General features: G+C 36.8%; 8 protein-coding genes and 2 long non-coding RNA genes across 15 annotated transcripts; 2 read left to right on the top strand and 8 right to left on the bottom strand.

The window, feature by feature from the left end:
- Positions 1 to 20,864: 20,864 nt before the first annotated feature.
- LOC125470465 lies at positions 20,865 to 23,754 on the bottom strand. Of its 3 annotated transcripts, XR_007252728.1 has the most exons (6): positions 23,424 to 23,754; positions 22,514 to 22,569; positions 22,318 to 22,442; positions 21,651 to 21,990; positions 21,255 to 21,363; positions 20,865 to 21,071 (listed from the first exon to the last, which is right to left on the bottom strand). It is a non-coding gene; the product is annotated as an uncharacterized LOC125470465 (long non-coding RNA). The 3 variants fall into 3 exon arrangements; XR_007252729.1 differs by lacking the exon at positions 22,514 to 22,569; XR_007252730.1 differs by lacking the exon at positions 22,514 to 22,569 and having other exon boundaries at positions 21,651 to 21,729.
- A 4,602-nt stretch (positions 23,755 to 28,356) lies between these two features.
- LOC125470246 lies at positions 28,357 to 30,233 on the top strand. The gene is made up of 2 exons (XM_048569038.1): positions 28,357 to 28,773; positions 29,455 to 30,233. Exon 2 carries the CDS (start codon positions 29,468 to 29,470, stop codon positions 30,230 to 30,232), a length of 765 nt encoding a protein of 254 aa, XP_048424995.1. The 5' UTR covers positions 28,357 to 28,773; positions 29,455 to 29,467; the 3' UTR covers position 30,233.
- Positions 30,233 to 32,104, top strand: LOC103957948. The gene is made up of 3 exons (XM_048569037.1): positions 30,233 to 31,184; positions 31,266 to 31,384; positions 31,469 to 32,104. The coding sequence occupies exons 1-3, from the start codon at positions 30,386 to 30,388 to the stop codon at positions 32,036 to 32,038; spliced, it is 1,488 nt and encodes a 495-aa protein (XP_048424994.1). The 5' UTR covers positions 30,233 to 30,385; the 3' UTR covers positions 32,039 to 32,104.
- Positions 32,105 to 33,535: 1,431 nt separating this feature from the next.
- Positions 33,536 to 39,949, bottom strand: LOC103956750 (cytokinin riboside 5'-monophosphate phosphoribohydrolase LOG1). The gene is made up of 7 exons (XM_048568967.1): positions 39,629 to 39,949; positions 38,824 to 38,921; positions 38,691 to 38,721; positions 37,601 to 37,700; positions 34,541 to 34,611; positions 34,070 to 34,213; positions 33,536 to 33,937 (listed from the first exon to the last, which is right to left on the bottom strand). The coding sequence occupies exons 1-7, from the start codon at positions 39,914 to 39,916 to the stop codon at positions 33,845 to 33,847; spliced, it is 825 nt and encodes a 274-aa protein (XP_048424924.1). The 5' UTR covers positions 39,917 to 39,949; the 3' UTR covers positions 33,536 to 33,844.
- Positions 39,950 to 57,327: 17,378 nt separating this feature from the next.
- Positions 57,328 to 59,204, bottom strand: LOC125470464. The gene is made up of 3 exons (XR_007252727.1): positions 58,540 to 59,204; positions 57,598 to 58,186; positions 57,328 to 57,473 (listed from the first exon to the last, which is right to left on the bottom strand). It is a non-coding gene; the product is annotated as an uncharacterized LOC125470464 (long non-coding RNA).
- A 23,480-nt stretch (positions 59,205 to 82,684) lies between these two features.
- Positions 82,685 to 86,943, bottom strand: LOC103956749 (protein CNGC15b). Its single transcript, XM_018649746.2, is given in 9 exon segments — positions 82,685 to 83,504; positions 83,621 to 83,857; positions 84,058 to 84,169; positions 84,410 to 84,702; positions 85,285 to 85,497; positions 85,584 to 85,922; positions 85,924 to 86,020; positions 86,022 to 86,129; positions 86,319 to 86,943. Coding segments are annotated over 9 exon segments (2,103 nt in total). The 5' UTR covers positions 86,348 to 86,943; the 3' UTR covers positions 82,685 to 82,829.
- Positions 86,944 to 103,940: 16,997 nt separating this feature from the next.
- LOC103956748 (exosome complex component RRP41-like) lies at positions 103,941 to 107,826 on the bottom strand. Of its 2 annotated transcripts, none has more exons than XM_009368776.3 (7): positions 107,598 to 107,823; positions 106,950 to 107,028; positions 106,707 to 106,809; positions 106,491 to 106,611; positions 105,652 to 105,740; positions 104,666 to 104,815; positions 103,941 to 104,282 (listed from the first exon to the last, which is right to left on the bottom strand). In XM_009368776.3, exons 1-7 carry the CDS (start codon positions 107,737 to 107,739, stop codon positions 104,190 to 104,192), a joined length of 777 nt encoding a protein of 258 aa, XP_009367051.2. In that variant the 5' UTR covers positions 107,740 to 107,823; the 3' UTR covers positions 103,941 to 104,189. The 2 variants fall into 2 exon arrangements, with proteins under 2 accessions (XP_009367051.2, XP_048424832.1); XM_048568875.1 differs by lacking the exon at positions 103,941 to 104,282 and adding an exon at positions 104,291 to 104,548 and having other exon boundaries at positions 107,598 to 107,826.
- A 13,507-nt stretch (positions 107,827 to 121,333) lies between these two features.
- On the bottom strand, positions 121,334 to 123,807 carry LOC103956747. Of its 2 annotated transcripts, none has more exons than XM_048569011.1 (2): positions 123,344 to 123,807; positions 121,334 to 122,871 (listed from the first exon to the last, which is right to left on the bottom strand). In XM_048569011.1, exon 2 carries the CDS (start codon positions 122,332 to 122,334, stop codon positions 121,657 to 121,659), a length of 678 nt encoding a protein of 225 aa, XP_048424968.1. In that variant the 5' UTR covers positions 122,335 to 122,871; positions 123,344 to 123,807; the 3' UTR covers positions 121,334 to 121,656. The 2 variants fall into 2 exon arrangements, with proteins under 2 accessions (XP_048424968.1, XP_048424966.1); XM_048569009.1 differs by having other exon boundaries at positions 121,334 to 123,110; positions 123,344 to 123,750.
- Positions 123,808 to 125,232: 1,425 nt separating this feature from the next.
- On the bottom strand, positions 125,233 to 129,718 carry LOC103956744 (receptor-like serine/threonine-protein kinase NCRK). Its single transcript, XM_048568881.1, is given in 11 exon segments — positions 125,233 to 125,809; positions 125,964 to 126,191; positions 126,344 to 126,580; positions 126,771 to 127,067; positions 127,169 to 127,183; positions 127,185 to 127,405; positions 127,574 to 127,843; positions 128,305 to 128,415; positions 128,879 to 128,995; positions 129,154 to 129,233; positions 129,475 to 129,718. Coding segments are annotated over 10 exon segments (1,833 nt in total). The 5' UTR covers positions 129,224 to 129,233; positions 129,475 to 129,718; the 3' UTR covers positions 125,233 to 125,542.
- Positions 129,719 to 137,809: 8,091 nt separating this feature from the next.
- Positions 137,810 to 143,186, bottom strand: LOC103956746 (E3 ubiquitin-protein ligase WAV3-like). 2 transcript variants are annotated; one of them, XM_009368775.3, is made up of 2 exons: positions 142,751 to 143,186; positions 137,810 to 140,140 (listed from the first exon to the last, which is right to left on the bottom strand). In XM_009368775.3, the coding sequence occupies exons 1-2, from the start codon at positions 142,991 to 142,993 to the stop codon at positions 138,206 to 138,208; spliced, it is 2,178 nt and encodes a 725-aa protein (XP_009367050.2). In that variant the 5' UTR covers positions 142,994 to 143,186; the 3' UTR covers positions 137,810 to 138,205. The 2 variants fall into 2 exon arrangements, with proteins under 2 accessions (XP_009367050.2, XP_048425349.1); XM_048569392.1 differs by lacking the exon at positions 142,751 to 143,186 and adding an exon at positions 140,246 to 140,269.
- Between the last annotated feature and the right edge of the window lie 993 nt (positions 143,187 to 144,179).

Here is a 144,179-nt window from a genome sequence, read left to right as displayed (position 1 = left end):
ACAACTGATGCCTCGGGTACAGGGCCAGGTATACAATCCTAATTTACTCTTTCATTCCCATGTTAACAGAATTTTGTTATTTTAGGTTCAATTTGTTAAGTTATGTCATGTAAGGATTAAAAAGTTGTCTTCATTGTGAACCTTTTATTAAACTGTTGTGATCATTGTGTTGGATACGTATATTGTTTATGTTATTTTCAGGGTTTTGGGAAATGTTTTAATTATAGGGGAGGTTATGCTAAAATTTTAGTAGGATTTGTTATTAGTTTTGGGTTAATGATTTATTTTTCATCTCTTTGCAGTGAAGAAAAACACCTAGGGACCTTGTCAATAATTGAAGACTGCGAAGGTCACCCGGGTGACCAATGGTCGTATCCCTATCAGATACGATGAGCAACATTGGGCAACACCAACGACGGAGCAGCACAGTGCATTGGCCCATGACATTGGGCATGTCGTGTCGACCTTTTGCCCTATGCGGTGGAAGTCTTGGAAGGCGATGCCGGAGGAGACGAAGAACACGGTGCGCAACCAATTTTCCATAAGTAGCGTTGCCTTTTTAATGCTTTTCATGTAAAATTTATATTTTTATATTTATTATTGTCTTTTATTACTAATACTTTCAAAATATTTGTTACATTGTAGACAAACTACAATTTGGAGGACATGGACGAGGACATGTTCGCGTACCTCAATTGGCTTTTCTGTGAACATTACAAGCAGTGGAAGAGTGACCTACACCAATGTTTCTAGCAATTTCATGATCCGCAGGTCACTCTCGAGGAAGGTTGTCCGAAGGAATTGGAGGACCGACAAGATAGTTGGGTTTGGCTTTGCGATCATTTTCAGGAGCCGGGCTATGTGGTGCATTTTTAATTACGACTTCTTTCATTTTACCTTTTTTAATTTTTACTAATGTTTATTATTATTATTATTATTATTATTATTATTATTGTTTTCTTTAAGTATTACAACTAATATTTTTATTTTTTTTGTAACAGAAGAAGGTGAAGGCAAACAAGATCAATTGGGAGAAGAAGACTCTTCTACACCATTTGAGTTTAAGACCTTTCTCTTATAGGATGAAGGCGCGACGGAAGATATACATTACATCTTTCATTTCCAATTTTAAAATGCCACTAATATTTTTTTTTTTTCTTACTAACATTTTCCTTATCATTTTCGATTTTAGGAAGGTTCAAAATTTCTGGCGATCGACATCTTTGCTGACATTTATGTTAGGCCTAGGAATGAGTTGACCGAGTACATTCATGTAAGTAATTTCTTATGCATTCAACATTTATACTAATTATTTCAAATTGTTTTCTATTAACAATCCATGTTTTTTTTTTCACAGGCAACTATGGTGGAAAAGAGTCAGTTGGTGCTTCAAGAGTCCACCTCCCAGCTTCCCTCTAACACGCCGATTGAGTCTGTGGATCCCTCTGAGGATGCAGGGTTTCACATCGTTGCAGAGACGTTGGACCAAACTTTCGGTCGAAGGCCAGGGACTTATTATCGGGGGATCGAAAATGCCAGATGGCGAGAGAGTAGAGCCTCGTCATCCTCGCAATCAAAGGGTCAGGTTACGGCTTTGACGCAAGAAGTCGCTAGCCTAAGGAGTGAGTTGGTATCGTACAAGTCTCAAATGTCGATACTTGTACAAGCCTTCAGTTCCTCCGGAATACATCTCCCTGGTTTTTCTGCACCATTGCCCTCACAGCCCTTCCACACCGAAGCCACATCGCTGTCACTCCAACCCCATCCAACACAACAGATCCTTCGAATACATCTTAGAGTTTTTCCCGCTTTTTTTTTTTTCCCTTTTCCACTTTTCCCACTTGTTCCATCTTTTTTAGTTTTCATGTAATTGTTTTTTTTTCCTTTAGTTATTTAATTCCATTTTTCGTTTTCCACTTTTTTTTCTAGTTTTGTTCACTGGTTGTCTTTATATAACACTTTATATTTGTACGTACCTCTTTTTTATATTTAAATAAAATGTTTTTTTTTATTCATTAATTTTCTTTTTCTTTTTATTAATTTTTTTTTAATTTTCCTTTTTATTCTATTTTTTTATCATAAAAATATACAGTTGCGCGACCTCATACGACCCCAACTCCATCGCAAAATTAAATTCGCGTGCATTGCCATACACCGTACCTTTGAACATTTTTAGTATCCACAAACACCTTTCGAGACGCACTAGTCACCAAAGCGCACTGTGTACCCTTTTTATATCTCTACGATTGAAAACCTTTTGTCCGAAATAACTTTGTAGGACGAGTAGTAAAGTGTCGCGCCAAAATCAAAACCTATGATGCTTCGACACAATCGAACTCACCAAATATGGCCCATGCTATTTTTACTTTTTAGTTGACCTCTATTTGGATTTGTGCTATGGAGCTAGAGAAGAGCATGAGTGCCAAAATCCTCATTTGAGATTGCTTCTGTAGAAAACACTTATGCTCATAAGTGCTTCTATTACATGTATTTTCATTATAAACATATAAAAATTGATAAAAAGAAGTAATTAAAAGTGCTTTTGAAGCAGCATATCGCAGGTGCTTCTCCAACATTAACTTCTACGACCCATAATTACTTTAAGTTTTCTATGTTAAATGTTGGCAGAAGCGCTTTTTGATTGTCAAACAACACTTTCAATTAGCTTTTCCAAAAGAAATTCCAAACAATTCCTAAAACTTAACTTAGGATGCTAAACTTCTATTCGATACAAGGCCATTTAGTTGCTACATTACAATGAACTACAACCTCATTTTAGAGATGATTGGCTTGACTAGTATTATTTACTGTATTTAAGGTATCTTGACAGAAGAACTTGATGACTGTTGGAGTTTTGAGCTCCTTTGGTCCCACATTGGGGAACTCAATGGAGCTTGAGGTCCTTATATTAGGTTAGTCACCTTTATTAGTGATTAGGTATTTGACCATTTGGAATGAGGATTGAGGTTTGGGCCACTAATTGTGTGGATTAGGCTTGTTGATTATACCATAATACTAATATTAATTAATATTAATTAATCAAGACAAGGGCCTTGGGGAACTTGGGGCTTAAGAAATTAAATTAATTAGAGTTTATTAATGTTAATTTCAAATTAAGTTTTTAATTAAATTAATTAAAAACGTTTTGATTAATAGACACAACTGGTTGGAAAGAGTTGTGTGGTTTCAAATACGTCCAAAAGGTATTTGAAGAGGTATGAAAGAGCCTATATACCTAAAGTCTCAATTCCATCGTAGGTCATCTTTTCTTTTTCCCATCTCTCCCATACAAAACCTTACAGACAGTAAACACTCAAAGCAATTCGCCTATAATCCAGTGCAGGTTGTAGAATTAGATAGTTGTATCCTGGTTGAGCAGACGTCGTAGAACCACAAGCACAAAAGTAGGACGGAAATATTGTTTGAAGGACATAACTTTTGTGCTACCCTCTATCAGTGATTCAATCAAGTTAGTATCAATTTAATTCCTGTATTTATTTCTGTTATTTCATTCTGTATTGCAAGTATATTTCGTTGATAAAGAATTAGTATTTCAATTTCTGTTATTTTATTTATTTCCTGAATTATTCTCCAACAATCTTCGAACAGTATGGAACAATCAAGAACTAAACCTCATTCTGAAAAGCTTGAGAAATTTAAGGGCAGAGACTTCAAAAGATGGCAGCAGAAAATACTGTTTTATTTGACAACTCTGAATCTGGCTAATGTTATGCCTGAGACTGTTCCTAGTGCAGAAGGAGATAATATATTCTCTGCAGAAACTTTGACGACTATAGATTTCTGGAATCATAATGATTTCCTCTACAGAAATTATATTCTCAATGCATTAAATAATTCGTTGTATGACGTCTATGTGGTGTGCAAAACAACCAAGGAACTTTGGGAATCACTTGATAAAAAATATAAAACAGAGGATTCTGGTTGAAAGAAATTTGTCGTGGGCAAATTTTTGGACTACAAAATGGTAGATTCCAAGTCCGTTGTTTCTCAAACTGAAGATCTCCAGAAAATCATCCATGACATTCATGTTGAAGGGATGGTGATCAATGAGTCTTTTCAGGTGGCATCTTTTATAGAGAAATTGCCACCTTTTTGGGAGGAGTTCAAAAATTATCTTAAGGACAAACGTAAGGAGATGAACTTCGAGGATCTCATTGTAAGGTTGAGAATTGAGGAATAGAACAGAAAGAATAAGAAGGGCTTGGTTTCGAGTATGGAAGCCAAGGCGAATGTTGTTGAAGGAAGTACATCAAAGCAAATGCCAAAATTCCAGAAAACTAAGAAGGAAAAGAACTTTGTCCCTAGTGTGAAAGGCAAAGACTTCAAGAAAATTAAAGGAAGTTGCTCGGTTTGTGGAAAGCTAAGCCATAGGGCTCAAGAATGTCGCTATTGAAGGGATCAAGCTCCTGGAAATCAAGGAAACAACAACCATGCAAACCTGATTGAAAATGATGTGGATGCATTGGCTGCATTGATTTCTGAAATCAACCTTATATCTGACCAAGCTGATTAGTGGATAGATACCGGTGCAACTCGCCATGTATGTGGTGATAGAAATATGTTCTCTTTGTACAAAAAAGTCCAGGGGAACGAGTAATTGTTTATGGGAAATGCGTCTGTATTTGTTGTGGCTAGAATAGGAAAATGTATTCTAAAATTCACTTCTAGAAAGGAATTAACCCTTCTTGTTGTGCTGTATGTACCCAGTATAAGGAAGAATCTTGTTTCTAGTCTTATCCTTAGTAACAAGGGATTCAAACTAGTTTTTGAGTCCAGTAAGTTTGTATTAACTAAAGGGGAAATGTTTGTAGGAAATGGTTACCTTGTGGATGGATTATTCAAACTGAAAGTACATGTTAATGCTATGAATGAAATAAATAATGCTTCTGCTTATATTGTTGATTCATCTAATTTATGGCACTCTAGGATAGGACATGTAAATTTTTGTTCTGTTTTAGAATGCATAATTTAGGTTTGCTACCCAAACTTGATTATTTAGATAATGTTAATTGTCAGACTTGTACATAATTGAAATTTGCAAGTCAAAGCTTTAAATTAGTGCATGAAAAATCCAATGATTTGTTAGATTTAATTCATAGTGACTTGTGTGATTTTAGATCCTATCCAACTCGTGGTGGAAAGAACTATTATCTAACATTTATAGATGATTTCAATAAGTATTGTAATGTTTATTTACTTCATAGTAAAAATGAGACCTTGGATATGTTCAAGACATATAAGGCAGAAGTTGAGAATCAACTTAACAAGAAGATTAAAGTCTTAAGGTTCGATAGGGGAGGACAATATGAGTCTCATGCCTTTGCTGAATTTTGTGCCATACATGGCATAATTCATCAAATAACAGGCCCTTATACACCACAATAAAACGGTGTTGCCGAACGGAAAAATATGACTTTTAAAGATATGATCAATTATATGTTGAAAGCTCTGGGATTCCACACAATTTGTGGGGTGAAGCTTTACTTACTGCAAATAAAATTTTGAATCAAATTCCACCTCAAATGAGAAAGGAGTCACCATATGAATTATGAAAAGGAAGAACCCCAACATTTCAATTGCTTAAAGTGTGGGGTTGCCTTGCAAAAGTACAAGTCCCATTGCCAAAGAAAACAAAATTAGGGCCCAAAACTATATATTGTGTTTTTATTGGTTTTACATCTAATAGTTCAGCTTATAAATTCTTAGTTTTTCATTTCAAAGTAAGCGATACATGTCAATACTATTATAGAATCTATAAATGCAATATTTTTTGAGGATATATTTCCATACAAAATGGGCAAGTCTAATTTCTTGAAAATGAGATTACATGATGATGTATCTGAGGTTAATGACGAACCTAGAGAACATGATGATGGTTCATCCTCATCTAGAGTTCAAGAAGAAGAAGAAGAAGAACTTGAACCTAGAAAGAGTAAAAGGACAAGAATTCGAAATGACTTTAGGCCTGATTTTGTGACCTTATTAACTGAGACAAAACCTCAATCATTCAAGGAGGCTATGTCCACCCCTGAAGCTCCATTTTGGAAGGATGCAGTTAACAGTGAGGTAGATTCCATTATGCAAAATCATACATGGGAATGAGTCGATTTGCCCTCTAGCAATAAGCCAATTGGGTACATATGGATCTTTAAGAAGAAATTAAAACCAGATGGTACAATTGACAAATATAAGGCTCGTTTGGTAGCTAAAGGATATCGTCAAAAACATGGTTTGGATTTCTTTGATACATACTCGCCTGTAACAAGAATTACTTCAATAAGACTGTTGATTGCTATAGCTGCACTCCATAACATGGAAATACATCAAATGGATGTAAAGATTGTGTTCTTAAATGGATACTTAGATGAGGAAATATATATGGAACAACTCAAGGGGTTTGTGGTTAAAGGTCAAGAACACAAAGTTTGTAAACTTGTGAAATCGCTATATGGGCTTAAACAAGCTCCAAAGCAATGGCAGACCATATTATGATCACTCATGGGTTTAAGATAAATAAGTGTGATAAATGTGTCTACACAAAAACTTAAAATAATGGTTGCATTATGTTGTGTTTATATGTAGATGATATGCTTATAATGGGAACTAACAAAGAGATAATAAATTGGTCCAATAAGATATTGAAATCAAGTTTCGATATGAAAGATCTTGGTCCAGTTGATGTGATTCTTGGTATAAAAATCAAAAGAAACCAAGAAGGTTATATTCTTACACAATCCCATTATATAGAAGGTACACTTAGAAAGTATGGTCAGTTGGAAAGTAAAGATGCAATTACTCATTTTGATGCAAATAACAAGGTAAAGAAAAATAGCAGTGATGCTATATCTCAACGTGACTATTCACAAGTTATTGGAAGCTTTATGTACATTATGAACTGTACAAGGCCTGATATAGCATACTCAGTGAATAGACTAAGTAGATATACATGCAATCCTAGGCATGATCATTGGGAAGCTTTAATTCGAGTATTGAGATACTTAAAGCATACAATGAATTATGGGTTGTAAATTGGATATCCGATAGTACTGATATGAAATCCACAATGAATTATGGGTTGTAAATTGGATATCCGATAGTACTGAAATGAAATCCACAAGTGGATATGTATTTACTTTGGGAGGAGTAGCAATATCTCGGAAATCTTCCAAAAAAACGTGTATAGCCCGATCAATGATGGAATCAGAATTTATAGCTCTCGATAAGGCTATAGAAGAAGCTGAGTGGCTAAGAGATTTTTTGGAAGATGTTCCCATATGGCCTAAACCTGTAAAGGCAATATGTATACACTATGATAGTCTAGCTACACAATATCGAGCTAAAAATAGTGTATACAATGGGAAGTCTAGACAAATTAGACGAAGGCATAATACAATAAAGCAATGGTTCTGTAATGGTGTAAATTCTATTGACTATGTGAAGTCAAAAGATAATATTACGGATCCACTTACTAAAAGTTTGTCTAGAGAGCAAGTTAAGCATACATCGAGGGGAATGGGTTTAAAGCCAATAGAGTAAAATGAAACTGCCAAACGGAAACCTAATCTAGCTTATTGGAGATCCCATGGTCTAGGTTCAATAGGCAAACTGGTTTGGCTAGATTCAAGGAAGTGTGGTGATTGCTGATGGGTGCAGGATACATTAGTTTAATGATATTGATACTTGTAAATAAAGTGGAATAGTAGCAGCCTATTCTTAATCAATATCACCTATATGAGAGTAAATGTGGGGTCACATTTATGAGAATTATATGGCTACATTCTCTAAAGGTCTCATAAATTCAGGATTTGTTTAAGACCAAAATGAACACAAATGTATGAATTTGCGACGTGTTAGTGTGACATATGTTTTGCTTACTGTCTTGGTTTACTGTGGAGATGAATAGTTCAAGATTTTATTTTCACTGCATCATCTAGTAAATCCGATAAGTATATACTAAGGTAGGTTCAAGTCCAAAAGACACCTCTCCTGATGTGTGACATATCTATTATTTATTCTGATTTTTCACCTTACCCTAGGACCTAATAGTTGGGTCAAAATGTGGGGTAATGTTGGAGTTTTGAGCTCCTTTAGTCCTACATTGGGGAACTCAAGGGAACTTGAGGTCCTTATATTAGGTTAGTCACTTTTATTAGTGATTAGGTATTGGACCATTTGGAATGAGGATTAAGGTTTGGGCGACTAATTGTGTGGATTAGGCTTGATGATTATACCATAATATTAATATTAATTAATCAAGACAAGGGCCTTAGGGCACTTGGGGCCTAAGAAATTAAAATTAATTAGAGTTTATTAATGTTAATTTCGAATTAAGTTTTTAATTAAATTAATTAAAAACATTTTGATTAATAGACACAACTGGTTGGAAAGAGTTGTGTGGTTTCAGATACATCCAAAAGGTATTTGAAGAGGTATGAAATAGCCTATATAACTAAAGTTTCAGTTCCATCGTAGATCATCTTTTCTTTTTCCTATCTCTCCCATACAAAACCTTACAGAGAGTAAACACTCAAAGCAATTTGCCAAAATTCTATAATCCAATGCGGGTTGTAGAATTAGATAGGTGTATCCTAGTTGAGCAGACATCGTAGAACCACAAGCACAAGAGTGGGACGGAAATATTGTTCGAATGACATAGCTTTTGCAAGTATATTGATTAAGAATATACTCTTCCTCTATCTATGATTCAATCAAGTTAGTATCAATTTAATTCCTGTATTTATTTTTGTTATTTCATTTTGTATTGCAAGTATATTTTGTTAATAAAGAATTAGTATTTCAATTTCTATTATTTTATTTATTTTCTTGTTCTCCAGCAATGACAACTTCTATATTTTGTTCAAGTTGAAGCGTAGTCATGAAAAAATTATATCCCAACTAATCCCTACAAAAATGGTAGAATTAAAAGGCCAACTTTTCTTCATGAGTAACCTTCAACTTGAAGAATGTAAAGAAGTTGCCATCTATTTCTTCCTTGAAGATGCTTTCAATGTAGTGAATGTAAACACGAAAATTTTGTATCGAATGAAATGAGAATTCGTGTACTAAGTAGATTTGTCTTGATTTGAATTTGTACAATTTTCCTCTGATTCAGTCTTCAAATTTGATGTAGATACATAGGTTGTTGATCCAAGGGTTGCGATGACTTGATCTTGGACGAACGGTTGAACAATTGCTTCAAGTTTTAAGCTTGAAAACAACGCGTGGATGATCTTCACCTCAAGGGTGCAGCAAAGGTAGTGTTTGATGCGGGATTTTGTTACTTCAAGGATCTTGGCGACTTGATCTATAAGTTTATAAGCTTGCAACAAAGTCTTGAAGGAATCGGCACGAGCGCTTGTTGATTCTTCAAGGAAGTGCTTAGGCTTTGGTCAAGAGAAAGCTTCGGCTTTGGTTGAATGTTTGAAGAAAGCTTTAGTAGTGTATAAGTCTTCAAAGATTTTGCAAAGGTTCTTCTGTGTAGAGATTTTTCCATCCCTTATGCTTGTGGGAGGACCTTGTATTTATAGGCTTCTCAAGGCTTGCCTTTGGGATGATTTTAGGCATGTTTTGTGTCTTAATTTGAGCCAATTTACTCCCTGGGCCGAATTTAAGGATCTTGTTGCTTATTTTGTGAGCAATCTTCAATTCTTACTTGTTTTATGCAGATGTTTTAGCTTTCTTTTCAGTTTTAGGATCAATTTGGATTCCCTAGCTGAATTTAAGGGGGTTTTCTCCTTTGTGCCAAATTTTGGGAATGTTTTATACTTCCCTTGCTTGATTTATGTCACATGTCATTGATGACTTGTCCATTTTTTATGAGTCATATACCACGTGGAGCTTTGTGATGCACTTTTTGTATGGAACGAAATTTACGTGTCTACAAATGCCCCCACTTCAAGGCGTATTGTAGGCATGTGCTTGTCACATGTAGGAAACGTGTTTTGAAGTCCTGCAATGTGAATGTTCTAACTCAAGGGTCGTTAAGACTTGATGTTGAATTAGTTTGCTTTTTCAAGGGCCCTACATGCATATTTCTTGAATTGACATGATGAATTTCGTCAAGGGCTGTTGAGGCGTATGTCTTGAACGAAACATTTCTTCAAGGGCTGTTGAGGCTTGGTCTTGAATTGAAGTGATGAATTTCGTCAAGGGCCATTGAGGCGTATTTCTTGAATGGAATATTTCTTCAAGGGTTGTAGAAGGTTGATCTTCAATTAAACGAAAATTTTCTTCAAGGGCAGTAGAGGCTTGAGCTTGAAATGAAAATTTCTTTTTCAAGGGCCATAGAGGCTTGATCTTGAATGAAATTAATTTTTTCCTTCAAGGGCCGTAGATGCCTAATCTTGAATGAAACATCTCTTAAAGGGCCGTTAAGGCTTGATCTTGAATGAAATGAAACTTTTTCTTCAAGGGCCGTAGAGGCTTGATCTTGAAAGAAATTTTGAAAATGGATAAATTGGCACATACTTATTGTGCGTATTTGATTTTCCATAATCTTTGACAAAATACATTTGGTGTATTTTGGGACTTGAGTTTCTTTTCCTTGTGGGTGTAGGAAACAAATATTTTTCCTTCCTTTGGTAGGAATCCTCTTCAATTTTGGTAACGAGAATGACTTCCTTCAAAGTGTTGGAAAGCTTTTGTGACTTCCTTTAAGGTTTTGGAAAGGTAAGTAGGATGTGCATTTTTTCACTTTCCCTTTTTTTTTTTCTTTTCCCATGGCAATGAGGTGTCTTTTTCTTTCCCCTTTTGATTATCCACGGCAAGGAGGAGTTTTCCTTCCTTGTTTTGATTTTCCCATGGCAAGGAGGTTTATTTACTTTCCTTTTTCCTTTTTTTTTTTTTTGGGAAACATGTCCTTCGACTTGCACGCCCAATTTGAGGTCAATTTCTTTCTTGGAAAATTCTGAAAAAAATATGAGAAATGTAGCTTTATCCCTTATCTTTTCAAGCATAGATCGCACATAACTAGGAAAAAATCGGGAAAGCCTTCAACTTTGCATTTTCCTATGGCTGCACAATTCTTGACAGGAAAGCAATTTCTGCAGGAATGACTTTGAAAACTAGAATGTGTGGCTTTAGAGAAAATTATGAAATTTGGACACAATGATCCTTAGCCACTTAGCTCCCTTCTCTAATTGGCCTTGCATCAAAACCCTTCCAGAAAGTTAAGTTATCACCAAGAACATCCTACCTGTGCAAATTGGCTGAAACATGCCTTTTTTTTTTTTGCTTGAAGTTTGTTTCCTTCTTTTGGTGGGAATGTGTTTTCTTGTTTTGATTTTCCTTTTGCTATTTGGGTATGTATTTTCCTTGTAGCATTAGGAAGCAATTGACCCCTATATATAGGATAATTAGGTGTATATTTTCTCCACAACATAACTCCTTTTGCCGTGCACTTCGTAGTTGCTTGGAGTTGTGGGTTTTCTTTGCTGCTGTGCTTGCCATGCCTGTTGTTGCTGCTTGAAGCTTGTTGCCATGCGTCACTTTTACCGTGTGGGGTAGTACAAAATATTGCAGCGTTTTTACGCTGTGTAATGCGTTTTGGTCACAACTTTCCTCGGTGGTGACGTAGTCGTGCCTCTTGCCGCTGTTGCAACTGCCGTGCTTTGCAGTTGCTATTTGGAGCTTGTTGCAGTGCGTCACTTTTACCATATGGGGTTGTGCAAAAGACTGCAACATTTTTACGTTGTGTAGTACCTTTTGGTCACAACTTTCCTCAATGGTGACGTTAGCCCGCCCCTTGCCGCTACTTGGAGCTGCTCACTTTGCTGTTCTCGATCAAGCATTATGACTGATTTCTTTCATCGTTGTGACTTCATCAACATCATCCTTTGACGTTCACAAGGTTAGTCTCGCATGCCTTTTGTTTTGGCGAAGCAAAAATATTTTTTTTTTCTTTTCTTTTCTTGTCGTGCCTTACTTTTGCTTATGTTGCCTTGTTTGTTTTGTTGCAACTATGGTATTTTTCAAGTGTTTCAAGAACAATACCATCACTATTCTTCTGAAGGAAGGTGATTCACGAGATAGGGGAACAACGTTGAAGCTTTGTGCATCGTTGACTAGACCTAAGGCATTTGTTCTTCCTATAAAAGACAACTCAATGCACATTAAGTCATGGTCTTCTGAAGAGTCTTAGGAGGTGATGGATTTTGGTCAATCAACTATGAAGAAGAAGGCATGTATGTCGAAGGTTCTAGTTTTGGACCATTCGCATCATGTTTATGATAATTCACCAGCTTCGTTTAAGATTCTTGGTGATCGTATATGCAGCAAAGTTGTGACTTGGAGTAATGCCCTGCCGACTACTTAGGAAGCTGCCTATGTTGAGTTTTACTGGGAATGGCTTGAAGATGTCTTGAGCCTATCCAAAGATGTTCTTACCAACGTGGGCCTTTATCTCTCTGTGTACGCATCTTTGTTTAGCTATGATCACCATCCTTCCATCCTTTGTGCGTTCTTCGAGCACTAGTGTTCAACAACCAACAGTCTTCATACAACTCAAGGGGAGATGTCAATTTCTCTTTAAGACCTTCACAAGATAGGAGGCTTGCTGATCCAGGGAAATTTTATGAGGAGGATGTTCCTAGCGTGAAGGAGTTTTCTCATCGCAACAGCCGAGGATTGCCTGCGAGTTGCCGCTTTTTATTTTGGGGTATCAAGGTAAGTCAAGCGTAAAGATTTTTTTCATGGATCTGATTTTGGTATTGGGATGCCATGAAGTACAAGAGGCATTCGAAGAAAAGTGGCCACAACAAGACAACTAGGCCGAAGGGAGACTCGGATCCGTCAAGTGTTATTAGTCTAACTGGGCGCCGTATTCCCGCAAAGTTAAGAGCATTTGAGGATCTTGGCATAGCTACAGAGCATTTGGAAGGATCTTACCTAGCCGCTCTCTTAGCTTGTTGGCTTTGTAAGTTTGTTTTCCCCAAAGACGACGTCAACCTTATCAGTCCCGGAGTTTTAAAAGTTGCTAGCAAAATGGCTGCAGGTGAATCCTTTAGTCTTGCTATTAGAGTCTTAGCCAATTTACAACGGCTTGAGCATTGTTTCAAACTTGGCGAGCACCGAAGATCGTGATACGGTACTTTCCTACCACTATGTGTACGGTTGGTTGAGTGAGTACTTCGGCGCTCATTTTTCTTCGTCAGTTTTAGACAAGCCAGGGCGTTTGATGCTAAGGTATTTTGGCATTCTTGCCGCGAAGAGTCTTGATGATTCATTAACGTAAACGTTATTTAGAAGTTGTAGCGACTTGAGGATGGACCACCTAGCAAGAGTTGGCTTGGTGCGATGAGGTCTTGTAGATGACTCGCACATTCGTTCCTCGAACTTGTCTTATCTTACAAGTTTTTGCTTTGGGTATGTTTCTTCGCGACAAGAAGACCAATGCATCATTCAGCCATACAGCCATCATCGTTTCAGCAGGCAATTTGGTTTTGTTCAGCACGTGACAGGCAAGCTGAAGGGAAATACATAACGGGAATCCTTGCAAGCTATGTATATGCATTGGGAATCTTGTACCCGTGCATGCATAAATGCTTCTATTACTCTACCAGCTAAAGATGAGGAGCAATCCAGTGACCTGTGCCTACGTAGGTTGGTGGTTAAAGGTGTACTATGGCGACTTAGGGACGGCAAGTGGTACCAATTCTTCTTATTCACACAAATGGCAAGAAAGGGTTGTTCTACAGTTTCTGTGCAGCTGGCACCTCTTGATTGTGCAAGTGCAGCGTCTTTGCAGGATGGACCTGTGACTTTAGCTCATCAACATCTATGCTTGTCTTCTCAACATCCGGATGCTTCTGAAGAGAAGAGCAACGAAGTTGACTCGCATAAAGATGAGCTTATTCTACCGCAACGTCAACATGTTTTGAACAAGCGACCACACAAAGTTGTTTTAGATAATAGCGACGTAAATTTCCATCACAAGAAGAATAAGGTGTTTGAGCCTCCTCAATTTGACTTGGCAAGCATGGGTGTTTATTCCTATATAAAGATGTTATTTAGAGGTGATTTTCCTACGGCAGAGAAGATTAGGGATCCTCCTGGTGCAGAGCTTATTCCAAATCCGTCAAGTTGCCCAAGCTTGCCATGTGTAGGTGGAGGTGTGCAACAGCCCGTCATGCCTCAAACACATTTGTCGACTAGCTTTGAGATCTTTTTGAAGGGGTCGAGCCTTAATGGCACAAATCTGTTTATCCATCGCACTAAGCTTCATGCAGCCATGGATCTTAAGAGCCATATTAAGAAGAAGATTTTCAAGTACCCGTTGGAAAACCTTACTTTGCTCGAGGAGGACTTATTGAAACTGGTTATCGTGATTGACCATCTTAATGTTGATTTCTCACTCTTGGCAGTCAAGATTGCTGAACTTCTGGCTACCTCAACTGAGTATTCTTCCTTGCATGCTATTTCCTTGGAGAAATTGAGTTCATAGATTAGAGCTCAATAACTTGCGGCAATAAACTTATTAATTACCCCAGTTCGGCCTTCTAAGCAAGCTCCTTCGGAAGGTTATCAAGTCACATAGACTTCTTTGGCTTCTGTCCATGCACAGCTAGAAGTATTGGTGCGTAAACGAGAGCAGTTGGAAATCGATGCATCACGACTTCAAGGTGTTCTCTTGAAGCAGAAAGCTACACCTTCCCAGCATCAAGATGAGATTTTACGCCTAGAGCAAGAAAAGGGTGTGGCCATGGAAGTGCCCACCTTGTCTCCTACTGACGTAGAGACTTTGAGGACTTTGGAAGGCTTTTGAAGATCATCGCCATAGTTTTAGGGACATAGCTTTGAAGTAATGTCTTCCATTTTTGTGCTTTCAGCCTTCTTTGCCTTTGCTCATTTTTTGTAATAAGGCTTTGTAGCCAAATGTTTTCCTTTAAAGAAATAAAGCATTCATATTTGAATTTTCTCTTTATTCTTCCAAGTGTTTGTGTTTTGTTGGTGATGCGACTGTACTTGAAGTTTTGAAGTTTCAAGTTGCTTACGTACCTTTAGTTGAGGAGAGATCAAGTCATGATATAGTTTAAATGAGTGATGGATGTTGGCGATTTTGTTTTTTTTTTTTTTTTTTGTTTTGTTTTGTTTTGTTTTGTTTTGTTTTGCCATACACAGTTTATGCTCTTGTGGGCCAGGAGAGTTTAGTGTCGCCTTTTAAGCTTGTGCGAATAAGGAACGTTATGTGTCATTTGGTGCCGTTTGCAGTTTAGACTCAAGTAGGCAAGGAGTGTTGTACCATTTGCAATTTAGGCTTGTGTAGGTGAGGAGCATTGTGCTATTTGCAATTTAGGCTTATGCAAGTGAGGAACATTGAGTGTTTGCCTTAAGGGTAGTAGCGATTCAAGAATCTTGCCTTAAGAGCATTAAGTAGACAATGTTGGTGTAGACCTCTTGTATTACGTAAGGTCTATCCTACTTTGATGTGAATTGTCTTTTTGTTTTGTGAGTTGTGATGATGGACCTTCGTATGCCAAGACAAGATCTCTAATTTGGAGAGACCTTGGGCAGACCTTCTTGTTGAATACCTTGGATAGCCATACTTGGTAGCATTCTTAGTGTTGTTAAACTTCGAGCTTCTTTTCGTCGAGTGCTTCCAACTCTTGAAGTTGTAGCTTTGCGTTTTCCTCTTCAGTCAAGCCTTCTTATATGGCCATCTTTAGTGAGAAGATTTGACTTTCGAGTGGTTGAACAACTTCCACGCCATATAGAGAGAATAAGGCGTAGCTTGGGTAGGAGTCTTATGTGTTATCCTATGTGCCCAAAATGCTTCATTTATTCTTATGTGTTGCCCTATTACCTTCTTTAGGATGTTGCACAACGTTTTGTTGAATGCTTCTACAAGACCATTGGCCGGAGCATGATACATGGAAGACTTGTGCTGCTTGAACTTGTATTTCTCGTAAAGTTTGTCCATAAATCAGTTGGAGAACTTTTTTTTGTTGTCGGTGATGATGTAGCAAGGCACACCATATTGATAAATGATACGCTATTTGATGAAACGGATGATAGTTTCCCTCTTCACTTCCCTTAAGGGTACAACTTCAGCCCACTTGGAGAAGTAATCTGTTGTAGCTAGGATGTAGGCTTCTCCAGCAGACGACTTTGGTATGACTGGTCCTACGCATCCAATCGTATAATGTAATGGCTCAGGTAGTTGACGTATGAAGTTGGTGTGGAATTGGCAGGCTTGGCACCTTTTGGCGTGTTCCAGGTAATCCTTCACCATGCTTGGCCAGTAGTAGCCCATCATTTTGAGTTGGAAGTGCAGTTTTGGTCCAGATTGATGCACTCCGTGTACGCCTGAGTGTGCTTCTTCCATGGCTTGATTAAATTCTTTTTTACCTAAGCATCTTAGAAGTATTCATTCAAAAGAGAGTCGGTAGAGTGTTTCTTTGTAGTAGAGGAAGCGAGGTGCTCGTTGACGTATTTCAGAGCGGTGTCTAGGATCGTCTGGAAGTTTTCCATGCTCCAAGTAGTTGATCAGCGGCTATCTCCACTCTTCAGTGTCGACTGGAAGTACTGAGATGACGTTTGTTTCATCTAGTAGCATTTCAATGACGGGCAAGATCACCCATTTTTGGCAAACTGGCACATCTGTAGCTTCATCTTCTCCTAGCACCATACTTGAGGCTAAGTTAGCGAGAGTGTTTGCCATTTGATTTTCTTTTCTTGGCACATGTTCTAGCATCATGGCCTCGAACTTTCGGAGCAGTTGAGTTGCTAGGTAGAAGTATAGGATGAGATCATCCTTCCTCACTTCATATTCAGTCAAGAGTTGATTGATTATAAGCTTGGAGTCGCCATACACTTCTAGCATTGTGATTTCCATGTTGACAGCCATATGGAGTTTGATAATTAGCTATTAGTATTCAGCAACATTGTTGGGGCATAGCTTGCTTAGCCAGAAGAAATAGGGTAGTATTTATCTTTGTGGTGACATGAATACTACTCATGCCCCCACTCCGTCTGCTCATGCGAATCCGTCGAAGAACATTGTCCATGTCGAGAAGATGTCGACGTAAAACACCGCCTCGTCAGGCAAGTCGTTTGAGATTTTCCAATCGACTGAGATTGGATAATCGGTAAGGAAGTCTGTTAGTACTTATCTCTTGATGACTTTAGCTAAAATGCAGATGATTTCGTACTAATTGAGAAGTAATGCCCATTTCGCTAGTTACCCTGTCAAAATTGGCTTGGACATGACATATTTGACTGGGTCAGCTTTGGCAACCAAGTGGATAGTGTAAGTATGTCTGTAGTGTCTAAGCTTTTGGATGACAAAAACTAAGGTAAGGCACATCTTCTCAATTGGTGGATAGTTGAGCTCGAGGCTAGTGAGAGTTCTATTTAGGTAGTAGAGGGCTCTTTCTTTTTTGTCTTTGTTTTCTTGGGCCAAGAGTGCTCCAAGGGAACCTTTTTGCACAACAATGTATTAAGCAGCTTTCCAGGCATGGGTGTTCCTAAAATAGGTGGGCTTGCCAGGTACCTTTTTATGCTTTCAAATGCCTTACGACATGTGTCATCCTATATGAATGAAGCATCTTTCTTTATTAGTTGATTGAAAAGTTGACAGTGTCTGGCGAGGTTGGAGATGAATCGTCTTATGAAGACAAGCCGCCCTTATAGACTTTTCAGCTCGTGTAGATTCCTCGGCTCAAGCATGCTTTGAATGGCCTTAATTTTTTTCTGGTCCACTTCAATACCACAGTGCTTGACAATAAAGCCGAGGAATTTCCCAGAGGTGATACCAAATGCACATTTTAACGGGTTCATCTTGAGGTTGTAGTGTCATAGTTTGTAGAACACCATTCGTAAATCCTTCAAGTGATCAGATTTCTTTTTGGTCTTGACAACTACGTCATCTACGTAACATTCTGCATTTTTATGTAGCATTTCATTGAAGATCTTCTGCATAGCGCGTTGATATATGGTTCTTTAAACCAAAATGCATTACCTTGTAGCAATAAATACCTTTTGGGGTGCGGAAGCTTGTTAGTTCCTCGTCTTTGGGAGCCATGCGGATTTGATTATACCCAGATAAGCCATCCATGAATAATAGTGCTTCATGGCCAGCGGTTGTGTCCACTATTATTTCAATGATTGGTAAAGGAAAGTCATCATTTGGGCAAGCGTTGTTAAGGTCTCGGAAGTCTACACAAACATGTATTTGTCCAGATTTTTTAAGGACAATGACAATGTTAGAGATCCACTTAGGGTATTGCATTTCTCAAATGAAGCTTGCTCCGATTAGCCTGTCAATCTCGGCCTCAATTTGTGGGATGAGTTCGGATCAATATCGTATTTGAGTTTGCTTTATCGATCGCGTTCCAGGCTTAACTGCCAGATGATGCATAGCATTGGTAGGGTCAAGGCTGGGCATTTCCTTGTAGGTCTAAGCAAAGATGTCCTTGTACTCCAAGAGTAGTTGGTAGTATTCTTTGATCTCATCTGCGCTTAGTAATGCACTTACGAAGATAGGCTTTGGTTCTTCGCTTGTGCCTAATTTGAGCTCCTTGAGAACATTAACCATGGCTTGCCCTAACCGGTCTTCGAGTTGTGGTGACGTAGTAGTGACATCCTCTTCAAGAACTTCATCTTCCTCATCCTCTTGGATCGTGATGTGGAAAATGTCTTGGACCTCCTCTTCAGTGTCATCCACTTGGGCTTGTTGGCATGTAGATTCACCAATGTGGATGATGGTGCACTTTTTTACCTTCAGTTGTCTTTTTGTGTCCACTTCTAAGGTTGCTTAGTGCTTCATCCTTAAAAGAATCGAGCTACGAACGCCATCTTTTCTTACTAGACTGTCGAGCTCTTTTTGTCATTTAGCATTGTCTTCCTCTTTTCGTCATTTGGCATTGTCTTCCTATTTCTAGAAATCTTCTTGGTCTCTACAAGTCTTTCCAAGGCAGACCATCAAGGAGGAGAGCTAGCTGTGTTGCTTTGTTTCTTAGGTTTTGACAACCTTTTGAAGACAGAGCTTTGGGATGTTGGCGTGTTAAGCCGTTTGAAGATGAAAATTTGTTCTTGACCTCCAATGCGATCAAGTGCCGAAATTCTGCATTTTGAACTATTCAACCTATCGAAGACTGATGTTGGAGAGACGGGTTTAGGCTCCTCTTGATTTTGTTCAAAACTTACGCTGATGTGTTAAGCGCTAGCGTTTTTCGCTGTTCTTAAAATCCTCATGGGTGTATTTGGTGTGAAGCCAAGTCCAGCTTTGTTGTTGTTAACTCTGCAACCATGCTTCTTCAATTTCTTTTGAGTCTCGGTGAGATCACATTCTTTGTCATTGACGATGTTTGCATTCTTCTTTCCAAGATTTGAAGAGGAAGTGAAATCGTACCCAGCCTTTGACATGAGTTTGTAGGCGTTTGGGTCAAAGCCTTCTTTGGTCTTCTTGGTTGGAAAGGAACTTGGTTCCGTCCCTTTTAGCAGGGGTTGTATGAAGCCTTACGGTGGCTTTGAGATTTTAGCATCGCCTAGCTATATCAGAGGTAAAACTGCATTTGCCTTGAGCAGGTTTATGTTGTCCTTGTGCAGTTGTGTGTCCGCTTTGCTTGTTTCGAATGGGGATTGCCCACTCTTTATTCTCAACATCGAGATGTATTGGAAAACAGGTGTGTTTGATCATTTTGAGGGCATCACGTTCCCTTTGATTGTTGCGGGCTTAGTAGGCTCATCGTCGTTTTTGCTTAAAGATGGCATGGCTTCCCCTTCTTACTCTTTAGGCATGGTTTGCCACTCCTTCTTTTTGGGTACGGCTTTGCCTGTGGACTTAATCTCTTTTGGAAGAGCTTCAGATATCGTATCTTCATTTATATAGAACTTGGTGTCCACAAAGTGTGATTTGGCTTCGATGAATGGCTTGGTGTCACCTTATATCACCTTCACTTCTTCTCGATATTATTTTAAGCATTAGTGGAGGGTGGACGGCACCACTCCATTTTCATGGATCCAAGGCCTTCCCAAGAGCAAATTGTAGGAAGTTCTCGCATCAATCACATGGAATATTGTGCTCAACTTGAGTTCGCTAATGGTCATCTTCACGCAGACCATGCCCATCACTCTTTGTCCTCCTTGGTTGAAACCTTGAATTAGCAGACGGCTTTGGGTCAGTTTACCCACCTTAATGCCGATTGTAGTCATTGTTGACTTTGGCATGATGTTTATGGCAGAACCACCATCCACAAGCATGCAGTTGACTTTGTGATCCTTCACATACCCAGAAACGAAGAGATGATGGTTGTGAAGGTTTGACCCTAGTAGCAAGTCTTCGTTAGTAAAGGTGATTACGTCATGGGTGGCACAACATGTGGCATATTCATGTGGCCAAAGCTCCAAGCCTTTGTCCTTGCTTTCTTGCACTTCGTAGTCGTTGACACTAGTACAAAAAACACTTTGCGCGACGCAGGTCCTTCGTCGCACAAAGTCAAAAAAATGTCGTGCAAAACTTAGTGCAACGGAGCTTCGTCGCGCACTAACCGTCGCGTCAAGGCAGTGACAGAAGGGTTTGCGCGACGAAAAAGAAATATGCATCGCGCAAAACCTCTTTGCGCAACGTAGTCTGCATCGCGCAAAGTCACCTTGCACGACATAGGCTGCGTCACGCAAAGAGGTTTTGTGCGACTCAGGGACATGCGTCGCGCAAAGTCACTTTGAGCGATGCAGCCTATGTCGTGCAAAGTGACTTTACGCGACGCAGACTACGTCGCGCAAAAAGGTTTTGCACAACATATGTTTCTTCTTCGTCGCGCAAACCCATGCTTTTTTTTTTTGGCAAAAATAATTTTTATTTAATTTTTTATAAATATTGTAATTAAATTAGAAACAATAATTAATAAACCAAGAAAAAGTATTTAATTATAAAATATATGAAAATGTACATACAAGATATCCGAACAAAAAAGAAAAAACCACAACAAATAGTTTCCAAAGAAGAATGGTGTAAAGTTGGAGAACAAAGGCTCCTTGGTTTCAGGATTCTTCTTCTCATGTTGGTGATCCTCGACGCCATAGGACTGAAAAAAAGTTGCATATGCACTTACCTGCAAAGGAAAAAAAAAAAACTTTTCAGCACTTGAAAATGATCACAAAAACCAAAAGCTTTCCAGATTTCAAATCCTTGCAAGAAGAAAGCAACTAAGTAGCAATGCAAAATGTTCAGGAGGAGTTAAGAATTAAAAAAAAAAGGTGTAGAGAATCAATCAGTAAGGATACATTAGCCTTACCAGATTCAATGAATGAGAAAGCTTGATTGTCTGCAATATGCCCGATTTATCAGCTTCCTTGTTGGGAAAAATCTCAACTCTGCCCTTGCTTTTGAACGTATAAGGATCACTACAATGTTGGATGCAAATATCAGTCTAACATTCATTTCTTATCCCAAATAGAAATCAATATTCGCCAAAGTTGAGAAGAAAAATATATTGGAAAAAGAAGGGTTGGTTGCTAGGAATAATACCAAAAGTCAATACATAAACATTAATATTTCTAGTTAGGTATATTAGTTGAAGAGAAACATGGATCAATAAAGGAGTACACAAAATCGTAAATGGAAAATCAGGGAGCTTATCAATTATTTCACCATAGTGTCAGAAGCCAGTCAGTAACAGCAGAAGGCTAACCTCTGAGGCACAGAGTTCAAATCAGCAAGGGAATCTTCAACTTGGAAATTTTCTCAAGTGCATGGATGAGGGTTACAACCTTGTATCAACAAAGAAGCAAATTAAGTCAATTTTGCTCCTTAAACACAAAACTAACAGAAGGAAGAGTTGCATTTTACACACAGCACCTGCAACAATTTTATGTCTGGATTTTTTATATTTGCATGTAAATGGGTATTTGACTGTGGCCGAAAGAGACAACTGTGTCAGCAGTCAGCACTCAAGAATTTAGGATATAAGGCTGTAGAATTTGAAATAAACACTGTACCATTTCTAATCTAACAATAAGTGCAACATTGTCCTGAAAAATTGCGTACAAGAAGCTGATATAACAAACAGATGAGAAGCAGAAACAAGAGCCTTACTAGAACAGAATGCACATTAAAGACCATACAAGAAGCTGATATAACAAACAGATTGGAAGTGTTTCTAACCCTCCAAACTACTTCTCTCACTCTTTTAACATGTTATATTGCATCTAATATAACCAGGAAGATCGCCATTGATTTAAAATCATAGTGTTCTTTTTAAGGGGAATATAATTGGATGCTCCCTGCCCTTATTAGATTTTACTTGAAAATATATCAGCACAAGTAAACATACATACTAGTCTACAAGTAAATGTCACCTGTAAATTTAGGCCCAGAAACAAGCCTTAGATGGTAGCTTGAAGGATCGCTCTTCAACCAGCCAGCCAAAACATACACCACTTTGAACCCATTTTCATGCTTTTCAACAAACTCCTGGAGTAACCTATACAAAACAACTTTTAATCACTTGTAAACAAGAAATGCAACCCACATGCTTTGAGACAGTTCCTATACCTCTTTGCAGCATTCATAGACACCAAGTAATTTCAACTCAGCCTCTTATAGGAAACCTATAACATAATTTAGCACCGAAAGTAACTAAATTTAGACAATCTTATACAAATTTAAACACATCTTAACTCAAATTCCAATCAAGAATTTTTTTTTTAGTAGGTATACATGAAATTGAATGTATAATCAATCCTAAATGCCCTACCAAAAGGAATAAAACCTTCATCCCCTGCACTCAGTCACCAAACTGCTACTCCACTTCAATGATTCAATATGCGCCTTCCCCCAATTAAGGTGAACAAAATTTAATTTCCTTTTTCAGGACAAAAGGGAGAATATTACACAAAGATGGCATCATAAAGATCCCCAAACACCAAGGTACAAGCACAGAAACTAAAACAAGCTTTAATCAAATGGAGGATTAGAGTAGGAGGGATTGGGGACGCCATGAATTATACACATGGAGAATTGGAGAATAATGCACATGCTTTTGTAATTGGTCGATTTCAGAACCTAAATTAAGGTACTCAATTTAATTTATCTTCTGAGTATAACATAAAAAAGGTGTGTGTATGTGAATGTGATATAGGTCTCTTCCCAATTTCGTCCCAGCAACATAAAAATATTTTTTATTACAGTCATTCATCAAACAAGGTTGGTTTAATCTCTTCTAATGTGCATGCAGCATTTTATGACCTCTTGCCGCATTCTATAACCCATATTAAGGTACAAATGCTTGATTAAAGTGCACAACAAATGGATATTTTTCAGAATTCGCAGAGAGCTAGAGATTAAAATTAACTAACTGAAAAAATATATATGAGAAATTAAGGTGGGCTCTGTGATAAGAAATTAATTAACTTTAAAAAACAGAGACTTATGAAATTGGGGGAAAAGGGCAGCAGATTTTTACCTCTGTGATGGCTGTCGAGACGGCGAGGCCGGCAAGTGCTTGACGCGAGGTTGCAAGGCTGCAACCTGTGAGGGTTTGCAAGGCTGCAAGAGTAAGTGGTGTGAATGATGATGACTAACTGAGAGTGAGGGAGAGGAAGGCGCGGGGAGGAACACAGGCAGAGAAAAAGAAGTGAAGAAACACCTAGGGTTAGTAGTAGAAACCAAAAAAAAACGGTGGAATTGGCTCGGGTATGCAGGGGTGGAGACGCTTGGAAATTTCTGAAGAGGAAAGGCAGAGAAGCTGCGATAGAGAAATGAAGAGGAGGAGATTTTGGGCGCTATGCCAAAATTTTGGCAGCCCTCCAACTTTTAATCTCCCGCCTCCTTCAAATGTTTTTAATTATGTATGATTACTTTATTTTCTTTGTCACAATGTATGATTCTATTAAAATCTATCATTTTGATAGGATACACATTTTACGAAACTAATTTCAATGATCTAACCGTCAAACTTGTTTGTATATACTTCGAGATCTCATACGTCAAAAATTACAACAAACAAACAAACATTCAAAGATCAAGTAACGGGACAAAACTTTTCGACGGTAATAAACGAAAATCACGATTTAACGGTAGTTTTAATTCCGATTTTGATTATTTTTTACAGCTACACTCCTTGATCCTATATGAATACAATGAACAAATTCGATCGTCAATTTAAAATATTTACACTAGTGGATACCACAAAATCTTATGTTATACTTAATGAAAGTATAGATAAACTCCAAGTGTTAGTGAATCTATTATTTTGATGCGATACGCATTCTACAAAACTAATTTCAAAGATCCAACCGCCAAACTTGTTTGTATATTCTTTGAGATCGCATATGCCAACAATTGCAAAAAACAAACATTCAGAGATCAAGTAATGGGACAAAACTTTTCGACGGTTATAAATGAAAACTCACGATTTAACGGTTATTTTAACTCCGATTTTGATGATTTTTTACAGCTACACTCCTTGACCTTATATGAATACAATGAACTAATTCGATCTTCAATTTAATATATTTACACTAATGGATACCACAAAATCTTATATTATACTTAATGAAAGTATAAATAAACTCTAAATGTTAGGGAATCTATCGTTTTGATGGGATACGCATTCTACAAAACTAATTTCAATGATCCAACTATCAAACTTGTTTGTATATGTTTCGAGATCGCATACACCAAAAATCGAAAAAAACAAACATTCAGAGATTACGTACAGGACAAATCTTTTCGATGGCTATAAAAGACAAATCACAATTTAACGGTTATTTTAACTCCGATTTTGATGATTTTTTATAGCTACACTCTTTAAACCTGTATGAATACAATGAACTAATTTGATCGTCAATATAAAACATTTACACAAGTGGATACCACAAAAGAAAAAGGCAATGAAAGAACCCCAAAAGAAAAGCAAAAAAAATAAAAAATAAATAAAAACTTTGCGCGACCTATGTGCAACTGCATCACACAAAACGTCTTAACTCCGATTTTGATGATTTTTTACAGCTACACTCTTTAAACCTGTATGAATACAATGAACTAATTTGATCGTCAATATAAAACATTTACACAAGTGGATACCACAAAAGAAAAAGGCAATGAAAGAACCCCAAAAGAAAAGCAAAAAAAATAAAAAATAAAAAAAAACTTTGCGCGACCTATGTGCAACTGCATCGCACAAAACATCTTTGCCCGACATCACCTGCGTCGTGCAAAATAGCTTTGTGCGACGCCGCTGTACCCACGTCGCACAATTTTTTTTTTTTTTGTTTTTTTTTGTTTTGCCCTTTTGCTCATTAATACAAAACAAATAAATTAAAATCTACTTAGTAAATATATATACCATTGAACTTGATGGGAAACACATTGTACGGAATTCGTTTCAAAGATCCAACGATCAAACTTGCTTGTATATGCTTCGAGATCGCATACGCCAAAAATCGCAAAAACAAATTTTCAGAGATCAAGTAAGGGGACAAAACTTTTCGATGGTTATAAACGAAAAATCACAATTTAACGGTTATTTTAACTCTGATTTTGATGATTTTTTACAGCTACACTCCTTGACCCTATATGAATACAATGAATTAATTCGATCTTCAATTTAATATATTTACACTAGTGGATACCACAAAATCTTATGTTATACTTAATGAAAATATAAATAAACTCTAAATGTTAGGGAATCTATCGTTTTGATGGAATACGCATTCTACGAAACTAATTTCAATGATCGAACCGTCAAACTTGTTTGTATATGCCTCGAGATCGCATACGCCAAAAATCGCAATAAACAAACGTTCAAAAATAAAGTAATGGGACAAACCTTTTCGATGGTTATAAATGACAAATCACGATCTAACGGTTATTTTAACTCCAATTTTGATGATTTTTTATAGCTACACTCTTTAAACCTGTATGAATATAGTGAACTAATTTGATCGTCAATTTAAAACATTTACACAAGTGGATACCACAAAAGAAAAAGGCAATGAAAGAACCCCAAAAGAAAAGCAAAAAAAAAAAAAAAAAAAAAAAAAAAAAAACTTTGCGCGACGTATGTGCAACTGCATCGTGCAAAACAGCTTTGCGCGACGCCGCTGTACCTATGTCGCCCAAGTTTTTTTTTTTTGTTTTGCCCTTTTGCTCATTAATACAAAACGAATAAATTAAAATCTACGTAGTAAATATATATACCATTGAAATGGCTAACACGTTGTACGAAATTAGTTTCAACGATCGAACCGTCAAACTTGTTTGTATATGCTTCGAGATCGTATATGCCAAAAATCGCAAAAAACAACATTCAAAGATGAAGTAAGGGGACAAACCTTTTCGACGGTTATAAACGAAAAGTCACGATTTAACGGTTGTTTTAACTCCGATTTTGATGATTTTTTATAGCTACACTCCTTGACCCTATATGAATACAATGAACTAATTTGATCTTCAATTTAATATATTTACACTTGTGGATACCACAAAATCTTATGTTATACTTAATGAAAGTATAAATAAAGGGAATTGTTATTGGCACTCCAAAAATCTCATTCTACACTCCAAACTTTCTATATTTGGGAAGAAAAATACACTTGTGAGGAGTGTAGAATGAGATTTTTGGAGTGCCAATAACACTTCCCTAAATAAACTCTAAATGTTAGGGAATCTATTGTTTTGATAGGATACGCATTCTACGAAACTAATTTCAACGATCGAACTATCAAACTTGGTTGTATATGCTTCGAGATCGCATATGCCAAAATCGTAAAAAACAAAAGTTCAGAGATCAAGTAATGGGACAAACCTTTTCGACGGTTATAAACGACAAATCACGATTTAACGGTTATTTTAACTCCGATTTTGATGATTTTTCACAGCTACACTCTTTAAACCTGTATGAATATTGAATACAATGAATTAATTCGATCGTCAATTTAAAACATTTACACAAGTGAATACCACAAAAGAAAAAGGCAATGAAAGAACGCCAAAAGAAAAGCATAAAAAATAAAAAAAATAAAAAAAATAAAAAATAAAAAATCTTTGCGCGACGTAGGTGCATCTGCATCACACAAAACAACTTTGCGCGACGTGGATGCACTTGCTCTGTGCAAAGTTGGGAAAAAGGTAAAACATTGTAGGTTCGGCGCCAAAACTTTGCGGGACGTAGGTGCACTTACACCGCGCAAAACAACTTTGCACGACGTCGGCCTTCGTCGCACAAAGTGCCGTTGCGCAAAGGCCATTTGCATGACGTTTTGCGTTTGGCGTCGCACAAACAAACTTTGCGCGACGAAATTTTATGCGTCACGCAAACATGTTTTTCTACTAGTGCGAGACTCGCCAAGACTGTTATTAGTGCTCTTTGCATCTCCTTAGGCAATCGTAGCACCTCCTAGATGCTAAGGTATGATGCCAAGCTTTGTTTAGGCATGGGAGTTTTCTCTTGATTGTCAGCGATAACTTTGCCTTTTAAAGACTCTTCTATCTCTACTTTAACCATGAGATAGGCAGCGGTAGTGCACTGTTAGAAGAAATCCTTCTGGAAGTACTCGTGCAAGGAGACGAGAATGCGTGGCTCTTGCTCCATAAGTTCCCCAGCGTACGTCGGCTTAGCAGCTCTTACGTTTTTCTTGGGCTTCTTATGGTTGCGATGACTTGATCTCGGACGAACGGTTGAACGATTGCTTCAAGTTTTATGCTTGAAAAAAATGCGTAGATGATCTTCACCTCAAGGGTGCGGTAAAGGTAGTGTTTGATGCGGGATTTCATTGCTTCAAGGGTCTTGGCGACGTGATCTTGAAACGAACGTTGCTACAAGTTTATAAGCTTGTAACAAAGTCTTGAAGGAATTGGCACGAGCGCTTGTTGATTCTTCAAGGAAGTGCTTCGGCTTTGGTTGAATGTTCTTTGAAGAGAGCTTTACCAGCGTATTAGCCTTTAAAGATTTTGCAAGGGTTCTTCTATGTAGAGATTTTTCCAACCCTTATGCTTGTGGGAGGACCTTGTATTTATAGGCTTCTCAAGGCTTGCCTTTGGGATGATTTTAGGCATTTTTGTGTCTTAATTTCAGCCACTTTACTCCCTTGGCCAAATTCAAGGATCTTGTTGCCTATTTTGTGAGCAATCTTCAATTCTTACTTATTTTATAAAGATGTTTTAACTTTCTTTCCAGTTTTAGGATCAATTTGGATTCCCTAGCCGAATTTAAGGGGGTTTTCTCCCTTGTGCTAAATTTTGGGAATGTTTTATACTTCCCTTGCTTGATTTATGCCACATGTCATCGATGACTTGTCTATTTGTGATGAGTCATATGCCACGTGGAGCTTTGTGATGCACCTTTTGTATGCAACGAAATTTACGTATCTACAGTGAATGACTATCAGTGTTTTAAAGAACGCGCCTCGAGGCGTGCCTAGGGCGCCCTTGAGGCTGGGCGGAGAGGCAAACGCCTCAGTTTTGCTGGAGTAGGCGAAATGCTTCGCCGGAGACGCCGAGGCGGCGGAGGCGCGCCTCAAGGCGTCTGGACGTTTTTTTTTTTTTTTTTTTTTTTTTTTTTTTTAAAAACTATCAAAACCCAAAACGACGTCGTTTGGGTAAGATTTTCAGTCTTCATCACCCACCATACCTTCGAATTCGACCCCTGCCTCTGCCTTTTGCCTTCTGCGACTCTGCCTTGCTTCTTCTGCGACCCCTGATTTTCAGTCTTCATCACGCCGCCATCACCCCGCCGCCACGCCGCCATCACCCCGCCGCTGTCACCTCAGCGCCATCAGCCCAGCCCCAGCGCCGTCAACAAGATCCCAAAGGTTAGGGTTTCTGAAATTAGGGATTTATTTTCTGGGGAAGGGGTTAATAGTTCTCTGGGGTTAATGGGGATTTAGTTTTCTAGCGAGGATCTTAAAGAAAAGTCCTCTGTAATAGTTCTCTGGGGCCGCTGTTTTCTGGGGAAGGTCGAAGATGGTCTGCGAGAGAGAGAGCGAGAGAGAGACAGAGAGAGAGAGGAAGAAGCAAAATACAAAACAGGGGACAGACAGAGTCTTATGCCATAGAAAACAATAGAAAACAATTTATTAATCTCTGGGCCGGTGTTTGCAAACTGTTTTGCATTTATAGTTTTATTCTTATACCATAAATTGTTTTGCATTTATAGTTTTATCTGTGTGGCTGCCATAAATTGTGTTCATGTGCACTGCCATAAATTGTGTTCATGTGTGCACTGTCATAAATTGTGTTCATGTGCACTGCCATAAATTGGCACTTAGATAAATTGTTAGAAATTGTTAGAAATTGGCACTAAAGGGTTAATTGTTAATAAATTAATTAAAGGATTAATTTATAAATTAATTAATAAATTGTTAGAAATTGTTAGAAATTAATTAAGGGTTAATTGTTAGAAATTGTTGGAAATTGTTGGTATTGGTATATAAATTAATTAATAAATTGTTGGTTCATTAATTGTATGCATGCATCTATTGTTTATTGTTTAGGGTATTGAAGAATATGGCTTCTTCTTCTAAGAAAGATTTTGCTTGGCAATGGACAAAAGATTTGGATCCTATCACTAAGCACTTCTATTGTGTTTTTTGTAACCACAAATGCACGAGTTCAATTTCTAGATTCAAACATCACTTGGGTGGTGTAAGTTCGGGAGGAATGATAAGTTGTAAAAAAGTCCCACCCAATGTGAAAGAAGAATGTTTTGCTAATGTCATGGGAACTAAAGAAAAGAGGAAAGCTAGTCATGAGTTGTATCGTGGTGGTGAAGAAAGTGAAAGTGTCGATATGGGCACAACAAGGACAGCATATGTAAGTAGTGGGAGTGGGAGTGCGAGTGCCACACATTCACAACAAATCGGTTCTTTGCTACCACCTAGGTCAAGGGGACCACTTGATAGGTATGTTACATCGGAAGCTCGTCAAACCACTTTGAATACAGCTTTCAAAAAAGAGGAAAGAAGACAAGCATCCCGAGCACTTGCTCGATGGTTCTACACTAGTGCCATTCCATTCAATGCGGCAAACAATGAATATTATGTTAATGCAATGAAATTGGTGTCCAATTTTGGTCCCGGCTTTGATGCTCCTACAAGCCATGAATATAGAACTTGGATGCTTAAAGAAGAAGTTGATGATGTACAAAGTATGATGAAAGAACATCAAAAGGCTTGGAAGAGATATGGATGCACTATTATGTCGGATGGATGGTCGGATGGCAAAAGTAGATGTTTAATCAACTTTCTTGTCAATAGCCCTCAAGGTACTTAGTTCTTGAAATCGATTGATGCATCGGCCTCTATTAAGAATGGAGATTTGTTGTATGGCTATTTGGATGACGTTATTCAAGAAATTGGGGAGGAGAATGTGGTTCAAGTTATATCTGACAATGCTTCGAACTACAAGAATGCCGGGGCAAAACTTATGGAGAGGAAAGAGAAGGTGTGGTGGACTCCATGTGCGGCTCATTGCATTGATTTGATGTTAGAAGATATTTCTAAGATGGCATGGTTGGATGACACACTCAAACGTGCTAGGTGTATTTCAAAGTATCTATATGGGCATCAATGGGTACTAGCTTTGATGAGAAAGTACACTAACAATTCGGAAATTCTTCGTCCGGCGGTCACTAGGTTTGCCACTTCTTTCCTTACACTACAAAGCTTACAAAAGCAAAAGGAAAATCTTGTTGCTTTGTTTACCTCTCAAGAATGGTCGGAAAGTACCTATGCAAAATCCCGTGAAGCAAAGTTGGCTAAACATCACGTGTTATATGATCGTGAGTTTTGGGGTCGAGTTTCCTTTTGCATTAAGGGCGTTCTTCCTCTTGTTTGTGTTTTGAGAGAGGTTGATTCGGAGGAGAGACCCCCCATGGGTTTTATATATGAGTTGATGGATGCCGCAAAAGAGAAAATTGCAAGCAATCTTAACAAAGTGGAGAAAAAATATATGCCTATTTGGAGAAAGATAGATCGTAGATGGGACGATCAACTTCATCAACCACTACATGCGGCGGGCTATTTCTTAAACCCACAATTTCGATATGAGGATAATTTCTCAGATACTGATGAAGTGCGAAATGGGTTGTTTGCTTGCATGGATAGGATGCTTGGGAAGGGGAAAGAACGTGAAGAGGCCGATGTTCAATTGGATTTATTTACTAATAAGCGTGGTCCATTTGCGGATTCTATGGCTATGCAAACTAGGAAAAAGCGAACACCAAGTAAGATTTAATTAATTAATTGTTAATATCTTTTTATCATTAACTTTTAAATTACTTACCTTATTAATATTGGTTTTTTAGCGGCTTGGTGGGAGCGCTTTGGGCATAAAACACCCGAGTTAACGAAATTTGCTATCCGAGTTCTAAGCCTTACTTGTAGTGCATCGGGATGTGAGAGGAATTGGAGCACATTTTCAATGGTAAGTAAATATATTATTAGTATCTTAAGTGTCATTTTTGCTTAAAATGTTTAGACTTGAATAATAGAATTGATTTATTTGTAGATTCATACAAAAAGAAGGAATAGGCTTGAACACAAAAGGCTTAATGCTTTAGCCTATGTCAAGTACAATTTGGCTTTACAACAAAGAAGTAAGAAAAGGATGGAGAAGTATGATCCTATTGTTGTGGAAGAAATTGCCTCTGATGATGAATGGATAACAGAGATAGAAGATCCCGTTCTTCCGGAAGATCCTACATGGCTTGAGGATGAGTTATTGTATAATGTTGAGGCCGTAAGGAATGTGCCAACCCCGGTTTATGAAGGTGGCTCATACATTCGAGAGCCTAGAGAGTCTTCTCCTCCTCCTCCTCCTCGTGAGCCTACTCCTCCTCGTGAGCCTACTCCTCCTCCTCCTCCTCCTCCTCGCGAGCCTACTCAACCTCAGGGTCCTATTACATACAAAAGAAAACGGGGTAATGAAGAATCCTCAAGTAGAACTAGAAGAAATGTGGAATATGATTCGGAAGATTCTTTTGATGAAATGATGAGATACCCGACAAGTTCATCTAGAGTTGGCAATGAAGAGGATGATGATGCCTTTTATTTAGATGAAGAGGACTTAGATGAATGATTGTTTTCTTTGTTTGTATTACCTTTTGAATGATGAATTTGGGTGATATTACCTTTGAATGATGAATTTATGTTTTCTTTGTTTGTATTACCTTTTGAATGATGAATTTGGGTGATATTACCTTTGAATGATGAATTTAAATGATATTATCTTTTGAATGATTGAGAATGGATGTTTATTTTACATAGTATTATTTTTAATACAATTATATGTATAATATATAAAACATATATATAAAAAAAAATTAAATCCCGTAAGGCTTCGCCTCACGCCTCACGCCTCACGCCTCACGCCTAGGCTAGGCTTCACCTCGGACGCCTCGCCCACGCCTCACGCTTTTAATACATTGATGACTATTCAATTAGATAATCTCTAACAAACGAGGCATACATGTGTAAATTGGTCCAAAGTAAGGCCTAGACATGAAAGGTGAGGACATATAGATTTGATTAGATTTATATGAACTTCAATGTTTTATATTGAAAAGTGAATTCACACTTTTTTTTTCACCTTGTACACTTTTGTTTGTTTATGATATTTAAATTATCTAAAAAAATACAAAATAAGCAAGTGGTCATATTTCTACCAAGTTTGGCACATATCGGGTGTCCTGTTTGTTTTGCCCTTAGACCACCATATGATATACTTTCTAGAAAAAAAAAAAATTATTATTAAAGAGAGGGGGAGTGTTTGAAACTATTACATCAATATTGGGAAGGATAGAGTTTTGAATTCAGGATGCATGAGTAGAAATTCAACACCCTATTCACTAAGATATTAGACCACATAAACTATATAATAATACTAATTTCCAATAAATGTTAGGCTATGTATCCACTTCTTCAATTTTGTTCCATCTTGGTTCATAAAAAGTCCAAGGGATTCCAAATGAAAGAGAATGCACTAGCTTGTCTGGTAAATATTTCAATTTATGTTTTATTTTTTATTTTTTATATGTAAGACATGGTGGAAACATATGAGGGGAATGAAGGATGAAGAAAGTGGTGAGAGTGAGGGGGATAAATAAAGAATAAAGATTGAAAAATAAAATCTTGAAAATGTAAATAGCTTAAATAGTTTTCGGTTTGATTATTATTTTCACTATTTCTAAGATAAAAATTATCAAAAATTAAAAACGAAATGGTTATAAAACCGGCTCTTACCTTCTTTATTTTTTTGTAATGTTATTCCTTTATATATGTACAAATCATTTTTGATATCAGTAACAGTTACTATTTTTATGATTTTGACTTGTATTTTTTATGATTGTGACTTGTGGTTAAGGATAAAAACTAAGCCAAGTGGCGTTCTGAAAAAAAGAGTTTAAGAAAATCGCAACAGTGATACAAGCGAGAAAATGGTGGTGGGAAAGTTGAATGCACATCCTCAAGTGCAAAGATAAAAGCTCTAAATGCTTCGAGCAACAATTACCTAGTGTTGAAGTATATTAATTTATAAAAACTTGCAGTTTAACACAAGCTCTAAGTTACTGGCAGACCAATTAGAGGAATGATATAACTAACGAAATGAACTTTACAATATTTTTACAATCATTTGAGCGCAATTGAGCATTATAACTAAATACCAAATCTCAAACTGAAGACAGTAATTAATCAAGTTACATAACTTGTTGAGGTCAATTAATTTTTGGTTTTTTTCTTTCAGTTTTAAACTGAGAGAAAGGGAAATACAGAAAAATGGAATTCCCAGATCAGGAAAGTTTCAGTCATCTAAAATCTAAAATTAATTCCTTTCAGCACTGAAGAGCTAAGCCATCCTCTTTCTGCCAAGTCCTTTATATTATGCTCACCTTGATATGTCACAAATTGTGGGATAGCCTAACTGCTCAATTTCCCAGCTTAGCTTTGAAGCAACTCTTTCATGGCGTGGAAAATATTCCTGATGAAAAAAAAAAAAAAAAAAAAATGCAGTTCAAGTTTAATTAGGACATACAATTACAGAAGAACCGAATAATGTTTCTTTATATTTTAAGATTGATAAAAAAGTTGGAAAAACATTTTGATTGATTACCTCCATTTTCTTCACTAACTCCTTGGCAGTAGGAGCAGAAACAATTATGTGGCGTGCTGTTGGACTAATGAAACCTTCCTCTACTGCCTTATCAATAAATGACAACAAGGAGTTATAGTACCCATCCACATTCAGCAAACCTACCTGAAAAATAAAGGACATTTTTAATCCACATATTCACCTCATCACGATTTGAAGAAATAGTGAGAAATAGTTTTGTTGTCAAACTTATGTTTTCAGACTGTGAAATAAGGAATGTCAATTTATTCAAAAATCAAACATGACTGATGATAAAAATTCACAATTTTACACAGCTTGTCTTGAGAACATTTCTCATGATTTAGATGTTCAAAAGATCATAAGACCTCAATTTGAGTTACTCCATTGTAAGGTGTGATGATTTGAACTAATGGAGTAACTTTAAGTAACAAGGTTATGAATAAATTAACTAGGCACAAACACAAGCATTACCGGTTTATCATGAATGCCCAGTTGAGCCCATGCTATCACTTCAAGAAGCTCTTCAAGAGTTCCATAGCCACCTTCATACATTCAAAGAAAAAGGAATAAATAAATAAACAAATAAAAATAATAATAATAATAATCTAAACTACATATTAAAAGAACCCTGTCCGTCAACCAAAAACTAATAAAATTACTATTATACCCTTTTAAACATAACTAAAAGAAAATATTAGAAAAGGATAAAATTGGACATAATAGAATTTCGCACGAACAAATTTTTGTTGTTTTTTTCCTAAACCTCACAACCATGTCATCCTATTAATACATAAACTCACTCTTTCTCTCTCTCATTTGCACCCACCCACGTCCACCTTTTTCCCACTTTTTCTAACTTCCCCAATCAACTATTTTTTTTTTCATAAATTTAATTCAATTCTGTTTAAAATTTTAAAAATTACACAGTGTGTGTACTGCATCTTGTAATAATAATAATAACCTGAATCAGTAATTCACTGGTAACACTGTCCAATCTCCTTTTCTTCCCTTCTTTTCTTAACTAAAGTCAAATGGGCTGGCCACTTTGTCTGTAGCTTTGTACTGAATGAGCTTTGAGTGAACCCAATTAGAGTGAACTTGAGGCCCAAATGTAGGCCCAATATGGTAAATCTTAAAGGGTTAGTGACTGTTTTTTGGAACTAAAAAAGGTTAATTATTTTAACGTACCTCTTTTAGGCTTTTAGCTTGCTACATGTCATCAATTTAGAGTGCATATGATTAAAATAGGAGTGCTGAAATTGTTATTCTGTAACAATAGCGACACGGGCTTCTACCCAAATCACTCTGGAAAAGGTGCCCAGAGTACCCTTTGAGCAAACTTTTAGTAGTGAGTTTGGATTCTACATGGATTGGATTGAAAAGAGACAGTTTTCAGCTCCTAAAATATCCCAAAAAGTTAAAAGAAAAATAAAGGGAGTACAAGTTGGTTAAAGGGTTAAGGCCAGCGTGAAACTTTTATGTCTTGTTTCATATGCTGGTCACATCTTACCAAGGACCATTTTCATTTGGCATTTGGTTGATTTGGTGAAAGAGTTTATAACTTTTTCTCTCTTTTTCTTATTTTAGTGAATGGATGGGAGAGGGACAGGCTAACGAACTGCTTGTAACCACAGAAAGCAAGAGCTCCCCAAAACCCTAATTTTCCAGTTTTCAGTAAGAAACAAATGAGTGAATAGTCTTTTTGGTTCGTTTGGTTGATAGGGTTTGAATGGTTACTCTTCGACTATTAGTATTTCATTGCTAAGCATAAATAAATAAATATGCTTGTAGCTTAAGTAGTAGAATTTCTTCCCAAACATTTTAAAGCATTATTTTTTACTGGGAAAAGATAAAATAAATAATAAAAAAACTATGCTTAAGTAAAAGGTCTAATGAGTCTTACTCCAACCCTTGAAGTAAGTCTCAAAAATTAGCTTTCAAAACACTCCAACCCTTGGGCCAAAATGGGATTATGCGTTAAACTCAATATTGGGGCAAATTCTGGCCAAGATTTGTGTTTGGATTAGTGGGCTGGCCCACATTTGCACGTCGCGCTAGCAAAATCAAGGTAGCCTCGCACTTAATGCGCCTCATGCCTCAACGCGCTGAGGCATTAAAGAGGCAGGGGTCCCACATATGTGGGTTCTGTCGCCCTTGTTGTTGAGCCAAAAATGGCTTTTTATGTCATGTACGGCCTAGATTAAATGGGCCGTTAGACCATGTTCCCCATTCAAACTTTTTTTTTTTTAATTTTTATATTTATAAATTCATTAAATTCAGTGGCTGAGATCTAATATGTTCAAACCCAACGGTTAAAAAAAAAAAAAAAAAAAAAAAAAAAATCTGACGGTCTAAATTTAAATCCAATGGCTATAAAAACAAAAAAAAAAAATATTTATACATAGTGCTTCATGAGTTTCATGGTATCGGTTTAGTAGAAAAGTTGTTTCTAGATTAAAATCTAAATTTTTTGGGCTGAAAATTTTAGTTTTTAATCCAAGAGTTGGAAATGATATGAGTGAATAAAAACAGTGGACAAAGAGAAGAAATAGACTTATGGTTTTGTTTTTTTGTGTCTAAGCAGGCCTGGACTACACTACACTCGGATTACAAGTTTATCAAACCCGTGTAAGTTAAAAGTCGTCGGATTTTATTAGTAATTCGTTAATTCTTTATTTATTAATTATTTTGGTGACGTTTTTCGTGTGTTCTTTTACTAATATTTTAAACTACCGGCAGCTTCCTGCTGCAACATCGGCCAAAGCCAAATATTCTAAATCCAGGAATATAACTACCTTAGGGCTTATTTGACTGGGGCAAAGCAAAATTTCCAGAGTTGACACTTGACACTAAGACTGCATAATGCATTAACATTTAACAGTACCTTTGCAGCTTTCTAAACCTGTACATATGGTTTACTGCTAAGGGCCACAACTAACACCTTCATCTTTTATGTTTTTTTTGTTCATAGAGATATGGAAGAAGATAGATGAAACATTTTCTAATTGGGAATTAAAATCTAATAAATGACAAGTGAATCACAAGAGATTACATGCTATCAAATAAGTGTATACAGTTATGTATCCCCATCTCTTATTATGCAATGATAAAAATACATACGAGATATGCATACGAGAGATGAGAGATGCAGACCCACTGAAGTGACATAAAGTTTGTCACTAAAGTGAACCCGAAATAGGATTCGTCACTCTTGAAGAATATTCTTTAGCAAAATTTCAGTAGGACTACCTTATTTTCAAATGTTCTTTCCAGCTTCTTGTATCTACCTTTAATTATGCACAATATGGCCCATGTCAACTAGGTGACTTTTGAAGATATACAATATTCTTGCTGGGAACTAGTTTCTTTCATTTTATAAATCATGTTATTTTATGGCCACTTTAAAATTTTACTTTCATATATTTCAAGGAACTTTGAGCAATCACTATATGTCATATTGTTTGCCTAAGAAAATAGAAGTTATTAAGGTGTATTAGTATGAAGTATATTAATGCCAGGTTTTATACCAACCGGGTAAGGCAATAAAGGCATCGGAGTGCTTTGCCATCTCTGCCTTCCTTTGGTGCATGTCTGCTACTGCTTTCACTTCCCCCACAGTTTCTCCAGTTATCTGAAAACTCAGTTGATACACACAAATTACTCTCTAAAAAAATGAAAAAATTAGGCAGAAAACCAAGCACAAAGGAACAGAGAGAGAGAGAGAGAGAGAGAGAGAGAGAGAGAGAGAGAGAGTTTTCATGGTGCTTGGCAAAAAGAAGCAATCATGAGTGGTACACATTGGTGGGCTCAATCTAATATGACTCAGCAATTGCACACCAGGCAAAAAGAATTGGCGAAATCTTGAGTGCAACAAGCCACGGGGTTTACATTCTTTTGTGCTTATCTTCTCACATCATCATATTATGTAAAAGGGGGAGAGAGAAATTTCACAAACGAGATGTCCACCAATTTACATCTAAGTTCATGACAAAGGGAAGGAAAATATAAGAAATTAAAGGTGTACAATGTTGAGAGTTGAAATGTGAGGAAGAGTTGTCCTACGTCAGTGAGGGACAATATTTGCTATGTACTTATATAGTATTGGACTACTTCTCATATTGTTAATTAGTTTTATGATGGAACCTCAATTTCATCATAAAAGGCTGATATTTTTGTTCCATGAAGAATCTGAGTAACTACTAGTGGGATATATAAAGCTAGTAGGAAGGACAAAAATGTAGAAGACCCAAGATTAGCAAGGTGGATGTAGGGATGAATTAAATACCAATTCCACATGTAAAAGCTGAAAATTGGAGGACCAATCATATTTCCAAGCTAGAGAGGTCCTAGCAGATTCAATCTTGAATTCGAAAAGTGGGATGTGGGAAAACCAGAATTTTAAGATAACAAAGGTGAGGCAGAAATTCATCGTACATGTAAATGTGGCTACCAAAAGCTACATGAATAATATTCCAAGGTACTCTAATAAAAAGAGAGAAAAAGAACTAGACAATTCTATCTCTCTCTCTCTCTGTATTTTTAGCACAAGTTGTATTGTATGGTCATTTTCATTATACTGTGTTAGAGTAAAATGTCATGGGAAAAATAATAGAGAACGCACCTCTCTAGGCATGAGTGTCTTGGGAATGACTCTACAAAAACAATAACATGACAAAATGATCAGTTTGAGTTGAAGACCAAAAGCCAATAATATTAATGAATTAAGGGCAAGGAGGAAGAATTAAGATCCTCACCCAATGACATGTCTACCACCATCATAAACAGCTTGGGAAATCAGCCCCATCAGTCCAACACTCCCTCCTCCATATACTAAATCAATATTCTTTGAAACCTTTTGTATATGAACCAGACAACAATACTCAGTAACCGAAAAAAATTTCGGATTGTTATTTGTAATCCAAAAATGTCATTCTATACCTTTTTGAGTGGAAAGAGTAAAGATAGAGGTGCATGATAACTATTTAGAAGTACAAATTAATAAAATTCTCATCATACTAGAATTACCCTATTCTATCTGTGTGTGCGCGCGCGTGCGTGTGAGAGATAGAGGTATTAATCAAATAACTACATTTGGTTGTTCCATGAAAGTGGGAAGGATGGATAAAAAAATTTCATTGTTGATTCCAGCCTTCTTTATGTATGGAGACGTATAGATTGAGAAAAACTAATGAAGCTATCATATGAAGGGTTTTCTTTTACAGAGTAAGATACATGAAACAGAGGCTTGACGTTGAAAATGGTCAAGATTAATAATCTTATGTCGATTTAAGGACATCATTTGAAAACATGAACCCATATTACACACACACACACACACACACACACACACACACATCTATGTATTCTTGCGTGAATATATTATATATGTATATATATAGAAGAACAGTGAAGATCAACCTACCTGAATTTCAGCTAGAAAAGCAAAAAATCAAACCCAATTAAGTTGAAAAACAAGTAAAAGGTTTAAAAAAACAAAAGCCGAATTTAAATCCAAATTTAAATAAACATAAGTATTGTTAGTATTAGTATTAGTATTACCAATTCTTCTCCCAGCTCAATCGCAGCTTCCTTATAACTGCTTTTGTTTCCTGGACTACTTCCACAGAACACACAAATCCTCTTGAATTTTGATTGCTTCATTTCCTTCTCCATCTTTCTCTTAATATCTCTCTCTCTCTCTCTCTCTCTCTCTAACAGCTTGAGAATTTGGAAGTGGTTTGGTTTGATTTTGGTTTCATGGGGCTGTGTTTGCACATATATATAACGGTGTAACAGCTTAGAGGCGTATATTAGCACGCGCAGTTCCATACTCATTATTCCGTCCATACCTTTGCGGACCAGAGAGAGTGAGGGGCTTATTTTTTCACCCGACTTGTATCCATATCCCTCTTACCCACCAATCAGAATGAGACTATCTTTTGTTATCAATTTTATTATTATAAATGGGGTTTTGTAGTCCAAATAGTCCATAAGATTGTCATAACTCATCATTTTGGTATTTGACAATGAAAATCAATAGAAGTGGTCTCTGAAATTGTCCACCCTAAATTATTTTGATCATTCCGTGAAAAATCTGTCAGTGTCACTGTTAAGAGGATTGGTTGGTTTGACAAAAACATCCTTAAAAAGATGGTTATGTGGTCACTTACGTGACAATTTAACGATGATATTGACATATTTTTCATAGAAGAACCAAAATGATTTACAGTGGACAAATTCAAGGACTAATTCTATCGATTTTGATTGTCAGAGACCAAAGTAAAAAATTATGCTAATCTCAGATACTAGTTTAGCTAAAAAAACCTTATATACGTGGTAAAAGATAATTAGACAAGGCTAGTGTCATGCGAGCCTCGGTTGTAAACTAGTGCTAACTACATTTCACATTTTATAATGGAGGCAATTGTAAAATGGGATATTGTGCTTTAATTTTATCATATTTTGCATTATGAGATATTGAAATGATATCAATTTATTTGTTTTAGTCTGATTGTTTGATTCTTCATTTGTGTTTGGTGGCATGTAGTTTGAAGACACGAAATATGATTTTCAAAAATGAATTCACAACTTCACTTTAAGTTAGAAAACAACCAAAAATATGATTTTTGAACTCCAAATTTGAGCAGTAAGTCATACTCTAATAAAAACTTACCTCGATAGAGCAAGAGAGCAACCACATTCACGAAAGCTCTCCTCACCAGAAAGACAGTGTGATTAAAACCAAGAAGTGGAGATAGTTTGAAGATAAGAGAAACATGAAGGGGAAGCGATCAAGAAGGATTGCCGCCAGCTCCAAATCGAAAGGCAGTGGTCGACGAAGGGACTTTATTTATTTATTATTGTTATTCTATGTTTTTCTTTCTTAACGAGTAGGGTTTTTAACGTTTGCAAGTACTGATCCTTTAGGACTTTAGTTATTATTTCTTGTTGTGAGGTTTGATAAGGGATTACGAGGATTTAACGCTACAAATTATATGTAGTATTCACACTAAAGAATTAATTCTTTGGGATGACCCTCCACCTTTACCAACTCTTCTATTACTACTTTCAGATTTTTTTGGGTTTTCTTGCTCACAAAGTTTGTCTCACGTTTCTGATGTGTTTTCTTTTGTTCTAACATGTTTTTTTTTTTTTTTGTTGGGATTGTCAACTAAGTATCCATGTATATTTAGGCTACTTTATTTGTAAAGACTGCAGTATAAAACATCAAATGGATGGATTTGAAATGACACAATGCAATGCATTTACAGATTTGTAAATAATCACTTGAAAGGGAGTCATTTCAAAATCCTTTATTTAGTCACTTTCTAATCCTTCATATTGCCAATTAATTTTACGGTGAAACATTATCTTTCTTCATAAAAGACTTGTCAATTACATGTTGAAATGTATATGTAATATCTACAAGTATAAGATGTGTGTGCACTGCAGCTTCACATGAGAGCCATGACCCCATATTAGATGTAGCCTCGGCCGCCCTCCTACCTAGACAAAGTTGTTGTATGCGTAGGAAACATTTATATTTGACTTGCAAAAAGGAACAAGATCCTACATTTCCCCACATTCTCGCTCTCATCTGGACCAAACATGGTGTCTTATCCTCATCTCTGGCCTACTAAAAATGCTTTGCTTCCTCCTCTCCACTCCAAAAATTCAATTGTTTTTTTACTACTCAAATATTGCTCAGCAACTTTTATGGACTTTTTGTTTGTTTATTTGCTTACATATATATATATACATATATTTATATTTTTGATATCAATTGCCTGGATTGTTGGAGCCGTATCCTTCCTCTTAAACTAATCTCTGTTGTCACTTATAATATACATACACGAACCTCTACGTATCCGACAAGGAGACGTATAGAAAACTAAGACAAGAATAGTAGAATTTAGTGGATGTGTGACTAGCTAGTGTAATTACATGCCTCAACTTTATTGTTCGATCATATGATTAAAGTAGCAACATGCCGACATACCATGGAATTTCCAACAATTCACTTCGCCGCCACATTAGCTAATTTTATTATGACCTACATGTCACTAAGACAATGATCATGTATTTGATTTTAGAGTTCAGGACTATTAGTCCATATTAGATATGGTCAAGGACCAAGTGAAATCAAATTAGTCCGTACGGGCCTCACTAACATGGGACTACCAGTCCTGGGCTTCAACACGAGATTGCAAAAGAACCCTGCAATCCGGCCTGCAACTTCAGTTCACGCCTCACGAAATCCCGATGTGTCGATATGGTTCAACGCTTGAAATTTTGACGCCGTCGACTGCGTTCGACGCTAGAAATTCCGTGAGAACGAACCCAAAAAATTATGATCGACTGGAGTAGAGCGCCTATCAAGATTCCGACGGTGGGTTTGCTGCTTCTCCTTCCTCCTGCTCATTGAACTGACCGAAAAAAAAAATCAAAAGAAATTCAACAAAATAATGGACAGTCTGACATTGTATCATTCACAAATTGAATCAACTAAAGTAAAGGAAGAGAGAGTGGGGTTGGAGAAAAGAGTCGGACCAAAAAAAGTATGAATTAAAATTAATAAAATATTAACTTTTTGTTTTTTCTGATTAAAAGACGACAAAAAATGTTGGATCTCAAAAATAAAAATATTAGGATGCGTTTGTTGCATCAGATTATCTCAGACTGGACTAACTTCAGAGACTAAGTTAAATTGGCTTAGAATAGATTAAGCTGAATTAACTTAGTGAGACATTTGATGTAGTATCAGACTACAAGTAGGATAATAAAAAGTAAGGGTTTTTCTATTAATACTCCACATATTGTTGAATGCATCCCACATAAAATATTACTTATATACTCTAATACAAAAAGACTATTTAGGCCCCATAAAATTATGAATACACCTCCAAATCATTTTTAGTGTATATTATTTTCTTTAATCTCGCGAAGGCACTCTCACCCGCTATTGAACTCAACAACACAATTCAATGCAACGTCATTTATCACATATTAGTTTGTGGTTATAATATTTCATTCGATTGGCTAAAATTTCTATAGAGAAAATTCAAGGTGTTTGTTTTTGGTATGGTAGAGTTTGCTGCTGCCTGTTGGGCATATATAGAAAATAAATATTGAAAACCTCAAGAAGCAACTTAGGGCAACTTGTCATAATCCTCACATTATTGCTCCTTACTTGAGCCAATAGAAGTAATAGTCTTCAATGTGATGGCTTGATGATGATGGACACTTCCAAAATTCTCTTGAAGAATCTTTTGAATTCACTTGCTAAGATTGCAAAGGCTCTATTCTATTTTTTGCAAAACTTGGTTTGCATTCGATGCTTTTGATCCAATTTCTTCAAATATGAAATTTAAAATCCCTAATTGATAGAAAACTAAACACTCAATTGACATAAACTCAGATGTTGATAAAGAGTTTGAGTGTTAGGTGTATATTGAGAGTGTGTGTGAGGGCAGTATTGGAAAAAAATGTGGGATGCATTAAAATAAATTTTAATTCAAAGAGTAAAAGTAGGGTTTATTAAGTATGTGATAGGAAATTACCACACATGCAAACAAGCTAAAAACTCCTATAATACTTGCAAGAATGACAAGGATATTGTAGTATAAACGATTCTCGCAAGGTCGTTCTTCACATGGATTATTAAATAAATCGAAGCAAACCAAATTCTAATTAATTATTGTAAAGCAAAAAGTTGAGATAATTGATTTTTATGACCTACCTAAATTAAAACGAATTTAATTAATAAAAATAAACTAACCTGTAATATTAAAGATGAAGGGGAAAGAAAACTGTTTTGGAAAAATCAAATTAAGAAAGCACTAGGGTTCCACCATCACATAGCAATCCTATGTATTTTTACCAATTACTTATGATCTACACATGCCACTTTGAAGGTTAGGCTTTCCTAATATATATTCTACTTGGAACCTCCAACATAGAACGTATATCTAACATGCAACCCGTCCGGACATTCGGATCAAATCTGAACATGAGAGACTCATTATGCTTTATGAAAACCCTTTGAAAAACCATGCAACCCTTAGGATGTGATGTTCATCCTAAGTGAAATTACAATTATTAATCACAAGAAGCCAGCACCAATTTCAAAGAAGCTTTCGACCAAAATTGCATCAAATTACTTTTCTAAAGATCATAATGGTGATTAGGCATTAAGACAATTAGATAGTTTTAATCACAGTGATTAATAATTCAAAGTGTACTTGCAATCAATCATAAGCAATTAAATAAAAATTACATATTCATGCTAAGGCTCAAGACTTCGCCCTAGCAATTACTCTCTGTCTCCAAAGTTGCATAAAAGAAAGCGTAGCCAAAACTAAGAACGGCAAAGCAATATATTTGCTAAGCCATAGCACAAACCCTAAAACATAGGTCCTTTATTCCAACTAGGAAACTAAATAATAATAAAATATCTTAGAAAATAAAGCCCTAATTAAACTAGGAAAATCTGCACATAAACTGTCCAGCCACGTTTTAGCCTCAAGTCTCATCCAAATCTGGCCCATAATAGCTTGTTTTGAAGATTGCGACGTTCTGACCACATCTCCAGAAGTTCACGAACCCATTTGAGGCCATCTTAGGCTCCAAAAATGTAATTCAAGTCCAAAATGTGACATCCCACATCGCCCAGGGGAGCGATCCTTAAATGTATATTCCCATCCCTACCTAGCACGAGGCCTTTTGGGAGCTCACTGGCTTCGGGTTCCATGGGAACTCCGAAGTTAAGCGAGTAGCGCGCGAGAGCATTCCCAGGATGGGTGACCCATCGGGAAGTTCTCGTGTGAGTTCCCAAAAACAAAACCGTGAGGGCATGGTCGGGGCCCAAAGCGGACAATATGGTGCTACGGTGGTGGAGCAGGCCCGGGAAGTGGTCCGCCTCGGGCTGGGATGTGACACAAAACATCACTATTCCAGCACCACGCACTGCTCCTTTATTTTATTGCCAGAAAATCATCACTCGGTAGAAAAATATGATATTTTGACACAATCAAGCTAACTAACTCACGAACGTCCTCCAACTAGAATTACTCCAAAATTCATCCATTTAATTATGTTTTGCTCTAGAGGAATTTGAAAGTCTAATATTGAAAATACAATTCAAAGTATCAAAATTCTTCCAAAATAATAACCAAAATATACTAAGAGTAGAGTTAAATATATAATATGAAATTGACTCATCAATATATGTGGTGTAGTCAACAAAATGTGGGGTGTGAATAAAACAACCCAAAAGTTATTATTATTATTTTTTTCTTTTCCTATTCTAGAACTCTCTCCCTCTCTCATGAAACTTGTCTCTTCACTCTCCCTCTACCTCTTTTCCCGTCAAACCCCATCTCCCTCTTTCCACGAATCATAAAACATAAAGCCAAAATTTCACAAGTTTCTCACAAATCACAAAATTTAAATACCAAATTTCACAACTTTCTACCAAATTTCACAAGTTTCTCTACTTCTTCCTCACCGCCAACGAAAACCCCAACTGGTACTTGGGCACTTGGTATGCTTTCGGTCTTGACTTGCATCTGGGTCACATGCGAACACTGAGATCGGCATTGAACTTCTGGTGATGTCGTCTGGCGGTGGTTCGGTGGTTGCAGTTGTGCAAGACGAGGAGAGAGGGAGAGAGTGTTGGTGGTGTTATCTCGTCAGAGAGAGAACATAGAGTAAAGAGGGGTTGGACTAGGAGAGAGGATAGAGAACAAAGAGCGGATGCTAGCAGGAGAGCAGAGACGAAGCCAAGGACTTAGCTAGTCCCATGGTTTTTTGGGGGGACTCATTAAGAACCTCTAGCGACCCCCTTAGTCTGGGCAAGTCTCGGCTAATCTCATTAACTTTTGTCATGCGCGGTAACAAACATAGGACTAGATTAATAGTTAGTCCAGTCTAGTCCAGTGAGAGCTAGTGAGGGCAAACAAACTCCCCATTATAGTCTATTGCTTAGTGTGACACTGCACTAAACGCTTCATTATTATTGTATTATTTAGTCCATGCCAAGCCAATCTAGTTTGACCATTAGAGCTAATCTAGTCCGAATTAATCCGTTGTAACAAACAGACTTATGTTCATTGTTCTAAAAGTCTCCGTCAAGGCTAAGTGGCTAATCACCGCCTATGATTAATCCCTAGGCATTTAAGAAAGGGCACTTAGACCTGTCTAGGCACCCCCTAACCCATTTTGACCTGGCTGCCTAGGTTGTGACTCTCACTTAGACAAAAAATACATAACTTCCATTTTTTTTAATAAATTGTAAAATATTGTTTGATACTTTGATGAACAGTCATTATATCTTGTTTTTCATGTTTTGAATATGTTCTTATACTATAATTTATATATCATTCTATTTTGTAATTTATATATTCGAATACAATTATGCATTTTTTTTAAGTATAAGTAAATATTTATTTATAAGTTGTATAATAAATTTAATTAAAATTTAAAAATCTCCTAGGCCTCCATCTAGGCACTTAGGCACTAGGTCCTTACCCGCCGCCCCATTAGCACTTAGCGTCTTTTAGAACTTTGCTTATATCCCATATAACTGGTGCTTTTAGCATGAAGCACTTCATAGGTATCCAAACTAACATGCTGCCATTTTGTTGTGTCAAAACTTCCACAAGGGTATTCAACAATTTTAGTTTAACATGTAGTCAATCTCATTTGAACATATTGGCACAAATGTGTCGACAAAACCCTAACCCTAGCTAGCATTTAAAAAACCCTAACACTATGTTTGGATGAAGAGATTTAAGATTACTAAAGAATTTTAAAATGATGGAAATTGAAATGACATGATTTTGTTTTCTATAATTTGTGAATTTTCTTGTTTGGTTAACTTAAAAGAACAATGGAATTGAATACGGAATTTGTTATTTTTAAACTCTCAATCATAGAAATTGGGAAATGACACCTATTTACATGAAATTTAAACTTGAGAATTGAAGGTCCTAAATTCCAAGTTTTTTTTCATTGCGGAAATTCTAAATTTCTATGTTTATGAATCCAAACAAGAGAATTTGTGCATATCAATTTATAAATTTTGACTTTTATCTAAATTCCAAGTTTATTTTCCTCATCCAAACATAGTGTAACCCTTCTTACCTAACCTACACATACATACATGTTCTAAAACAATATTTTGTTGCACATGACAAGTATTGAATCGAAGCGAGCGACGCAATCTAAAGTGATCAAAGCGAGTGAAGCAATCTAATCCTAACCCTCGGGCCTTCTGCAATGTAAAGCCATCGTCTTAGTGGCCTTTTCCTGTCCATTGCATTAGTGGTGCGCGAAAAGAAAAAGCTATTTGGTCACGCATTTACGGGATTAGTTAGATGAGAGCGAGTAGCTTTTCTAAATTTGGATATTAGAAGGCTATTAATTGTGGGATTGACAAATGTACTTTGCCTTTAAAAGCAGCATGTAGGTTACTTTAAAGGCTATTTTTAATAAAATCAGAGTTGACCTTCAATGGATATTTTTAATTATTGTAATACTCTCATTAACTACATTATTTATCTTTCTACGCACGTTCTCTCCATTAGAGAACAAATTGACCACCACATATAGCACTACAACCATTAACCGTTAACCTTACATCACCACCACAATCGTCACCACCACCATCACTGACACTATCACTACCACCACTACCACCACTACCACCACTACCAACACCACCACAACTACCAAGACTGGCACTATAACCATCAACACTGTCATTATCACCACCATCGTTTCCGTCACTGCCGTCATAATCTATTACTACCCCCACAACTTCTGCCATTGACTCTAGCACCATTTTTACCTTTGCACCACATCCTATTACTGGCACCAACAACGTTACCCCCACCATTGTCATAGCCATCAACTCCACTGCCTCTGCCACAACTGTCATTGCCACCACCTCCATTATTATATCTATTTTTGTCATTATGTACAATTATATTATTTTACATGAAAGTTTACCAAACGTTCTTACAATGTTTTTCATATCAGCATTTTTTAAAATACAATTTATCAAACGTTTAACTACTTTATTTTACATCTGATTATACTTAAAGCATAACATAAACACTTTTTTTAACTACAACAATCCCAAACTTACCCTAAGAAGTTTCCCTGTGATCATCACTTTCCGTTGTGCTTTACGACGAGATGATTTGTCCTTGAGTGTTGGAGTTGCCGTGAAATACTTGGTTATTAATATTTGAGACAAATATGAACCCTTGTTGTCAAAGGTAAATAATTCATCCATATTTGAATTGAAACATTAACATCCGATGCTAGAATATTAAATGACAATTCGAGTTCAAGCACATCCCAATGACAATACTCACGATGTCTAGAAACATACACGGCGACAGCATGAAATTTTTTAATACATACTCTAGGTATAAAAAACTCCCCACTTTAAAATATGATTGCCACTTAGGACTACAATCTAGTGACATTTCTCTTCACTTGTAAATAAGAGATCTTAGGTTTGATTCTTGTTAAAGGTGAATTTGAACCACATTATTACTTGTCCTTTATGAGGTTAAGCCTATCTCCTATTTTTTAGTATAAATAATATCGTTTATTCAAAAAAAAGAAAAAAAAAGAGAGTATATAATATATGGTTGACTGCCACTTAAAATGGTGGAATTCCAACTCAGGAATAAACTGATCCACTTTCTTTCATCTCCGACCAGCAAGTACCCTTTTCTAGCTACCTAATGAATTACTATTATCAAATATAAAGCTGATATAAGAAAGGTCTTATATTATATATGGCCATTTTCTAATTCCACTTACAAAACATCTATTAACCGCGTCATCACGTTTTGTCCTTAAAATTAGGAACATCCATTTTCTTCAATTTCATGCCTTCCCACTTTCCATCAACATATGCTATTAATTTCGAATTATTTGGACTGCTTCATGAATTTACCTCAAAATTAATTGTGTTTTACAAATTACAAAATGCCATGCATGCATGCAAAAGTTTATGCCTAGTGGTAAGAGCGCAAACTGCGGCTTCCTAATAAACCAAAAAATGTGGGAGGTCTCAGGTTCGATGCTGTAAGCTGGTGAGTCTGCTTGACTGTGGTCAGGAGCAATGTAAAACTCTCCTTAGCCTCATCAAGTCCAGAGGGGGTGGATAATCGTGACTTTCCACTAGTTGTCCCCTTTTTAAAAAATAAAAAAAAGGTACACATACAATTTAACTTTTTTGGTGCTCATAGAAATGAAAATTAAAAACTATAAAATATAAAACTATTTAGAGATTTTTCACTTTCAATATATTTTATTAAGATTTTATTTTCATTCATTATCTGTTATTTCTTCCCCTATCTCCTTTCATCATAGCTTATTCATCCTACCCTTCTCCCATATACTTTCCTCACATATCAATAACAAAAATTAAATGATGTAGAACATATGGAAGAGCAGATAGAAGAGCATCTTGGAAGATGCAAACCTAACAGCAAGGCTGCTGGAATGCAGGTTTGATAGTCGGTGTTAGAATAGGGCTTATAATGTCGTTTCGAAGAGAATGATGTAAAGATCAAGACACACAAGTTTTACTTGTGATCAAGGTTTTCAAAGATGCTAGGTGCTAGTTGGGCGGTGGGTTGGAGCCTAATGCCTAGGCGGACTAGGCGGATTTAAGTAAATCTATTAAATAAGTGTCTCTTTATACTTAAAATATATATAATTACATCATAAACTACAACATAGAATGACATATATATCATGAAGTATTGCAACATAATGAAAACAAGGGGAACAAGCATACAATGTCAGTTCGTTTAATAGATTTAAGTAAATCTATTAAATAAGTGTCTCTTTATACTTAAAATATATATAATTACATCATAAACTACAACATAGAATGACATATATATCATGAAGTATTGCAACATAATGAAAACAAGGGGAACAAGCATACAATGTCAGTTCGTTTAAGTATTCAACGTCTCGTACAATTTATTGAAAAAAATAAAATGCAAAATAAAAGTTTTATTTTAGGTTTAAGTGAGTCGCAACCTAGGCAGGTGCTTAGAGGGTCTAGGCCAACGCCTCAGTAGGTCTAAGTGCCCTTTCTTAATTTTCAAACGTCCAGACATTAATCGGGATGGTGGCCAACTACTTAGCATCTAGGAGGGATCTAGGCAGCGCTAGGCGGAGATTTTTAAAATAGCGTTTGTGATATACGGAAAAAATTGGCCAAATTCCTTCCTTTACTATCCCAAAACAACGTTTAAGTTTTAGAGATACTTTGGAACTTTGTTAATAGTTTTTTTTTTTCTTTCTATTTGATTGTTAAGACCTATTAGGTTTGAATTTGTATTTGAACGTATAAATACGCCTTCTTGTTGTAGGGTTTGTCATCTTTTGCTTATTGTCAGTCAAAATTGAGTTTTACTCTCTCTTTCTCTCTTTTCTTTGTTATATCCCGTTGCTTTAGTAAAAAGTGAAATTAAAACTAAAAAGGTCATCAAATAAACCCCTTGATGTTTGTATATATGCAAAAAAAATTGCATACCACAATACTATATACATGGTCTAAAAAGGAGTTTGTTACGTGGACACCCAAAAGAACTTCTTTAAGGATATATTGGTGTAAAATAAAAAATAAAAATAGATTGGTGCAGAATTAAATTCGGGATATCTACAATTTTAAATAGCATATTGAAAGAATTTTTCTCTTTGTTTATTGTTTTGCTTTTTTTTTTTTTTTTTTTTTTTTTTTTTTACTGAGCATACTGAAAGAGTTAAGGTTGGTTAAAGAGGGGAATAATGAAATCATCAAATAAATTTAATATGTTTTAGATCTCAAGTTTACGTACGAAATAATATTGTGATGGTGATCGTATTGTAGTGGTTACGGTGAAACGGAATAGTGCATTAGCACATAAAATACAGTGATGCGCCAATTTTAATTTAGATGATAACAAATTTAGGGTTGGAAGATGGAAACGTAGGAAGCTTTGCACATTGACATTATTGTCAATGATGATACAATGCTTTGTCCGAAGACATGCCTTTTGAGGCCACCTCCTTTTTGTTATGCTCGATGCTTGGCATGATGACATTGGGTGGAGTGATTTCTTCTGAACCAAATGCCAAAGAAAAAGGAGTCTTTCCAGTTGCTGGTTGTTTAGTTGTGCGAGACATTCGAGAAGTTCGTCTGCCCATTTTCCCTTCTTGTCGGAAAGGGACTTCTTGAGGCAGTTGAGAATCGTCTTGTTGGATGCTTCGGCCTGTCCATTGCTTTGGGGATACATCGGCGTGGACATGTGCTGCTTGATGCCATATTTCTGGAAGAACTTCGCCAAATCTTTGCCTATGAATTACGGGTCATTGTCTGCGATGACTGATTGACGGATGCCAAATCAGGCAAATGATGTCCTTCCATATGAAGCGTTTTATGTCCGTTTGAGTTGTGGTTGTCATAGGTTCTGCTTCCACCCACTTGATGAAGTAGTTAGTTGGCATGATCATCATGCCTCTGCCCCTATTAGCGTGCAGCATAAGCCCTACCAAGTTGATTACCCACTGCATAAACAACCAAGAACTCATCTACGGGTGCATTTCGTTGGCAGGCAGTGCTGGTATCGGCTTGTAGCGTTGATAGCGGTCATACTTTTGTACTAACTTGATAGCGTCTTGATGCATAGTAGGCCAGTAGTAGCCTAAGTTTAGAGCCTTTTGTGCTAAAGATCGGCCTTTGGAGTGATTTCCACAAACGCCTTCATGGATTAAGCTTAGAACATTTAGGTCATTAGGAGATGTTAGGCAGTAGAGATGTGGCCCAGTGTAGGATTTTCGGACGAGAATACCGTTCCACATGTAATAGTGTGTTGCCTTTGTTTGGAGCTTTCTAGACTCTAATCTTTCTATGGGGAGTGTGCCATTGACTAGGTAGTCTATAATGGAATCTTGCCAGTTTGGAGTTGTACTAACCTGTGACACCTCGGTTGGTGACTCTGCCTCTATGCTTGTCTTGTCTAGATACTCCACCGAAATAAAAAATTTGAGTTAGTGGTCGAGGGTGGAGCCTAGGCTGGCTAACGCATCTGCGTGGGTGTTGTCTGCATACGGAACTTAAAAGGGTGTAAGTCTAAAGCGCCTCAAGTTGCTTTCGTACCTTCTCTAGGTACTGCGCCATCTTCATATGTTTTTCCGTGTACTCCCCAATAGTCTAGCTGATGATTAGCTGGGGAAAGCTTTTTCACCGCCAAGTCTTTTGGCACTCAGAGGCCTACTAGTAAGGCTTGGTACTCTGCTTCGTTGTTGGATGCTTTGAAGCCTAGAGTGATTGCTTTTTCGAGCATCAAACCGTCTGGGGTGACAAGGACCACGCCTGCTTCTGAGCCTTTGTAGTTGGATGCGCTGTTGATGTGCAAATACCATAAGTCTTCATTGGGTAAAACAGACGTGGCTAAGGTGTGCTTAGTTGCCTCCGAGGCATTGTTGGGTTGCTCTGTTGCGTCGCCTAGGCTAGGCATGAAGGCGCGGTAGGGAGCCATGGAGCTGGGGCCATATTACACGTAGCAGGAGATGCTCAACTGCTAATATTGGGCCACTCTAGAGCTAAATTATAAAGCAAAGGTTGTCGGGGGCCATGTGACGCGCAGTAGGATGTGGTGCTCAACTGCCGATACATGTTACTCATATGTAGAATCTTTTAGGGCGACGAGGACAAAACTTGCTTCTGAGTGTGTCCTTCTAGTATTTGTCTACCCTTGGTGTGCCTTTTGGGTTGAGTCGCTGTGTTCGTCGAAAAACATTTCATCCGCCAGTGTTTGCCCCTTTATCGTCACGAGTCTAGATTGAGCAGAATAGTGTGTCATGAGGATGACTGCGTGCATCTGAAGGTATAACTTAAGCTTTTGGTTCGCAAAAACTGTCGCCAAAGTTAGCTTTTGAATTTCTAGTAGTTGGTTTCCACATCGATGTAAGCTTTTAAACTATGGAATACAGGTAGTCAAGCCCCCAACTCTTCTCATATGATGGTACATCTTATTGCTACTTCAGATACTATCAAACATGTGAATAGGTCATCATCTGGTCAGACCTTGAATCTCCTTCAGAGTAGTGGGTGACTTCATAATCAAGATTGCTCGGATTTGCTTTAAATGTGCATCGGCGATCCTAGTCCCAAAGTACATGTTTCTCTGCCAGAGCGAAAGAGTTTGCCATAGTTAGTTCTTCTTTCATGATCAATTCTTCGAACAACGGGTGGTCTGCTACGAGTCATTTTTGGAAGGCTGCACTAACTATCGAGTTGTCGCATCCGACTATCTTTATCTTCTCTGCTTTGAACCTCTTCACATAGTCACGAAGCGACTCCTTTGAGTTATTCTTGACATTGAACAAATAGTTAGACTTCTTCTTGATCAAGTTGTAGGATAAATATTTTTTGATGAAAATCAAAGAACGTTCATTGAAACTTTGGATAGATTGTGGCGGCAAGGTGTGGAACCAATCTTACACATGAGAGTGTTATTGTTCCAATAAAGGACCATTGCACTCAGGTAGTGCTTCAAGTGTCTCTCCAAGTCTCCATCTCCTTTGAAGGATGTAAAATATGGCATGTTGAATTTACGTGGAGGTTGTACCTGCTCGATCTCTTCCATGAAGGGTAACCTGCTTATGGTGGTCATGTCCTGTCGTAATGCCCCGTCAATGACCTCATTGCATTGGAAATCGCATAATCGCTCAGTCAGAAGCCTTTATACTTCTTCTTGAATTTGCCTTTGTTGGGGGTAGTAGAGCTCTCGACAAACCCCGATCGTGACCTACTAGTCTAGGCTGCTCTTCCATGTGTTCGGCTTGTCTATGCCAACTGGGGTGTATATGGTATGTTCCCAGCAAACAAACGATTTTCTTGCATGATGCCGGTTAAACTTGAGCTAAATTACGTATTTCTCTCCGTCCATTGTGCTGCCTATTCTGACGTGAAGTGAAGGATGCTCCTTGCGGGCCTAGCGTGAATGAACACTTCGCCTGGAAGGTTGCTCATGTTAATTATCGGAATGTGGCCCCAACCGTGAATATATGCTTGTTCGTGGGTCTAGCCGAGAGTATACGCTATCTTGGGGGCCCAATCGGGAGTGTACTTTACCCAAACACTCGATTTATGGTTAGTTGAGGGGCTGCTTATCGGGATGCTATTGAAGAGGTTCATTGTTTGCCTTTGTCCTACTTTGGGACACCTCGTCTAGAGCACGTTGCATCTCGATGTGCTGCAAGAGCTACTTCACCAAGGTTGTCTACTATGCGAGGGCTCTTGTCAACTCTATGACTTGTTGAGACAAATGTTGTTTTCCATTTGGGTTGGAATAGCTTGGATATTATGCATTTCCTTGAATAATGAAAGTGTAGTGGACTCCATACGCGAGATTTAAATCAGGATACGTTAAATCTGTGGAGAAATAGGGTGAAAATACCCCTGGTTCAATCATCAATCCAGAAATCTAAAGTCAAGATGGTTGGACCGGTCTTGCATTGCTTAAAGGGCCACGGGAGAGGGTTGGATCTCGAATTGGGTCGCGGGAGCGGGTCAGATCATTGAAGAGGGTCGGGTGGGCTGGGCCACATGCGTGGGATGCCTCATGTATTGTGCGCATAGGCATTGGACCTGCTTCTTCCTCAGCGTGACTTGGGTCGACTGCTGTGCGGTGCAGGTTTGGGCGAGGCTTTGCAAAATGGTGCCAGCTTAGGCTTAATACTGCTCCATGGCATGGGCCTGGGCGTGCTAGGCTTGGGCTTGCTTTTGGGCCTAGGCTATTGAAGTGGCAGCAAGCTGGGCTACCTTCAAGGCTTGTGCCTTTTGGGCCGTTGTGTGCTCAATCTGGGTTGGCTGCCTTGTGGCATAGGCTTGAGCCTGTTGCTGCGATGTGGCCTGCTCACCGTGAGTAGTGGGCTCGCTGAGGGTTATTGTCGTGGCTGCTACCACGGTGGTTGTCACGGTGATGCTCCGTGGGGTGGTGTCGCTTCACTCGTCATTGTGTTGAGCCTCGTAGATCGTTACGGTCCAAATTCTTAAATGTTGGAGGTTTCGTTCATCGTGGTTTTTGAATCTCTAGTTATTGTACTTTTCTTTTACGTTTATTCAAAGAATTTTATAACAAAAAAATCTAGGAATAAGAACATACGAAAACTCTACAAATGAACGAGAAATTAGAAACGTTGAACGCGAGAGTCTTCTTCGAGCGTGTAAATCAAACTCTCAATGAAAGCACCAATTTGTGGATGCAAATTTTCGCCTTTTTCTTATTGGACGAAAATGCACCTGCAAAACAATTAACACCTAAGATCAAGGCTAAGAGCCTCACGCGCCCAAGATGAATGGGGGGCTTTGGTCGAAGAATGTCCGATGCTAAAGTTAGAATTTGAAAGATAAAGTGTTTAGACAATTTTAGGAGAAGAATGGACTTAGGTTTTTGGAGAAATGAAGGGCTATATATAGGGGTGTGGCCAGCCTTATTTGGAGAAATAGGGACCGGCCACTTATGGTGGAAATTGTCTCTAATTGCAAGATATTATGCCAAATAATATCTTGCAATCAATTAGGAATTTAATCAAGTAATTTTGATAATTAATCCCAATTTGAAAAGAATAATTGGGAGTTACCTTGTGGATGTGGATTTGATGAGGAGTGATGAGAAGGTTTAAAAGAATATCCTTTTGATTATCTTTGACCTCAATTGAGCCGTTATTATCCGTTGCATGTGCGTGGGAGTCCTGGTGTGCCTCAAGGGTAATTTTTTCTTTTACCCAAAAATTCACGTCTCGCCTCCATATTTTTCTTCATTATTTTTGGCTCCACACTTTACATCTGTTAATTTGAACATGTTGTGTCTGCATGTGACCCCTTCTCTAGAAATGAGATGTCCTAAACATAATGCCTAAAAAATTCCTTTAATTGCACTTTTTGAAAGAGCATTCAATTTGAATTCTTCTTTCTATGAAAGGGATACTATTCCATCTAAGACCATCTCTAAACGAGATATCAAATATGCTAAATAAGATTAAAAGACATTCAACTGTTCTCCAATGGATATGTCATATATGATATGACAATTGAGTCATTTGACTCCTTGCTCTCTAACTGTCTTTTTTGGCAGCAAACAAAGAAGGAATCAATATATTTAATTTAATTTTTTAATGCATGAGTCCCATTAATAACCAATAGAACAAAAATTAAAATGAATTTTGGTTATTTTTTACTAGTTAATGTAACTCTAGACCCAACAAAATAATAATATAAATATTTGACATATTCCTTGGGGAAAAAAGAATTTGATATATTATATTTGACATCTTCTTTGGAGATCCTCTAACACAAACCGCCTACAATACTTTATTATTGATATTTATGTTTCATTAAAATCTTCAAAAGCTCTCCTTTTCTTTGCGCCGACATTCAAATGGATATATGGGGTTTTATTGCTTTTTGGACCGTGTATTTCTAGCCATCATTTTACAGGTTCAAATTATCATTTTTCTCAAGCACTAATTAAACCGAGATGATAGTTTGGACCAAAACAAACCGAAGAAACCAAAACAGAAAGTGAGATGAAAGTTTCTTCCAACTTCATTCGATCCATTAAAACCCAAGATTTCAACTGCATTTATCCCAATTGACCTTTTGAACATAAAATAAATACATATAATTAGCATGGGTACAGTTATTAAAATTAAAAATGGGTACAAATAAATTAAAAAATATGGGTACAAATACAAATAAAACTTTAAAAAATATGGGCACAGAATATAATAAATACTTAAAAATAAATAATAGAGTAATATTGTTCTTCACAAAATTATAGCAAGAAAATAATGTACCCAAATAATTATTAACATGTTTTAAAAAATAACTACTTATATGTTTTACAAAATAACTACTTATATATTTTAAAACATAAAATAAATACATATAATTAGCATGGGCACAGTTAGTAAAATTAAAAATGGGTACAAATAAATTAAAAAATATGGGTATAAATACAAATAAAACTTTAAAAAATATGGGCACAAAAAAAATTAATATATGGGTACAAATTAAAACTGAAAATAAAATTGGTACAAATTAAAAAAAGGTTTGTAAATTAAATATGGGTACAAACTAAAATTACAAATATATGATAAAAAATTTAGCCACAAATATAAATATACCAGATGTAACAGTTCTAACACTAAATGAATATATTTAGAAATAAAAATATATTTGTAAGAAATTGGAAGTGCAAATATTAAACTCTCATTACCTGTCGTCACGCTTCCATCCTATGGGAGAAGGGTCATGAACCAGAATAATGGAGAACATTTTCTTCTCCCGATTGATCTTGTTCACCTTCGCCTTCTTCTGTTAACATAAAATAAACGTATTAGTGTAATATTTAAAGATAATGAAACAACCGCATAACCCAAAGTAGGACTAATTCAAAAAAAATTAAAATTAAATAAGTAATACATATTTAAAAACGTACCACATAGGCGGCTCTTGAAAATGGCCGCAAACCATGCCCACTCATCTAGCTGATCCACCAACTCCAATAGGCAACCATCCTTTAGAGCGACCTCCTGATCATCAAACAACTCATAATGTTTATGGAGGTCGCTCTTCCATTGCTTGTACCACACGAAAAACAACTTGTCCAGGTAGCCATCCATCGACTTGTTTATGTCGTCAAAATTGTAGTTTGTCTACAATTTACCGAGCATTAGATTAAAATAATAGAAAAACCAAAATTAAAATTGAAGTTAAAGTTGAAAAAGGAAAAAAAATAATATAAAAATATGAACTTGATATATAATTGAATGAAACAAATTTAGGAACTTATCGATAAACAGTCGCAGACTAGGTTCTTCGTCTTCGCCAGGACCTCACGCCATGATTTCCATAGCATAGGGTACTCAGTCCTAACGACATGTCCCACGTCGTGGGCCAATGCACTATGCTACTCTGCTGTAGGTGCAGCCTGATGCCTCTCGTCGTATCCTATCGTGATACGATCATTTGTCACCTAAGAGACCTACCCCGTCTTTAGCTAGTTGGCAAGCTCCCTAGGTGTTTTTCTTAGTTGCAAAACAACAAAACAAACGTCAAACATGAAGTTAACGAAATTTTGGCAAAACCTCCCCTCCATTTATACCAATTCCCAAAACTTGCAAACAGTAATAAACAATAAAGCATAAGCAAGCAACATTGTGAACAGTTTTTTAAGGGACGAAAATTGGATTTAAATGTTACACATGGTTATAATCTAAAACACATCTTTTTTAAGATAAAAATCAAGTTTTCTAAATATATTTAACTAGTCATTTAGCTAGGTTTAGATTTGTTTTTTCCATTTTTTTTTTGTTTTTTTGCTAAAGTAGCAAATAGCTGCATTTGAATTAGCTAAATTAAATGGATTTTGTTATTTTACCTGGGTGGGTGGCGTCAAATGCAAATGCGGATATGGATATCGTGTCGGGAGTCTGGGGACACTGGTGAGTACAATGCGCACTAAGCGGAAGCGCAAACGAAGACATCGATGATGCTGGTGCCTGTGCCACATCGGGCCTCCTGATGCAACCATGAGAGGGTCCATTGTCGTTGGGGTGCTCCTCGCAGTAGGAGGTGGTAGAGGATGTGCAAGGGACCCACGGCTCGTGGCCTTCCGGGTAGATATAAGGTAAGACATCTACAAAATTGAAAGAGAAATGAAATTAAAACTAAAGTTAATAATTTAAAAATTAAATCGTATATGTAAGCAAATTTAAAACTAAATGTGTAATTACAAAATAACAGTATATAACTATTTTGTACAAATTGAAATTAATCCACCAGAACCGTAACCTATTCTCCTAGAACCCTAACCTAATCCGGCCAATAAAAGCTATCCCTAACCTTAATTTGATAAATAAGAATAATAATTAAAACCTTAATCCCCCTAATCCCCCAAATTACATTTTCTAATTAAATTCCCACTAATTACAAATTAGCCCTAACTTCATTGGCCCTAATTATATACCATTCTTCTAAATTAGAAAATTCCCCTAACCCTAATCTAATCCGTACCCTAATCCCCCAAATTACATTTTTTTTAATTAAATTCCCCCTAATTAAAAACTACCCCTAATTACAAATTAGCCCTAATTTTGAATTAATCCCTAATTATAAAATTAACCCTAATTATATACCATTCTCCTAAATTCAAAAATTCCCCCACACCTAATCTAATCCGTGCCTACCCCTAACCCTAATCCCCCAAATTACATTTTATAATTAAATTCCCCATAATTAAAAACTACCCCTAATTACAAATTAGCCCTAATTATAAAATTAACCCTAATTATATACCATTCCCCTAAATTAGAAAATTCCCTAACCCTAATCCCCCAAATTACATTTTCTATTTAAATTCCCCCTAATTAAAAACTACCCCTAATCACAAATTAAGGCCAAATTATAAAATTAACCCTAATTATATAACATTCCCCTAATCTGGAAACCCTAATGTCGAACCCTACTCCCACATTCTAATCCCTAATCCCCAATACGAAAGCCTAATTGGCAAACCCTAATCCCCAAATCAAAATCCGAATCGGCAAACCCAAATCCCCTAATCTAATAAGCCTAAATAACTAACTAAAATGAAATTAAAATAAATAAATAAAAGCAAGATACTTGAGAATGGAGGACTGAGGCTGGATTGACGGACGGTGAGAGAGCGAGGAATGCACGGCGTGGGTTACGCGGGAGAGAGAGAGAGAGAGAAAGGGAGACTACGTCTGAAAGAGGGAGAGAGCACGTGAGGAGAAGGGTGGGTGGAAGAGAGAAGGACGGTGGCTAAGAGGTAGAGAGAGAGCATCTGAGAAAGGAAGAGAGCAGCGGAGAGAGGGAGTTTGCGGGCGAGAGAAAGAAGAAAGTGAGGGGAGAGAAGGGTTGTCTAAAATAATTAAAACGAATATCTTTGCACGACGCAAGGTTTGTCGCATAAACGTCACTTAGTATTATGCGCGACAATGTCATTCGCTACACAACCCATAAAGTTGTTGCGCGTTTTTTTGAATTTTCATGGAAATTAAAATTTTTCAAATAAAATTTAAAGACGCGCCAAAAATTAGAAATTGCGCAACATAATATGATAGTTCACCATGCAAAAAGGCTTCGCGCAACATATTTTTGGTATTCGTCGTGCAAGAATGTGTAATAATTTTAAAAAATTCGAATCTTTTCATAAATAAAAAAAAATTGAATTTTTAGGACCCAGAATGGTGTCCCCGCATAAAATTAAAAACCTTGCGCGAAGAACTTATATATTTCCCAAGTGTGTGAAAAAAAAACAAGGATTTTTTTGGAAAATCTAACATTAAATAAACACATAAATTTACATATATTTCACTAAAATTATATTATGATAAATACAGTTGCATTTAATTTACAAAACAATTCAAAATTATATTAATTAATCCTCGTCCGAGCTGTAATAACTTTCAGTATCATCGATATCATCATCTTCAATGTCTCATTCCTCCTCGTCGATAAGTATGTCACTGTTGTCGTTCGTAACCTCTGGTGGATCGTATCGAGGAAGATCACTGAGGTCAATTGAAATTGAGTCAATCGGTATTTCGATTCCAGCAACGCCCGATATCTGAAATGGTTCTTAGACAAGATAATTATCCTATACTGTTTCCCCACCAATTTTTATCGAAGACTTAAGACGTTGGTCCGCGACGTTGATGTCATCTCCATCGGAAGTTGGATCTTGGTCTGGTATAGCATACACATTTCTATGCTTAATCCTTTGAACAACTTTCCAACCCCTTAAGGTCATTTATATAAAGAACCTATTTTACCATACTTGTCAAAATGTAAGGGTCATCATCATTCCAAGTTCTAAATGTTGACTGAAAGAAAGCCATGGTCCCTTTTAACACTTCCCTGCCTATGTGGGTCTGTATCAAACCATCAACATTTAAAATCGATAACTTGGTAACGGTCTTTGTACAGCACTTGTACGACACTTGATAGTTTGCCATAAAACTCAATGTATGTACTTTCGCCACCACCCGAGACATAGACACCGTTGATTTGCGTACATAACTTGTCAGTAAGCTCAGCCCCCAAAAACTTGACGCCGTTAACATAGGAACCGGAGTACAATTATGCCCGAATAGGACCGAATGCCAAGTTATATAACTCTTCAGTGTAAGCGGATGAATTGGATGCTTTTAGCTGATTTACCTGACACGATAGCAAAAAATAACTTCTTTTTTTAGCCACTTCAAATATATTGATGAAATTAGAACAACATGTTCAATACAAATGCATAAAACTTACATATTCGAGAAACCACTGAGGAAACAATCCACGGTGCTTTTTCGCATATAGATGTGAAGGATAATCCTGCTTCATCATTTGTCCATGCTCATCCAGGTAAATCATTGTCTCATCACAATCATTTAGTATGAACCAATGCGCAACCCCGTCATTATTACATTGAGGACGATTAAAAGCCATCTGAACATCTTTTAGATACATTCCACTAAATGCAAAGGACTTATATGTGACCCAAGCCTCTATAATGGATCCTTCGAGCTTGGCCCTATTTTATACACGTTTTTTTTAGGTCACCGAGAAGCCTACAAACAAACAAACACCGTTACCAAAAAAATAAAAATAAACACGTCATATGACGACGAATAAACATTTGAATAACAAGTTTATACCTTTCTATTGGGTACATTCATTGATAGTTAACTAGTCCAGTAAGTAATGGCAAGTGAACCATAACATGGATCATACTTATGAAGAAAGCTGGAGGAAATATTTGTATGAACTTGCAGAGGACTTGGACAATGTCGTGGCGCAACGACCTTGCAGTTAGTTGGGAAAAAATACGGACAACAATATGATTGGCTTCACGAAATCATCGGGTAACAGGTGTCGAATACCAACCAGAAGTAAGCATTGTAGAATGACATGGCAATCATGACTCTTTAGTCCTGAAAGTTTTCTGCCATCAACGTTCACACAATGGCCAATATTTAAAGCATGCCCATATGGAAACTTGATTGAAGATAGAAACTTCAAAAATTCTTTTATGTCTTTCGGTTTGAGTGAAAAAAATGCAAAGAACCTTCTCGCTGTGTTGTTGTCCCTATTCATCCATAAACGGGGTTGTATTCCCATTCGCTCCAGATCGAGACGACCTTTGACAGTGTCTTTCATCTTGCCCTCAATATCTAGAATTGTGCCCACCAATGTGTCAAACACATTTTTCTCAACATGTATAACACCGAGGTTATGTCTCAGTTTTAGCTTAGACCAATACAAAAGCACAAAAACATAGACTTGTGGGTCCAATTCAGATGGGTTGCTGGTTGGTGCCTGTTACAGTTTTTTCGATTGGACAAAAATCTAAATGGTTAAATTGTTCTAAAATTTGGTCACCAGACCACTCTTTGGTCTGAGCCAAGGCTCTATTTTGCCGTTGAACTCTGTCCTTCTCATGCCATCTTTGATGACTAAGATAGCAAACTTTTGCACCATGCCTACCAAATGTGAAGTCATCCTTACAAACTGGACATGCAAAATAATCTTTAGTGCTCCACCCGGAAACCATGGCATATGTCAAAAAATCATTTACTGTCCACATCACAACTGCCTACATTGTGAACATCTTCCTAGTAGACTTATCGTACGTACGAACACCATTTTCCCATAAATCTTTTAGCTCATCAACTAATGACCGCAAATAAACATCAATAAACTTACCGAGATCCTTAGTGATAAAAAGAGTCATCATCATATATTCTTTCTTCATGCATTTTCAAGGTGGCAAATTATAAGGAAAAACAAATATCGACCAAGTGTTGTGGTATTGGTTTAGAACCCCGAAAGGATTGAATCCGTCAATGACAAGTCCCAACCTAACGTTACGAGATTCAGCTGCAAAACCGGTGTACATCCAATCGAACTCTTTCCATGCCTCTCCATCTACATGATGCCTCATCACGTCATCATCCACCCGACTTTCTTTATGCCATCTCATGTCACTTGCAGTATGCGTCGACATATACAATCGTTGCAACCTCAGCTTTAGTGGCAAATAACGCACAACTTTCTGTGGAATCTTCATTAGTCTATTCTGCAATGTCATTTTGAACCTTGACACATTACATACTGTGCATTTGTCCAACGCTTTATTCTCCTTATAGAATAATATACAATTATTTTTGCAAGCATGAATTTTTTCATAACCCAATCCCACACCATGCAACACCTTTTGTGCACTTTTATGATCTTTTGGCAAACTATTATCCTTTGGCAACATTCTCTTGAAAACCCCCAAAAAATAGTTTAAGCACTAGTTTGAAATTCGATACTTTATTTTGCCGTGCATTAACTCCACAATGGTCGTGAGCATCGAATAGTCTTCGCATCCAGGGTAGAATTCTTGGTTGGCACTTTTTAACAATTTTTCATATTGTTCGAAGGCTTCACTGTCCATGGGTTCAAGCACATCATCATCCCCTTCCTCGTTCGTATTAATTGAGGGAACTGGAAAAGCTTCATTTATAAAGTCCATAACCTGTTCCTTAGGATCCACATTAGGTTCAACATTTTTCATTCGTGTCACGTTTGATGATGAAGCATAATGTAATTGTTCCCCATGGTGATTGCAATTCGTATATGTGTCTATCATCCCATTTCTTAGCAAGTGGAATCAAACATTTTCAAAAGTCTCATTTAAGGTGTTGTTACGCCTCCTACACGGACATTGGATTCTAAGTGCCCTTGGGTTGTGTTTGGATGTGAACTCAATAAACTCATTTATTCCATCCAAGTACTCAAGTGCACATTTGTTCGGATTCTATATCCACTGTTTGTCCATAATGTCTCTAAGCACAACAAAATTGCAATCAATACATAACTGCAATGAGATATTGTCACCTTATGCCTCTAGTTAAGGCCCTAATCTTATTCGGGAATGCACAGTTATGTAACGCAGTTTACGACTCCATCGAATTAGATTTCGATGTGGAAAATTTCCGATAGCATCTCCCTACAGTTTTCAAGTGTCCAATGTAGATATCAAAATACATATCTGGCACTCAAAGAATGTAAAGAGATGTGACCGAAATTCCCATGATCGAAACCTAATCCTTGAACCATAAACTATGTCCCATAACTGGGCATTTCCAAACTGTCCAAATAATGGGACAATCCAAGAGTCCATTGGACCATAGTTATGCTTTCGCATCCATGTGCAAAATTCAACTAATCCTCGAACAGAAGACTAAGCTTTTATTTAAAATATGCATACGAAGTTAATTACTATTAACTCAATACAACACAAAACAATTTTGTACGAGACGTACACTTTTGGTTTTCATCCAAAAACCAAATATGAACAATACACCTCTAATTAATAAACAAATTAATAATTTACCTCTAATTTGTTGTAAATTCAAATAACTCCTAATTAAAAAATCAAATAATATACCTCTAATTTTGTCGTTCACTGAGCGATTATCGTGGATACCAACCCTAAACACAACAAACTTAATGGCATTAGTTTGAATTCACAACAAAATTTTGAAATATATACAGGAAACACTTACTGAATACAATAGTGATGAAGCATGGCAGAGGCAACAGCTATAAAATTTACAGTTTTTGGCTCTGCACCTGAGGAATCTAATGATAAAGATGAACAATTTGCACGACGAACAAGCCATCATGCAAAAGATATAGGTTCGAAATATGGTGCCAAATTTAACCGCGTTTTTTACCCCTTACACGACGAACCATTTGTTGCGCAAAACGTATAGATTCCAAATATGACAGTAAATTTAACCGCGTTTTTTACGCCCATTACGCGACGAATTACTTTTGCGTCTCGCAAAGTTTCTTGCACGACGAACAGATACGTAATTGATTATAATTATGAAATTTACGTAAAAATAGATCTTTATTATCTATATTTACGTAAATTTCATAATTACAAACAAATATTCAATTATAATATTTATTCCAAAAAGTAATAGAAAACTTAAAGAAATTAAATTAGCTAAATCAATTATTTAAACAAGAAAACATGAATAAAAGGCTAATTAAGTTCAAATACATAACTTACAATAAAACCTTAAAGTAAATATTTTCCTCAAAAATATAAATTTAAAACTACTCTGCTGGTCCTCCATTCTGTTCCACGTCATAACACCACTGCTTGTAACCCCTCTTCAACACCTCCTCCATCAACTTCATCAACTTTTCATTTGTATCATCGAGAGTATAGTTACACTGCGACACATATATGTAAATAATATTTACAACATATAAAAAAATAATTTCACAAAATTAATTATTTTCAACATTTGTCACACTTAGTAATAATTGATCCATCACCGCCTACTTCACGTCCTCGGGCACATATTTCCAAGAGCGACACTCAGCAGTCAAACAATTGTTTCACATTGCTAAACTAATTGAATGCGCAAACTCTAATATTTTGTCATATCATGGGGCCTAGGGGGCATGCTCTGCATAAGGTTTCTTTCCTCCATTCGAGCCCAGACCATTGCTTTCCTACTGTCGCTATTATTCACCATCAGGTGTACAAAAGAATGTGAAGAAAACTGCAAAACAATTTGCGCTTATAAAGAACACAAAACACTTTACGCGATGAACAATTTGTCGCGCGCTGATGACCACAACCTTTAAGCAACGAAACCTTCGTCGCTTAAAGTATGAAATAAATACTCAATAAATGACACGACTTCAAAACCAGACCATGGCTTTGCATAACAAAATTTCGTCCCTCAATGTTTTCGTCATATCATGGGGCCCAGGGGGCATGCTCTGTATACGGTTTCTTTCCTTCATTTGAGCCCAGATCGCCACTTTCCTAATGTCCCTATTATTCACCATTAGGTGTACAAAAGAATGTGAAGAAAACTGCAAAACAGTCTATGCTTATAAAGAACACATAACACTTTACGCGACGAACAATTCGTCGTGCGTTGATGACCACAACCTTTGCGCGATGAAACCTTCATCACGTAAAGTACGAAATAAATACACAATAAATGAACGACTTCAACGCCACCAACCATGGCTTTGCGCGACGAAATATCGTCCCTCAACGTTTTCAACATATCATGGGCCTGGAAGGCATGCTTTGCATACTGTTTCTTTCCTCTATTTGAGCTCGGACCTCCGTTCTCCTACTATCCCTATTATCTGCCATCTGGTATACAAAAGAATGTAAAGAAAACTGCAAAACAGTCTGTGCTTATAAAGAACATGCAACACTTTATGTGATGAACAGTTCGTCGCGTGTTGATGACCACAACCTTTGCGCGACGAAACCTTCGTCATGCAAAGTACGAAATAAATAAGCAATAAATGACACGACTTCAATGCCACCGACTATGGCTTTGCGCGACAAAATTTCATCCCTCAATGTTTTCGTCATATCATGGGGCCCAGGGAGGGCATGCTCTGCATACGGTTTCTTTCCTTCATTCGAGCTAGACCACCGCTCTCCTACTATCCCTATTATCTACCATTAGGTGTACAAAAGGATGTGAAGAAAATTGCAAAACAATATGTGCTTATAAAGAACACATAATACTTTACGTGATGAACTGATCGTGCGTTGATGACCACAACATTTGCGCGACAAAACCTTTGTCGCGCAAAGTATGAAATAAATAGGCAATAAATGACACGACTTCAATGCCACCGACCATGGCTTTGCGCGACTTCAACACTTTGACTAACAACTAACAGTCTAGTGAATGTTTGGACCTTTGCTCGACGAAGCATTGGTCGCGCAAACTGACAAATGCCCTATCTGTCTTGGCGCCAAAATACAAGAATTTGCACCTTTTTTTGCGAACCTTTGCACGACAAAGAGGTTTTTTTTTGTCACGCAAACTGCTTTTGCACGACGAAACATGACATCACACAAGTTGTTTGTCCCATTAAATTATTTCTGACGAAGTTGCGCGACGGAATGGTACATTCGTCACGCTAACCTGGTTTGCACAACGAGTTTCCTTTCGTCACATAACGTTTGGTTGCGCAAATGATTTTTACTAGTGTATCTAATTAGGTCTTAAACTTTCTTTTAATTACCTTAGTACATATAAATGTTAAATAGTTTATCAATATCATCCCATATGGTTTGACCTCTTTACATGACGTGGGATTCCATGTATATATATGTGAATTTTGGCGTATCCCTAATTACTTTTAACTCGATTACTTCGTAATAATTATCAATTTATAGGTTACTATGTTGATTACTCGAAAAAAAAAAATTGAAACTGAAGAAGAGTAAGGAATTGATGAAAATAACATAAAATGTTGGTGACTACGGAGGTCGAGTGGTTGTCAACATTTTGAAAAGCAAATTGTTCCGATCCGGACCAAAGTGACCCCCGACTTCTCATTTGTCCACAGAGGACAATTATTTTGTTTTAATTTCTTGGCTGGTCAACATCAGAGAAGATTCAAGGCCACTCAATGTTTTCAAATAACGGAAAAACAGATTGGAGAATCAAAACTATGCACGTAATTCCATACAAGTGAAGTATATTCCACTGTGCGCTGGTGAATGTGATCGAACATGTGGTATTGTTCACAACTCATTTGGAAAATGGTATATCAAACGGCATTCCCCGGATGATTATCATTGTTCAGTTGTCGATTGGCCAAGAAAAGGGTAAGCAAAAGTTACTTCAGTTGTGTTTTCTCAATCTTATTTATTTCTATTTGATGTAAAACAAATGGCAGAATGGATCGGAGAGCATAATGGACCGTCGGAAGACAAAGAGACGCGATGCAAATTTACAGATTTGCTATCCAAGCTCCGATTTAGGAAAGGGAACGCCACAAGTCCAACACTCCACTTTGCTAAGAGGGATAATGGATTTTGGCCATTTGGGGTCGTTTCAACCTCTAAAACAGTGTTTAATGTTTCGTAATAAAAATCGGACTCTTTGTCGTCCGATTGATTTTTAATTAATGTTGTTTTAATTCTTAGAAGTTCTTTGAGTTGTTCTAAATGTTCGTAATATTTACTTAAGCCATCCAGATGTATCAATGGCATTCATTAAAGAATCATCAAATACAACATTCGAGATTTCTATCAATTTTCTGGTGGGTTCCATACTTTGTTTTACAAGAGATTACGTTGGTAACCCTTTAATCGCTTTGTGCTGCATCACTACTAAAATTTTACCCAAAGCGCAGACATTGTTATTAGCATGCTAGCTTTGTTTTTATAAATAACTAATCAAATGATAATTAACTGTGTCTAAAGTAAACTCATATTTTACTTTCATTTATGATTTATGTGGAAGTGCTTTTAAAAGAGCTAAAAGCGCTTTCATATTAACAAAAGTCATGTTTGGGAAAAAGAATTAAAGTGTTTCTAAGTTTGAAAAAGCACTGAAAGGCTCATTTGATGTCTAAGATTGGATTGCCTTGGACAATTTACTATATTCAAATGAATGTTCAATAAAAATATGAATGTCAACTTGCGTAACTTGTCTAAGGGTAGAAGATGAAGAAGTCATGAAGAAAACTTGTCCCTCTCAAATCTATCATTTTTTTGAGATTATGATGGATAAGTTTTTTCATGATTTCTCTATTCTACCTTCACATGGACAAAATATGCACAGTTGGCGTCATCCATGTTTTCATTCAACATTCATTAAATTTAGTGAGATGTCAAGCCAAGCTAAAGTTCGTTTGATTTTTAGGATTTAGCTTGGTATGGACAACTCACTAAATTCAATAAACGCTAATAGAAATATGGATGTCACCTTGCATATTTTGTCCAAGTGAAGGTATAAAAGATGTATAAGTCATGAAAAAACTTGTCCCTCTTAGACTTGCCATTTTTATGGGGATTGAGAGGGTAAGTTTTCTTCATGATTTCTCCAATTTTACTAAGTAATGCTAGAGACTAAATTTGTAGACAAAATTTACAAAATAAATTATCTCTCACCAATAGAAAATGAGCACATTTATCAATGCTTAAATAATAATCTAATCACTAACTTCCATGTCATTTAGTTTAGTAAATTTTATCTACAAATTTAATCTCCCTAGCATTACTCCTTGTACATTTACTTGGATAAGGATAAGTTATGGAGACGAAATTTGTAAACCAAATGATGTGTTACCAATAGGTAATAAGTACGTTAATTAACACGTAAGTAATAATTCAACCATCGAAATCCACATCATTTGGCTATAAATTTGATCTCCCTAGCATTACCCCTTAAATAAATATGCAAGTTTACATCTGCAGTTTCAATATACATTCTTTAAATTTAGTGATTCCAAGGTCAAACCAATTCTAAGCATGAACTAAGACTGTGCTTTCAAATATTACGTGCATTTTTATTAGGCTTTTTAGCCAAAATGGTGCCTAAGATTTACATAACTCATCACTTTCGTCCCTGAGATTTGAAATTAATAGAAGTAATCCCTGAATGTATCCTTCATCAATCATTTTGGTCATTCCTTGAAAAATTAAGGATCAAATGACAAAAATACCCTCAATTTAATAAACAATGGGTCAAAATGATTTAACAAAAATTGAGGGTGTTTTTATCATTTTATGTTTATTTAATAGAGGTTTTTCAAGGAATGATCAAAATGATTGATGATAGACAAATTCAAAAGACCACTTCTATTGATTTCAAATCCCAAGAATCAAAGTGATGAGTTATACAAATTTCAATGACCATTTTAGTTAAAAAATATTTTTATTAAAAATATAAGTGGCCATGGGAAGCGGTTCTGAACAAAAATACTTTTTGAACGGAACCCAATTGTACCTACAACTAATTTTGACGTTATACTCATTTCCTCTTATTAGACACCTTGAAAATATCAATTGATTCCTGAACAATGAACAATTTATCGTTCTTTGGCTAGCGTTGACCACACAGGTTTAATATTTCCCTCGGCTTTCCTTGGTCACATCACATGCATGCTATTAGTACCACACATAAAATATTGTCCTTGTATTGAAAATGTCTTAACATATTATCTGTCATATACCATTTTAATTAAAGTATTACATCTTCTAATGTTGTGACTAATTCTAAATACCATATTGATCACTGTCACTATCATCAATTGTATTATATGTCTTAAGTTCAACTCCCTCGCGTGAATGAAAATGAATGTAGACGGTCTTCTTTATAAGCATGCTTTCATGCATTGGGCCAATGTGGCTTTCAAATTCTCAATGTGTACTCTGAAATGTTCGGATTGCTAATTACAAAAAAACCACATCAACTAATTCTAAATTAAGTGATATTTCTTCTTTTAATATTAGGTTTAGAGTTCATATCTCTTCCCTTCCGATTCACTACAACAAAGTATCATAGCTGGCGCAATGGATTTGTATTTTCTTGTATCCACATTATTTATTAAATACTATGAACGCAATGAACCAGAATATTTTAGAAATAAGTAATGCAATGTTATTTTTCAATGTAAACGCAATGATATTTGAGCCCAACATTACCTTATAGCTTATCAATGTATTCATAAATATGTGAATGTCTCGCGCGCAGTCATGCGTTGATATTGACCATCAGGGAGCCACGATCGATCACCAGGTTTAGTTGATCGATCAGTACTGCAGCGTAGGTGCACGGTAAAGCGGCGCCCATCTGTTGATTTGGTAGAGGCTTCTTGTTCTTCAAGTCTTGAGGAGCAATCGATGGGTATTTTGCGGAAGGGAATTTAATTTCCAAGTTGTATTCTAGTTTTCTAGGGTTTCCTGTTCCAACTCCTATTGTAACCTAAAGTCTATATATAACAAGACTTTAGGGGGTTGTAGAACATGGAGAGAATTACCAAGGAAATAGTTTGAGTGGAGTGAGAGGGGTGTGAGAGAGATTAAAACCTAGGGTTGTAGAACATACAGAGTATTATCTAAAGAAAATTAAGGTTTCACCATAAAATTAATTGACAATATGGAAACTAGCTTAACTTACCTATAAGCACATGCAAAGTAACACGTGGACAACGTAAACAGAGTGATGTGGAGCCCATGTGACCGTTTGACTTCACACGTGGGACAGCGTGCTCTGATATCATGAAGGAAGATGAGGTTCCACCATAAAATTAATTGACAATATAAAGAATAGCCCAACTTATTTATAAGCCCATGCAATGTTCTCCTCCCATCAATGTGAGATTCATTGTCAATGTTACCAAATAACTAATTCATGATTACTAGTGAATTTGTTGGGGAAATCACCAGACGTTGACACAATTGGGTGAACCACATACATGTTGTGTTTGTGTGTTTGCTTTTGCTTAGTGGTTAATTTGGTCTTTCCTTGCGGTTAGTTTGACTGTTTCCTCACAATAAACCATTGATAATAAGATTCATGAAGGCATTTGAACAATATGCTATTTATGCAATTTAACACCACCTCCATCTACCGTTCCCTGTATGTTATAATTTAAGGTGTTGAAATTTGTTGCCATCTCACATGGCAGCATGATCCAAGTGTGGGGCAATAACGGGGAAGAACTTTAATGAGTTCTAGCTTCGTATGCCTTTTTTCTCAAAAATTAAATGTGTGTGTCCATAATTGTTATCTTTGCTAGTAGTTGCAAGATCCTATATTACACAGACACACCATACCCCTCACTAATTATTGATATTATCACCGACCTTTGAAATTGAGTGTGCTATTGACCTGTGCCCAGGACACTTGTGTGGCATGTTTGGATGCACAATGTGATACGTAGTGCAGTCCAATTGAGCATAGCAATCTAATTGTTTGGCTGCTGCCATGTTGAGTCAGAATCCCACGAAGGAAGAACACAATCCTTTCTTATTTTCTTCAGAAACAATTGATGAGATGCAGGCAAGATCAGTTGCAACATCCATTTTCTAGTGGAGTTTGCTGGTCGCTAGGACAACAAAATTGAGGAAAAAATTGGATTTCTGTCATTTTTTGTTGGTGGATGGGTATTCTTGTTTGCTCTGGTGATAATTATTATTATTGTCCTTAATTAAGACTGAGGAAAATCACATGAAGTCAGAGTGAAAACTTGACAGCAAGTAGAAATATAAGATGAGTAATTGTCATATTAGTTATCTGCATGCAAGTGCTTGAATTGTTGGTTATCCAAAAAGTTCATGAATTTAACTTAATCATGGGCATAATAATTATTGCACTCTTTCGACGAATAACAACCACTAATTAGGTGTTTTGGTTTATGGAAGATAATGGGGCTTTGGTTAGGTTTGGGTAATTATTTAGGTTTTAGTCGTAACATCTTTTCTCAAAAGCAGCACAATTAGGTCAGCAACCCTCCTTATCAAAGCTTTAATAAAAATCTGTCTGTAGTAAATGTGTCATAATTCAACAGCCATAGAGATGCTTTAGCTAATTTGACTTTAATCACCCAACTCAATTTGTCATATCCCAATGCTAATCACGGACATGCAACTTCTTTAGATTTTCTATTAGGGAACACAATACTAATCCGGACAGTAAAATCATTAGGGTTGTTATATATGACTGTTTCTAACCTAATTTGTTCAAGTAACTTGATTGTAGACAGATGAGGGTCAAAAACCTAATCTTGAAGGGAATAATTTAACAATGTGTATCAAGGTATAAATTAAAAATATACAGGACACAGAGGGCTTGAGTTTTCGGATCTAGAACCTCTTGAAGATTAAAACTTTAATACTATATTGGTTAGTTGTTTCTAACTTTGTTTAGGTACCTTTAGGTTTTAATATGTTTTAGTATAAATTTTGGTGTGAAATAATACTAATTTTGTTCATAACTTAACCAGATACATTCCCTGCAAACCAAGCTAGGCCGTTGGTCAAAGTGGGTCCACAGTTTCGTGACTTTTTTTTGGTCGAAACAAGTTTCATGATGACTAGGTTCTCACCAGAAGGAATGATTTGTGGTCTGACTGGGACAAATGGACCCCATAAAATGTCTCTCAAAAGGCGGTTAAGAAGTTTCAGAGGAAGAATATGGGGACTCTGACTAAATCTTTGGGACCCCATTTTGCTTCCCTTTCTCATTCATGTTGTCACGCTTTTGGAGCTTAATTTATATTTCATCTCGTGAATTTGTCTACCACCCTCTCGACTCTCAAGTACGTATGAAGAACTACCAATAGATAAAAGCAAAGAGACAATCTCAAGCCTCTCTCTCAAACCTAGCGGCTTAATTTATGTCATCCGCTAATTACAATTGGAACATTTTTGCTCACCAATATTAACTTTAGGGTATGCTTACAGCTAATTTTATAACATGCCATGTTCCTTCACTTAACTCTAGTTACCTATTATAATTAGTGGAAAAAAAAAATCAAACAAACATACATTATCAGTAATATGTGCACTAAAAATATTTATTTACTCGTTAAGTGGAGAAATAGTTTATGCTTTCAACCCTAACACCTCTCTCTCTCATGTGAAAAAAAAAAAAAAAAAAACAAAAACAAAAAAAAACTGGTTAAGTGGACAATTAGTTTACGCTTTCAACCCTAGCACCTCTCTCTCATGTGAAAAAAAAAAAAAAAAAAAAAAAAAAAAAAAAAAAAAAAAGCCCCGCCTTCCAGCCGCTGACCTACAACTCCTGCTTGGGGCCGGTGGCAGTCACCCTTTCAACCCTTCTCTAGGAGTTGAAGGCTGATGGCAATCACCCCTTCAACCCTTCTCTATCCTAACTCTCTCTCTGGGCGATATGCTCATTGTTCAAGGTATTACACCTCTGATTTGGGGCTTTTTTGTCATGATTTGGGGATTTTCCCTCAAACTCTCCGGCAATTCCAATTCAAACCTCCAACCCTTACACCAGTCATAGCCATACCCTTCGGATTCAGCGGTTCTCATTTCAACACTAGCTTGCAGCAATGTTCAAGCTTCTCTCGGAAGACAACTATATGTTGTCACCCAAACAAAAGGCTTGAGGTTTCGTTGACTTGGAGTTTACACCGCCTGGCCTTTTTCATTTCTACTTGGATTGGGGCATTTAGCTGTCTTTTGTGTGTTTATTTTTAGTTGAGGATCGGAACTGTGGTGACTGGAATGGGCGAGGTTCTCTAGATCTGCAGATGTGGCTCCTTTTCATTGCAATTGAGACAAAGAATGAGCTTGAGTTATGCGGTGTTTTTTCTTAATTTCTGTTCTCTGCTCGTCTCCACCAATTCTGCAACGGAGGCAGCGGTGGATGAACCTTCCTTTAGGGTTTTTAGGCTTTTATGTGTGGTCTCCTTTGTGTCTTTTTGTATGTATCTTAGCTTTTGGGCTGATGAGCATTTTATGTCATTTTTTATTTTGGGAATAGATGAAACATTAGGACTTGGATCCTCTCCTGAGCCCAAGGAGAGGATCCTCCTGATCAAATGACTTGGGCCGTTAAATGAAAATCTAACGGCTACAAACAGAGGTCATTTTAAAGTTATAATAATTATCCAATGGCCCAAGCCCTTTGGTCTCCCTTTAAAGTTATAATAATTATAGCCGTTGGATTTTCATCCAACGGCTAAATTCCTTTGGTCAGGAGGATCCTCTCCTTGGGCACAAGAGAGGATCCAAATCCGAAACATTATACTCATGTGTTGAATGTGTAGCTGGCGTTCCGTTTGTACCTATTCCAATTTATGGGGCGGTTACTTTTTATTTCTGGGTAACAATGGGGCGGCTACTTTTTATTTTTGGGTAACAATGGGGCGGTTGTTTTTTCACCTGCATGTGCGGAGCCTTTGTAATATGTCCTTTTGGTTTGTTGTAAAAATTCCCATTGACCAAAAAAGTTGGAAGAATAACTGCCTTGATTAGTCTTCCTTGTTCGTTTCCTTTTCTGATTACTTTTTCTGTTTAAAGTTTGATTCAAGATGGTGAGTCAAATATTATGGCTCCGAAAGTCCACGAAATTTTTCATTTTATTCTAATTTCTTTTTTTTATATCCTTCTTATGTTAAGATACAAATGTCATGCAAAAGCACATATACTTTTGAATCGACATTGGGTTTTAGCTTGTAAACTTTATGCACGTACGGTTTTAGTTCAAATACTTGTTAACTTTTCAGATGCATGAGAACTGAGTTTTCTATGGAATTCAATGATCAGTCAAGTTAAACATCTTCATGTTACTCTTTGAAATTGCTTCTCAGAATCTCCTAAATTAATTCATATTCCAAGTTCATTGTTCCTTCCATCTGATCAAATTTATTGGAAAATTAAGTTTTTTTTTTTTTTTTTTTTTTTTTTTTTTTAAGAGGTGATACAGTCTAGTGGTATTCCTCTCCACTGATAAGTGAGAGGTCTTATGTTCGATTCTCACTAATGGCAATTTCAACCAAAGTATTGCTAACACATTGTGAGACTTAGCATACTTCCTCATCATGTAGATAATATCATTTGTTCAAAAATAAAAGCTAAAACATAAAAATTCAAACTTAAATATAAGAGAGCGAGTAGAGTTCTGGCTGACCTATCTCACCCACGTACAAAAAAATAAAGTAAATTAAGCTTTAGACAAGGCTTTGAGGATTTGAAATGGAAGTGGCATTTTGTAAGGCCCAGATTCCATATTTGGATCACCAAAAAGAAATATTAGAAGGTAGGCCCAAAACGAGCTCAGTTCTCAACAGTAAGCATTACATTATTCGCATATGAGCATCCCTCTTTGAAAAATGTAAAACCTGGTCCAGTGGTCCTTATTATAAGTTGGAACAGATGCTAAAAATTTCTTCACTTTCAAAAGAATAATTATAAGTACGTAAGTACAAATTGCCCTCTGACAGTTAAATACGGTCTCCTAGTTTATCAACATTTATATGAATTATATTTGACCATCATATTGTGATTCTACCAAGATTAAAAAATATATATATACATACATACATATATATATATATATATATATATTTACTTCATAGCTCATTCATTCACGTTTATGTTAAAACCTAAGTTGTTAGAACTCTCCAATCATTCCTCATCAGCAGAAAAATCAGGTTCTGCTGTCTTCCGCAATGAACTTACACCCCAGAATCTGACCCTGAATGCTTTCTCATTGTCAGCCTGTCAAGTGCTTGCAACTAGCCTTGGGATGTAAAGTCTTATGAATTGGGATGCTACAAACTTCAACTTATTAAGAAAATCTTGTTCATTTACCCAAATAAATAAATAAATCTTGCTCCAGCATGAATAGCCGCATGCTTACTTAAGTAATACGAATTAAAATAATTTTGATTCTTGAGTTCCATGCCTTTTTTTTTTAAATATACATATGAGAATCATTTTGGTTATAAATTTTTCCACGTGCTTTCTAACACGTAAGAAATTTGAAAACTATTAACTTCTCCTTAAAATCCGTTATCAAATACCTAACACTACACCACAAACCACTTTTTATAGCATTCAATAAATCCTCTAGAAAGTATTCCATATTGTTTTCTCCAATGTTATAGTAGGCCATGCTATAGAAAGTGCAAAATGCTATAAAATACTTTTTTTTTTATAGCATTTGAAGAATCTTTCAATTTTGTTTACAAATAAAATTAATTGAACTAAGCAATACAAAGGATTTGAAATCATGAATGAGAAAACATCAATGAAAGCATCATTCACTCTCTTCTCTGCCCCCTTAACCATTGTACGCAGCTTTACCTTCATCCCTCACTCGTTGAAAATAATAGAAATCAAAGTCACTCAATGATGAAAATTTCTCAAAATAGACCGCAGCAACATGTAATCAGCATAGGCAGACTATTTTTGGCTCAACGAAAACTGAAAAATGAAAGGAAACAACCAAAGGAGAATTCTAAAAAATGATCAAATCCGATTGCATGTAGTAACATTTGATAAAATCTAAATGTTGATAAAGAAAGAGTCATTATTCCTAGCAACATTCTTTGGATTGGATCTTTCGAACTGATAAGTGTAACATAAAGCTTCTTTTAATATCCGATATTCACATCACAATCCATGTCTTCACGGATCCCAGTCTTTCTCCATTCACTGAAACTGACAAAGTTTTCCAATTGAATTTCCACCACCCTTTCTCAAATTTTGAGTTGCCATCATAATCGAAGCCAATAGTACATAATCAAAGCCAATAGTACTTAAATCTCGTTAGAAACAATCATACTGCTGCTAGTATCATATAATTAACAATAACAGTACTGCAAACCAAAAATAATTGGACAATAAACCCCGCACATTCACACAACTTGATTGTACAAATGCAAAACTCACTTCTTGACACACCCCGATCCAAAAATTGGGGCATGCTGGCCATCACGTGAGGGTGACGTAGCCAAGTGAGCAATGCGGAAGTAAAAGAGTGAAAATACGAGAAAAATAAAGTCGACAAGATAATTTACAATAAAAAGATCAGTGAGTGATAACGACAAACATGGAAGGAGAAATGCAAAGTAAAAGTTCAAGTATCCTAGGTGCAGTCCAGAATAAACAATACTACACAAGCGTTAACTAGAAAGTCCTACATGGAGGGTGCTCTATCAAAAATGCCTCGATGCCTCTTTCGACACCCACGTCCTCGCTACCTAAAACCTGGAGGGACTCAAAGCAAAAAATGTGAGTGGGCAAAAACAAAGTTTGTTTTGCAAACCATTTCAATATCAAGTAATAACCCCTCTTTGTAAAATCCGTATACTTTCCAGAAAATATTATACATACTCGTATATCAAATCATGCTAAAACGATAAAGCTCAAATATGCCATGCCAAAATATGTCGTGTCAGAATATCCAAACAAATAGTATAAGCATCAAGCAAGTGAGATAAAACAAATCAAAATATGCCAATAATATCAGTACGTCAGCCGGAGTCACCTAAAGTGACCTGTACGGTTGAAACTATAGCTCCTCAACCATTATCCTGCACACGAGTCGAAACCACCTAAAGTGGTCTGTACGACAGGCTAGTGTGTCTACTTACGCTCAGTGCTACGATCACGTGAAGGCTGTGCGATGTATCGCAAGCCACCTACGAGTCGGAACCACCTAAAGTGGTTTGTACGACAGGCTGGCACCTGCCTTGGATCCAAGGTGAGCTTATGGTACGGGAGGTGAACGATCACGTGAAGGCTAGGCCCTACTCTGGAGGAGCAAAATCACCGAGATGCAGGAATATAAGCTATAACTCAATCTTATCAACACCACATTTATCACTAACAACATACTCACCTGACTTACCTGAGCCTCCGCAACACTAAAGCATAACCAACATAATCCCAATAATAATATCGACGATATTCGACATGGCATTTCAATTATGAGACCCTTAAAACGTAATTTCTAGAAAGATACCAATCAATATAATATATACTGAAAACAAAAGCCCACTCACTGATACGTAGAAGGATCGTAAGCCCCGAGCCTCGCGTGGCTGCACTCGTCCTCCAGATAGTCCTCACCTATATGCGAAACAACTATATAAACGTCAAATTAACGCACATAACCAACCTTAGGTAATAACTTCTCATATATTGCTCAAATGGGGTGTTTGAATATACCAACAAGCTCTACACAACCTCATGAACATCCCCATATTTTTAAAATAATTTTCTGACCTCTCACGCGCCGCCATGCGCCGACCAAGGCACGGCCAGATGCGCCGACCACGCGTGGGCACGTGCCTAGCACGCATGTGGAAACTCTAACGTCGTTAAGGAATATTCCGTTAAAACCCTAACATAAGTTAACGACCATTACCTGATGTCGTTAAAATATTCCGTTAACTCTGACGGAATATTCGCCTCCTTCTCCAGTGAGCCTCGCCGATCGCCGCCGTCTGCAACTTGAAATTTCGTCGATTTCTGGAAAAACTTCAAACCTTAATATCTTCTTCATTTCTCAACCAAATTCCATGAAATTTGTACCAAAATGAAGCTTACAACGAGTAGAACAAAACCTTACCACTTTTTGGAACTTAAATCCAATGGAATCTCACCGGAGGAACCTCGATAATCCAGCCAAACCTGCAACTCGATGAACTTGAGCTTCCCGATGTCCAAAACACTTCAAAATTACTCCCCCAAGCTTTGTGAAGACGTCCTAAAGCTTCCTACAACCTCAAAACTCAATGAAACCTCCGTTATCACAAGTGCATGAACAGTGCACCAAAACTGGGTTCTAGGGTTTTCGGGTTTTCGAAGGTTTCACGTCCTAAAAATGGTATAGATGAGTTCCTGGGCCTGCAAGAATTTCAAAATTAACCTTCAAACCTTTGATCCATGCGTGGAACGTTATATTCGAAGTTTGTTCGTACGATAAGGAAGAAAATGGAAGAAAGTCCGAGAGAGAAGGGAGAGAGAAAGGTCCACAAGTGTGTGTGTATGGGTGTATGGTCCAGATGGCAGCCCACTAACCAAAACAAACCAAACAACACTTTACAACGCCAATTAACGTCCAAGGGCAAAATCATCTTTTCACACCTACGGTACAAATAATTTGGAAAGGCTATCACAACCTACCTACCTTAAAAAATTTCGCCCCCAAAATTACACAACAAAACAAACCACTAGTAATAAAAAAAACAAACAAGGATACAAATCTCTCATCCGATCCTCCGTCTCCCAAGTAGCCTCCTACACTAAGTGATTCCTCCACAAAATCTTCACCAAGCGCATTGTCTTGTTCCTCATAACCTTATATTTCCAGTCTAGAATAATCACCGACTCCTCATTGTACGTCAAATCAAGATTAATTTCCAATAGCTGTGGAGGTAGCCCATGCGATGGATCCGAGACATAGTGACGAAGTGTCCAAACGTGAAATACATCGTGCACTCGAGACAACTCTGAAGGTAACTCAAATCTATAAGCTACTTCGCTAATCCGCTCAGTGATCACGTACGGTCCAATATACCTAGGACTCAATTTCCCCTTTTTTCGGAATCGTACAACACCCTTCCACGGCGACAACTTCAAGAATACCTAATCACCTACTTTATAGGTCCGATCAGTGGCATGTCTGTCCCCTAAGCTCTTCTAACGGTTCTGGGCCGCTTTTAGGTTAGACTTGATTACTTGAATATTATGGGTTGTCTCATCCACTATCTCTGGGCCCTCCAAAACACTTTCGCCTACCTCTGACAAACACAACGGCGTACGACAGGATTTACCATACAATGCCTCGAAATGGGACATATCAAGGCTCGAATGGTAGCTGTTGTTGTAGGCAAATGCCATCAGATCCAGACGTTTATGCCATGCATCGCCAAATTGCAAAACAGAGGATCTCAGCATATCATTCAGTGTCTGAATGGTCCTCTCAGATTGCCCGTCTGTTTGAGGATGATATGTCATACTATACAGTAATCTCAAACCAGAGCTTCTTGAAATGCTGTCCAGAATTTAGAAGTAAATCTTGGATCTCGATCAGATATGATGCTGATTGGTACACCATGGTATTTAATAATCTTCGACACAAAGAGCTCAGCTAACCGTTTCAGGGAAAACTTCTCTTGAACTGGAATAAAATGCGCAAACTTGGTGAGTAGATCAACCACTACCCAAACACCATCATAACCATTTCATGTACGGGGAAGCTTATACACGAAATCTATGGTAATATTTTCCCATTTCCACTATGGAACGGGAAGTGGCTGTATCCGTCCAAACGGCTTCTTTCTCTCGGCTTTAACCTGCTGGCATACAATACATCTGTTAACATACTCAACAATCTTTCTTTTCATACCCGGCCAATAGTAAAATGGTCGTATGGTATGATACTCAACAATTCATGTATGTTGTCGATTATAGTTTGAAAACTTGCAGCAAAACGTGGGCATTCCTATTAGTTCATATTAAAATGGTCTTGAAAGTGTCACAAGTAGTCAAGCATTCCTATGAAAGAGTAATTTGCAGTATAGATCATCCAAATAATTAAGGGCCTGTTTTGTATCTTATTTGAAATTTTTTATCATTTCTCAAAATATTTATTAAGAACATTTCTTGAAAACATTTTCTTTAAGACTCAAAAAGTTGATTGGTTTGCGATTTAAAAATTTTAAATCTTACGACTTAAACTGGACAAAAAGATCTAAAAAGAGGGGGGCCGCAGGAGAGGGAGAAAGAGGAGAGAGAAGAAAAGAAAGTAAGAGATGATTGAAGGAAAGAGAAAGAAGAGAGAGAATCGGACGAGATAGAGAGGAAGAGGAAGTGAGTGAAAGAACCGAAAGAATGAAGAAAGCGGAGGAGAGACGAAAAAGGTAAAAAAAAAAATTAAAAAAAATTAAAAAAAAAACAAGAGAGAGAAAGAAGAAAAGAGAGAGAGATAGATTTGTGGCGCGTTTACATATGGGGAAAGGACATGGCGGAATGGGAGTCATTCCCCATTCATGATTATTCCTCTGTTTACCAATTTAACCGGAATGCACAGTGTTGCGGGACCCATGTAAAATCAGGATTTCAATTCCTGATATTGACGGAATTGGATTACTTACACAGAGGTAGTATTTGGATTCCGAGGAGAAGGCTTCATCAAGAATCAATTTTTTCTTCCCAAAGCACCCTTCACCTTCAGCACTCTCTTCCATCTTCTCGTTGTCCTCTGCCATCCTCTCCAACAGCTCTGTGCTCCTCCTCCACCGCCTCTCTGCGCCCCATGCATTGCCGTGTCGAACTCTTCGATTTGGGGCTCGGCTGCCGATTCTAATTCCAAAGATTGCAAATTCAGACTCTCGTTAGAATTTATAGGGGATAAGGATTGAAATTGGGCATCCTTAAAACACTTGAAAGATCAACTATTCAACAACATATTAGCTTAAATCATTACGTAGAGCCGCATAGGGAAGGTCAGGGCAGAGCATAATCAAATCAACCAAAAATAAAAATTTGCATAGAAGGCTGACCTTGAATCCTTGATGGTGAGGTAGGGAGGGAGAGCAAAGAATGGTCGGAGTCTCAGGGAGGGTAGTCGCGGTCAAGAGTGAGTGAGAGAGGGTGAGGAGGAGGCGTTTTGTTAGCAGATCAGAGAACGAAGAAGACTAATCAGATTGGATTTAAAAAGACTTAAAAAGCCTTTTCACATAAATTAAAAATAAAACAATTTTTTTATTAAAGATAAAAAAGATTAGCATATAATATAGATTATTTAGAATAGGGGTATTTTAGTAATGACATTAGTTTTCATTCTGATTCATGACAATTAGTAAACAACTTATATGGACTCAAATATCATTCCTACTCCGTTTCCAGACAGTTTTAGTAAACAACTTCAATAGAAATCTGATTCTGATTCCACCTCATTTCAATTCCTCCTCAATCTAATTCCTACTCAATTCAATTCCTCTCAATTTAATTACGAATTAGTAAATGTTCCCTGGAAGTGAGAGGGACGAGAAAGAGAAAAAAAAAAAGTGAGTTTTAAGTTTAAAAACTCTAAAAACTCACATTTTATGTTTTTAGAGAATAAACTATATTTTTTAGTTAGTCTTGAGTTCAGTTTTTTAAATAGTCCTATCAGACAAGTTTTAAGGTCCTAAAACTTGAAAATTGTTTTTTAGTATAAAAAATTAGATTCAAGAAAAGTACCAAACATACGCTGGACAATTACGTTAAGGCATTCCTGAATCTGACTGTATATGTCCTACGAGAGAGTAATTTACAGCATAGATCATCTATTGAAACCTATTTTAAGGCCCCTAGTTGCATGGATTCTCCATTCATTCCTCGTCAACAGAAAAATCAGGTTCCGCTGGCTTCTTCAATGAGCTAACGACTCCAGAACCTGACCCAGAATGCTTATTGGCACCCCGTCTGGTACTTGCAGCAAGCCTTGCTGCGTAAGTAACCAAGCCCAACACAGGCGGGGTTTTTGCAGGCTCAGTTTCTTTGTGGTTTTCTTTAGCCTTGAGTTCGGCTGCTTCCCTTCTTTTCTTGCATCGACGCCATGCTGCCTGTATGAAACAAGCAGACCATAATCTCCATTGGTGCGAATGGAACCGGAACTTGTGTCTAAGTTGCTTGCTGTGAAGTCTTCTGAACTGGGATGCTACGAATTTCAAGTCATCTGCTACTAGAGCAAATGCTTCTACTTCAGAGATGGACTTGACCGTGCGCGTTGAAGATGGCAGGATTACACTTGGACGAGGGTCCAAGGCCCATGTCAGAAGTTCCTCACCACAGAAGTCACCTGGACCAATACGGCATGAATTGAAGAATCCAGTTCGACCACCATTCGTGGTGTAAGAATCAAGGTTGCCCCGGATTATGAATAGCATTTCATTGACAGGGTCTCCTTCACGGACTAGAAATGTGCCTTCAGTACACAAGGCTGGTTTGAGCCTTTCACATATTGCATCTAGCATCCTTTCATCCATTTGATCAAACAAAGGAACCTGTTCACCAAATGAAAAAGAATACACAAAAATTTGTATAGTTACAATTAAAATTACGTGGTAGTATCAATAGAAATCAATTTGTGCTACCGGTTACCAAGATAATAATAACTTACCCGACGAACAAGGTCAAGGCAAAGGTGCCGCTTGATGTCTCTTCGAAGATCCATAGGTAGGCCTTTAAGAAGAATTTCCTCATCAACGCCTCGAGTAGCCAACCACTTGTATTGATCATACTTCCGTACAGACTGTCTTAGTTCCGTAGGCAGCTGCCTATGACGCATCCATTGTTCTGTATCAGTTCTCTTAATCCTCCACTCTTCTAGTCTGACAGTTGTGGATTGGAGGTATGTCTGCCATTGTAAAGAACGAGTGATCAGAACTAAGAAATATAAACTTCAGAAAAACTCCAAGAATATAATGGGTTGCATAGTAACAAGCCAATTTCAGAGGCAAGACTGTCTAAAAGCTCAGATTTAAGTCCAGACTGTCTAGAAGCTCAATTTAAGGTACATTTAAAAGCCTACTGAGACATCACTGACCAACGACTTACTTGCATATTACCAATCAGCAATGCGAACAGAACCAGCCCAACAGTCGCAATGATTATCGCAAACATTATCTCTCCAACGTAAGTACTTGTTGAAAGATTTTGTCCCAAAGAACTGCACAAGTTTCAAATAAAATAACTCAATCATCTACTTTAAATTAGGCAAGCCTAAGCTTTGACCGGCATTAAACATTGTTAGCCCCTTTGCAAAAACATCCAGTGAAGAAGATCTTAAAAAAGTTACAGATATAAGTTGCTCAAAATTCTACAAAGAACATAAGGTGGTAATGTTAAAAGTATTATTCACAAATGTGTTAATGCCCATCACAAACAGATATAGAAACAAACAGCTTACCTGAGGTTTCTTAGACCCCACCAGAGACAGTAAAAGTATCTGTTGAAGAATGACGAGGTTGTAACATCGTATGTCACTGCATCGCCATACATACCAAACTTATAATAACTGTTATCTGGATTACATAGATTTGTGACATTACTCGACTTGTACCAGTGCTTCCTGTTAGGGTCTTGAGCCTGACGGCAATCAAAGTAATCAGGTTTACACAATGTCTTCTCAAGATCACAAACACTTCTCCAACAAGATTCTTGCCGCTCAATTGAAAGAAGGTACCAACAAGCTCCCAAAACCTTTTCACAGAGAAAAATAAAAAAATCAGCAACACACAGTAGGTTAACATTTTCCTTAAATACTTGATTATTCAATGAAAAAGAAAGGTGCGAACGAGTATTCGTCAAATGTCTGTTAGACAGTCAGGAAGATGAGCTTGGCATTTTAATTCAATACGAGAATAGGAATTGAGAAATTTCAAATTTGGTCATTATATGCAATTACAGATAATCGTTTCAGGTTTCAACCAACCAAGCAAGTCTTAGACTGAAAAAAACTCAAATTCATAGATTAATAAGAGTCAAATAAATCCATTCATGAATTATGACAGCTGAAACTGAAAATAACTTGTCATTTCCATATGTTTCTGAAATACTTTTAACTGTAGACACATTTTTGCAAAAACCATGTATGTTTGTAATTATTCCTTCTTTTGTGTTTCTATATGATGGAGACAGATAAGGATCGGTGAAAATCCTTAGGCTTAGCCACTCAGTCTACACATTGACTATAGTATTATTTGTGATCAAGCTGTAGATGCACAACTAGCTATCTTATTCAAAGTTACTGAAAACAGAAACAACGTGTTTGTTTAGACTTACATGACTTGCCAACATGTATAGCATCAGATTATATGCAGCCCCTGCCCATGCTGTTTCTGTCACAACGCCAGTAGCCTTAACTATTTGTGATGAGAGCGGAAATATAAGAAAGAGCCTTGGTATGTATTGAAAGATTATGATGAACCGAAGGAAGTTTTTTGTGTTTGTCACTGTCGAACCCCTAAGGGTTGGGATTACAATCCAAATCAGCACCTGAGAGGAAGACGAAAATTTAGAACTGAATTTAGTGCATATTAGCTTTGTCTCAATGGTGAACAAGAAGTTTTCAAGTAACATACCTGAGGAAGGGGCAGGGCAGCAATGAGGTCTATCCAGAAATCCAGGCGTAGGTACCTCAATGCGATCTTTGAAGGTTCTATTACAAGCTCTCCTCTCCCAAATACACGAGAGGAAGGTGCAATATAAGCTTTACGAAAGTTAATAAAAATTTGAATTATGTAAAATACATCAGCCACTGATCGAACAATTGTTAGAACAACTTCAAGTGGGATTCCAATACTAATGCAGAATTCATCTCTCGTCGATGGCAAGTAAAAGAATAGAGGGTCCACGAACAGAGAAACTAAACAAGTTACTAAGAAAATCTTGTTCCAACGGTGAATAGTTTGTCCTCGAGGGATCTAATATTTTCTTCTGCACTCTCTCATAGTCCTCGGAAAAGACTCTGGACAGAACTTTAGCTTTTAAAGATTTTTCAGTCTTCCCAGGAACCTCCTTTTCGCAGAGTTCTGCTACTTGCTGCCCCATCAATCTTGTACTTAAGCTTAACCACACCAACTCCATTGACCGATGGTAGCTTTGCTAATTCAACATCATCTTGAAATCTGAAAATTTCAAATTTCATATGTGAATAAAAAGAATTTAAAAAAAAAATAGAAACCAGCTTATTATGCTAAGCTATATGATTAGACTACAAAACTCATAACAAAAACTGGAAACCCAATACGGTAACATAAACTAAGATGACCAAAATATTGGTTGAAAACGAAACAGAATTCGGAAGAAAGATGTACCTTATAGATTTTGAATTACCATAACCCATGGCAATCCTCTAGGAATACCACTTTGCCTTCAATTAACAGAATTGACTGCAGTAAAACAACACCAGATAATCGAACATATATTAGGCCATGAATCAACTGTATGTAAATATCTAGGATCTTCGAAATAAAAGCCGAAAATGACGCGGGCATGAGCTCAAAGCCACAAGAACAGGGAAGATGTTGCAGCCATGGGTACTCATTCACTAGGAATCATGTGAACATGTGAAATATATAAGGAAGATGTCAACTTGGAGATGAAGCTGTAAAGACTCTATACCCCCCAAAGCGCAAGGCAAATATGTGACTGCCTTAAGATTTTTGTGTATACACATTGATGGGAAAAAATGTTTATTTTATGATTAATAAAAAATAAAAATTAGTAGGCCTTCCAAAATTCCTGTATGTATATTGTGTTGAAGCAATTGAATGAGTCAAAAATGTAAAGCGCTCTGAACTTGCGAAACTAAATAGGAAATTAACCCAAAATAATTTGAAATAAATAATTACAGTTAAAACTCAACACGAAATCAATATTCAAATCAAGATTAATTAAATAAATGCAACAGGTTTAGCACTCTGGGAATCTGGCAAATTGGTTTTACTTAAAACCCATAAGTATCTTGGGGGAGAGAGAGAGAGAGAGAAACTTACAAGTTTTTCCGTCTGCCGTGGCCAAGCTTCAGCAAACTATTTTTGGAATTTTGAGAAAATGACTGAAGTATTAACCTATATAAGGAAAGTAATAATTATTTCATTTTCGTTAGTATATTCGGTTCAAAAATATAAAGAAATATTGTTAGTTGTTTATATCTTTTCCATAATTCCATTGTCAATGGATATAAGAAAGACAGAGAGACAGAGCCACAAGAGTGTGTCCAAATTTTCCAAAGACGAGAGAGATTAAGAGAAGGTTGAGAAAATACAGGAAGAAGCTTCAATTGCCTTGCTTATTCAGTTTTGTTTTTATTCTAATTGTTTTTTCAAAAGGGTTTCAGATCAGATGTTACTATATTTTACCTTTTTTTTTTTTTTTTTTTTTTTTAAGATCCGAGGAGGAGTTGCCTACGCTTGATATGCATGCAATTGGAATCTCGACACGTGTCTTTCCCATGTTTTGAAGCCTGCTTTTCAAGTTGTGATTGAGTAGAGTAATTTATAAGGAAAACTAACGAAAAGTTCAGAAAAATTTTAGTTTTAATGAAAAATAGTAAATAGTATCATGGAAAGGTAAAAATGTGGTTTTTCGTTAAAAATGAACAGTACTGGAAGTGTTACGTTAAAACTCTCTAATTTATATTTAGAGAATAGACCTTTTATTCAAAGGGATCTCTATTTTTGCGTAAAAATTGAGACTAGTTGGGCAATTTCACGTTGAGTTTCAACGATCCAAATCGTCTATTTTGTAAATCTTGATTCATTGATCATTTTTGCAAAAAATTAATTCAATCCGAAACTATTTGCCTATTTAATTATCACGTTGAAATTTCTTAAAGAACAAAGTGTTTGTCAATTTCTTTGAACTCAATTAGATGCCTCAAATATTTTTTATTTGGCTAATATTTTGTAAAGATGATTTATGAGGTGAAACTTAAAAAATAGACGGTTCATATCGTTAAAGTTTGATGTGATGTGGGCCCACCAACTAATCCCAATTTTTATAAAAATAAAATAAAATTAGGAATCTCCTCCCTTAAAAACTTCCTTTAAAGAATTCATATGTTATTAAGATGTGACTACAACATATATAATTGTATGATCTAAATTAACTTATAGTGTGACTTATTATTAGCACTCGAAAACTCTTATTGTGCACTTAAAATTTTCTCTATTTAGAAAAAAAAATACACCAATAAAAAATACAAAATAAAAATTTTAAAGTAACAATAACATTTCCCTGTCAAATTTTGTTGATGTATGCATTAAAAAACACACAATATTATCCAAGATTATATTAATACGAATTGCCAGCTTGTTTGACATAAAAGAGGAAAAAACCATCCACTTCTATATATTTGTCACATGACTCCGCGGAGCATTGCTTACGGCACCGAAATATAGAACATTTGCCTTGACACCCTTGCGCTGACCCATTTGTTGACTTCTTGACATTTGGCTTTCTAGAGAGAGCGACCACCAAAACTTGAAGAAGTTGGACTAAATCAATTCAAAGAGTCCGCCCTTGATTTTCCCTTTGTGATCCTCATCACAAAGTGATCAAAAGATATTGTATCTCGAGGTCAAGTAGTTAAAGAAAATAAGATTGACCCTATAGAAGGAGAAGTGCGTTTGGGTTTCGTTGGGGGCACAAGTACGTATATACTGTACTATGCATGAAACTCTCGTCCATTAATAGTATGGAATGAAAAAGAGTTGAATTCTATTAATTTTTTAATGTAAAGCCCAAAAATAACGAGTAAGTATTGAGGAAAACTGTCCCGATTACTTCTTGAGTGAATAATTAGCCACAATAATGTGCTTCATCATGTGAACTCAATTTTGAATCATTTTTTAATGTTTTGACCTATTGCATGTAACTAAGTAAGATATGTGTGCATGGAAGTTACGAACTTACGACGTCTAAATTTATAGACCATCACACGCTTAGTCATTTTTTGTTGGAACACAATGTCGATATATGCTCAATTTTTCAAAGTTGTATTATATTATGACCCAAATAAAAACAAAAACTTCCATCAAAAGCATGTCTCCATTTTCCAGGAAATACAAAACTTATCTCATCCATGCATGCAGGCCATACAACTTGATTTGAATTAGAATAAATTTTGTACTCGTCTTTTAGCTTCTTAAGTCACCAAAGTATAAATCGATCGATGCTATTTAGGTTTTGTACTCGTCTTTTAGCTTCTTAAGTCACCAAAGTATAAATCGATCGATGCTATTTAGATTAGGCTATCAGGCCAGCTTATAACTTGTCGACGTCATGCCAGTGGGACATATTCATAAATTCAAACAACTATGCAGGCTAATTTAAAAAATAAATAATAAATAATAAATAATAAATTGAAAATATTTGTTTAATGATGGATGATCATTTACTCTAGGCTAATCTGACAAGCCAGCGAGATCTCGACCCCTCCCACAGGCCGGCATGTAGTTTAAGGCCCTGCACCTTACCACCCAACATAGGAATTAAACATGCTTTTGTTTGGGATCAGTCCGGGTAACTATCTAATCTTTATGAGTGATTCTAAATTGGTCCAAATAACTACTTAAGATTTTGAAAAATGTATATCTTTTAGGTTCACTAGCATTCGTTGATGGCATGGACAAATATTAAACGTGTTTAACTCTTAAACCATCTATGAAAATTTGAATCCTTAAACTGACGTCATTTAGCTTAGCAAATTTATTGTTGAACTTGGATAAAATGGGTCAATTTGGGAGATTAGAACTCCAAAGACGTCGATTAGTGAAAACCAACATTAGTATTTGTCCACCTCATCATTCACTACAAGAAATCAAATAAATATTGACAGAAATATTTGCCTCTAAAACCCCCAATAGGGGCAAATATGTTGAAAAATTGCCCCTAATAAAAAGGAGGGGCAGATAGTAGATTCGCCCCTAAAAGAGCCATTGCTATTGTTATTAGAGGCAAAAAATGTCAAACATCCGCCCAAATGTCAGTTATTGGTTTTAAATCATTCAAAATATTCAGATCCAGCATGATTCATCTTCTTCTTCCTAGATCTCAAAATCTTCTCCTTTCTCTATCAATCTCTCAAGCTTTGCAGATTAGATTTTTAAGCTCATCTTCTTATTTTGCAGCAGTACACGAGTCTTTCTCAATTAACAACTTCATAAACAAATACAAAAAGAAAAAAATTGAAACGCAACAAAGAACAAAGCCAAATTACAAAGTTTACTAATTTGTACAAACAAATAGAAAAAGTCAATCCTAAATTTCACAAATCAATTAAATATATAAGAAAAATCAATAAACAAAGATTAACACAAGGTAATTACCTCTGAAAATTCTTTAGAACCTCCTTTTCCCTATCAATCAAATGATATTTTTATTCCAAACTATTCATGAAATTCTCTTCCACTCTAAATTATTCAAAACCCCCTCAAGTATACCTGCAAAACAAAAAATTTAGGATGGAAAAATCCCTTCAATCAAACCAAATGAAACGAGTTTTATCATCTCTCGAACAAAACTACTACAAAAGTGGCTTATTGTGTCGGTGGTTGTTGTCGGTTTTATATAAAATACTGGCGGATAAGACATTTCCAACACCCTTCTTACATGGTGTCAGAATTACTGTTGGGTATAAGCGACATAAACTGTCTATGTCACTTATAACCAACATAGACTGTTAATGTCGCTTATAACCGATATAGCTTTTAATCTTTTTAAATGGTGGTGTTGTATAAAAAGAAAATCGTGTCGCTTTCAACCGACATAAAGTTATTGTCACATGAAATACTTGATTTGTCGTTTTCATCCGACACTATTTGTTTTAAATATTTTCAAACTTCCTGTCAGTGGGCAAGTTAAGGTCAGTCTCATCTGACTGATAGTGTATCCAATATTTGGGTCCAAATTTCCTGCTAGTTTTGCACGCGAAACTGGGTAGGGTGATGTCAATGGAAGGTGGTGTTGGTTTTAACCAACATCGTCGAATTTTGAAACTTTGAACCCCTACTTAAAACTCATCTTTCTCTTCCCTTCACACCATTCTTCTTCGTGCCGCTAGTCCCTTCCCCTTCTCCTTATCCTTTCCTCAGCACTCTCTCTCAAGGTGATATCTTCAACACTCCCCATTCCATATGCTTTTAGCCCAGTTTTAGCCCTTTTTCATATGATTTTAGCAATGTGGTTGATGAAGATACATGTTGAAAATGAACAAAGGTTTCGTAGCTGACCTTGAATACCTTCAAAAGACTCCCCACTAAGTGACAAGGCTCCTATCAGTCTAATTTTCATCTTTTTTTCTTTTTTTTTTCCGTTTCCTTGACCTTTGTTTTTCTATTTATTGCTTAAGTTCTATGTGTTGTTTTCACTTATCAAATTTTTTCAGGTATCAACTAAGAACTACAAGCAGGATGTCCAGAATTTGAAGAGACAACTGAACGATCAATTAGTTTAATCGAGAGAGAACTGAACTACAAAAACAAGCAAAGCTAATTAGAGAAATCCCTCATAGGCTTTTTGAATGTACAGCAACTTGCAAAGGCTTTTATGTGGATGTGTTATCAAAGACTCAGGTATAGCTATTTTTCAAATCGGACTCTCTGAAGTTTATTTGGTGTTATCAATTTAGTTACAATATAGTTATCCGGACAGAGCTTTATATCTGATGAAAAATTTTTGGCGGCAATCAAGCATAAGTGAAATTGGCACAAGCTTGCAGCCAGCTTGCCTTGCGTCTGCAACCCTACCGTCGAGCACATCAAATCCAATTGATGAAAAATGGGCGATTCAGTTGATACAGTGGAAGAAAAATTTGACAAAAGGAAAAAAGAATAGAGAGAAAAAGTGATTGAAATGTGATGAGAATCAAAGAGAGAGAGGGAAAGTAAGGCTGATGTAGGAACCTTTTAGACATGGATTTTTAATCACTAAAGGTTAGAACCGACAGTAGGTTTGATATTTTAATTGTTTAATTGTTACTTGATGTCGGTTAGGACCGCCATCATGTCAGAATTTAATGTCACTTCTAACCGACGTAAGGTTTGATGTCACTTTTAACCAACGCTATTGTTCTCCGGTCCTCTTGGAGTAGCAAGGGAAAAGTAGACAACAAAAGATTAAGAAGAATGAAAGAAAGAGAGGACAATTTTAAATCTGCACAAGAGAAAGGGAAGGGAAGAAAAATGCACAAGCGAAAGGGATGGGAAGAAAAACGAAGGACACGGGAAAATGATGAACTGTGCAGCAGTGGAAGAGAGAAAAGAGAAAAATGAGGGTAGTGGGTATGTATTTGAATAATTAATTAGTAATTAAACATATCCGCCTTAAATAGAATTTTTTTTTTTAAATAAATAAGTACAAACATCCGCCTCTAATGAAAAAATAATCAAATTTAAATAATTATTAATTGAGTTAGGGGCTAATTGAATTCGCCTCTAATAACTAAATTTAGTAAAAGCAATTTTTTCCGCCCCTAAGACCAACTCCAATGGTGGGCTAAAAACCAAATTACCCCCCAAAATTTCCCCCCAAACGCACTCCAACCCAAGGGGAAATTTTGAGCTAAATGCTAAATGCTAAACCAATGCCAAATTCCCCCCGAAATTTAGCCCAGAAATCGGGGTGGACTCTAGCCAATATTTATCGGAATTTAAATTTTTTTAGATTAAAATGTACATAAAATTAATTTACGATAGTCTACATATTTATTTTTTTTTAAAAAATTAATTTAACAAAAAAAATAGCCTAAATTCATTCTTTAATAATCCCGGGCTAAAATTTTAGGGTAGAATGATTGGAGTAGAAAAGCTGTTTTTGGGCTAAAAGCTAAATTTTTCGGGCTAAAAAATTTGACTTTTAGCCCAACCATTGGAGATGGTCTAAAAGTGATAAAATCAGTTGAGGCGATTTATTGTTTGTCCCTATAACTTTAACAGAGGCAATTGCATGTTTTTGCCCCTAATGAATATTATTAGAGACAAAATTCTATTTCTGCATCTAATATTACACCCTTAATACTCACCTTTCCTATAGTGATTTAATGCTAGTAGCATCATCACTCAATATTGGTAAAATCCCAGTGTCCTACCACATGTCTAATTTCAAAATATTAGGTAGTTATTTGGAATGTTTTAAAAAGTTGAGACTAATTTGAAATCACCCCAAATTGTTAGTTTTTTGTACTTAACCCTCTTGTTTTTATTTGTAACTAATTAAGATGCATTTGTTAATTTAATTTTTTTTTCAATGTGGCCAATTGTGATTTTGGTATTAATCGATAAAGATCAACAATAAATTATAATATAGAACTATGAACATTGAAAGTACAGTAAGTACGAATTTGCAAAAGTACGAGACACAACAGTTTGTCCTACAATGAAGCAAGTTATGTTAATGTTTGCTCTTATTGTTTATTTTATTGCGATAGATGAAATTAGTTAATCCATCACATTGATCTAATAAGGTGCATCAAATCGTTATTAAAATATGTTAGCACATGGCCACTACCCTACTAATTCAGGTAACTCAGGCACAATAAGGAATAGGAGCTTATAGTTTAAGTGGTTAAGATTGTGCACGATTGAGGCATGAAGTTCCACATTTCAAGATAAGTTGTTAAAGAAAAAAATAATAATACTTATGTCGACGCCATGAGGTTGTTTGTGTCAATCCCACGGGGTTACATATCCACCATTTGTTAATAGCATTTGTTTGTTGTACACATTTTATAATCGGGACCACTTAATTTCTTAATCACCATATAAAGATCGTCAAAATGTATATAACAAATCGACAATGTTAATATCAAATAACATATTCATAATGAACCACCAACGAGCCTAAGTGCAAGAGTGCAATACTACTTAATAGTTAATACTTGAAACATGGAACTGACTGTTTGATCATGTATGTTTGGGAAGGGCACTCACTGCTTAATCCTCAATAGTGTATTGCAATATAGCATTGTGGATGCAAAAGATGCTAGACAATGTGTCTTTCTTTTATATGATATGAAAGGGACTCAGGCTTCATATCACTATCTATTCTTTGTGTTAGTTATTCCATAATTAGTATAAAGATATTTTGTAAGCTGTTATTTTTGGTATTTAAACAGCCTTATTCTATCTAATTAAGTTGCATGTGATTTTGCCTTCTTAATTATTATAAAGTGGCGGAGCCAGAATATTTAATAAGGTAAGTGGTCTTTTACCACAGTAGTGGAGAGAGTGTTGCCCTTGCACCACGGTATTGGTTTGAACCATATCGGCTCCCCAATCTAACATCTAATTTAACAAATCTATCACTTAACAAAAAAAAAAAAATATATATATATATATATATATCTATCTAATAAGGAAGGTCAGCTTAACTTTAATATGTAGGATCTTACACATCAATAATATTATTATGAATATTACAAATTTGATATTTACGACCTAATTGTATTATTATTCCAAACTCATACGATAATAATACTAATGATAAGTATAATCAATTTTTTTTAATCCAAGTATAACCAAAATTTTATCAAGGAAAGAGATTGAAAAGATGAACAAACAATAAGAGTAGTCAAATGCTGATTAAAATTTATTGAAAAAATATCAAACAAATTCAAGACACACATGTGAATAAACTGAAAAGTTGAAGGCAAGGAATGAACTGCCATGCACCTTTAAGCCCAGGTGTCTTCGGATTCTTAAGCACATATGATATTAGATTATGTTTAAGGGGGCAAATATTATTGTACAAATATGAAAAAACTTGGATATAACATATAAGTATTGTTCTAAAAATCTCCTCCTATCGCCGCCTAGGTGCTAGGCAGCTGGTCACTACCCTGATTAATCTCTAGGCATTTGAAAATCAAGAATGGGTGCCTAGACCTACCTAGGCACCCACCTAGGTCACGAGTCTCACTTAGATAAAAAATAAATAACTTTTGTTTTGCATTTTATTTTTTTAATGAATTGTAAAAGACTTGTTCAATAATTGGATGAACACTCATTATATGTTTGTTCCTCATGTTTCAATATGTTGTAATATTTTATAATCTATATTTCATTCTATTTTGTTATTTATATATCCCAATACAATTATCCTTTTTTTTTTTTAAGTATAAGAAGACCTTTATTTATATGTTATATAATAAATTCAATTTAAAAATAAAAAAATAAACCGTCTAGGCCCCTGCCCGCAGTGCCTAACACCTTTTATAACATTGCATGTAAGAAGACATATTTTACGAATTGTGAGAAGGGTCAAGTGACCCTTGTGGGCTTTAGTGGGCTCAGTCGGTGCACATAGACATTATTTGTTACATCTCAATCTCGATTCCGTCGTAGCACGATATTGTCCGATTTGGACTTACCATTCCCTCACGGTTTTATTTCTAGGAACTCACACGAGAACTTCCTAGTGGATCACCCATCTTAGGAATGCTCTCGCCCAAACTCGCTTAACTTCGGAGTTGCGATGGAACCCGAAGCCAGTACGTTCCTAAAGGTCTTGTGCTATATGGAGGTAGGCATGTACATATATGACACATCACCCCCTCTTCAGCTGGTCGATGTGGAATCTTATATTATTGATTGTCAAGTAGTGATCTATTCATTGCACAAATCAAAATATATAGTGAGGAGTTTCATTTATAACCAAGAATACATAGTTACTTACCTTTTAGATTCGATACTAAAAGTTGACAATAAAATATTAAAAGCCCATTCATTTATACTTTTTTTAGTTTTGATATCAAATTCAAAAGGTGGTCATTTCTTGATCACCCAATGACTACTAGAACATTTTTGACGGTGATTGTGAACAAGCCTTGTGCTAGCATTAATCAATCAACTACTCATTGGGTGTCCATGTCCTTCATGTTGGAATGCCCCGTTGGATAATAACAGACTGGAACTGAACTACAATGGACCCCAAAGGATTGGAGATCTTCACCGCACACGTGTGCCCTACCCATTGAAAACAATATAAATTAAAACATGCACGGTTGAATATTTGTCTTCTGCTTCTGGCACATAATTTTCAGACCCCAAAATCTTCAATTTCTTATTAAATTGTTGCACAATAATTGTACCAAATTATTGATTTTTCTGCAATAAAAATTAGTTTGCACAGCTCCCTCATCTGTAATAAGTTTTGAGTGCTGATATTACCATCCAGTGTCTTATTTTCTCATTCTTCTTTAGTAAAAGTGTTAATGACATATTTATCCTTCTATAAAAAGACTTTTAAACTCCTATTTAATTAATTATTAAAATTTTCAAAAAAACAAAAAATAATTTAAAATAATAAATAATGGTGGGTGGGGTGTGATATCTACGGTCGAGAGAGGCTGAAAAAGATTTGGGCTACATCGACATAAAGGTTGGAGGAAGGAATGGGTGTGCTAGATGGAGGTGAGAAACTTCAACGGAGGAGAATGATACTTGGCAGGTGAGATCTGTGGCTTTGATAGAAAAGTAGGAAGAAGAGTGGTTTGGGATCCAGGGTCTTTGTGAGACAACGACATGTGTGAGTACTGGGGTCTGCCAGGGGGCAGGGAATATTGGGCCATAGATATGGAATTTAGTGAAAATAGAGGGTGGGGATCTAGAAAGAGATCAGGGTGGCATATTTGGGTTAGTAGAAAAAGAGATATTATGAAATGGATGCCATGATGATAAGGATGTGCTTGGTTTGGAGGAGATGATGAATGTCCAGGTCTTGCATTATCTTTTCTTTTTTTTTTTTTCTTTTTTTTTCTGTTCTTATTTATTTATTCATTTTAATGTATTTAAAAACAAATTAGAGTTATTTAAAACAAAATATATTAGGTTGGAAATAATGGTGGGTGGGGAAATAACATTTTACTTTAGGTGAGATTATCATGTGGGTGAGAAAATAAGACACTAGGTTGGGTTTAGTAGCACTCTAAATTTTTATGTTGATTACTATGGTCTAGTGGTATTCCTCTTTACTTGTAAGTGAGAGATCTTAGGTTCAATTCTCACCAAAGGCGAATTTGAATGACATTATTACTAGCCCATTGTGAGGCTTAGCCACCCCATTCTCTTAGTGTAGATAATATCGTTTGTTCAAAAAAAAAATTGAGATGAGGAAACCAGTTAGTACTATGGTCTAGTGGTGTGGATGCTAAAATAATCTCAAAAATTCTAGAGGTGACATGTGAACTTTTGCCCAAGAAAGACAAGATTGCCCTTGTTAAATGGGCAGGCTTCTTAGATACTCCCACAGGCAGTTCACACTCCTGAAAATCCTGCAACTGAATACGACTGTCCACAATTTACCTGCCCTTGCCAAAGAAAAGCCAAAGCAATAAAGATAGGGTGGTAAATCCTATCTTTAATACATTCCCAATTGAATATTGACTCCATTCAAATAAGTAATCTCCATTTAAATCAACTAGGGATATTCACTCCATTATCTCAAGATATTATTTCCTATTTAATATCTTGAGAATATATCTCCATAAACCTTGGCCAATAGGATGTCGTCATGTGTAGGGTAAAACCCTAACATTATGGCCGGTCCTCTCCCCTATACATATCCCCAATTCTACCAAATTTTGGTAAGCTTGTACAACCCTAAAAAGCTCTAAACACTTACTCTTTTTAGAGAAACTAACTTAGGCATCGAAGATCCATGGGCCTAACCCCCCCCCCCCCAACCTTGCGGGTGCATGAGGCTTAGATCTTTGATCAAAAGTGTTGATTGTTTTGCAACTGCATTTTCGTCAAAACTAGAGATGGCATAAATGTGCATCGACAAGTGGTATTCCTCTTCATTTACTAGCTCATTGTGATGCTAAGGCCGCCTCTCTCCCTTAGCATAAATAATAACGTTTGTTGAAAAAAAAAAAAAAAAAAGTAGAGATGAGGAAGCAATCGATCAATCGGATATTGGTTTTGTTTGTTTTGGGCTGTTATAAAGGTTTTGGAATGTCTGAAGAGTGCAGGATGACAATTTACTCGACGGACTTTGTTACAGATAGAACAACCTAATAAGATCGGGACATGCTACATGGATTGCCAATTAAAGTAGAAAATACCAAAAATTTAAAGAGAAAAAGTTCCTCATGTTTGTGACATATGTTCTTATCAATATGTGATTATGTAAATCCGAAGTAGAGATATAATAGGAATCCTTTGGGATCTAGAAGATCTTTCCTAATAGATTTTGTATTACTTGGAGAGCAAGTTTCTCTCCTCCTTATTACTATAAATAAAGGCATAAGGACTGGGGAATTAATAGACAATTCCTCAAGCCTATTCTCCACTCTTTTTCTCTCTTTGCCGCACCTCTCTAGTAAATACTGTGCTAAAGAGAATTTATTCGTCTTCAATTAGGAGAGTATTACGTTTCAATTATTTTTAATTGATTCAATTTTGATTTTATTGAATTCATATACTTTTATTGATTCAATTTATTTTTCTTCTTATGTTGAATGTGATACAAGCTTGAAGATGAAAGCTGAAATTGAAGAAAGAACTCCTACAAACCCGTTCATAATATTCATCATGCAATCCAGGTTTTTCTAAAACAATGGTGTTTATTTCGATATTTTTTCAACCTTGATTGCATGAACCTTCACCATAATGCATGACCCAACTTTACAATTTACGAATTTTAGATTCTACATAAATTGTTTATGGATTATATTCATAATATTCCTATTATGTGAATTAAATATGTGTGAATAAAGAAACGAAAAAGAAAGTAAAAAAAACAAGGAATATTGAAACCCTAATCGCGTTTGAGCCACGGCTGGAAGCCGCGAGCTCACGCCGAGTGGTGCTGCATCTGTCCAAAACCCTACAAGGTATGACGACGTCGTTTTGACTGTCTCCTTGTTCTCGAAATTGGCCGGTGCTGCAAGCTCACCTGCAGTTGAGTTTCCTGGCCTTTCCTTCACCGATTTCTGTGATAATCACATCTCAGGATGGCCTGCAGCCTTCCCATACTGAAACCCATCGTCCCCACGATTGATTTCACAAGATTCCAGACTAATCTTAGTTTTGGACACTTATCCCGATTTCTGGAACTTTAGCCGCCGTCTCCGACGCCTTGAAGTGCTTCTTCCGCCGTCTCGTTTTTCGAGATTCCACGACAACGACCTCAATCTTTGTGATCCATGCTCGTTGTCGGCCTTCATTGTTTCCCGATGAGACCCCTTACCCATCGCAGATGGGCTCGGATCTCACACCCTAAAGGCCTTGGGCCTGTATTGCTCTCGGCCCACACCCAACTTGGAATCGCATTTTGGGCCTACAAATCAGCAGCCTTTGCTGCTTGAGTCTAGAAACTAAGGGCCCCGGTTTTGTGCTTAGGACCTCACGACCCATTTTGGTTTTTAGACCTGTATCAAGCAGCCAGCCTAGCAGTCTATTCTAGACTGTATTTACTTAGCCCATATGAAACCCTAAACCCTATAAATCGGGATTTGGTTTTCACTTTTTGTTTCTTAGCCCATATTTGGGCCTGGGCTCTGTTAACCCAATTTTCTCGCTGGCCCACAGCCCAGTTAACTAAAAATAATATTTTTTGACCCGAAGCTCCATATATATATTTTTAGGGCCGTTTCCCTAACCTTCACACAAACGGTCCCGAAGCTACCCACTATAATATATTTGTTTTCTCTTGCTTTATATATTTCTGTCTTGTATATATATTGCATTTGTTTGCAGGTATTATGAACTTAAAGTTCATACTTTTGAACCCGAAGTTTCGGAAAAGTGCCATCGAAACCTGAAGTTTCTTAAGGAGCAACAATCATGTTGAGACCCGAAGTTCTCCATGCTTAATTCCGTTTAAATCAAACCATGTCTTAGAACCTGAATGTTCTAATTTTGATGTTTATGGAAATTTTATTTTCTAAAACACTAATCACATTCCTGTTTCCGCCATTCAGCGTATTGTCGAACCTTAACAAGTTCGATTTCACTGATTTGGAAATTTCGAACAAGAAACTACTTTATGTGGATACAAGACATGACACCTTGCTTGACTATGACTAGTTGCGAAATCATTGTAGCCAGTTCTTCATTCGAAGACTTATGCCTGAAGCAAAATCAAATGGAAGTACCTCACTGCTGAGGACTCCATGGCTCTTTGACACGCTATAGACCGTTTCCAATCATGCAAAGATAAATTCTTGCCCAAAGCAAAACATGATTGAAACTTTTACGTCCATGAATAAATACAATTCTGAAGTTTATATCCAATCAAATTTTGACTGGAAGAAAACCTTTCTCGTCCACCTAAAAACTTCAAGAATAAGGGATAGTATTCCTGAACCTCAACCCTGCAGAATCTAACTCCATTTTGACGGAATAGATCATTGGTTATGCACTTTTCAGTGCTTCTACCAATGTTGTTGAGGAGTACCATTCCTGTAGTCAATCTGTGAGACTAATTTTGCTCCACCTAACACATTTGGAAGAGCGAAATTTGACATGGAAGGCCTTATTGGCTAAACCCCCTTCTATATTTGGTTTACTTTGCGAATAATTTATTTTGTTCTCGGATTTAAGATTGGTGTTTGGATGTCACTATTATTCCCGAATAAAGAGTTGATTAACAAAATTACCACATGTGCCTACAATTAACTCAAGCTTAGGTATGTTTTGTGGGGAAGTTAGCAATCTGGTTCCATGCTAACTTCATACCTAATCATCCCCTAACAACCTTTCAAGCTTATCCAACCTGATTGTGGGGCATGGCACTGTCCTATATTGTCCAATGGTACTAATTTTACCATAAAGGGACGCCTTATACTCACTCGTTCCGGCAGAACACTTTTTGAGCTTTAAGGATATTCGAGAGTATTATTACCATATTGAAACCAATGTAGAAAAATGACTACGAATATAGCCAAAAACATATTGTAGAGAAGATGAAACGCTTAACGAGTGGATTATACCCATTCAATCCCCTATGTGGCCGGCCAAAAACCCGCGATTCCAAAGGAATTTTTGCTATGGATATAGTTTGGGATATCTAGGATGATCCGTGATGCGCTGTTTTGGGCATTTTTTACTAAAAGTAAAGACATCATACCTGGACGAGTCTCATACCTTAAGACCCTTCATCTTTTATACAACGGATTCAAAAAGGATATTTGTGGACTAATTCAACCACTCTGCGGACCATTTAGATACTTTATAGTATTGGTTGATGTTTCTACACGTGTGGTTGTTGTCCATAAGCTGCATTCTCCACACTGGTGGTTCAGATTAACAAGCTCAGGGTTCACCACCCTGATTATCTGATCAAATTTATTTGATTGGATAAGTTGGAGAATTTACATCGAAAACTTTAACTTTTGATGGATATTGCATGTCAGTTGGGTTTTTGAAGTTGAACATCCAGTCCCATGTTCATACCCAGAATGACCCAACAGAAGCATTCATTAAACGCCTTCAAATGATTGCGCGATCAATTAGTCATAGGTACCAAAGTTCCAGCTCTCTGCTTGGGGCCATACAATATTGCAAGCAACCATATTGGTCCGCCTGAGGCCTGTCAAGATCCAACCTTATAAAGTGCGTGTCAGTTGGTTACCAGATACGAACCCAACAAATCAAATCTGCGCGTCTTTTGTTGTGCGGTCTATGTGCCATTTGCGCCGCCTTTACGTACAAAAGAACAAATGGGTCCTCAGGGAAGGATGGAAATCTATGTCAGTTATGATTCTCCTTCTAATATTTGTTACTAAGAACCTTTGATAGGCAATCTATTTACCGCTCATTTTGTGGATTGTCACTTTTATGAGACAGTCTTCTCATCGTTAGGGGGAGATAAGAACATCGATGTTCCTAAAGAACGCTGTGAATTATCATGGACGTCTCTACTATGTCTCATCCCAATCCCAATCTAGATCATCAAAGTATAACCAGACACTTCCTCTGACCTAACAAAAGTGACGAGATCACATATACTAGCTACAAATGTGCTTGCAAAGATGTGTACCATATGTATGACGGACCTTCGCCCCAAAAGCAGGAACGCCAAGTCAGAGTTTAAGATAAATGATCTTGGGAGAACTCAACATTACCTCGACCTGAAGTTTCAAGCTAGTTCTAATGGTATTCTGGTCTACCACTCGAACTAGACCCAAATGGTGTTACATCCAAGTATACCATGATTGTCTGTATACTAGATGCAAATGAGACCTTTATGAATGATATAGAACATTAGGTTCCATATTGGAACGTGAGGCAGCCATATCTAAGTACCATAAGCATTTGTTGTACTTAGCTCAAATGCACTGGATCAGACATCTTATGTGCTGATAATCTTTTGGCATAAAGTAGCGTTACGCCTAACACGCTACCACCAAATTTGGTGTTAAAGACGTTTTTCTATTACTATGGTTTTGGGCTGATCTATCCCTATGCATCTCAGAATATATCACACCCCCTTAATCTTCGGAATGATGCCTACCTTATGGGATTCCATGAATCAGACCATCTGTCTGACATGGTTATGTCTTTACCATTAAGAATCACCGCAATATCTTGGAGGTCAACTAGATAGACCTTTTGTTGCGAAACCCTTTGAATTGTTCCAAACTCACTGTATCTCATCACGTGAGAGATATAGTTGAGAACTGTTGTTGAACATATTCAAAATCCTAGCGATTTTTATCCATCGTTAGGTCCCAACGATGATCCATGAATACAACGCCATATGTATCAACCAAATTATGATACATCCAACAAGTCAACACCAAGCATATTGTGTCTACATTAGCATGAGCATCAGAAGATTGAAGTCAAGTAGTCCAATCCCAAACAACATTGTCGACATCTACATAGAGTCACTGCTGAAGTCTACCCTTCCAGAAACTTGTCCAAGGAATTGGTATGAGTAACTTTCTCATTTGCAATGCTTGTAGTTTCATTTGGAAGTTTTGTCAAACTCAGGGGAGTATCCAGAAGTATACTCACTTGATCTTAATGTACTCTTTTTCCCTACGATTAGGAGTATTTTTCCCATTGGGTTTTTGCTACCTAACTAGGTTTTAACAAGGCACCCATGATGGGATGGTCATACCCTTTTGAGCTCTTCTACTTGCCTCCAAAAGACGTATAGTTTTGACTTAATGCAACTTCTCACTTTTCTCTTTAGCCTATTGGTTTTTCTCCTACCTTAAGGTTTACCATAGCGAGGTTTTGTGAGTTTTTACCACCCATGCATTCTTCCATTCATTTTGAGACTCACATTCGTTACTTGTGCCGACTAGACAAGACAACTTCATCCATTGCTTCTACATTTGCCTAAAGATCTGATGCTCCATCTACTTGAGTATTTGCACACTCAAAGGGGAGTGTTGTGACATATGTTTATATCAATATGTGATTGTGTAAATCCTAAGTAGAGATATAATAGGAATCCTTTATATCTAGAAGACCTTTGCTAATAGACTTGTATTACTTGGAGAGCAAGTTTCTCTCCTCCTTATTACTATAAATAAAAGCACAAGGACTAGGGAATTAATAGACAATTCCTCAAGCCTATTCTCCACTCTCTCTTTCTCTCTTTGCCGCACCTCTCTAGTAAATATAGGCCACAACACCTCACAAATCTTTTTTTTTTTAATCAAAAAACACTTAAGACAACTTTTTGTATTATTAAGAACATTTTTTATATCATAAGGACAAAAAAACAAAAAATGAGTCACATGTCATGAGGGGTTTGAATACAAAAAAAAATGTCCTTAATAATAAGGAACGATATCCTTAATGATAAAGAACGTACGGTTTAGTGATATTCTTCACTTGTAAGTAAGAAATCTTAAGTTAGATTCTCGCTAAATGCGAATTTGAACCACATTATTACAAGACCATTGTAAGACTTAACCATCCACTTCCCCACCCACTCAGTATAGATAATATTGTTTGTTTAAAAACAAAAAACACAAAAAAAGTTTTGAGGGGCTTTGTATTAATTTATTAAAAATTTAAGGCTAATTTGGAGGGGAGAGATACAATTAAGGGTCAAATCTTTCTCCTCTATAATTACTCAAAACTTGTTCCTTACAACTTGCAAGAAAAACTAACGATTACAATTAGACAAAATTATCATATTCCTCCAAGGTAGAATAAGGTCCTTGCAAGCCTCCATTCTTCCAAGGTTGAGTGACCGATTACATCCTTCCACGCATGCCCTCATGATTCTTCCAAGGTAGAATTAGTCCCTTTCAAGCATGCCCTCATGATCTCCGCAAGCTTTGCGCACGCGTCCAGGCAAATTTGCATTCCCTACTTGCAGAAACTATGTTAGTATCTCATAAGCCACATCCATCTTTGTCAAACCGTATCAGAGATTTCTCACCCCTCAGATTGACCTATCGAAATGACCTTCCTACGGATTTAGTGCATTCCAAGGATATTAGTGAATTAAGCGTCAAGGAGTTGCATGAAACCCCACCCTACAAGACCAATTTTGACACGTATATCCACCTATTTGACTTATCAATCCCATATGTAGCGTGCAACAACCAACCAAACAAGATCTCAAGGATGACCTTGCATGCATACTTACTGTTACTATTTACCATTCTCCCGTGTAGAAATAATGATCAGAAATTCTTTGATCAAACAACATATGATACAGGAAAGAATAAATCAGCTATCAGTCGTACCTCGTTAAGTTTTGGGGTTGACCATTCCCCAGTGATAGTTAGTTGAGTGACCTCATAGCGAGAAGGCATACAAGTCAGCATTAAGCTTCCATCTTGGTAGCTTTCCTCTTCCAAAATAGGATCAATGACAAGGTTCTTTCCGAGACAAGACTGGACACCACAAATAGAACACAAGTGAACGAAAAAATTGAAGAACGAAAACAACTTTGATATGGAAGTCACTACGACGCCCAAAATCATTTGTAAATCTAAGGACAAACCTATTGAACTTCCATATATTTGTGCTAAATGACAGATGATAGCACAATTGTACTATTTACAGCCTCTGTGGCAAAAGCATGTTAGTGGCAAACTATTTTTCTTACACACATAAGTGTAAGAGGAATCAGTTTAGCAGAGTTTAAACCATGCAGTAACACAAAGAAGAAAAACCTTCCAAGAAACCAAGAAATTAATGTTAAATAAGGCAACAGTATATACTGACCAGCAATTTAGCACGTTAGATATCTAACAAAGTGACAGATCTCATATGTTCACAAACATGTGCACATGGACGCACAAGAAATGCCAATTCCATATTTAAGCAGAAAGTGCCATAAATATATAAATCATAAGAACTCTTCTCCAAATTAAATACTTAAAAGCACTATACCATGTGAAAATAAAGAACAGGAGAAAACATAGCAGTAATCTTGCTATTTAGTGGACTAGCCAAAAGAACAGAATAAATACAAAAGGATGATCAAGGATCAGATTTGTGTTCCCTATTGTGCCATGTGCTCAAGTTTTACGAGTCTCAATTCTTGCATATTCTGTAATCTGTACGGGGCAATTTGTGCATGAATATGATGTTTGCACAATAGTAAAAGAAAAAAAAAGTAAAAGATACGTTGAACAAGGTAAGATGTTCAGTATCAAAATCTTTGATTTAAACTTGATTATGAAGAAAAAGTAGAGAAGGCCACATGTCTGGGCTAGATGCATACCACAGAAACTGAAGCAACAAGGTCATACATCATTATCCCAGCATCTGCTAGGGCAAGGCTAGCACATGATATGATTACAGGAAAATCACCTGCAACCAACGTGAAAAAGCTTATAACCATGCACAACAAACTGAATGGCACAAATGAAGACACAGTCAAATGATCAGAGGCAGAGATGCACCGGTGATACTACAACATAAAAATCATCGTTATTTCTTGATTTTAATCCCAAATGACTGCCAGAGATGGACAGATGATACTACAACATAGAAATCATTGTTATTTCTCAAATTTCATCCCAAATGACTTCTCTATTACTATAATTGCTTATGATCAACTATACATCTTTATCAACATAATTACGTTATCAAACTCATGCAAGCACAAAGAAAGCTCTGCAACTTATTACATGTCAGCTTCTGAGCTAGGTAAGAGGTAATTGTCAAGCAATTAATTTTTTTTCCCAAGCAAAATCCATAGTGTGCCAAAATTGAGCCCAAGGAATAACGGGAGAGTGTCTGTTGGCACTGAACACCACAAGTCATGGACAGCACCTTTATATTTACGTGTCTTATCAGATTCTTGTATGTTGAAGAAATTCTAAGTGAAAAATAGTACACGCATTCAGAAGTTTACAAGTTATACATTGACATATACATAAACATTGAACACAAACATATACATTCAGCAGGAGTATAATCTTATTCGTTCGACTTAAAATTCTCTTCTCTGTCATTTTTGTTCCTCATTCCTTTTCTACATATTATTTTTTACTCAGCCTAAACATACAATAGCAGAAAGGACATGAGTTTATATGTTAAAAACCAATTAAAACTTACTGCCCCCAGATTCCAACACCAATGCAAAAACATCCACAGTAGTCTTGGGGAAACTTTCCAATATTATTGCACCCTCTAAAGCTTTATGAAGCATAGAAGAAAATTCTTTGTGGTCTGACCCCTAAAAAATTTGGTGTTCTAATATTAGTAACAATTGTTTTAAAAAGAGTGGTTAAAAAAGAGGATCAGAAGAAACATTAACACAAAGTCATATACCTGTCCACGAACTGGGGTAGCAAAAGTTGTATAGCTGACATCGCAATTTAAGCGTCCTATATCACTGTACATCATTGCCTTCTTACTCTCTCTTGGCCCAAATCTAAACCAACCAAGACAAATAAAATATCAAACTCGGTTCATCATCTTTGCATTTTGAATCACATGGTGTTGCGCTTACTCGAATGAATAAAAAAAAGTATAAACATTGAACCTATGAACTTCTAAATCAGATATACTCACACAGAAACAATGACCTTGGTATTTCCAAACTCTGCATAAGCTGATCCTGAAGCACAATTTACAGCACCAGTCTTGAAAACTGTAAATTACCAACAACTTGTTAGAGCAGTACTACTTCTCTTTCTCTCCTAACCCACATGATTCGGGCAGACTACACATGTGCTTGTTGTAGTTTCAGCAAATCAAACACACATCGTTCCCACATTACATCAAATTCAAACATGTCGAAAAATTTCGTCTTTCAAGGTAGCCAACATACATTTACATCCACATTCAGTTAAAGAACCGAAGATTTTTCTGAACCCCGTAAAAGGATTAACGCAAATGGATATCACTGACAATCAATACAACAGAGTAACAAAATCCCAACTAAATCGAGCAGTCCAAAGAAAGTCAACTTTTTACAGATTGATTCAACTTAAACCAAACTAAAACACAGTTCTTTACATACATTACGCTATACAAACAAAAATCAAAATCCCACTTGAACTGATTAACCAATTCAATAACTCCATATTTGGACATGCAAAAGCAATAAAACAACAACAACCCACAACAGAAAATCCATGCAAATCATCCACAAAAATAAGAACAAGTGTAAAGGAATAAAATTTATGCAAAAAAATGGGAAGAAAGAAAAGGTCTTACAGGCAGGTCGGCATTGGTGGAATTCACGGCCGTCGGAGCGGACCCAATCGACGTCGTCGTTTCCAAAAATTAGAGATTTGGTCTTCTGGGTCGTCGGAGACGGCGCGTAAGTGCTTGGGGTTGCTCCACCTTTCCCGGCCATTCGCGGCGGCAGTCGAAACTCCCTGTCCTTCTCTCCTGTTCCCGTGCGTTACTGTGTGTTCGCTGCTACTTCGAGCCTTTTCGTTTGTCCTTCTTCTCCTTAAACGGTGCGTTCTGGCTAGCCGCGTTGGGTTAATCAGTGGGCCGGACTTTGCCGTTGTTTTTTTTCTTTCCTTTGGGCTTTTATTAACGACCCGTTAGAGGAATTCTATGTTCACCGAGCACCTCCAATAATACTAGTTAAATTTATTTGTTGTAGCTATCCAAGTGATTCAAATATTAATTTCGTTAGCCATCACTTTCAACCATATTAGCTAAATACTGAAGCTCACAAACAATGCAATTTTATAGTTTATAATGTTTATCCAAAATTTAACTTTCTCTCTTCTATTAACATAAGCGAGCCAGTTACTATTCATAAAGATAAGATAGCTAGTCATTAAGCTAGCATGTTGGAGTTGTTGACAATACTAGTGGATAATGAATGTCCATAGTATTGGAAACCTTGCCACAACATTGAAAACATTGCCAAAGTGTTGAAAACCTTGGCAGAATATTGATATGTGGAGATCATTTGTCAAAGGTGTGGTGTAAATATTCAAAATGTAATAATACGGAGTTGCTCTATAAATAGAGCACTCCGACTACTATCAATATATACAGAGCACAAAGAGAAAGAGATGAGGGAAGAGAAAGAGAGGAAGAGGAGAGGAGAGAATACATAGAGTTATCTTTGTACTCCTATTATTCCAAATTATAATGAAAACATCACTGCTGCCCGAGGACGTACTCCAGTCACACTGACCGTAGAGAAACCTCGTAAATTTTGTGTCTTGTTTTATTTATTCCACTGTACACACATCGTCGATTTTACAACACGTTATCAGCACGAGAAGCTCTTATGTCAGTGGAAAGCACAACACCATAAATCCGGTGAAGCACTATCCACCTCTCACCTCTGTCATCTAAAATCTCACAGAATAAAAGGTATGTCCATTTTTCGTCTCTCCCACTACGTCAGAAGCGCCCCACCGAATTCCGGTGAGAATTGAAATTTACGACCTGAAGTCGTCACGAGATAAGAACTCGTACCTCACAACTGGTTTCCAGAGATCCAGAAGAATCTCATCAGACTTGGAAACCCAGATCACGTTGTTTTCGACGGATCTTGAGAACTCCCATGAATACTTGGTTGTTTGAGATGGTGATGGCAAGAATGAATCCACACAGGCCTCCCTTTCTTGTGCCTTCGTCAACCCCACTGTCATCTATGTCTCTGTAAGGAGGTTCTTGCTTAACGATGCCATGTTCCCTGGGTCATGCAAGAACAACGCCAGTCTCTAGTAGCCTTTTGGATTGAATTGAATTTGGGCAACCTCCATAACTACCCAGCTGGCCCTGTGTTTCGAGACTGGCAGAGACAGAAGGAAGAAAAATAATAGAAAAGGGGGATTGATGGAATGGCAAGACACATGTGAAGAAGAAAAAAAAGATGTTGACTGCAACCTAAGAAAAAAAATATATAAAAGGATTTGAATGGTGCATGACACCATTTGGTCAACATAATATAAATGGTTTTTGTTGGTGCATGGCACCATGCTTCAGAAATAAGAAAAGTAACAATAATAAGGTTTAAATAAGTGCTGACAAAAGAAAGAAAAATAATAAATAAAAGGAGGTATGATACTTATTGTTATTTATGTAAATTGGTGTTGGTTTAAAACCCTTTCACAAATTCTATTTACTTTAAAGCAATTTATTTATCATGGACGGTTTTACCGCCTACTGCTTTAAGTTTTGATTTATGTGAATGGTGCTGAATTAAAGCCCTTGTCACAAGCTATATTTACTTAAATGCAATTTATTCATTATGGCTGGAATTACCGCCTATTGCTTTAATTTATTTATTGTACTTCTTTTTGTTACGATGAGTACATACTGAACCGGAAGTTCCTTGATCAGATCGGAAGTTCCTTGATCAGATCGGAACATGCAGTTTCTTGATCCTTATCATATAAAAATGAGTGGACCTGAAGTTCCATCAAACAAAAAGATCGGGCATGAAGTCCCTTGATCCTCAAGATCAGGACATGAAGTTCCTTGATGAGTACCTTAAGTTTGAAGAGCCAAAGTGCCTCAACTTAATTGCAATAAAAGCCATAAGAGTCTCAGTCTACAGACTATTAAATAAGGACCAGAAGTTCCTTATGTCCATACTCAAAAATGGTTTAGCAGAAGCATTTATCAAGTGGATGAACTTGATTACTCGCGCTTTGCTCATGAAAACAAAATTGCCAGTTTTTACATGGGTACATGCTATTTTACATGATGCATTATTGATTTAGTTGAGACCTGTTGACAACCATCAATACTTCTCAGTACAACTCGTGTTTGGGAACCAGTCAAATATTATACATTTACGAGTTTTTGGTTGTGTTATCTATGTGCCTATTGCACTGCCACAACATACTGAAATGAAGCATCATTGCGGATTAGGCATTGATGTTGAACATCATCTATCATTCAATATTTAAAACCCTTGACTGGGGATATATTTACTGCGTGGTTTGTGGACTGTCAATTTGATAAGACAATTTTCCTGCCGTTAGGGGGAGAAAATAACTTCGTTCCAGAAGAATGATGAGGAAAAACCGTTCCAGAAGAACGAAGAGAATTTGTCTTATTTTGATTCACAAAGCAATCAATGTGAAAATGAAGTGAGAATAATTGAATGATGCAACGATATGCAAATCAAATGCCAGATGCATTTAATGATGCAACGAAAGTGATGAAATCACATATACTTGCTACAAATGTGCCTACAAGAATTAATGTCCCTGTTGGACAAAATAATATGGCAGCAAATGATTTATCTGTTGCACGCCTGAAGCGTGGCAGACCCTCAAACTCAAAAGGTTCAGTCCTTCAAAAGAAGAAGAATATGGCACTACTGAACTATTGCATTCCTGAAGCGTAACTGTTGCATGCCAGACGCATGACAGTTGCCGCAAGGATACTTGTCCCGAAATGGTCAATCTGCGGACATGGGAATATTGATGTCTCATGCATAAAGCATGATAGACGTATAGGTTCCAATGACTCAACTTCCGAAGTGGAGATTAAAATCCAAGCTCTATAATGCTCAAGAGGAGGTTATGATCCACATTCTCTAAATTATGACTATCCTGGAAGAGATAGTGTAATGCCCTTGAAGAGGCAATGGATATCCCAAAAAGAAATGAAAAGCTTTTATGCATGCGCATGCACATGAGAATATGGGATCACAGATTGATGATAACCAATGGTAATTTTGGTTTTTACAAGTATCTACTAAATTCATCAATAAGCTGTGGTGATATTGAGTCACGTTCTTTTCCATCAACAAAATTATGGGCAAAAATGGATAAAGGCAAATTCATTACAATTTTGTAAGAACGTGGAAAAATAGACCTATATACTTGGATACAATACAAATAGCCAAAGGATGTTGAACCTGGAAGGTTACATATGTGCATTTGTAATACTGTGAAATACACTCACATGATATGACACAAGGTTGTAAAAGAGTTCATATGAATGGAGACTTATATACGAAGGGTTATGAGTCGCCCACATCATATCTCCATAAGTAAATCCCTCAAATATACATGGAAGTGAATTGCTCTGTATAAATTCTAAAGGAAAATGTGTCATGAAGTGTAAAAAATCCCTGAAGGATTCAAATTGCTTGAAGAAAGCCCCGGAAGGGTAAAGCATACAATATGTACTCAATACCAATGGATGATATAAATTGCCTTAGTGAGTACTTTCATTATGGTATTGTTGCAACATACTAAAATCTCTTGCAAAAGTTGATGATATTAAATTGGGACTCCTGAAGAGTCAAGAAAGATTATAAAGTGTTGAGAGAAATATTGTCTCGAACTGCAGAATCGAACAATATGCCAACACGAATCTTATCCATTATATTTATGATATTAAAGAATCATATGGATTGAAGATTATGAGTTGAATACTCAAATGATTTAGACACTAAGAATGATCATTTATCTTCGCGAGGGTAAAGATAAATTGATATTTGGTCCAGAAGTACCACATCTTAGTGAAATATATGCTTTATTGTATTTAGCACAATACACTGAATGAAATAAAGCTTATATATTAATATCTTCGAGAAATTACATACACAAGAATTAAAACAAACAAATAGGAGGGAACCTTCACAAAGGTTGCTCATGTGAAGCCTCAGTACTCGGAAGTACCCCGAAGGGGAGACACCAGAAGTTGATTATTTGGAGTCTCAATACTTGGTGGAACTCCAGACAGCTGAGACAATGGATGTCTTTGGAATAAAGACTCGAAGCCCCGATTGTCATTTTGAGTCTGACCTTCGAATTCTAGTAGCTGGTCGAGCTTTCTTTTCATGCTCGTAGAGTAATTATTTGCAAGCATGTGTAACACTCTATTCTCATGCTTGAGCCCTCTAATCTCTTGTTTAAGACTTGCCACCTCAGCCATTAATGATTCAACTTGGTGAGTTCGAGCAAGTAAGCGCTGACCCATATTGGATACAGAGCCCGCACATTGAACACTGAGAGCCAATGAGTCTTGAACGGCAGCTTCATCAAACCGGTTTGAAAGGATTCTATTATCCTTTGGAGTGAGAAGATTCCTGGCTACCACTGTAGCGGTTATGTTATTCTTCATCACAGAGTCCCCAACTGTAAGAGGGCCATTAGAAGATGAGAAGGACGGGCGTCATATGTTATCCTGACGCTGCTTGTTTGTATCACTTTTGAGACTCAAATCTAAGCAAATGTTAGATGGGTAAGCCATTTTCAGAAATGATGAAGGAAGTCAGATAAAATCTCAGAAGTGTAAGAAAGGGAAATTTCTGCAGGAAACAATTTTTTTAGTGTTTCTGAACAAAATTGATATCTCTATAAAATGAGGGGCAACATGACCACTTATTCAAAAATCGAAGAGACACCGATTTTCGAATTTCAAAAGTTGGATTTCTCTGCATGACGTCTATCAACTCAGACGCAATCTCAACTCTTGGATATCACGTGCAACTTTATCAAAGATTTCTGATAAAGTTGAAAACGCGTGAATCTTACTCTTCTAATTACACCACAATTGCTGATAAGAGTAAAGACACAGCACTACTACCTGCTATTGGGAAATCCCTATATATGTCAACCTCTGTCCTCCATGGAAAGCCAGAACTGAAAAATATCTAACTCTTCCTCATCTTCGAGAATGCATCTTTCACAAAATATCTCGAAATACTCAGTTTTCTTCCTCTCCAAGAATACCTCTACAAACAAGTCACACCAGAGTAATAGTATCTCATATCATCAGGGATGAGAGCAAGAGTATCTCATATCATGTAATCTCCCTGTCCTTTCCTTTGCCCTTGTTCTTACCTGCCAAGACAAGGACAAAGAAAGCAATATGTCGGAACCTCCACTCAAACTTTCGCTGCCACCAAGAAGTAATGGTTCATTCAAATGCAAGGTTTGCATTCCACTCCTGTATCAGAGGACAAATACTACAAGAGAAGATGTCAAACCTGCATAAAGAAAATACCACTTTTGCAAAGGGGGCAAGTAAGGCAAGTGAAAATGATGCATTAAAGCATGTGGAGACAAGCACAACAAACACATGTCAGTTCATCCCCGACAAAGTCTAAGATCACCTGTCACATGAAGCTCTTCATGATCTAATTTCATTCAAGATCAAGCCTAGACGGCTTTTGAAGAAATCACAAGTCCGATTCAAGATCAAGTGTCCACCACCCTTGAATCAAATTCAGCTCCAGATAAACTAGGTAAATTCAGACATTTGGAGGAAGTCTAGTAGAAGGCCCTCTAACCCAGTTCAAGAACAAGCCTGTGGAAAGTTAACAACAAGTAAAACACCTCATTTGGCAACTATCACTGCTAAGAGACTAAAGCAGCAGGATCAATGATCAGCCTAAAGAATTTGAAATCAGGGGGAAATATTCATCAAGGGGGAGCATCCAAAAATAGATCAAGATTTTAACAAGGCAACTAATGTTGATATGTGGGCATCCAAGGGAGAGTGTTGAAAATACTAGTGGGTAATGAATGCCCACAGTATTGGAAACCTTGCCACAACATTGAAAACATTGCCAAAGTGTTGAAAACCTTGGCAGAATATTGATATGTGGAGATCATTTGTCAAATGTGTGGTGTAAATATTCAAAATGTAATAATACGGAGTTGCTCTATAAATAGAGCACTTCGACTATTATCAATATATACAGAGCACAGAGAGAAAGAGATGAGGGAAGAGAAAGAGAGGAATAGGAGATGAGAGAATACATGGAGTTATCTTTGTACTCCTATTATTCCAAATTATAATGAAAGCATCACTGCTGCCCGAGGACGTACTCCAGTCACACTGACTGTAAAGGAACCTCGTAAATTTTGTGTCTTGTTTTATTTATTCCACTGTACACACATCGTCGATTTTATAACAGGAGTTTTATTTTTTGCAATTTTTATATTAAAGTAGTCAAAAGGCCTCATCTGGCTAGGTTATTGAGATCTTTTAAACGGAATAGGATCATCTCCGGATCCTTCTCTCAGGATCCTCCGAATGCATCAATCTCGTCCGTTCAACCACAAATCGGACGATCAAAAGACAATCACCCGTGTGTTGACAGCAACAGAAGCTACGATGGCAGCAGGGGCCTCGGATCCTCCGCCTCAAGACAGTGGGCTGGTTGAGATGGGAGCGGATGTTGGAGAAGACGATGACCCAGGATCGTAGCAATGGCCTGGAAAAAGGTGCGGTAGAATGGGCTAGAAAAAAAAAAAAGAGAAAAAAAAATTGAAGAATCAGCAGCAGAACTGCATAGGAAAAAGAAGAAGAAATGTGTTGGGGAGGAGACGGAGGATTCGGACAAAAAGAATCCGGACAGGATCCAATCCCCCTTTAAACACTAATTGATTAGGTACGTTAGGACCAGGTGAAATATAATTTTTAAAGAAAAATACCAAGCCCAACCAATTTCTTTGGATCAAGTCGTACTTTGTAACCCAAGACATAAGAATTGTATATTTTTCATGTTTGCCCTCATTGCAAAAAACCTAAACCCACCTAGCTCATTCGATAAAAGGTCTTTAGAAAATTTTACTAATAAAATATACGAATAAAATTTAGGAAAACTAATAAAAAGAACTTGAAAATTTTAATTTTTAACGATAAGTACAAAATAAAAGGTAAAATGAATGTGTAAAAATATGATTTTTCGTTAAATTGAATAGTACCAAGAGTTTTTCATAAAGTTCCCATAAAATTTGGCTACAATACTGATAGGAGCATATTCATGCGACTTAAATGGCTTGTTCTCGTGCATTTACGTTATGTTTCTTTAGTTATTTTAGTACTTTAAGCTATTTTCGTGGGTTTGTAGGTCCAAAGGGCTAAAGGAGCAAAAAGATGCATTTTGGAGACTTTTGGAGCACTTTTGGGCTAAGGATGGATAGCCTATGCTTGGAGCCAAAGTGTTGGACGAAATTGAAGACCTAATTGAAGACCAAAGTGTTGGAACCTTGTTCCCTTTAGTTTTAGGACATTTAAAACCTCTCCTATATCCTTAGCCGTGCATAACATTCCAACATTCCACTCCTTCATTTCAGCCACACTCCCACATATCATTACTTATCATCACCACTTATCACTTATCATAATCACATATCATTACTTATCATCACCACTTATCACTTATCACTTATCATAATCACATATCATACACTTATCATCACCACTTATCACTTATCATAATCACCCATAATCATTCACTTAAATCAGCCACATGCATTCACCCTTTAATCCATGGCAGCCACCAACCAACCTAGCTGTCATGTTTCCCCTTTCATCATTCCCTCACATTCTTTAAATCAGCCAACACATGCTTACACATGCATTTTCAGCACCAAAGAATCATTGCACATGCATTTCCAACCCACATGCATCATTTAATCATTCAAACATGCAGCCACATTCACTTTACCTAGCTGTCATGTTCCCTCTTCCATTCCCTTCATATAAATCAGCCACATGCACCCATAATCATTCAACCAACTTTGCACATGCATTCATCATCACAACCTAGCTGTCATATTCCCTCTTTTCTTCCTTCATTCACCTATAAATAAGCATCCATTCCCATTCATACACAATTCATTCACCATTCACGCCAGAAATTCAATCCCTCTCTATAACACATCCATACTTCACCATTCTTCATATTTTCTGCCCAAAAAGAAGCCTTGAGGTCCCCTACATCCATCCCTATCCTAAACACATCATTCTACACCATCCATAACTCCCCATCCCTCCAAACCTATCCTTAGACCTTGTGCTACAACGAAGAGGAGGAGAAGAGTGCCTAAACGTTCATACAATTCAAGTTTGAGTTGTTGGAATGTTTAGGTGTTTCTTTTCCTCGATTCCAATGTTTAATTTCAATTCTCTTTGTTTTGTACGTATGAGGAACTAAACCCCCCCCTTGGCTAGGGGGGGATTCGAAATATATGTTTATGCTTGCATTTTGATTTGATTACTTCTAATTGCGTTTCATAAGTTGTGGATTCAATTTGTTTAACTGTTTGATTGATAACTTATTTATGTATGTTTATTGAGAGTATACGCTTAATTTTCATGCATGAATATGACGCTAGAATATAAGTGAGTTTCACCTAATAGTTACGAACTTATATTCACAAGTAGTGGAGGTTGCTTATAAACAATCGCGTTAAACGAATTCTTGGCATAAGTTTCATGCAATCATAGTAACGAATGCCTCGTCAACACTTATAGTTTTCATGTTGCTTAATGATTCTTGCTTGTATCTCTATTATGCAATTCATGTAGGGAACTTGTGAGGAATGCTTTGGATTGTCGTATGCAATCATCCAATTCATTAACTTAAGGAAAACTTGACGGTTAATTTAAGCGGACCTAATTAACTTGGGGTGTTGAGAATTCATGGTTTATTGAAATGCAATTGGAAATCTTTTTATTATGCAAGTGTAACATGTGTGGAGATGAACCCCTTAGCTAGCCATCCCATCCATTCAATTCCATCACATTCATCTTTACAATCTGTTTTTAATTACAATCTGTGCATTTTAGTTAATTTCGTCAAAAACTCAATCCCCCTTTACTTTAGTGTCCAACTTAGTTAGAAAGTGTCTTAGTTTGGGTTTCTAAGTGTTTTGATTCATTTTATTACCCAATTTCGTCCAAAGTAGTCAAAGTGCTCAAAACTACCCAGAAAGTGTTTTTAAGGCAGTTTTGAGTGTTTTGGGTGCTGTTTGAGTCTTTTGGTTTGTTTTAGTGTTTTAAATGTTTAGTTTTGCATTCTTTGAGTCTAGTTTAGTGTTTTAAACTTTATTTTACGTTTTTGACTCAGTTTCCAAGTGATTTTGCAATCCCTCCTAATCCCCGGTTAAGAACGATCCCTACTTATACTACAATTGATAAAAAGAGGGTTTAATTTGTGTGCGTATAATTCTCGCATCAAATACGAATAATGACTATTGGAAGGTTGATCCATGACCTCCCAAGTGAAATAATGTCAATTTACCAACTCAACTTCATTGATTTCTTAGCACATGATTATGTATTATAATATATATATATATATATATATATTATCACTGTCGAGAATGATGGATGTCGTCAAGTCACTGTTCAATAGTGACATCAAAATAATAGGGGTGTGTTTGTTGCATCGAACTATCTTGGACTGGACTAGCTTCAGAGACTAAGCTGAATTGTCTTCGACTAGACTAAACTAGACTAACTTAGTGAAGCGTTTGGTGCAATGTCGGACTAAGAGTAAAATAATGATTAAAAAAAAAAACCCATGATATGTAGCAAAATATTCTTATCCAATGAAAGTGAACCCCAGCATCGAAAGTTTCTGCACAATTAACCAAATTCTAGAAAAATCAAAACTAAATGAAATCCTTCAATTTGTTATCCCAGAAAAAGCAAAACTATTGAATCATTCAATTTGATCAACCACTCCAAATTGCTCAAAAGCTCTAATATCTCAAAAAAATCAAATCCTTCAATTTGGTATTTCAAAGACAACTCGCAAATCCAACCCTCCCTTCACAATTCAAACGCAACCCAAATCACAAAATCATTTTCTTGATATATGAGAGTTCATCTCCTTCATAAGTCCTCTGTTTATTTTCGGCTCAAGTAATTACTTAAAGATTTGTAGCTGAATAACTCTTCAATTAACAATAACAAATTCCTTCTCGACCTTCCATCAAATATTTTGAAACCCTCTGCAGTTGTAATCCTTCGAGAGAGAACGCAAAGTACCCAACCCAGAACCCTTTATCATGTTCACGATTCAGAAACACAATTAGGAATTCCAATCGGAAGGAAAATCGAATCCTAGAAAAAACGATTCGAGAACCCAGAAAAATCAATTAAAAAACCCAGAAAAAAATCGATTCGAAAACCCAAAAAAGGGTAAATACCTGCAAATCGAGTCTTGCAGACTTGGACTTTTAGATTCGTTTGAATCGTTTTTGTCAAACCCAGTCTTGCAGACTTGAAGATCTTCTAGACAGATGAGAAAGAGGTCGGGAGAAAGACAGTGGGAGGGCAAGTTCTCAAGCATGGGGTGAGGCAAAGTGAGGGGAAGCGGGAAAATGGGACTAGCAATCCCCTCCTTTTTCAGGGGCTCTTGCTAAGCCCAGCTAACGAAGGATTTAGTCGGCACAAGTCCAACTTAATCCCACTACTCAATCCCAGCTTGCACCAAACACAGAATAATAATGCTACCCAAGTAGTCTACTCCAATGAAACTTAAGGCCTCGACTGTACTGACTATTTCTGTCGGATAGGATAAATAGCCACCGGATAATACTGACTAAATTAGTCGGACGTTTGGTGCAGTATTGGACTAATGATCGTATTATTTATACTGTGTTTGGTACTGAACCAAATAAGAAAAGGGAGGTTACATCATTTGATATAATCTCAATCAGTTCAGTGTAAGTTACATCATTGATAGAAGGCAAGTCATTAGATGCCAACACAACCTGCATAATAAGAGGCAATCAAGTGAAAATGCTCAGCAAGGCAACTCATTCAAAAAGCATTCATAATAAATTTCATGCCTATTGTTATTTGGCAGGAAGAAACAAGTTCGAAAAATACATGCTAAAGAACCAGATGCATTGAACATAAGAACAAGATTTGGGGTTTCTGCATAAAAACCAGATGCATTGAACATAAGAACAAGATTTGGGGTTTCTACATAAGAACCAGATGCATTGAACATAAGAACAAGATTAGACAGTAAACCTATGTCCCACACCGGAGTAATTCTCTTCCAAATGGTAAAATACCCAAAATAATACCAGAAATATTTACTATAACTTATCAAATCCCACCCTCCATACGAACCCACTCATCGATACACCAACCAAAATTAAAATCCCAAATTGAATATTTTCAATGGTAATAAACCAACAGGCTCCTCGTCGGAGCCCAGATCCGAATTGCTATCCTCGTCCTCGTCGGAGCCCGGCTCCCTTCCTCGTAAGAACCCAGATCAGAAGAATTTAAATCATCGTTTTCCTTCTTCAACCCATGGAAGGTTTTGTTGTCACTTGTTAGAGATCGAAGGCGAACGATGAGGTAGGAGGTGCGTGTGCATGTGTAAGGAGGAGGGAGGAATAGAGAGAGAAAAGAAGAAGAAGGTGAAGATGAACTTGGGATCCAGACAAAAGAGTGCATGCGATGTAAGAAAGTGGAAGGAGAGTGTTGCGAGAAAATGAGAGGGACGAAGAAGCGATAGAGAGGGACAAAATAAGCGAGGAGAACCATTATACCCGACTAAATTATTCGAAGGTTTTGGTTGGGATAAACAAGCGGGCAGGAGATGTATAAAATAAGTGGGCCCGGATTAAATAATCCGGTGCTTATTTAATACAAAACTCATCAAACACCCGTTTCATACTATTAATACTATCCAGTGGTCTTATACGACGTGCCAAACAAGGCCTAAGGTGGCCAAACAAACACGACCTAGCAGTACATGTAATCTTTGTCACTGGATCATTCTATTTTTTTGGTGTCCCTGTGGTTTTTAGCTTTGTTAGTCCTGTGTGGGTTCTCTGTTGTAATCTGGCTTGGCCCTGGTGTAATTCCAATTTTCCAAAAAAAAAAAAAAATTGCTCGAAAGTTGAGCAGTCTGCCACATGTTGCTAGAGAAAGGGGTGTGATATCCACACAACTCATTTTACTTTTCACACACTTTTTTATTTTTCAACCGTCAGATCGGATAAATTGAAAAATATCAATGGACAGAAATTATCAAGGAATGTGTGAGAAGTAAAATGGGGTGTGTGGATAGCACAAAGAAATTAGTGAAATTGTGTGGCAATCATTTAAATATCTTAAAATTTAGTTGTATTCATAAAATGATTTTGGTTTACTTTTTCATTGGTGCCTAAACTAAAAGTATTTCCCTAAGTGTTTTTTTGTAGATTTGGTATTTAAACAAAAAAAAAAAAAATCCCGTCCGTTTCTGTCCTTTTTTTCTTGTTTATTTTTTGCCTTTTCAATTTTAACCAAATTAATTTAAATGATACAACCCCATTGATCTATTTTTAGGCATCAACAGATACATTGTTAGCGTTTAACATTAACACTAATATAACTCAGGATATATGAGTAAGGGAGGGAAACAAACCTCTTTCTTTTTCTTATTTCTTTGTATAAAACTTGGTTCTTAATCCTTCTCTAATGCATTTGGCCTAAAACCTAAAGTTTAGCACCTAATTGTCAAACAATTGTTTTATCTTCGAAAAACAAATTCTGTAGATTTTTTTTTTTTGTTTAGGTCATCTTTGAGCTTGTTTGGATGTGCTTTTAAATGACTGAAATCGCTTTTGGTGAAAATGTTGTTAGAACCAACCCTTATTAAAAATACAAGTAAATCCTCAAAAAGCACTTGAAGTGCTTTCTGCAAGAAGCACTTTAAGTGCTTTTGGAACCTAAAAATATTTTCTTTAAAAGCGCTTTTAGTCATTTTTAAAAGTACATTCAAACGAGCTCTTAATCTATTTTTACAAATATTTTAACCTAAGCAAATTCAAATTTCGAGAAAGTACGAAAAGTTAGCTCAGTATTTGAATAAATTTCTTGTGACTTATTTTTGGTTAGAATCTTGTGAAATTCAGATTCATGAGTAGTTTGTGTAGGAAATGTTTTTATTGTGGACTCAGTGTCATCCACATTTTACTTTGTTTCTATATATCTTGCTATTGTGAAATGTAAATGATAGAAGCTTTAAACAAATTGATTTCACTATTGTGTAACAAAGCATATCCAAAAAGGGTGGCCAAATGTGATTAAATTCACTTTCTTCTGTTCTAGCTAACCACATTTGGTTAGCCACCCTACTAAGTTTGACTTATGCGCATATACTTTGCTGGATGAGTATTTTTTGGCGATTTGAGTAAAAAAATTACTTCAATTTTGGTCAAGCTAGATTATCAAAGTAATGTGACTCAATTAAGATATTGGAGAAAACTATATTTTTTTCAATAATCTACAATGAAAATATCAGGCTCCATTAGCTTCAACTCTGACGTGTAGTGGATAATGTGTGACAGCCATTTGTAAATGCTTTGCAATCACTAAACAACATATCAATCTCAAATTGTGGATTGTCCAAGTTTGTGTTTTCATTAAAATCTTGGCACGTCTCCTAATCATTCTCACTATCATTGTGCCTAGGGTCACTGAATCTTCCATCTCGCCACCATTGCCTACCTCGCAAACAATTTCTTCTTCGCCCTTACCATTGGTTTAATTTTCTTGTACAAGTCCAACCCACTAGTCTCTAAACAACAAATTCCTTGAATCGTAGATCATCGTCATGCATGGCATAATCACTTTCTACAAACTCCAAATGACTACAGTCATCTTGCTTTGATTCTTCAAATGAGTTATAAATGATAGATTGCTCACCACATAGTCTAGCACTCTTCATTGTACCCATACTAGATGATGTTCCCACATCCACAGGTTCTCCAAAATTATCCTTTTCGTCAGCTCCAGTAATCTCAACTTCATCATTCACATACGGGTCTTGTGCGTTCACATTACCTTCTCGCTCATCGACAATATCTTCATTAACATAATCAGTTTCACCAAATGTAACTTCATTACCAATGTCAACTTTAACACCAACATTATCTCCCAACTTAGTTGGATGAACAATAGAAACTTCTTCTTTAGTTTGGTATACTTGGAGGTGTTCTAAGAACATATCTATGTGCCTCGCAAAAAGAATGAAGTCACACTTACAAACCACATTGAATTCTTCCTTCAGTAAAGTTAAAGTCATGTTGACACCCTCCCCTGAAAAGCTTGCAATAATAATCATATTCTCACTGTGACCCAATTCCAATACTACTGCATCATTTTTTTTATTTTTTTTATTTTTATCACCATCATACCGCCTATCACAATAGTCAAAGAAGTTCACGTTTCCATTGACATGGTAGGTTCCAAACATTAAAACACCATATTACATTCTAACTGTGAAATGTGCTGGATCAGCTAAAAACCAACATAAAAATGATCACACATGTTCTCTTGAATACCAAACACACACAAGACAACATTTTTTTCAACTAATATTACCTAAGTATACTTACCACTACACCCACACATACACTACCAACAACATTCACTTCCTCAAACTCCATGACTATCTTTTATTTATTGGAAATTACCTGCCACACGCAGCACTAACAAACAAATTGAAACAAAAAACAAAAAACAAAAAAAAAAAAAAAAAAAGGGACGCGCCAAACCACTTTATATTTAACATCAACCTGAAAGATAAACATTTCCACTCTGTAAATATAGGGTGGCGCAGCATTGGTATTTATACAGACTGTTGATACAATACTAATTCATATAGGACTTAGGTTATACAGAAGTAGTAACAAGGAATCTAAAACAGCAGGATTTCGAGTCACCCTAGGATTACAAGGAATCCAAAGACTATTGATGCAATACATATTGTATCCTCTCTTCGCCACCCAATCTTCAAAGAGTGAAATAAAAATATTAATAAATATGCATGTAAACATAAATTAAAAATCAAATTAACCAAATTGAAATAGTTAGATCAAATGAAGATTTGAGTCCACCAATTATTACACAAAACAATTCATACAGTAGGCTCATAAGAAAATGTAGCACTATGGTGGTGGAGGAGGCCCAGGCTCAAACAGTGGAGGGCAACAACATTTAAATATACCGCAGCAGCACAAAATCCACAAACTACATAATCAAAACCAAATTTCAAAATTTAAATTTAAATTTTTAAAAAATGCAGTAGAATTGCATATTTGCAGAAATTCTCCAACGCGGATAAATTAATCTTGCGGGATGTGACTGGTTGTATTGGGCTGGCAGCTGGCTTATCCTCAAATCCCGCTAGATTCATCCCGCATTAGAGAAATCTCCCATTGTACATGATGTACACCAAAAATATTGAAGTGAAAAGAACTTACCATAAATCCAAGCATCCTGCTTGGTGATAGGGAGGAGGTGCGGGGGCTAGCAGCGGCGTGGTTGGCTGTGGTGGCGGTGGATCCATCTCTGGCACTGATATTGGCAGGTGATGAGGAACAAAGTCCAAAGAAAAACTTTACATGTAAGTGATCCAACAAACCATGCTATCTATCCCCAAGTCATAGTCTTCCAACTACCATTCAAAGAAGTTCAAAGTCTTTGCATAATGTTTGCTCAACTAACAGCACTTTGGAAGTTTTGTGTACAAAAATGGATGTGCATCTTCTGAACTACTACTCCTCCCTAATGGCTCAACTACGGAACCACGAAAATTCAGAGTATAAAGTACCACTGAGTACAAATCGAACGGTTAAAAGACTTGGGAGTGTATTAGGAAATCCCAACGAAACTAACTCCATTTTCTGAAGACATGTATGATAAAGTAAGAAACAGTCAAGTTTCAATACTGGATCCTTTACCATAAGTGGACGAATATTCATTGACAATTGGGATCGTTAAACCATCTTGTCTAGGTTAGAATCTTCTATTTTTTTTCGAGGAAATTGACACAATTTATCATAGTCAGTAAGTTGTTATAAAGATATATTTCATTTTTTGGGGTAGAGGTCCACAAGTGAGTGATTGCTAATCATTGAGTGTGATAAATTTACCACATTCGATAGTCATAATAAATATATTTGATTTCTTGGAATAATCGCTCGTGCTGACGTCTCTTGACGCAACTTAATTATAGAAGAAAATTTAAACGATAACTTTAGATTAGAAAATTGGAATATACTAGAAAGTATGAGAAAAATCTCGAAGTTTATGATTGAATAATATGAATGACAACAACCCTAGGTTCCCAACACCACATAAATATGGTTATATGCCCTACAACAAGGCTCTGCTAGGATATTCTAATGAGATGCAAAATACAAAAATAAAATAATTATGAATAAGCGAAGAATATTTTTCAAGTTGTTCTTTAATCTATTTTCTGTTCTACATCATTCCTAACAAATTAAATGAAATGAGTAATTTATAGTTAGCGTTTTGAGCTGTTCCTTTGACCAGATTGCTACAATTATGTGCAACCGCATGCGGCATGGAAAAATGTCTAGTGACCATGTGAGAGAAGTTATAGGCTTGATTTTTTTAATTACAAGATGATATATATTCTACACTAAATTTACGAAATTAAGAATTCGAACATAGGTACAAACAAATAAACTATCTTGATCAACTAGTCTACCCTGTTTGCATATGCGACCACAACTGTTATCCCAAACATTCCATGTTGTTCTTTTTTTGCGGTTCTTCAGGATAAATGGGATTATACAAAAATATGAAATAGAACCATTTTGCTGGTCCCCGGGTGGTGGATATAGGTGTAAAGTTTGGCTGCTTCAATCGGTTTGCAGGTTATTTCGTGGTAATTTTGAGTTTTGGCTTTGCTATAATGTTGTTTGCTTGTGGTTTAGCCTTGTTTATCATTTGATACTTTTGAAGATCTGTATATTCTATGAACTAGGGATCAGTTGTTATTTTGTGGTGCTAAATTGGCGATGTGTGTGGTTCGTTGCCTCTGGGTTTCAAGCTTCTGCGGTTAGCCATCCCTCACATAGGCTTCTTAGGTTTTCTCTACAAGTCACTTTTGAGCCTCTATTGGTTGGGCCACTTAGAAGGGTATTTATTTTTGAGTTGAAACCCCGTATGCATTTATGTTATTCATCGTTTTTGTGCTCGATGCAGAAAGAAACTATTACTCATGCTTTATTGCATCAGTTGCTTTCTTTTTGCATGCTAGTTCTTTTTAGGGCTCGTTGTAAGTTGTTTTATGTTCAGACTTTGTTTAATAATGAATTACTCCTTTGACTCAAAAAAATAAAAAAAAGGGGGGAACCAATATGCTTATCTTTTTGCATTTACTGAGTTACAAGCAGCATACCATCCTTTTCATCTCCTAACATAGTTGAATTTCTATAACTTCTGTACAACCACCAAACAACATACACAGCCTATGATTTTCTTCAAAGAAAAAAGTATAGAAAAAAAAAAAAAAAAAAAATCTTCAGAAACCCGCTTGCTTCCTCATGATTCCTTCGAGCAACCGGCCGCAAACAAGTATCTGAACCAAGCTTAAAATCTGGTATCCATCCTTTTCCGTGTGCTTTACCCAAGTCAAGTTTCTCCTGTCATGGGGGCTTATCACTTGTTACGCGAAAAGACTCAAACCTGGGCTCAGTTAAATCCACCGTCTCATCATCGTTGGTACGACAACTCCTAGCATTTGAAGTCAAGAGGATCAATCTCTCCATATGGTTATCTGAAACAGAATCTGTATCTCTTTCAGCACAGAGATTACGGTCAATGTCTAGTGGCAGTGAACAACGAACTGAACTTTTATTGGATTTCGCTTGCCTTGGCTCCTCAGCATCTTTATGGCCATCCATGCCTATGTGCTGTGCAGAAGAATACACAGGTCAAGACTTTATACGCATTGCTCAAATCGTACATTATGAGGACATGACTCCACAGGACATATGAAAAGTTAAAAATGACATAAACGACAGAGGTGCAGAAAAGCAATGTAACATTTCAGCGTACAAGAATTACCTCAAAAAGGTTTGCAGAAAAGTTTTTCCTTTTAGATCTCTCTGGTGAAATAGTCGAAAGGATTTGAACAACCTCACTCATGTTTGGTCTAGCATCAGGATCCAACAGTAGGCATTCTTTTGCCAAGTAAGCCATTATCTGCATCTCTTCTTCCGGGAAGTTTCCATCTAAATCTGGATTGGCCAACTCTGTGATTACGCGCCTACTATCCTGCAAACGAGGCGTAGCCTACAAAAAAGACAAAAATGTTCATATGCTAACATCAGTTTTTATTATGATAAAGACTCGTAGTAATTAGCATCGTGGTAACAAAACGGAATTTCATGCAAAAAAATTGACGGACATACGTTCCTAGTAATAAAGTTTAGCATTTTCCTTACCCATATGACAAGGCTTTCTTCTCCCTTGTTGGTTGATTGATGGATGGGCTTCCGACCAGTGATAAGCTCAAGAAGAACCACGCCAAAACTGAAAACATCTGACTTAAGAGATGCTCTGCCAACAATTGCATACTCCGGTGCAAAATAACCAAAAGTCCCCTGCATTCTAGCTGGAGAACTAGATGCACTAGGGAGACCATCGGCTTTCAGGCATTTCGCCATACCAAGATCAGTTATCTGCACATATATAATAAATGTTTCAAAATATAAGATATGCATGCCAAATATCTGCGTCAATTAGGTTTATCTTTCAGTTCCTAGAAGCAAAACAAACCGTGTTCGTAGCTAAACTGCCATCATAGTTATTTCCCTTGTTTCATTATAGAATCGAAGATTTCAATCCATGTCTCAAATAATCACTTCTTACTTTTGCTTGCCAATTTTCATCCAGAAGAATGTTTGTGGATTTGACATCTCGATGCAGAATTCTTGGAGCAGCTGCTTCATGGAGATATTCCAAACCCCTTGCAGCTCCAATGGCAATCGAAACTCGAGTGACCCAATCCATGTTTTTTCCTTTATCGCCATCCAAACAATCTCTCAGGTTACCGTTATTCATGTACTCAAATACCAATAGCCTCTCGGCATTTTTTCCATGGGTTTCAAAGCAGTACCCAAGCAAAGGCACCACATGAAAATGATGAAGTCTTGCTAACATCTCAATCTGAGGAAAAAACAGATAAGTAAACTTATTTCTTCTGCCAAGAAACCAATACACAGGATGTTGAAGTATATCGAGAAATGTACAGAAAGATGAGGTACTACCTCTGTTAAAAAGACTAGAGTCCATATCTGGCCCTTTCAGAGCTTTTAGACGCTTAACTGCCACAATCTCACCGTCTTTAAGCTGGCCACGATAGACATAGCTACTTCCGCCAAGTCCTATTAGATTGGAGTCTGAAAACTTATTGGTTGCATTTTCCAGTTCAACATATGAAAATTGAATAATTGCTCCAGGTGTAGCTCGGGGTTTGCTCCTAAATACGCAAGAGGTAAAGCACCCTGTGAATTGAAACAGAATAGTTATAGCAGTAGCTGAATGGAGAAAAATATACAAATAAAAGGCCCATGTTTAAAGGAGTACTAAGAAGTGAACAGGCCAAAAAGATGAGCGGGTATATAAATATTAAGAAAACAAACTCTGCTAAAACAGTCCATAGATTAAATTACCTGTGCCTTTACTGATGGGAGAATCCATATTAATTTTGGTCTCAAACAATGAGCTCTTATAGCTAATTAAGTTGGAAGCACTATTGCAACTTTTTTCCGTGTCTGACGAAAATATTGGCGGTTGAATAGAGCACTTGGCCCTTCGGCAGAAGTAGCATGCCACCGAGGAAATAAAAGCAAGAGTTGTGAGTATGACACATGCTAAAAGAATAATCACAACAACTTTGCTCGGAAGATGGTTTTTTGAAGGCTGTGCTGCATTGAGATATCCTGTTAACGAGCAATACAGAACAAGTCACAATTAAATGACATAGCAAAAATTCGGATGTATGTAAACAAGATTATCTAAAGCATGTCCATGTGGAACAGATTATGGATGCGTCAATACATGTAAGTCCAAGATGGGATGTCGCAAAAAATGGGGTGTGCGTACAAAGGAATCGTGCAGTAAACCAAAATTCATGGTCACAAAAAGCAATCAATTTAAAAATAGCATGAATTTTCGATATTTTTGGTAAAGTGCATCATTTGACCAATAAATGAATACATGATGCAGACTTCAGAACATTATAGACTTCCTGGTTCGATACAGTTTGTCCAACGTATAACTTAGTATTCTACCGCCTAGAAACAACTTATACTGAAAGGATTGTTAAAAAGAAACGTTTGTGAGTGAGTGTGTGTGTGTGTACGCGAGAGAGAGAGAGAGAGAGAGAGAGAGAGAGAGGTACCATAAGTGCAGTTGCAGGCTGCAAAACAATTAGGATCATGACCGTCTGCTGCCACTTTAGGAAGCCCATTCGCAGCACATATGCATGTCCATGTAGTATTACTTCCAGCATCTATATTAAAGAAAATTGAACCATTGTTCTACACCGTACATTACATGCAAAAAACCAGGTGTATAAAAGTATTCCAGTCACCAAAACAAAAGGATCTTTCTTAACCAACGCAATTAACTCCTAACATGCAAGGATTTAACCAAAGCATTTTTTGATGTATAAAACTAACTTACAAAGACCTTCTAGCGAAACATTGAGTGAAAAAATACAACGGTTACTCAAAGCCATTATTCTTTCAATTTGACCATATAAAGAATCTCCCATGTGCGCAGAAAAATCACAAAGTTCACTCAAGAACATATTTGACATAATATTCTAATATGTATTGACTGGAAACTGTTATAAACAGAACTAAATATAACGAGATGGCAGAAGGGACAAGTGTAAAATTCTATCGGCAATAATGTTGTATCAAAAGAAGTGTAAGCTATTGGTGATTGTACCATAAAGATCAGTGGCATACCCTGACTGCAATTACAGGATGCTGAACAGTAAGGTTCTAGGGTGTAGCTCAGGTTTCCTTGATATGAGCATCTACATGTCCAGTCTGTTGCGTTGGAAGTACTCGAAACCTCATCTGCTGCAATAAATTATCCAAAGAGGATTCACAGATTTTGTTCAAATGATACTGAATTACAGATTTGAAGGCAAGGATGGTATGCCTTGGATTTACCATCATGCAATATCAATAACTTTTTGCATAAAAATGGAGCGATAAATGAGAAAATCAATACTAACCGCAAACACTTTGCTGAATCACGATCAAGGTTATGAGACAGGCAAGGGAAACTTTCACTTGGAACTTCATTTATTCTAACCTGAACAGTATGACGATATCATATTGAAATTTGAATCCATTACGAAAATGAATACAACAGAAGTAAAATAATAAAGACAAGCGTAGAAGACATTTTCAGGTCCTAATGAAAAACTCAAAATGAACAATTATGTAAGCATCCAGTAATATCGGTTTCCCTAAAAATGCTGCAAAATGCAATGCAAACAACAGCCTGACACCGATATAACAAACTGGAAATATAAACAATTCAAGCCATTTACATTGCAGATAATGATTCCAAGAGATTAAAGGAAAAGGAAAAGAAAACTAAAATCCGATGTGAAACTCTCATAAATCTGAAAGGCACATATAATCCGGAATCAAACAGTTGAAAGTTAGTCAAGCGTGTAGCAGTAAAATATGACAGGCAGGTGTTGTTAAATTCATGGTTGGCCAACAAATTTATGGCAACCCACTTTGCTATGCACTCAAGCAAAATATGTAGTACAACATGAAGTTCGATTATGCGGTATTGTCAACACAAAATTTTGGCGAAAACGACTTCACAAAGTCTCACAATTACACATAACTAAAAACATAAATGCAGAAATTACCATTAAAAAAAAAAAAAAAAAAAAAAAAACCACATAGCATTACTCATTTATACCTGTAACTGCGGTAGAGTTGCATCAAATACGAAACACCAGGAAATTTGGAGATCAAGCAGAAATTGGCCCAACAAATGTAGCGACTGCCCCCATCCATCATCAATGCATTTCTGCTTGTAGCAGTCCCCGTCCTATCTTAATTAAACTGCCTTCTCAAACAGTATACGAAAACTTAAAAGGAACAAGGTTCCTACAAACAAAATTATACTTTCCTTACAGTAACTCTATAAGACTTTAAAAGTGACATTGCTTCCAAACAGATAGAAGGTATAAAACTTTAAGAGAATTAAGGACAATCAGCACACCTGAGAAAGTAAAGAACCGCAGCAGAAACAGCAAATTAGTAACTCGACCTTGACTTGCAAAATACGAAATCAGAAGGAACAAGCATTGAGCTCAAATTACTAAAAACATCGCAACTCCCGCCCCCACTCTTTACCTTCAGAGTTTAAACATGAGTAATTACACAAAGTGGAGCATAGCAAACCCATTATAACAACGACCAGAAAGGTCTAACATACGCAATCTCTTCAAAGATGATGGAGAGACTCTAGAAAATGGACAATGCCGAAAGCACATTTGACACGAACAGCGGGGAAAGAGACAAATGGGGTTCATGAATTAATGGAATGGAGAAAAGGAAACTCAAAACAAACCCATCAACCACCTCTCTGAAAGCTGCCCTTTTGCAAACCAGAAAGATACCCCTCAGCTGCACCTAAAATCTAATCCAACATTATCCATCGAAACCCCACAATCTGTTAAATTATAGCAAACGTGCCTCATTACTAAAATACCAACCGAACTCTCCAACCTTTTCAAATGAGAAATATTCAGACACCCCAACGGCTAAATAACGGTTGTAGTTTATCGAAGACTTTTACTTAGCTTCGAAGACGGACAATCAGACATACATGTACAGATACTAGGTCCGTAAAGCGAACAAGGGTTGAGCTCACACTGGGTCCTACCAATCTGTCGGCTGTCGGAAGTGGGCCCAATATTGGGTCATTGTGGGCTCCATATTGGGTCGTAGTGGGCCCTGCGTATGTAGACAGCGTGAATAGGTGGGGGTGATAGGGGGTGACATAATAAAACCACGGTTGAGAAAATACCAGACTATTCCAAAAGAGTAAAGACATAAACTTTTTTGTCAAATTGTAGTCACCAACCGTGCCTATAATGAAAATTCAAAAATTTTGGATTTGGTTTGTTGGGAAATCTTCCATTGATATGTGAACAAAACTTCCTTTCCAAAATAAGAAATCTTTCTTCTTTTTGACAAAGTAATATTTATCATTCCGTAGTTCTGATCAACTAACCTATCCTAACTCTGCGAAATCAAAGTAGAATATGAGAGGGAACGTAGTGACGTGGCATTGACGTCATAAAAATTATTTAATAGGTTAGGTAGTAGTAACATACACTTAATTATTTCCTTGGAAAAAATATGTACTTAATTACTAAAACACCCAAGAGAATGCTCATAAATACATTTGAGGCCAATGACCAGCGTTAATTTTCTCGTCTTCTAGAAGCTGAAATGAGTCCACCAGATCCGTACAGAGAGAAAAAGAAAATCGAAAAGCAAAAAACGGCATGGCATGGAAATCGATTAACGTAGTGACAATTTGGATATATTTTTACCTTGACAAAAAGTGATTCTAAAATATTGTGGCTTCTGCGATTTCTAGGTGCCTCCGTTGGTGCTAGAGAAGCCGGAAAATTGCGTCTGAATAAGCGCTTTTGAGAAACCTATTCGGCTTTTTGACCTCAGGCATTTTGGATCTGGTAATCCAACGATAATATAGGAGAAATGGAGAGAGAGAGAGTCAGAGCGTCTCCATTTTTAATTGCGAGAAGAAGCTGTCGATGGAAGTTGCTGCTTCTTCAACTGAAGATAGACAGTGAGAGTGTGAAAGTGAGAGGGTTCTCTGCAGAGAGGGGAGAAAGACACATAATAATTATTATGAGAGATAATGCACTTGAACCGAGGTGGCTCAGTCTTGCTTTCCGAGGTGGTCCCACTTCATTATATTTTAGTTTTACTTGTTACTTTTAAAGAAAATGTGGCACTTCGTGCATAGGAAAAATACAAATTGGCAAAGTCTTTTGTTTGTTTTTTTTTCCTTGAAAAAATAAAACGGTAAGTTATAATTATTTATTATTTTTAAGTTTAGAGAGATTATAGGAAATTTCATTGTCATAGTCAAATAGATTCATTAGCTTGGAACATCGAATTCAAGACCCTTCATATTTTTTTGTTTTATTGGTAGAGAGTTAAGAATAGACATAAAAATTGTAGAATCAAGAAATCGAATCACATCGTGACAAAATAATTGTAAAAAATCATGGAACCAAAACAAGTCGACTTAGGTTCAAGATGGACATGACAAAGGAAGAGCAAGTCACTTTGATCTAGATTTTGGAAGGTGTAGTGTTGCTAGCCGGATTGAGGAAACCATCATCGAGATTTTTGGAAGGTGTAGTGTTGCTAACCACAACGTCTTCTAAGCCATGGATTTCAAGAACATCCATAAAATGGAACTGCCATGAGAGATAATTGTTGCGATCTATGGGGGTGGTTATCATACGGGAGACATTGAAGGAGGTGGGGAGAGAGGCAGTCAGGGTGGCCATGAGAGAGGTGTGAGGTGGTTGCAGTGGGGATTAGATAGGGAACCGGATCCCTTCTGGATCCAAAAAATCTGAACCTAAGTATCAAATTATTTGGACCATTGAAATTTGATCCAACGGCTACAAACAGGAAATTCCTCTAAAAGTTATAATAATTGTAGCCGTTGGATCAAATTTCAATGACCCAGATAATTTGATCATTAGGCTTAGTTTATTTGGCTCCGGAGGGATACTGTTCCATTAGATAGGATTGTTAATGGGGGAAAAAGGATCCTTGCTGGATCCTTTTCCTGGGAATCCGTAGAATTCCGTGATCATGACTATTCATAGTACATCAGTGCAGTCAGAAATCATTTAAAATTTAAAATTAAATATAAATAGTCCCTAACGAAAATTGACCCCACGATGTACGATGAATGGTCATGATCACGAAATCCCTCGGATCCCCAGGAAAAGGATTCGGCTAGGATCCTTTTCTGTTAATGGCTCTGGGAAAAAGCTGATACCATACAGAAGTAATAAAAACAACAAATATAAGTGCTTCATGTATTTGTTGAATGGTCTTAATTTACGGTACATATTCATGCATCTGCTGAATGGTCTAAATTTATGCTACTTTTTTCATCATATAGATGGTTTAATCATCTTATGAAGACTACTATATTTAACACACGGGGCAAATGAAACACTCCAAACTCTTGCTATCTATCTAACTAAACACACCAATTATGAAGGTTGAAATTACTCGATGAAATTTGGGCGAAGGTAGTGTTCGGTGTTGCCAAAGAAGTCCAACCACGTGGATGGAGCAAGTGAAATGATGTTGCCATGGCTTCCACAATAAAGATTAGGAGGGTTTTGGAGGAGAAGTGGGTGGTGCCAACAGAAGAGACGAGGTTTTTGGAACATGTTGGAGAAGACAAGGTTTTCGAAGCTAAAACCATGGCAGAAGCAAGCATGAGGAGAAAGGCTAGAGAGAGATGCTAAAGAGGCTCTCTTAGAACTGTGACTTTGAACTCTATGTCACCTCATGTTAGCACAATATTTTATAATGTTAGCGCGAAAATTGATATTAAATTGTGAGGTGACATAAAGTCTATACAGAGTCCCACTTTGAAATAGTCCCTTTAGCATTTCTCAAGGCTGAAAGAGGGAAAGCGTTGGGATGAAATGGGATGTTTGGATATGCGGTTAACATTATGTTTGTTTTTTTTGCCCCCTTAGCATAGATAATATCGTTTGTTCAAAAAAAAAAAAAAAAAAACATTATGCTGACTGCATGATTGTAAAATTAAAGTTATAACAAGGGTTTTGTTCTCATTGGGCCACTTCATATGGTCAAGCATTATGCTTTGAACAAGCAATTTGTGATGTCATAAATCTATTGTTAAAACATGAAAATTCACATCTATAATCTCTATTAATTAATGAAACCCTTTTTGTCAACTAAAAGAGAGTGAAAAAACTACTTAGTCTTCCATCACACAAAAAAAAATGATGGCCAATAATGTAATTTCACATATCCAAATTTTACTGTTTTTTATTGAAGCCTTACCTACAGGTGATATTAAAATACATCCAATATTAAAATAAAAAAATAACCAAAAACTTAAACCTCCCACTCCCCCCATGTTTTCTCTCTCTCCCTCTCTCCTTCTCATTTTCTAAAAAAATATGTTCATACACACAAAGTGTGTAGGCAAATGCTAGTATTAATTAAGAAAATCCTCTGTATCAACAAATTGACAAGAGAGTAAAATAACTGGGGGCGGGCTTGAAAAACCAAAAAAGTTTAGATCGAATACCGAAACTAAAAAAACCAAATTGATTGAAAATTGAACCAAAACTAAAAAAATCAAACTAAATCGAAAGCTATTGATTTAGTTTCAGTTCTGATGGTACAAAAATCAAATGAAACCAAATTGAATGAATATAAATTATTTATTTATTTATGTTGGGTATTCATTTTTCAAACTCGATTCCAAGTTATTTGTTAGAATAATTTCAATCTAAGGCTAGGGAAACCTAACTTTAAGCCCAAATATGTTGAAATCTTTATTCCTTAGATTTTTTTTTTCTTCTTCATTTTCTCTCCAATATCTAGGTTATAAAGACTATGAAAAAAAATTGAAAAAAAAAACTGAAACTGAAAATCAAACCAAATCGAACTACAAATTGCAAAATTTGAACTGACTGAATAGTAACTTGAGTTTCATTTTCGATTTTTGACACATCCCGGTCCGGGCCCCCACCACATCCCAGACTCGACTCCACCGTAGCACGATATTGTCCGCTTTGGGCCCTGACCATGCCCTCATGGTTTTGTTTCTGGGAACTCACACGAGAACTTCCCAGTGGGTCACCCATCATGGGATTGCTCTCGCGCGAACTCGCTTAACTTTGGAATTCCTACGAAACCGGAAGCCAGTGAGCTCCCAAAAGGCCTCGTACTAGGTAGAGATGAGAATATACATATAAGGCTTACAGGATCTTCACCCCTAGACGATGTGGGATTTTACAATCCACCCCCCTTAGGGGCCCGACGACCTCGTCGGCACACACTTCCGACCAGGGATTGACTCTGATACCAAATTGTCACATCCCGGCCTAGGCCCCCACCACATCCCGGCCTCGACTCCACCATAGCACGATATTGTCTGTTTTAGGCCCCAACCACGTCCTCATGGTTTTGTTTCTGGGAACTCACACGAGAACTTCCTAGTGGGATTGCTCTCGCGCGAACTCGCTTAATTCCAAAGTTCCTACGGAACCCGAAGCCAGTGAGCTCCAAAAATGCCTCGTACTAGGTAGAGATGGGAATATACATATAACGCTTACAGGATCCTCACCCCTGAGCGATGTGGGATCTTTCAATTTTGGCAAATAATCAAACCGAATGATAATGAACCCATCCCTAAAAATGACCTTCATGTTTTTAATTAAGTAATTTTAGTGTTAATTTTCATAAATGAGGTGAATTAGTAATTTTATACTTGCCTTCCCAAAAGAGGGTTAAAAGGCATTTTTGTCTTCCATCGCAACAAAAAAGTTAAGGACAGTAACGTAATTTCACAAAACAAACACTCTTCCCTTCTCCTTCAATTTAAAAAACAAAAGTAAAAATTTCACACTTTTGACAAAAAAAAAACCAAAAAAAAATTCATACTTTATGTGTGGACATATACTAGTATCTATTATAACAACTTCATCTACCACATACATAGCGTGCGCATTAATTTGAAATAAATTTAAGGACAGTAACATAATTTAAAATAAAATTTTCGCATTAATTTGGTTACTTATCTAGCTAGAAAGCATTAGGAACATATTGTTTATAATCAAAGGGAGACTACGAAATTTACACTTAGGACATCTTTGACCTTTTAGAAAGAAAAAAATCATTAAAGTAAGAGCTAGTTGGGAGAGACACTGCCAATATTACCATGCTTGAAAATTAGCAAACTTTTTGATAGGGCTTTCGCCCATGGGCCGCATTTTAATAGAAACAATATTTTATTAGCACGAAAACAATTACAATCAACAAAGAGAACACTTGAGCTCTTGCCCAACTCCTCCGAAAACCAAAAACAAAGGGAGTGTAGTCAATTTGAATTTTAGAGAATTTTACAAGATTTTTTTACGTGATAGATTTCAAATGATTGTAGAATCCTTACAATTTTCAAATGAATTTTCAAGAATTCTTATGGACTTTGATTAAAGATTTGAATGAATTTTAAGAGATTCTTGTCATTTAAAAATTATTTTTTAAATAGAAAATAAGATTAAACAAAAAGATAAAATAAAAAAAAACTTTAAAAAAAAAAATTGAAGAACTTTGCCCAATCCTCCTGTGTAATGTAACTCTAATCCTCCATGATCCTCCACAAGCAGAAAATTAACATACAAATCAAGCTCCCCGAAGTCTAACTTCCACCACCATACTTATTCAAGATGTGGGGTAGATAAAATGGTTGGGTTGAGGGCTTCCCTGACGAATTCCACCTATTAATGTAAAATGCCTTGCCATTCAATATGAGCTGAGTCCCATAATCCATTCCTCCCCACAAATCTCAACTTTGTTTCGTCCTGAAAATTCAACCCCAAGTTACCGAAAGATCATATAAAGCCCCAAAGTTTAATAATTTGATTTGGGCTTTGTCTAAATTTCTTTGAGCTTTGTCTCAATTTTATGGCAAACCTTCAAGCCTTTTCCCTTCCAATTTGTTGTTCCTAGCCGCGAGTCACTATCCACCTGTTCCAGCCATTCGGCTCCTCGAGTGCCTTCTCCATGGATTTCGATTGAAGGTACGCTTTGGGTTTTAGTGGTTGCTAAAGTTCAATTTGCACGATTTGGTAAGATTATGGGAGCGCTTATAGCACGGGTGGCTTGCCCACCCCCGTTTTCCCTTTATCCTTTCGGTTCATTGGTTCTTCTCTTGACGGAGGCAGCTTGGCGGTGGTGATGCAACTATTTTGGTGGAGGAGGCTAGTTCCTATTTTTAGATTTAAGGTTTTCGGTTTAAGGATTGCCATGGGGCTCACTTTTGGAGTTTGTTTCCTTGTTTTCTTTTTTTATTTGGGATGCAGTTTTAATTTAATATTGTATATTATCGTTGGACTTTTCTCACTTTATATCGATGTGTTTTAATGAAATTAGTTGTTACACCCGAGAGAGAGAGAGAGAGAGAGAGAGAGAGAGAGAGAGAGAGAGAATGTGAACGAAATTTGAAGGTTCCTTAGGTAAACAAGTTCAAGCCTAAGAAAAGCCCCCTAAAATACCAAGGCTTGTAAAAGAGTCCAAATGTTGGCGTATTTTATGTAGGAAACAAGGTTTCCAAAGGAAATAAACTTGGACAAAAGATGACGAAAAGTTTAGATATTCCAACCAAAAATTGAGAATGAAAATACTCATTATTCATCATATTCGAACCTAAAACATGTTATTTACAAATGAAAAAACATACCATTAAATTGTAGTACTAGGTGGTATCATATTCCTAAAATTTGAATATGAAGAAATGAAAGAAAACAAATGAAGTGTTCAAACGGCATTTGGGGGTATAGTTATTTCTAATACATGTCAAATGTAATTCATCTAGTTATTCAATCGAAATAGATTCACCCTAAAGTTGTCTAGTTTATGTTGCAAATTGTCAAACCCAAATCCATATTTCAAGCTCCTCCACCCAACCAGAGTTTTTTTTTTTTTTTTTTAAATTTCTTTTTAATTTTTTTTATCACGTCACTCAATTGAATAAGTTAGAAGATTAGTAGTTCTTGAGTTCAAAACCTCGAAGCAATGATAACTTAGTGAAAAGAATGAGTAGATATACCATTATCATATATTCAAGTGAATAATTCACTCCAAAGTATCCCCACAATTAAAAGGCTATACCCCCTTCTCTTCTCATACAAACAAAAGAAAAACTAAACCATAAACAAAATTAAAATAGAAAGACCTCTACTCCCACCTCCTCCTCCTTTCTCACAATTGATCTCAGCCCCCATTACTCACATTTACCCAGTTCTTATTCATGTACATGTGATAACAACCAAACATACTCCCCCATAAGTTAAATCACCCAAAATTCCTCTGTATCCCAGTTATGTCCCCGACTCCCTGAACCACGAAGGAAATTAATAACGAAACAAAAAGGTTCATTGACGAAGAACATATGTAAGGTGAGGCGAACACTACTTTTGAGGATTATCGTGGCTGTGGCTTGGCCGGAAATGACTGAGCACTGCTGAGGGCTCGTCGGGGAGATGGGTTCCCTAACAACATGGTTTGGGAACGTGTCACCATGTCTATCATCGATGGTGTTTGGTAAGATAGCACAAGGCTAGTGCTATCTGTGGAATCACCTCGAGCAGTTGCCCTCTGCCATGAGTGTGAGCTCAATCCTGATAAAACGTATGCTCTTCCCGATTCCTCATATGCACGACGGTTTCCCATCCTTTCTTGCATCTCCTTTAACTCAGCGGAAAGTGAGACACACAGACAGTCACCAGCTCGTGCAGAAGCAGTTTCAGACAATGCCATACGACAGCTCTCCAGGACAGAGACTGCACCAGCCAAATCACCGTTCTCAGCTGCTACTCTAGCCTCGGCCATTGCTTGTGCTGCACGAAGCCTGTTCTGCTGCCTGTCTACTTCCAGTGACACTATTAGTTGTCCTACTACTTCAGGCCTTTGGATCGTGACTTCACTGCCTTCTTCCAAATTCACCATTTCTTTCGTAATGGGATCTCTGTAAGCATAGCTAACCTTTATGAGCGACATGTCATTACCAGACACATCATCTGGAATATTGATTGTCACCAAAAAATCCCTTTCTTCTTCAGCATACAGGTCTCCAACATCAATAGAACCCATTCTTGCATCAACCATCATGCTGGTTCTGTAACTTCCTGCTTTTATTGATCCAAGTTGCAAACTCGTGTGAACACACTCAATTCTAACCTTTAGTTCTTGCACTACCACACTCAAAAGGCCGCCAATACACTGTGCAAATGCATCCTGAATCACACTCTCAGCTTCTATGAAAGAAAATGTTCCACCAGAAATTTCCGAGATTGAATGCATCGAGGCAGCATCATGGTCTGCACCAAATCCAAATGCGTGAACTGGAATCCTCAAGCCCGCTGCATTATTGCGACGGATAGAGATTGGGATAAGTGATTGGTAATCTGATCGGGGATGGATCCCACTAGGACTACTGACAGTGTATGTATCCTGCCCATCAGATAGTAGTATGATACTGCAAACTGGGTTCTTCCACTTGCGATCTACTAACACCTTGGTACCTTTCCTAAGAGCCTCAGCAATGTTTGTCCCACCACTTGAAACCAGAGAGTTTACCGCCTGCAATGCCTGCTGTCGCCCAGTATCTGTCATCCGACGAAGGGGAAAAAGCCGGCGGGCAGTAGATGAGAAGGCAATTACAGACAGCCGATCAGATGGACCAAGGTTCTGTACAACAAACCCCATTGCCCGTTTCAGCAAAGCAAGTTTTGTACCTGCCATGCTGCCACTGATATCAAGCACTGTCACAAGATCTACTGGAGCACGAGAAATTTGAGATACTGGTGGTGTCTGGTTTCTGCTGCTATTCTGTCTTCCACTTGTAAGAGGAGCCTTCAGGTGGATTAGAACAGTGAAGTTATCATGTGAGGCTGCTCTTTGAATAGCCGGAACTTCAGGATATGTTTTGACCTCTATTGTTCGAATAGAATTGTTATCATAAGCATCTTCGACAGATGCGCTTTTGTTGGAAATCTCAGGTTGCTGATCTAAGCTTTCATCATCGTCAAATATAACTGGTTCGGGAGTGTGAAAGAGTGAAGAAACCGGTCGGGTTGCATCAACTCGTGGGGGAGGAATTTGTTGTAAAACGGTCATCCATGCATCATCTTGGGGCCAACCAACAGGGTTAATTCTAGAACCACTGCCTGAAAGGTCAGAAGCGGGGTTCTGTAAGGGGATTTCTTTCCACTTTGCTCTGCAAACTGGACAAATTTGGTTTCCATGTTTTACATTAGAAGTAATACAATGGAAGTGGAAAGCGTGGGAGCACTCTGCAGTGAAAATGGCACGCCCCTGTCCTGTCTTCATGGTCGTCAAGCATATTGCACAGGTGCTCTACAGTCAAGAACAACCTGGTTAGAACAATGTAGGTTGGTACTACATTCAGAACGGAAAATGTTGAAGGTACACAGGCAAAATATATTAAAGTTACGGAAGCACCTTTGTCAACAAAAGTGATCCTTAAATTGACTACAGGAGGCACCTCATATAACCTACCATTGAAGGAGAAATCTAGGATAAATTCTAAAAACCAACTATAGTTTATTATCTGATTAACATCGCATTCAGACCACTTGTAAAAATAAATTTAAAACAGGAATATAACATAATTTAGCTTTCTAGGGTTTCACAGAATTGGCTAGAAAAATAAAACGCATTGTTCAATATTTTTTTTCTCTGGATCACACTATGTTTCATATATCTTTCTGCACAAAATATTACAATTGATTAGAAATATCCTCTTCAAGAATTCCATTTATCATGTAGTTATTGCAGTTTACAAAGAAAAGATTCGTTCAGAACTTTATATTTTTTATAGTTAATCACTTGCTGAAAAAACTGCATTTCCACACGTCTCAAAATTAAGATTAAGGAACGATTGGATGATTCGACACATAAACTTGATGGGATAACCTTTTATCAGATTTACTTTACCATAAGCTTCGATGTGTGGGTTTGAAACCGATAACTCTCCAAGAAAATCATTTAGCTATCACGGCAAGCTATGAAGAACAGTAATTTAAGTACATAAAAAATGAATGTCCAACATGGGAATTACAAGAAATTATACATGCATGTCCATGTCTTTGTGTACAATGAGCAGGCACTTTTCCAATCAAATAATAATAACAGAATAAGCATCCATATAAACATCTAGATTTCGTTTCAGCCCTTTCGGGGACATGAGTTCTTAGTTTTCAGGTATCATGGATTATTAAAATAGTACCTCTCAGCTTTAACTCAAAAACCACTATTTGCATTTGCCCTAAAAACGTAGATTTGCATTTGGGGACTTGCATCCAAATCCAACCCTTTAATTTAGAGAATCTGAACCCTGGCTTATAAATATTAATCAGAATTCTTTGATGCATGTGAATATTTGGAAGGGTCAACACTCCACAGTATCATATTAAAGCTTTAACCCTGCAGCTCCACTTCCACTTATGCATAAAAAGGTGAAATATATTTCACCGTATCTACAGCACAGTAACAGTTGGCAATTTCGAGATTCTTTATACAATTTATTAATCATTTTCTTGGTCAATGATACAATTAATTAACTATGATCAAGGGGGTGCCTAGTTTAATCAGCTAGGCAACAAAAGAAGGAGGTCAATGAGAAATGGTCAAAAAACATGGTGGAGGACACCATGGGAAATTCCATCGATCAAGGGGATGACTTTTCAAAAGCAAAGAATAACAAAGCAAATTGCAGACTAACGATAAACCTTTCAAGTTGGTACGAAAAAAAGAAAATTGAAGCTCATCAAAAGAAGAATGATGGATTGCTCCTCTCAATTGCCTCTTCAATTCTCCTTTGGTTGCTTTTGCTGATGCTCATTGCAGGAAAGCTCACAACAATCAAAGGGTCCACAATCTATAGGGAGAGAGAGAGAGAGAGAGAGAGAGAGAGAGAGAGAGAGAGAGAGAGAGAGAGATGTGTGGAACAGCGCACTTGTGCTGACCAGACAAAGCACTTTCCCTTGGAGGAAAGGAAAGGTACAGCAGCCAGCAGGGACTCAGCGAGTGAAGTGTATTCCTTTTCTGATGAAATGTTAGCCAAAGGACAATGGTCCTTAAAGGGGACTAGTCCACTTTCTCTATCCCCACAACCACAACCCTTCCTCACATCTCTCTCTCACTCTCTGCAAATAGCTGAAAACAACCTGACAACCAATACCCCATATTCACAAAACTCACATTATCACCACCACCCCCCACCCCACCAACACCACCATCATCTACCCCACACCAACAAATACACAAAAGAAAAAAATTTCAATCATGATTAGGAGTTGGCATCACCAGTAAATTATCATAAAAAAATATCATAAACATGTTACTTATACCATCTTTTTTTGTTTATGCTAGTGATATTGGGAGATGGGAATTCAAACTCGAGACTTCAGATGCAAGGGATAATGTTCTTAACTAACTAAGTTACGCTAGCGCAAATATGTTTGGTTACGCCTTTACCTACCATTGAGTGCATGTAAAGAAATGAAATTTAGTGTTCAAAGAAAATATTTAATTAATTTCATTCACTATTCACTACGAATATACCATGGATATTCAACAAATAGCAAACACACATCTAGGGACCAAATGGCACAACAAATTAACAAGAAAATAAACCCAAATGATAAAATTGCACAAATCAAACAAAACCTACTATTAAGTGCATGTAAAGAAATGAAATTTAGAGTTCAAAGAAAATATTTAATTAATTTCATTCACTATTCACTACGAATCAACCATGAATATTCAACAAATAGCAAACACACATCTAGGCACCAAATGGCACAACAACAAGAAAATAAACCCAAATGATAAAATTGCACAAATCAAACAAATTAGCAAACATTAACACAAACAACAACAAAACCAATAACCAAAAGCTTAACATGCAAATGAATTTTCAAAGAATACAGAAAAAATCCAAACCTTGGAGGACTTGGTTCCAGTTTTGGGCAACCGGAGGCCGGAAGACGACGGCGTGGGCGTGGTGGGTCGGCAATCGGAGCTGCCTCCCATCGGAGAAAGCAGAGAGGACGATGAAACGGCGTCGGAGAATCTAGATGCGGCAACGTCATTCGATGAGGGTGACGGTTCCTCTCTGGTCTGAGGAACATAGAGACATGAATTCAACCCAAGAGCTAGCTTGGCTTTCCTCCATTTGCTTCCCATTTTTTAAACTTGTTTTTTTCTCAGCTCAAAATCTTTGTAAAGATCCAAACTTTTTTCAGATGTTGAATCTGTGACCCATACCCATGATATAAGGTGAAGAAGCCATGGTGGAAGTGTGGAGGTGGTGTGTCATGTTGTGGTGGTTTTGAGCTCAACAAGAAATTGAATAATAAAGAGGCAATAATAAGTGTTTGAAAAGTTTGAGGGCAAATGGTTTTATAGGGACCATGTAGAAAATGAAAGGGGAGACTAGGGGGGTGGCCATAAAAATTGTCAAACCGGAATATCGAATCGAACTATGACAAATAAAATCGTAAAAAATCGCATTGATAAAAAAAAGTCAAAATCGGAGCAAAAATTGAACCGAACCATTTCAAACGGTTTAGATTTGGAAATATTAAGAATTGGAGGAATTGAACCGAATCGTTTTTAATATAAATTATTGTTTTATTGTTATTTTTATATAAATAAGACATTTTTCCAAGAATATCATGTGCATAAGTCCAATATTTTTCTTCACTTCTTTCCCCTTCCTTTGTTGTTTTATCACTTTTCTCCCCTTACATTATTTTTCTTCATTCTTTGAATGTTATGCATTATGTACATTTTAGTTTTAGTTTAAGATCTACACTTTGGTCTTGATATGAACCTTTCTATCTTTTGATTTATATTTATATGCACACTTTCTATCTTCTGGTCACAAATCTTGTAGATCTAGTAGTGGAAACTTAAATTTACTTGAATTTGTGGTTAAAATATGTGTTTGGTAGTAGAAGTAGAAAATTAGGAAAAACATATATATATTTTTGGTTAGAATCGTAAAACTTAAATTTACTTGAATTTGTGGTTAAAATATGTGTTTGGTAGTAGAAGTAGAAAATTAGGAAAAACATATACATATATTTTTGGTTAGAATCGTAAACCGACATGAACCGAACCAGAATCGTCATGAACCGAATCTTACAATTTTAGTAATAAATTTAAGTGGAACCGCACCGAATCGAACCATTGAAATTTTTCAGTTCTAGTTCTATTTTGAGGGTGGAATCGGGACTAACCGGACTGTGCCCACCCCTAAGGGAGATTGATAAGTTATCTTTTTGAGTAAATTGTAGCAATGATCATTTAACTTTAACTCAATTAGAGCAATGGTCCCTCAACTAAAAATCTATTACCAATGGTCCCT

This window comes from the organism of the source record quoted next, unplaced genomic scaffold (assembly GCF_019419815.1).
Source record: "Pyrus x bretschneideri cultivar Hongxiangsu unplaced genomic scaffold, Pyrus_bretschneideri_v1 Contig5, whole genome shotgun sequence".
NCBI lineage: Eukaryota > Viridiplantae > Streptophyta > Magnoliopsida > Rosales > Rosaceae > Pyrus > Pyrus x bretschneideri.
The sequence above is the reverse complement of the archived record's forward strand: the minus strand, read 5'-3'. Positions and strand labels throughout refer to the sequence as shown.

What these genes read in the sequence shown, in the direction of transcription:
- LOC103956747 (XM_048569011.1), bottom strand. Translation starts at nt 122,334, where the DNA reads ATGTTTGGAACCTACCATGTCAATGGAAACGTGAACTTCTTTGACTAT.
- LOC103956750 (XM_048568967.1), bottom strand. Translation starts at nt 39,916, where the DNA reads ATGGACGGAATAATGAGTATGGAACTGCGCGTGCTAATATACGCCTCT. An exon ending in TTGAGCTGGGAGAAGAATTG is followed by an intron (nt 38,922 to 39,628) that starts GTAATACTAATA and finishes CATATACAAAAG; the next exon opens with GTTTCAAAGAATATTGATTT. An exon ending in TGCCTTTATTGCCTTACCCG is followed by an intron (nt 34,612 to 37,600) that starts GTTGGTATAAAA and finishes GAATGTATGAAG; the next exon opens with GTGGCTATGGAACTCTTGAA.
- LOC103956746 (XM_009368775.3), bottom strand. Translation starts at nt 142,993, where the DNA reads ATGGGAAGCAAATGGAGGAAAGCCAAGCTAGCTCTTGGGTTGAATTCA. An exon ending in CTGGAACCAAGTCCTCCAAG is followed by an intron (nt 140,141 to 142,750) that starts GTTTGGATTTTT and finishes TCTTGACTGTAG; the next exon opens with AGCACCTGTGCAATATGCTT.
- LOC103957948 (XM_048569037.1), top strand. Translation starts at nt 30,386, where the DNA reads ATGGAGAGGAAAGAGAAGGTGTGGTGGACTCCATGTGCGGCTCATTGC. An exon ending in TAGGAAAAAGCGAACACCAA is followed by an intron (nt 31,185 to 31,265) that starts GTAAGATTTAAT and finishes TTGGTTTTTTAG; the next exon opens with CGGCTTGGTGGGAGCGCTTT. An exon ending in ATTGGAGCACATTTTCAATG is followed by an intron (nt 31,385 to 31,468) that starts GTAAGTAAATAT and finishes ATTTATTTGTAG; the next exon opens with ATTCATACAAAAAGAAGGAA.
- LOC125470246 (XM_048569038.1), top strand. Translation starts at nt 29,468, where the DNA reads ATGGCTTCTTCTTCTAAGAAAGATTTTGCTTGGCAATGGACAAAAGAT.
- LOC103956748 (XM_048568875.1), bottom strand. Translation starts at nt 107,739, where the DNA reads ATGGCCGGGAAAGGTGGAGCAACCCCAAGCACTTACGCGCCGTCTCCG. An exon ending in CCACCAATGCCGACCTGCCT is followed by an intron (nt 107,029 to 107,597) that starts GTAAGACCTTTT and finishes GGTAATTTACAG; the next exon opens with TTTTCAAGACTGGTGCTGTA. An exon ending in ACCAAGGTCATTGTTTCTGT is followed by an intron (nt 106,810 to 106,949) that starts GTGAGTATATCT and finishes TGGTTGGTTTAG; the next exon opens with ATTTGGGCCAAGAGAGAGTA.